This window comes from Rhinatrema bivittatum, chromosome 12 (assembly GCF_901001135.1).
Source record: "Rhinatrema bivittatum chromosome 12, aRhiBiv1.1, whole genome shotgun sequence".
In the NCBI taxonomy this organism is placed as follows: Eukaryota; Metazoa; Chordata; class Amphibia; order Gymnophiona; family Rhinatrematidae; genus Rhinatrema; species Rhinatrema bivittatum.
Window position 1 is genome coordinate 51,995,780 of NC_042626.1, and position 143,767 is coordinate 52,139,546.

The window sequence follows — 143,767 nt, forward strand, 5'->3', positions numbered from 1 at the left end:
TTGGAGAAGAGATGGCTGAGGAGAGTATGCTAGAGGTCTTTAAAATCATGAAAGGTCTAGAACAGGTAAATGTGAATTGGTTATTTACTCTTTTGGATAATAGAAGGACTAGAGGGCACTCCATGAAGTTAGCATGTAGCACATTTAAAAATAATCGGAGAAAATTCTTTTTTACTCAACACACAAAGCTCTGGAATTTGTTGCCAGGAGATGTGGTTAGTGCAGTTAGTGTAGCTGCGTTTAAAAAAGGTTTGGATAAGTTCTTGGAGGAGAAGTCCATTAACCGCTTTTAATCAAGTTGACTTAGGGAATAGCCATTGCTATTACTGGCATCAGTAGCATGGGATCTGCTTAGTGCTTGGGTAATTGTCAGGTACTTGTAGCTTGGATTGGCCACTGTTGGAAACAGGATGCTGGGCTTGATGGACCCTTAGTCTGACCCAGTATGGCAATTTATGTTCTTAGCCTAACGATTCTGCAGGCCATGCAGTGAAATCTTGCAATCTGTCAAACTTCTGCAGCTGGGATACATCCCTTCAGAACGGACAGGGATGACAGGGCAAGCTGGGTGGGCCAATGAGGCTTTCTGCCATCAGCTACCATGTTACATTTCTTTAGCCTTACAAAAAGATCTAGACTTCGCTGCTGTTGTGTTCCTTTGCTGGCAATTTTAGATTTTGGCAGACTAACACAGTCTGTTCTTTCTACATTCTGGAAACAAAAAATTGTAACAGAGGGTCAGACATAAATTAACACTAACTGCTGCTCAAGATAGGCAGAACTGCAAAGCAATCAAAAATAAAATGTACTTTCAAACCAAGGGAAACTTTTTTTACAGCTCAACTGGTAAGACTCCAGTATACCGCTCTGCTAATCTTCACTAGACCCATTCAAAGTCAATTATGCATATCATTAACAGATAATAAAAAATGAAATAACATTAAAGTTATCTCAATCAATTTTATTTCTTGGAGGCTTACATTTTTTTGAATGAGAATTCTGATTATCATGGCTACATTTATTATTGTAGAGAGCAAAATATTCAGATTCAGAGACTATAAATGATCTTAAATAATCACCTCCCACCCACAACATTCTGTTAAATTTCTCCTCTCCCACCTTTCATGCTTTTCAGATTTCACATGCATTGGAGTGACTTCTCACAGGGTTCAACTGGGCAGGACGGCAGCACTGTTCCCCTTCCAGATTTACTGATAGCGGTTAAGCATGAGCTTTCAAGAAAAACTTCCATGTCACCTCACAAAGCTAGAAGGGAACAGGAGGAGCTTAATGGTTTTAATTAACTACCAATTATTTAAGGATGCTGTGGACACCGCTGTCAACGGTTTCAACCAATGCCTAAGCAATCTCAATGCAGCAGCGCTGGTTAAACTTTCTCACCACCACTATGCCTGTCTCCTACTTTTATTTCAATCTCATATGAAAACCTCTTTTCTTTCCAATAAATATGTTTGCATTCTCTCAGGATTTAGAAATAAAAACACCTGCATATGTTTTTACGGTTATTTCCCATTAAAATATAACGCCTCCTTCACCAAGTCCATTCTGCAGCTCCACATGCATCGTAAGCTCTGAGTGGAAGGCCTTGATGCGGTTCAGATGAACAGCAGCCAGGCAGGAAGGAAGGTGGGTCTGGAGGGCAGTGCTTGGTGCTCTCCCCGAGTCCAATTGATTCATTCACCTGCCTATCTCTTTACAACATCGATAAAGAACTGTCATCCCCGCTTAGTCTTCTCTCTCTACTTTGCAGGCACAGCAAGTACTGCGGCTTTTAACACAGTCCTTTTAAAGGGCAAATGTCACTGGAGCGAAAATAAATCTGTCTTTGGAGAAATATTGTCAAGAATAAAGCAAAAGGAATGAAAAAAAACACCCCATTTATTAAAACACGTTAAACCACATGGTAAGGGCTGTTTTTTGACGCAGTACAGACTAAACGGCATTAAGCCTTTAGCGAATGCCATGTTGTTGTCAGTAGCATGCTTACGTTACTAGTGGCAGTGATGCATGTGTGTCTCTACTGTGGCAAAACATCAGCCCTCACGCCTTTTGTCACTCAGTGCTCATAAAGGACAGGATGCAGCCTGAACCGTCCGTCTGCAACCAAGAGAACGCACATTTCCTCCCCTGTGCTGGAGAGAAGACCCTTGCCCTTCCGCATGTGGGCCAAAGTACAATATTGGATCACCCAGCGCCATTTGAGGCCTTGGAGCAAGCAAGGCAGGAGCCAATAGGGATCACCATTGCATCAAAGACCTTTTCTGCAGGCTTGAGGGGGCCACGGGCTTGGAGCCATTTGACACCTCTCAGGGCAGCTCGGCCTGCAGCAACCTTGTCTGTATGCTGGGGGAGGGGAGGGGAGAGGAGAAAGTGCCATCTGAACATTAGAGGGCCTTGATGGCAGGAATTCAGATGTGCTACCAGCTATGGCAAAACCACTTTTAAATGGGGTATTAACCAAAGACTTAATAGATTTTAGTTAACAGCGTGATTTTAGCACAGGCTCCTTGAATAGGTCTCTCTGAAACCTGGCTTAGTGCTGCAGTGGGCTTACTGTCCAAAACATAATGTGCCTGTTTTGATACTGGCAAGAGGGGGAGAAAGAAAAAGTCTTTGAAAAACATCTGTTGGTAAGAAGGTGAAATAGCACAACAGAAAATGGCTGTGTGTCTGAAGAGACAAACCTGAAATCAGCGCATGTTTTTCCCTCTATAAAGCAAAGCAAACCAAAACAGGAACCAACCCACATTTCGGCTCAGGTATGCAAAGCCACTATATGTGTCTCTGGACAGAGAACTCTCTCCTAGGTTAGGACTTTTCACCTTCTTGATCACCATCATAGAGTACTGTCTTTGATAAAAGGTGAGTGCTAGTTCTCTCTATCATCAGCTTCTCTCCTGTCTTCACCCATGCTTCCTTTATTATTAATTCAACCCCTTTTCCTCATACCCAAGCTGAAACATCTGCTGGCTTTTCTTTCCTTGCAGTTTGAATTTACTCTACATAGTTTTTCAAAGCCCTGCTGTATTTCCACAGCCTCGTTTGGACTAGTTATGTCTGTTTACCTCTATAAACAGTGCAAAGTAACTTGTTCAGGCAAATATTCATTTATTTAGAAAACAATCAATGTTTCCGCCATGAAGGCATGTCTACTCATCTTAGAGAAACATAAAAACACAATGCATTTGTGTAAATGGCACCCACAAGAATAACAGATCACCAATCAGACCTGCAATGCACCAATAAAACTAAGAAAGTATCTTCCAGAATGAGATTTTCACCACTTTTCTTTTTCATGCTTTTTTGCATTCATTTGGGTATACAAAACATGATATCAGTGCAAGTCTAAATGCAGTGAGAAGGAACACGAAGAATCCAAGAAATGAATCTGACTGATCTGTGAGAGAACATAATTTTCATAATAAGTTGGCCAAGAACAAGCCAAAGGCACACCCACAGTCCCTTTGAGAGGCTGGATCGTTCTTAAGGGGAGGGAATCAGCTGACATTCAAGGCAGCACATTTTTCCACCCGTGTCTCTTAAGTACCAGTGACGTCTGTCATATCAGTTTCAATTTGCAGAAGTTTTACGAGCCACAGTGCGGGCAACTTTTGCTTCCTCTTCCAGTTCATCTAAGAACTTTTCCTGGGATACGGAATAAAAAGTGTAACTATCTGCAACAAAGAGTTAAGGAAATGGTTAATTGAGGGTCCCTTTTCCTAACTTGACCACAGGCACACTTTTTTTTTGTTTTTTAACTTTTAGTTCCTCCGTCACCACAATATTAAATAGGAGAATGTACAGAAAAGCAGTATTTTCTGCTTTTCTGTACACTTTTTTGGGCTGATCAGAAGTTAACGCCTGCTCTGGGCAGGCGTTAATTTCTGAGTGTAAAAATGTCCGGGTCAGCATTTGCATGTGATGAGCACTATCAGTTTTGCAAGGGGGGGGTTTGGACACAGATTTTGGATGCGCTATAGCATAAGGGGTTGTGGATTCACATCCTAAATGCGCATCCAACCATGGATTAAACAGTGCACTCCACTGAGCGCACTGTATTGCATCAACCCCATAGTGCTAACCCACTGCCATGCAAATCTAAAGAAGAAATCACTTGAGCTGGTGTACAAAACAAAACATAAAAACACTGCAAAACCAACCTATCGCCTATCGTACTGTTCATATTACTTTAAATATAAAAACAAACACACACCACAATTCTGACTTACTTTCCAGAGCTTTCAAGTCAAAGGCAGGGAGCACAGCACTGGAAAGCTAATCACTATTATGTTAGCCCAATAAAAAGACGTCACCTAGTTCTACTTACCGTGTGACCTTGAACCAGTCACTTATTCAAGTTCAAAACTAACTCTTCTGACGTAGAAACACTGCAGTCATGCAATTATCTTAATCGATGCTCTGCACATAGCGGACACAATATAAAAGGGGTGCCATATCACTCGGTCAACCGAACAAGCCGATCCAGTCATGATTTTGCCCCATTACACATGTAGATTAATAAATCCGATGGCTTTTTTGGTTTAGGGAAATAAAAATTATAAATCTAAGCATACAACGGGGCGGTACCAGACCTGGATCAGCCTGTTCGGTTAACCTGGAAAGCGACGGCAAGCCCCAGACATGTTATTATCAGTGACATCCATCAGGGTTCGGTCTGCTTCTCATTTACAAATATGAACCGTTGAAAAACTCCCACCGGGGGGTGAAAGTTGTCAGAAAGGATACAGATGCCCAGTACAACGGCTCCGATCGTCAGGCCCGTCAGCACATTCCGGCCCCGCAGCCTCCGCGCCACACCGCGCTGCCACTGCGCCGTCTCCGCCTGCCGCATGAATTCGCGCTGCTCCGGGCTCAGCCGCTCGCTAGCCGGGTCCACGCGCCTCGCGAAGCTGGCCGAGCTCTCGCGGCCACCCTGCACCGGCTTCTCCGCCATCTTCCACGACCGACCAGTCACTCGCCCGCTCCGCCGCCTCACACGTGACCGGAAGTGACGTCCTGTAGTCGCCAGCCATCTTTATTCAGGGCAAAAGGGAAAGCTTCCCTCATTTGGGCACGCAAAAAAAAAAAAAAAAAAATATCTGTGGAGGCCCTGAAGCGCCTCGCACCTCTCAGGGGGGTTACCTTGGTAACCGGAAAGTCGTTGTGGGGGCCGTTGGAAGGCCCATGAGCGCGTGCTCGGTCACATGGTGGTCGGCTCTGATAGCTTTGCGGTTCCGTTGCTGGCGGCCGTGATTTTGCATTGCGGCCAGGGTCGCGGCAGTGCTGTGTGCGGGGCAGCTTTGGCCTTTCCGCCTAAAGCAGAAGGAATTTGCTATCCGACCACATTCTTGGGTTTTTTTTTCCCCTCCCATGTATTTTGTGTTCCAACTTTGCTTTCCAGCACCCGCCCTTCTTAAGTGATAAACTACAACAAAAAGTTTCATTTGTAATATCACTAATAGTATTTTTATATTTGACAAAAATCAGGACTTTTGGTAGTGGGGGTGTTTAAAAGCAAAAACATTTTTGTCATAGGTTTTGATTTTTTTTCATGTATATTTTGTTTTAATATATATTTTTTTTTTTTGTTGCGAGTGGGGGAGGTTAATCGCCAAAATGAGCCAAATGAAGGAGGGGCAGCCTCTGGGCTGTATCAGGCCGAGTATGGTGTTTGGTGCGGTATCCTCCGACACCTTAGAAGATGTCCTCCTAGATTTGGCTATGGAAAATGAAAGGTCTCTCTCTGCCCTGTCGCAGCATGCAGGATGCTTTAAAGAGACCAGCATAGTAGGTGAGAGACGAGGTCCATAAAATAACCTGCCTTTTTTTTGCAATCCAGTTTACACCCAACCAAAATAACCCCCTTATGAAACCCAGTGCTGCAAAGTACAGGGCTGAGTACCTGTAAACCAGCATTTGTCTAGAGTTATTGCTTCTGGTGTTTCAGCTAGAAGGAAACACATCAGCAAATTCTATATTCTGATCAAATAACTATATTCTGATCAAATAACTAACCCCATCCATCCCTTCATTCCTGGATTAATCTTGAAATTTTTTAACCTATCGGAAATAGATGCTTAGAGGCAACAGCTGTTAAACTGCTTTTATTAAATGCTACAAAATAATATAATAAGGATTGAGGGAGAGAGACTGGCAAAGTACTACAGGCAGCACCAGTATCAAATGATTTCACTGATAATATGATTATGATACAGGATTTTATACTTGTACATTTTCAACCCCTAAAATAGGTTATATAATTATCAACATTTCTAGGATTGGTTTTCTACTATAAATAATATGAATGGCCATTTGTAGATTCATTCTCACTCTGTATATAAATTAATCCTTGCTTTGTTGTGGGGCCACATAGCAAGCGTGATCATTTCATGATCAAATTTAAACTAATGGGAAGGGGGATAATAAGTAAATTTGCAGCTCTAACAAACTTTCAAAAGGGAAACTTTGATAAAATAAGGAAAATAGAAAAAAACTGAAAGGTGCAGCTGCAAAGGTTAAAAGTGTTCAGCAGGCATGGCCATTGTTTAAAATACAATCCTAGAGGCACAGTCCATATATGTATTCCACACAGCAAAACGATTACCATCATGGTTAAAAGGTGAGGTGAAAGAGGCTATTTTAGCCAAAAAAACATCCTTCAAAAATTGGAAGGATCCATCTGAAGAAAATAGGATAAAACATAAGCATTGTCAAGTTAAGTGTAAACATTGATAAGAGAGGCGAAAAGAGAATTCGAAATGAAGTTGGCCATAGAGGCAAAACTCATAATAAAAACTTTTTAAAAATATATCTGAAGCAAGAAACCTGTGAGGGAGTCGGTTGGACCATTGGATGACCAAGGGGTTAAAGGGGTTCTTAGGGAAGATTAGGCCATTGCAGAAAGGCTAAATGAATTCTTCCCTGTACGTACCTGGATCAGTCCAGACAGTGGGTTATGTCCCCAATCCAGCAGATGGAGTCAGCACAAGCTTTGAGGGGGCGTATCCATATATCCTACTACTCCCTCTGCTGGAGTTCAGTATCTTCTGACTCCAGCAGATGCGAGTAGGGGAATCAGGCTTCCCCTCCTTTTCCTTTTTCTTCACTTTCTTGCTTGATTATGGCTTGTTGTCTTTTTCTGTGGATCAAGTTTGTATCAAGTTTGTATTAAGTTTAAGAAAAAAAAAAAGGCAGAGTTCTTTCAACTTCTGGGGAGTGGCTTATCTTCCTTATCTCTTCTCTGCGGCCTTGCTGTTTATTTCTCGTTGCAGCCAGGGGTAAGTTTGTTTTTCCTTTGTAGTTTTTTCCTTCACAGATCTGCCCCCGGTGCCCGCGAAAGCCGGTGGAGCCGGCCTCTTCGCTCTTTACTCCCTCACCCGCGGCCATTTTACAGCTCCTCATGGGCTGCTGAGCCATTTAGGGAAAGATGTCTGGGGCGGGTCGTGTGGCCGGGAAGGCCCCCCCGCAGCACCCTCCTCTATTTTCGGACAGCGGGCAGTGCGGGCCGACCGGGCCCCCCCCGCAGCGGCGCTTTTGTGCGCGTGGCCCCCCCCCCCCCCCCCGTGGCTTTTTCTTTTCTCCTACAGCGATCCCGATGCCGTGGCCGTCCCGCTGTGCGGCCTGCGGAGACCCGGGGTCCCGGATTTCCCGGGAGGACATCTGTGCACGATGCCTTCCCGGGGGGGAAGGTACCTCACAGTCCCTGACTGATTTCTCTTTTTTGCCCGGGCGGCGCGGGCCGGCCACTCCGCCATTTTTGGCGGGAACGGCGGCCATTTTACATTCTGAGCGCCCTGAGGGGCAGGCCACGAGGGGGAACGGATCCCTGGAGGCCACGAGGGAGAACGGATCCCTGGAGGACTCTACCAGCGGGGGTGTTCCCCCGATTTTGGTGCAGGAACCAAGCACCCAGGGCCAGGGAGCAGGAACCATGCCGCCCCCGAAGCGCACCCGAGCAGGCCGGGGTTCTCTCCGGAGTTTATCCTGCTCATGCATACCGCTTATCTGCAGGGGCTAGAAGCACCTGTGGGACCCCCCCCCCTCCTAAGATCCCTCGGATGTCGCCCTCGACGCCGGCCCCCCCCAACCCTCCGGGAGTGGGGGCCTCCCGCCTTCCTACCCGGGTCCGATCCACGCCCGCGGCAGTGGGGGCGGTGCCAGACCCAGCGGGACATGGACTTGACCTCCCGGACGGGGGACAAGGGGACGGCACGCAGGAGGGGGATGATCCGCGTACCCTACGCCTCTTCCAGAGGGAAGAGCTGGACGACCTCATCCCGCAGATCATCCAAGAATTAGATTTGGACCCGCCTGCCCCAGTAGCTCCCGCTGTCGTCACTTCTTCAAGGAAGGGAGATCCTGTCCTGGCGGCACTCCGGCCGAGGGCTCGGGCTTTTCCCATTCATGACTCGTTTTTACAACTTCTCACCAGGGAATGGGACACCCCGGAGGCCTCCCTGAAGAGCAGCCGGGCTATGGAAAAGCTGTACCCGCTCCCCGAAGATTTTCTGGACCTCATCAAGGTCCCAAAGGTGGACTCCGCAGTGTCGGCGGTCACGAAGAGGACGACTATCCCAGCGACGGGAGGTGCGGCGTTGCGGGACACACAGGATCGTAAGTTGGAAGTTTTCCTTAAGCGGGTTTTCGAGGTCTCCGCTCTGGGTATGCGGGCGGTGATGTGCAGTTCGCTTGCCCAGCGGGCTAGTCTCCTTTGGGTGCAACAACTCCTCACGTCTCAGAACCTGCCGTCCGATGAGGCTGCCCAGGCAGATCGGCTAGAAGCCGCAGTGGCGTATGGGGCGGACGCCTCGTACGACCTTTTTCGGGTCCTCGCAAGATCCATGGTTTCGGTAGTGGCAGCACGACGACTACTGTGGCTACGCAATTGGGCGGCTGATACGTCCTCTAAGTCGAGTCTGGGCTCTCTTCCCTTCAGGGGCAAGTTCCTCTTCGGGGAGGATTTGGACCAGATCATCAAGTCCCTGGGGGAGAATGCTGTTCATCGGCTGCTGGAGGATAAGTTTCGACCATCCAGAGCGTTTTCTTCTTCTCGGACCAGAGCCAGAGCGCAACGGCGCTACAGGGGATACAGACAGGCGGGCTCCCGGTCATCCGCCCCCAGGTCTCAGCCCTGGTCGCGCTCCTTTCGCGGGCATCGGCCCGCACGCACTACTCCCGGAACCGGGAACCCCTATACCAAGTCTTCACAATGATGCCGGTCTCGCCCACTCCCCTGTCCCCAGGATTGGGGGCAGACTAACGTATTTCTACGCGGAGTGGGCACGGATCACCTCGGACCAGTGGGTCCTGGATACCGTAAAACACGGCTACGCATTGGAATTTGTCCGCCCCCCGCAGGGAAGGTTCATCTTTTCCCCCTGTGGCTCGGACCTCAAGAGAGGACGGGCCACTATTCCATCTATTTCGTCGTACCAAAGAAGGACGGTTCCTTCCGGCCTATCCTAGACCTCAAGGAAGTCGTCAAATCCCTTCGAGTCATTCGGTTCCGCATGGAAACGCTCCGGTCAGTGATTGCAGCGGTGCATCGGGGGGAGTTCCTCGCCTCCCTGGACTTAACGGAGGCCTACCTGCACATTCCCATTCGCCTGGACCACCACCGTTTCCTTCGTTTCAAAATTCTGGACCAGCATTTTTAGTTCACGGCTCTCCCGTTCGGATTGGCGCCGGCGCCGCGCACCTTCACCAAGATCATGGTAGTCGTGGCGGCAGCTCTCCGGAAGGAGGGCATCCTGGTTCATCCTTATCTGGACGATTGGCTCCTCCGGGCGAAGTCATTCGATCATGGACGCTCAGCGGTGACTTGAGTAGTACGGTTTCTACATTCCCTGGGATGGGTAGTGAACTTCTCCAAGAGCTCCCTCATGCCCTCGCAACGCTTGGGTTTTTTTTGGGGGTGACCTTCGACACCCTACTGGGCAAAGTTTTTCTGCGCCAGGACAAAGCTCAATCCTTGCGGGATCACACACGACGGTTCTCTGCGTTACCAGAGCCCACCTCCTGGGACTACCTGCAACTCCTGGGAGTGATGGGGTCCACCATCGACCTTGTACCTTGGGCTTTCGCGCACCTCAGGACCTTACAGTGGGCGCTCCTCTCCCGTTGGAAACCAATATCGCAGGACTACCAGATGATTCTCCCGCTCCCGCAGAATGCCAGGGACAGTCTGGGCTGGTGGTTGGATCCGCCGAACCTGGCCCATGGCGTGTCCCTCGATCTGCCAAATTGGGTGGTGGTGACCACCGATGCCATTCTAGCAGGCTGGAGTGCAGTCTGCGATCGAAGCGCCACGCAGGGGACGTGGTCCACGGTGGAGGCGAAGTGGTCAATCAACCGTCTGGAAACCAGAGCGGTCCGGCTAGCTCTGCGACATTTCCTCCCGCTTCTTCGGAACCGGGAAGTCAGAATCCTATCGGACAACGCTACCACCGTGGCCTACATCAACCGACAAGAAGGCACGCGCAGCCCGCAGGTCGCGCTCGAGGCGGCGCTGCTGATGCAATGGGCGGAGCGTCATCTCGTCCGGCTAGCGGCCTCGCACATCGCTGGTGTGGACAACGTCCAGGCGGACTTCCTCAGTCGTCAACTGTTGGACCCCGGAGAGTGGTCTCTCTCCGACAAAGCGATGCAACTTCTCGTCCATCGGTGGGGGGCTCCCCACTTGGATCTGATGGCGTCCGCTCTCAACGCCAAGGCTCCACGCTTCTTCAGTCGCCGGAGAGAGCGCGGCGCGGAGGGAGTGGATGCCCTGGTCCTCCCGTGGCTGCCACATCTTCTGCTCTACGCTTTTCCACCATGGCCCCTGGTGGGCAGGATGCTCCGCAGAATAGAAGGCCATCAGGGGACCGTGGTTTTCGTCGCCCCAGAATGGCCCAGGCGACCCTGGTTTGCGGACCTGCTACAGCTGGTGATCGACGGGCCAATCAGGCTGGGGCACCTCCCCCAGCTCCTACATCAGGGCCTGGTATTTTTCGAGCAGGCAGAACTCTTCTGTCTTGCGGCCTGGCTTTTGAGAGGCGCCACCTCCGGCGTCAGGGCTACCCGGAGGTGGTAGTATCCACGCTATTGCGGGCACGAAAGACATCGACGTCGGCGACCTGTGTTTGAGCTGTGGTGTACCAGCCAGGCCACGAGACCCGCTAAGGCTTCTCTACCTCAGATCCTTCAGTTTCTACAGGCGGGGGTGGAAAAAGGGCTCGCCTATAATTCACTACGGGTTCAGGTGGCCGCCCTTGGTTCGCTGTTGAGCGATGGGGGCTCTCATCTACAGTATCCTGACATTGCTCATTTTCTCAAGGGTGTCAAGCATATGCGTCCTCTGTTACGGGACCCTTGTCCCTCCTGGAGTCTTAACCTTGTGCTTCGCTCTCTGTCGGGACCACCGTTCGAGCCGCTGCGCAGCTCAACGATAAAGGATCTCACTCTCAAGACTGTATTTCTTGTGGCCATCTGTTCCGCTCGACGCATCTCGGAGCTGCAGGCTCTGTCGTGTAGAGAGCCCTATCTCCGTTTCTCAGACTCTGGAGTTTCGCTTCGCACCGTTCCCTCCTTCCTTCCGAAGGTGGTTTCTGCATTCCATGTGAACCAGACGGTGGAGTTGCCGTCCTTCTCTTCCTCAGAGCCGAAGTCTCTCTGTCTCTTGAATGTCAAGCGCACTCTGCGCCTCTATCTGGAGGCTACAAATGAGTTCCGGACCTCTGACTATCTCTTCGTACTCTGGGCCGGTCCCAAGCAGGGGTCTCAGGCCTCGAAGACTACCATTGCCAGTTGGCTGAAGGCCGGCATTGCTGCTTCCTACATTGGGGCGGGGCGGACTACCCCACCCGGAATCGTAGCGCATTCTACACGTTCTCAGGCGGCTTCCTGGGCGGAGGTTCGCTCGGTATCCTCGCAGGAAATTTGTAGGGCAGCCACCTGGAAATCGTTACACACGTTCTCGAGGCACTATCATCTGCACCTCGCCTCTTCGGTCTCTGGACACTTTGGCGAGCAGGTTCTCCGAGCAGACCTCGCAGGACCCCACCCGATTTAGGGAAGCTTGGGTACATCCCACTGTCTGGACTGATCCAGGTACGTACAGGGAAAAGAAAATTATTACTTACCTGCTAATTTTCGTTCCTGTAGTACCATGGATCAGTCCAGACGCCCACCGCGTTTGGGGTCTTGATCCTGCTCAGCTCTGCGCTACTTCTTGCTCGCAGTGTTCTGTGTCTTCACAGTTGTTTCTTTTCGCTGTTTTTCACAGCTCCCTACAAGTTGGTAGGATGTTTGCAGTTACTTGTTGCGGTTACAATTGTTTTCATTATCTGTTTCCACAAACTTGATCCTTCGGGGGTTTCTACTCGGGCTTTGATATACTCGATACTGAACTCCAGCAGAGGGAGTAGTAGGATATATGGATACGCCCCCTCAAAGCTTGTGCTGACTCCATCTGCTGGATTGGGGACATAACCCACTGTCTGGACTGATCCATGGTACTACAGGAACGAAAATTAGCAGGTAAGTAATAATTTTCTTTTTGCTTCCGTGTTTACTAATGAGGATGTTGGGGAGATACCAGTTCTGGAGATGGTTTTCAGGGCTGATGAGTCAGATGAACTGAACGAAGTCACTGTGAACCTGGAAGATGTAGTAGGCCAGATTGACAAACTAAAGAGTAGGAAATCACCTGGACCGGATGGGTATGCATCCTAGGGTACTGAAGGAACTCAAAAATGAAATTTCTGATCTATTAGTTAAAATTTGTAACCTATTATTAAAATCATCCATTGTACCTGAAGACTGGAGGGTGGCCAATGTAACCCCAATATTTAAAAAAGGCTCCAGGGGCGACCCGGGTAACTATAGACCAGTGAGCCTGACTTCAGTGCCAGGAAAGATAATGGAAACTGTTCTCAAGATCAAATCGTAGAGCATATAGAAAGACATTGTTTAATGGAACACAGTCAACATGGATTTACCCAAGGGAAGTTTTGCCTAAATCTTCATTTTTTTGAAGGGGTTAATAAACATGGATAAAGGTGAACCGGTAGATGTAGTATATTTGGATTTTCAGAAGGTGTTTGACAAAGTCCCTCATGAGAGGCTTCTAAGAAAACTAAAAAGTCATGGGATAGGAGACGATGTCTTTTCGTGGATTACAAACTGGTTAAAAGACAGGAAACAGAGAGTAGGATTAAATGGTCAGTTTTTTCAGTGGAAAAGGGTAAACAGTGGAGTGCCTCAGGGATCTATACTTGGACCGGTACTTTTCAATATATATATATATATATATATATATATATATATATATATATTTATATTTATATTTATTTATTTTATTTATTTTTTTTATTTATTTATTAATTAGTAAATAAACCATATCGGATCGGTTTACATAAAACAAGGGTATAACAGAAGCAATAAATAAAAGTAATTAACAAGAAAAGAGAATAAGATAAAGTTACATTTAACAAGGAGTAAAAAACTTGGGAAGCTTAAGAGCTGGAAGGAAGTTAAAGGCCAAAAAATAATTAAAGAAGCATAGTCCAAAAGGAATTTGGATTAATGCAAAAGATGCTTTATTCAGTAGGTGCCAGAGTTCTTCGTTTGAATGGATGTAGGACTTTAATCTTCTACGTCCAAGTGAGGAAAAAGAAGACTAAGATCATATATATATATATATATATATATATATATATATATATATATATATATATGATCTGGAAAGGAATACGATGAGTGAGGTTATCAAATTTGCGGATGATACAAAATTATTCAGAATAGTTAAATCACAAACGGTTTGTGATACATTACAGTAGGACCTTGCAAGACTGGAAGATTGGGCATCCAAATGGCAGATGCAATTTAATGTGGACGAGTGCAAGGTGTTGCATATAGGGAAAAATAACCCTTGCTGTAGTTACACGATGTTAGGTTCCATATTAGGAGCTACCACTCAGGAAAAAGATCTAGGTATCATAGTGGATAATACTTTAATATCGTCGGCTCAGTGTGCTGCAGTAGTCGAGCAAACAATGTTAGGAATTATTAGGAAGGGAATGGTTAATAAAACGGAAAATGTCATAATGCCTCTATATCCCTCCATGGTAAGACCTCACCTTGAATTCTGTGTACAATTCTGGTTGCCGCATCTTAAAAAAGATATAGTTGCGATGGAGAAGGTACAGAGAAGGGCAACCAAAATGATAAAAGGGGATGAAATAGCTCTCCTATGAGGAAATGCTGAAGAGGTTAGGGCTGTTCAGCTTGAAGAGATGGCTGAGGGGGGATATGATAGAGGTCTTTAAGATCATGAGAGGTCTTGAACAAGTAGAATCGGTTATTTACACTTTCGAATAATACAAGGACATGGGGGCATTCCATGAAGTTAGCAAGTAGCACACTTAAGACTAATCGGAGAAAATTCTTTTTCACTCAACGCACAGTAAAGCTCTGGAATTTGTTGCCAGAGGATGTGGTTAGTGCAGTTAGTGTAGATGGGTTCAAAAAAGGTTTGGATAAGTTCTTGGAGGAGAAGTCCATTAACGGCTATTAATCAAGTTTACTTAGGGAATAGCCACTGCTATTAACTGCATCAGTAGCATGGGATCTTCTTAGTGTTTGGGTAATTGCCAGGTTCTTGTGGCCTGGTTTGGCCTCTGTTGGAAACAGGATGCTGGGCTTGATGGACCCTTGATCTGACCCAGCATGGCAATTTCTTATGTTCGTAAATGTTATCTCAGGGCTTGCTACTAGCTGCAGAGCTTTGTGTTCATTCTAACTATGCTTCTGTAACCCATGGTCCAGTACTTTCTGTTAATACAGCATTTCTATCTAGCCTCTCTCCTGTGGTATGTCTAATAAAACTAAAGCAAAAGTATCATGTTGGTTTTGTTAGTAATTATAAAGCTACTTATGATCAAAAATAAAATATAAAAAAACTTAGTAGAAGAATAATGACTTGTGTGAATGTCAAAAAGTATTTCATTGCCTCTTCACATCTTAAGTCATGCTTGTGATAAGCACCACATCATCCTGGTAGTAATTAATGCTGGATGAAGTATGTGTGGATTAAATTTTGCAGTCTGATCCAGGATCAAGCTTGAATACAAGAAAAGGCTGATCCCCCCTCTAATGCTGCAGTAGTTAAAAAGGAACCGGGTGCAGAACCTGGTTATCTCATCATGAACCAAATTCTGGAGTAATTTATTTAAAAATACAGTAGGATATGTGTGAAAACAATATAAAAAAAGATTGGAATTATGAGTGGCCATTCCTCATCAAATTTCAAATATGCATAGTTGAAAAAATAAATACTATAAAACATAAAAATCTATAAAAATGTTGCTTTGATTGCATTTTTACTTGCCAATAGATTTGAGCTCAATAGTCAATAACATGACAATTAGGGGCTAGGCTTAGACAGAAATTGTGGAAGATACAGGATTGCACAAACAGGTTGGAGACAGGCCTGTGTTTTAGGCTGATACTCGCATTCACAGACTTCATGCATGCTTTTGACTAGGTAGAAGTGTTTTGTCAAATTAATTATAAATTATGAAAGGTAAAGAATTTCACATGAACAAGACTTTTAAAAAGTAACCCCATATTTTTGGAAGAGGTCAATACGGGGTCCACAACCATAACAAATAATGCATTCTGGATTAAGATGAATTAAGAGCCCTGCAGAGCTTTCTTTTCTCCAAGAAGACAGCCACTCACTAATGTCCTCCAGAGTTTTGAGCATGAAGACAAGGGAATTGCTGAAAAAAAGACATTTGTATCCTAAACAAAAGCAAATGACAAACATTTCTAGGAGCTGAGTTAAAAAATGTTAGCTGTGCTAATAATGCCAGCCAGGTGGCAGCCCAATCCCAGACAAACAGTAATGGAAAGTGTGATACTTGATCTAGTGCTCACAAATGGGGAAAATGTCTGTAATGTCCAGGTAGATACCCACCTGAGCACCAGTGATCATCATTGGTATGCTTTGATATCACAAATAAGATACACATGAAGACCCAAGTTTTGAATTTCAAAAATACTGACTTGTCAAAAGGGGATGTTCCTGGAGGAAGAACCAGAAGACTGGGAGATAATGGGTGAGGTAGAACAACAATGGGCCAGATTAAAAGCTATTACAAAGCCAACAAATCTATATATTAGAAAAATAAACAAAAGGAAAATGAAACCAATCTGGTTCACAAAGGAGGTGGCTGAAAAAATACAGGCAAAAAGAACAGCATTTAAAAAGTATAAAAGGATCCCAAAAAAAGGAACACTGGGAAGAATACCTGGTGAAACAGAGGGAGACAAAGAAATCAGGAAAGCAAAAGGGCAAGCAGAAGAAAGGATTGTCAAAGAGGTAAAGTGAGATGACAAAACATTTTTCACATATATAAAAGAAGGGAGGCCCAGAAGTGGTGTAGTGAAATTGAAAGGTGACGAGGAGAAATGTAAGGAGAGAGATGAAGAAATGGTGGAAATATTAAATACTTCAGTTCAGTGTTCACTAAAGAAGACCTTGGAGAAGGACTGCTGCTGGTTGACAAGACCATAGAAAGGGATGGGGTAGACAAAACTCTGTTTACAGAACAGAATGTATGGGAAGAGCTAGGCAAACAAAGTGGGCAAGGCCAGGGGGCTGCCAGATGAGGTCCATCCCAGGATACTGAGGGATCTTAGAGAAGTGTTGGCGGGTCCACTGAAGGACCTTTTCAATAGATCCCTGGAAAACAGAAGTGGTGCCACATGTTTGGGGAAGAACGGTTGTGGTCCCACTTCACAAGAGTCATAGAGAGGAGGCTGGAAACTACAGGGTGATTAGCCTCATCATGGTGGTGGGAAAATTAATGGAGATGCTGCTGAAGGAAAAGAGAATGAACTATCTACAGTCGGGTGGGTTGCTGGACACGAGGCAGCATGGATTCGCTAGGGGAAGATCTGGTCAGACACTTCTAATTGAATTTTTTGCTTGGATGACTAGAGAACTGGATTGAAGATGGGCATTCAATATGATCTACTTGGATTTCAGCAAATCTTTTGATACAGTCCCGCATAGGAGGCTTGTGAATAAAATGAAAAGCTTGGGAGTGAGTGTTATTTTATTTATTTATTTATTTATTTATTTATTTATTTATTTATGTATGTTTTTTATATACCAACATTCAAGACGGTAGTCCCATCATGCTGGTTCACAAGAAACAGGGGTGCAATTAAAATAAACTTTACAATTTGAACAATAGTGCAGAAAAGCAGTTACATGTAACAGGGAATCAATAACTTGGGGTAAGAAGGAAAATGAAGATCAGATATATATATATATACAAAAACATTATAAGAGGTGGCTATTAATGCTATTACTAGCGAAGTATGTTGATTGAAGGGAGTTAAGTAATGTTGGAGTTAGGAAAGGCCTGCGTGAACAGCCACGTCTTGAGTCTTTTCTTGAATGTTGAGATGCTGGGTTCCATTCTAAGATCCGGGGGAATGGAGTTCCATAAAGTTGGACCAGCTGTGAAGAAGGCCCGATCTCTAAGCGTGATGTGTCTGGTAGATTTGGCTGGAGGTACTTGAAGTGATCCTTTGTAAGCATCTCTTGTCGGTCTTGTTGAGTAGTGTAATCGGAGGGGGATATGGAGATCGATTGGGGCTAATTGATGGATGTTTTTGAAAATGGTGAGAATGGCCTTGTAGATTATTCTGAAGTGGATAGGCAGCCAGTGGAGGCCCATCAGGATAGGGGTTATGTGTTCTCTTCTCCTGGTGTTAGTGAGTATACGGGCTGAGGCATTTTGGACCATTTGCAATGGTTTGGTGTGTGATAAAGGGAGACCAAGCATGATGGTGTTACAATAGTCCAGCTTTGCGAAAATGATTGATTGTAGAATCGTTCTAAAGTCATGTGTGTGGAAGAGAGGTCGTATTCTTTTCAGCACTTGGAGCTTATAAAAGCAGTCTCTGGTGGTTTTGTTGATGTTCGCTTTCAGGTTTAGGTGATTGTCAATTAGAACTCCTAGGTCTCTCACTTGTGTAGTGTTTGGTAAGGTTGGATGAGTGTGTGTGAGGGGGCTGTTTTCTGGTGTGATAAGAAGTTCCGTTTTTGATGAATTTAGTATCAGGTTGAGACTTGTGAGAAGCTGTTTGATATTTTGTAGGTGGTGGCGCGGATTACAAAATGGTTGACTGTAGGAGAGTTTGTCATGGTAAACGGAATCTACTCTGAAGAGAGAACCGTGTTAAGTGGAGTGCCACAGGGATCGATATTGGGACTGGTTCTGTTTAATATCTTTGTGAGTGATATTGCGGAAGGGATAGAAGGTAAAGTTTGTCTATTTGTGGAGGATACTAAGATCTGCAAGAGCGTGGACATGCCTGAAGGAGTAGAGAGAATGAAAAGTGATTTAAGAAAGCTTGAAGAGTAGTCAAAGACTTTGATAGCTGGGATTCAAGGCAAAGAAGTGCAGAGTAATGCATCTGGGATATGGTAATCCAAAAGAGCGGTATGAGATGGGGACGGAAGGCTGATGTGCCCGGATCAAGAGAGGGATGTTGGGGTAATAGTGTCTGGTGATCTGAAGATGGTGAAGCAATGTAACAAGCTGATAGCTAAAGCCAGAATGCTGGACTGCATAGAGAGGAATAACCAGTAAGAAAAAGGAGATGATAATGTCAGTGTACAGGTCCTTGGTGAGGCCTCACCTGGAGTGCTGTGTTCAGTTCTGGAGCCCATATCTCAAACAGGATAGAGGCAGTCCAGAGAAGGGTGACCAAAAATGGCGTGGGGTCAGTATTGGAAGACTTATGAGGAGAGGCTGAAGGAGCTATATATGTATACTTTGGAAGAGAGAAGGTGCATCCAGTCTCTATCCTTTTTGATACAGACCTTCAAATACCTGAAAGGTTTGATGCCCAAACTTTGAACCTTTTCCATTGGAAAGGAAACAGTAGAACTAGGGGTCACGAAATGAAACTCCATGGGGGATGTTTCAGAACCAATGTCAGAAAATATTTCTTCATGGAGAGTATGGTGGAAGCCTGGAATACCCTTCTGGAGGAGGTGGCAAAGACGAAAACAGTCAAAAAATTCAAAGGGGCATGGGATAAACACTGTGGATCCCTAAAAGCTAGTGGATGGAAATGAAGAAAAGAGTGCATGGGGTAACTTGCTGGTGCGGCAGTTACTGCTCTTAACCAATAAGCCTTGATACTGTTCATGCAACTGCAACATTGCTCTCGGCTTCAATGGCAGGGGGAAGAGAGGAATTGGGTTTAGACAACAACCAACAAGGACCTTGACTTTTATAGTCTGGGGAACTGATAAGCATGGGGGTAATCTGCACAGAGCAGCAGTTATCACCCTTAACAGAAGGCACAGGATTACTATCCTTAACCAGTAAGCCTTGATACTTTTGATGCAACTGCAACATTGCTCTCCACTTTGATGAGGGTGGAGGGGAGGGGAAGAGAGGAATTGGATTCAGATGATAACCAACATGGGCCCTGACTTTTATGGTTTGGGTTACCGATACCCAGACATGAGAGAAAAAGCACAAGACTGCTTCTATGGCCAAGTCCAAAGTATGTTAAGCAGCACTGTCTGAATTTTCAAGAAGGCTCATCACCCAGTATAATTATTGCTAGCGGTACATTTTTTTTGTAGGCTATACTGCACGGAATGGCAGTTGCTATCCTTAAAAACACATGGGGGTAACCTGAATGGCGCGGCAGATGCTATCATAAGCTTGCTAGGCAGACTGGATGGACCATTTGGTCCTTTTTTGCCATCATTACTATGTTACTGTATAAGACCACTGGGTTTCTCATTGGAAAATTAAGTCATCTCATTCCTTTTATTCTGATACGTTGTTAGAGTTGTTTAATGCTGTCATCTGAAGAGTTTGACTAACAGGTACTATTGTACTAATATATCTCTTATTAGAGCTTCCTAAAATTAATTTCTAGGTAGCAGGTGGTTTAGAAACTGGGAACATGACAGCAAATAAAGAACATACAGCCCATCCACATCTACTCAGTTCTTCGGTCCTTTCCTTCACAGATTCTTTGTGCTTGTACCAGATGCTTCTGGCCTTGTCACACCAAAGCAAACTAATCTGATTCTAAAGCTTTCAGTCTGTTAAATTACAAAGAATGATTAGTATGATAAAATGATGGTATATATTGGTTACTGTAGGTTAATGCTGAATAAAAAGTAAGAGATGACAAGCCTTCAGAGGCAGATAATGTAGAGTGACAACCTTAAAAATGGTCAACTATAAAACAAGGAAGCCGTGCAGTTGAGTGCTGCCAACTGGCTTTATTGAGGAAAACAGATTTTTTTTTTCACCAGTGGTTCCCGTTCTCGTGGATATCCTGAAAACCTAACTGGCTGGGGGTCCTCCAGGATGGGGTTGGGAACCTCTGTTTTACACAGTAACAAGCCATCACTTTATTCTACTTAATTTCTGTAAACTCAATTAATCTTATTGGATGCATTTCAAGAATGGATTTACATGGGCACCGCAGGTTGCATTCTGTGGAAGACTGCATCCTTACAGGCTTCAACACAAGGTCTAGGCTATCAAAGTTGAAAATGTAACAAAAGCATGATATTGTTTCCTTACTTCAGCCCATGTCAACTGAACATGCTGATCCAGTTCTGGTTTTACCTCATTGTAATTTTCTCATTGTTTTCCCTAAGAAAATCAGAACTACAAGTCAATGAATGCAATGGAACAAAACCAGGCCTGGATCTACAAGTTTGGTTGACCTGGGATGAGGTGGCACCCCTAAATCCTCATCTTCTGCAGTTTCCCAGTACTAGTGGTCTTTATTACTCTGGGATTTTTCCCTCTTAACAAAGAAAAAGTGAAAAGACTGATGAAAAAGCAGATGCAAATTGTTTTGGCTAATTAAGTAAATACCCTTTCTGATTAGGACAAAGTTGATGGCTTTGCTTTTTTTTTTATTGCAGAATTTGTATTTCTGTTGTCTGAACAATGGCATCTGGACAACTCTGCAAGATACCAAGCTGTAGAAATATTAGAGAGGTAACGTATCAGAGAAAAGTGACAGCCAAACAAGCCAGCGGCTGCTATGTCCAAACTCCGGAAGTTCAATAGAGAGCAAATTAAGCTCCAGAGAAAGACACACACACAAAAAAAAAACTGCTAGTGTAGGAATGCTATAGGGTAGGGTTTCCCAAACTTGTCCTGGGGACCCCACAGCCAGTCGGGTTTTCAGGATATCTACCATGAATATGCATGAGATCAGTTTATATATACTGAGTCTCCATGGTATGCAAATTTCTCATGCATATTCATGGTGGATATCCTGAAAACCCAACTGGCTGTGGGGTGCCCAGGACAGGTTTGAGGAGCCCTGCCATAGGGTTTCATTACACTGAATGAGATATGGGATAAGTTGGGTAGCTTGTGTGTGGGTCTAGGGTGTAAAAAATAGACAATTCCAGTTGGCCAGGCAGAGTTTGGTTTGCAAAAACTGGGCATTATCGGGTAAGTCAGCATAACTGTACTACTCTGTGGTTGGTAGATGAACGTGGGTGTTAGACACCATCATGCATCTTGTGTTCCAGCAGATTCTAAGATCTGCTTTACATGTTTTATTTTAACTACATTTTGTCTTGTTTCATTTAGGAGCTAATACACTGAGCATTTTTCTTGTCGACACAAACCGAGAAAAATCCATTTAGTATATTAGGTCGTAAAATAGAAATATGTCAGATTGATGCAGTGAGTCTGAGGTTGAACTGATTATTCTTTTTGCAGATTTATGATAAAGCATATCGAAGATATCTATAATTCTGCTGTAGCGGCACAGAAGGATAGTGACAAAGCTGTGACAGACAACTGGAGCTCTTTCAAAGTCCAGTGCCATGAGATTTTTATGCTTAGACTTGTGTCTTGCATTCAGATTGCAAGTAAACTTTCTTTCCACTGCAGTGTAAGGATTAAACGATTTCTTTTTTTCTCAGTAATCAACATGTTGTGATGATTATAATATGACATGTATGTAAAGTCTTGGTTGGTTAGTTCTTAAAAAGAAACCTGGAGCTACTCCTGCATACTGGTAACACAAAGTCCATGCTGTAATTAATTCTGAATTGCCAAAAGACTGACGATCCGCTTTCTTGCTACCTGTTTAATCTGTTCCTCCTTCTGCTGGCATTTGTAGTCCCTCATTAACCTGAGGCCATCCTATAATGATAATGTTATGTTTCATGGGTGTGGAGAACCCCATTATTTACATCACCTTGCAGCCATCATATATTGTGAATTTTTATCATTGGGAGCTTAAATAATTTTTGTTACCCACACTCGTGTCCAGCGATGGTCCTAACAGTGCCCCATAGCGCAGGTTCCCCTCTGATGATGTGCACACCCTCACTGATAAGAGTGACTGTAAGCTGCACAGGGAGCATATCACTAATGACAGTGGAGATATGGTGCCGCAGGTGGGTGCCTATCTCGCCTGCCCCTTGCAACAGCCCTGCCCAAACTCCCTTTCATGCTATACTGCTTAAGTATAAAAAGAGACAGAATCCATGCAGTTATGAAACCTAAAAGCTTATAGTAAATAATTTCCTTTTGATTATGCGCGCATGTTATAAAATCGCATGCCTGTGTGTGCACTCCGGGTAGTGCATGCACATCTCTTATTTATTTATTTAAAATCTTTTCTATACCGTCGTTAAGCTAGACGCCGTCACAACGGTTCACAATAAGGCACATAACTTCATGTTGCATAAAATGTCTTAAATTATATCAACTAAACAGGTGCCATCAAAATACTGTAACATAAGTTTCATGATAAATATTAATTGGTGGGTGTTATAAGTCATGTCCAATTCTATCTGTATCAGCTATAAAATAAATTAATACTTAAATCTAGTCCTTTGTTGTTGAAAGAAAGAAAGAAAAAAATGAGACACACAAATTAAGTAAAAAGTGTGTGAGTGGGAGTTCTATTGACCGCATCCTACATTTCCCTGGATTCTACTCTCCATTCTCTTTGTGGTATGCTTGCTTAAATAGCCATGTTTTTAAACCTTTTCTGAAAGTTTTGATGTTTCTTTGCAATCTGATTTCTAAAGGCATATTGTTCCATATTATAGGTCCTGCTAAGGATAGGGCCCTATCCCTTACTTGAGTTAATCTAGCTGTTTTAACTGAGGGAATAATTAGCAGTGCTTTGTTTGTTGATCTCAGGATTCTGTTGGGGACGCGTACACGAAGGGCTGTGTTCAGCCATTCTGCTTTTTCATCATGTATCAATTTATGTATGGTACATAGAGTGTTGTATTGTATTCTTTGCTCAATGAGTAACCAGTGTAGTTCAATTAGGGTATCGGTGATATGTTCTCTTTTACTTTTACCACTTAGAATTCTTGCAGCTGTGTTTTGTAATATCTGTAGTGGTCTTATTGTGGTGTATGGTAAACCCAGTAGAAGGGCATTACAGTAGTCGGTACTGGCAAAAATTAAGGCTTGTAATACTGATCGGAAGTTGGTAGGCGTTAGTAATGGTTTTATTCTTCTAAGAGTCATAAGTTTGGCGTATCCTTCCCGTACTTTTAGAGATATGTTGTTTCATACTTAGTTCTGTATCAATTATCACTCCAAGGTTTCGTACTTTGTCAGCTAGTTATATTTTTTGGTTGTTATTGAGTGTGATTGGGTTTTGGGTTTTGAATGATCGCTATGTTTTTTCGTTCTGGATGTAAGAATTCTGTTTTCTCTATATGAATAACTAGTTCCATTTGGTTTAGAAGTTGTTTTATAATATCTAGATACATGTTGGCTATGTTTAATGTTTTCTCAATTGTGTCATCGATGGGAAGTATTAATTGAATATCATCAGCATATATGTAGTGTGACATGCCTAAACCAGCTAGCAGGTGACATAAAGGCAGCATGAATATGTTGAATAGTGTGGCAGATAGGGCTGATCCCTGCGGAACTCCTGTTTGAAGGTTTATTTTCTCTGACATTACGTCCTTGATTTGTCTGTTATTTAGGTATGATTTGAACCATTTGATTGTTTTGTTGCTTAATCCTATTTCTTCTAATCTATTTAATAGGATGTCACGATTTACTGTATCAAATGCCACTGATAGATGTAGCATCACTAAAATGTAATGTTTACCGCTGTCAAACCCCTTAATCTCTCTAGCCTTGCCCTCCCTTAGTTCCCCTTTTACCCCCTCGATCTTCTAATGGTAAAACTGACTGTCCAAAAATGTTGTTAATCCAGTACACTATTTGACAAATTCCAATCTCCAATAAACTTTTATTATAAATATATACTATAGATGTAGGACCATTAACCAAATCAGCCTCAATTCCAAATATTTTAAGCTGTAACCATGCAATGGTCCCTTTCAAATTTTTTTTTCTTTTGTTTTTTGTATATAAAATTCAATGACCAGCAAAGATTATGTGAGGCACATCAAGCAGACAGTTCATTATCAATTATACTTATCTAAAGTGATGTGCTGTTTTTTTCAGAGTCCTCAGAGGTATCTTCTCTATTCAAAAGTCCAGACATGATGCCGTGTTTTGTTATAACTGGCACTGCATCAGGGGATTAATGGATCCTTTTATAATCCCACATCAAAAGTTTGAGTGCAGTGTTATGCTTCTTTGAATGCTCCTGACTCAACTTTGAATGTCTCTAAAAATGGAGTTATAACAAAACACAGTATAGTGTCAGGACTTTTGAACAGAGAAGATACCTATGGGGACCTTTTGAAAACAACAGCACATCATTTGAGATAGTTGAATATAGTTGGAGCTACCACCCAGGAAAAAGATCTAGGCATCATAGTGGATAATACTTTAAAATCGTCTGCTCAGTGTGCTGCAGCAGTCAAAAAAGCAAACAGAATGTTAGAAATTATTAGGAAGGGAATGGTTAATAAAACAGAAAGTGTCATAATGCCTCTATATCGCTCCATGGTGAGACCGCACCTTGAATACTGTGTACAATTCTGGTCGCCGCATCTCAAAAAAGATATAGTTGTGACGGAGAAGGTACAGAGAAGGGCAACCAAAATGATAAAGGGGATGGAACAGCTCTCCTATGAGGAAAGGCTGAAGAGGTTAGGGCTGTTCAGCTTGGAGAAGAGACGGCTGAGGGGGGATATGATAGAGGTCTTTAAGATCATGAGAGGTCTTGAACGAGTAGATGTGAATCGGTTATTTACACTTTCGAATAATAGAAGGACTAGGGGGCATTCCATCAAGTTAGCAAGTATCACATTTAAGACTAATCGGAGAAAATTCTTTTTCACTCAACGCACAATAAAGCTCTGGAATTTGTTGCCAGAGGATGTGCCTAGTGCAGTTAGTGTAGCTGGGTTCAAAAAAGGTTTGGATAAGTTCTTGGAGGAGAAGTCCATTAACGGCTATTAATCAAGTTTACTTAGGGAATAGCCACTGCTATTAACTGCATCAGTAGCATGGGATCTGCTTAGTGTTTGGGTAATTGCCAGGTTCTTGTGGCCTGGTTTGGCCTCTGTTGGAAACAGGATGCTGGGCTTGATGGACCCTTGGTCTGACCCAGCATGGCAATTTCTTATGTTCTTAACTGTCTGCTTGATGTGCCTCAGATAACGTTTTATTTTTTCACAGACACAGAACAGGGGAAAAAAAGCCTTAGAAACTGAGGTCCTAGGTCTCATGAAGCAAAAAACTGTCAAGAATATTACACTATATGGGTTTGCTATAATATCTGATGAGAATGTCTTAGGAGTTCTGTGCAGTTAGATACAAATTTCCTCTACATGTCAGATTATACATGTTTTCATATAGCAGAACATTTTAGTGGCAAAACAAGATTTTGGACAAATATAGATTGTATGTCATTGTTTATGCCATTATCCTCTTTGGTCAGGGAGTTCACTAATAATAAATGCCCTGAGGTTGGGCAAGTTATTCTTATTAGAAATTATAGTGTTTTAGGCAGTTTTTAAAAAGTGGGGTTTTTTTTAAAGACATCATGAATGTTGTGAAAGCTGAAGTTTATGATACAGGAAATTTGTGTGAAATTAAGTTTGTTCGTTCCAGCTGTACTGCTAAACATTCTATTTTATAATCCGTATTATCCTTGAAACATGTGCTCAATCTGTTGCAACCTGTAGGATCTATAAAAAATATATTTCTACAAAATTCCTATATTAAAAATGCAGGTATTTCTGTAAGTGTAAACTGTGATAATACAGAAAAATTGACTGTTCCTTATTTGTCTTTTAGGTAATTAACAACAACACAGTTCTGAAATTTTTGCAGTCCTTGGGTTACACGTACAGCAAAGAAGAATTACTTGAATCAGAACTCACTGTTCTGAAGGCCTTACAGTTTCAGATGAATGTTGCCACTCCATGTCCATATGTTGAAATGCTCCTGGAGGTTCTGGGTAAGGGCATTTCTAAAAGAAGAAATTTTTGTACTTATTATTGGAGGTCCCTAGAGTCTTTTTTCCTTTTCCAGGAGGTCTTCAGCTAGCTGCTGAGGATTGGCAATAACATAGGTTATTATTTTCATTACAAAATCAACTTTATATTCACCATACAAAATGGAAAAAAATTACTTGAGCATTTTGGCATTGAATAAATTGGAAGTGCAATGGTATCACTCAATCTGACAGGGTGACAGTCACATGAGGCCAGTCTTTGTAAGAAATGGGGCTTGAAACAAGCAACTATGATGTTTATAAAATAGATTTGTTATAGTAAATTTAATTCCTTATAATAGAATTGTAAAGCCTTTTTCATCCTCCCTACTTCAGATCACTGGAGCATGGAATGATATTTTTAAATTACTAGTCTTTGCCAGCGATTACTTGGCTGGGCAGATTTACTTAAATAGCACCATCTCTCCTCCCAACTATGGGCCTCATTTTCTAAAGTATTGCAGGCCTGCGATACTTTAGAAAAATGCGGTAATGAGGGGGGGGGGGGGGGGAGCGGTCCTGCGCTAGCCGGCAGCGATCGCACCTCCGCGGTGCGATCGCTGCCGGCATCGCGCCCAATAACTCCATCATAGAAGGTGTAGTTATTGGGCGCGAAATAGGCAGCAAAAAGGCCCTTACCTTTTCGCTGTCCGCGCCGTTGTCACAGTCGGCCCCGGTGACGCCCCGACTCCTCCTCTTCCGGGGCTGACTCCACCCCGATGTAGGTAGCACAGGCGTGCGCTACTTTCGCTAGCTATCATAGGCTTGCGCTGTTAGTGCAAGCCTGCAATAGCCTTGGAAAATAAGGTCCTATGTGCTTAAATTGGACAAATTAATTGTACCAACACAGCTAAAGTTTTTTCCAAAGGTAGAGTTGGGGCAGATAGATTGCTAATCTGAATAATGGAGATCAGGCAGGAACACTTCCTTTGTTTCTGTTTGCACATAAGTTTACCCAGACTGCGCAGAAGCAGTGGACTTTATAAAATACAGTATTAGAAGATGAACTTCCAAAACGTAATGTGCATACAAGTTATCATATATGCACAGTAAGTAGCCACTATTCATTAATTTGGTATTTTGTAGTCATCCACAATGCATGCACATATATGCATGTAAAAAAAAAAAAAGGGTGTTCCTGGGCAGAACCAAAAGTTACAGATGAAAATTGCTTTATGTGCATACATTTTCCAGCTTACTCATGTATCGTTACACATGCTAATTATTTGGCAGAAGTGATAAACACTTCCCTGTATGTACCCGGATCAGTCCAGACAGTGGGGTTATGCCCCCCTTCCAGCAGATGGAGACAGAGAAAAACTTGAAGGGCGTCCTCTCTTAAGGGACGCCCTCTGCATCCCTTCAGTATTTCTCTGTCTCCAGCAGATGAAGGTTACAGAACCTGCGGTTCCCAATTAAAAAAAGCAAAAAAACAAAAAACTTGTGTATCTTTACACCTGCTAATTATCTGGCAGAAGTAATAAACATATTTATTGTGTAGTACTGACTGGGCAAACTGCAGGCTAATTAGTTACACTGGTAATTTTACTCATGCACGTATGTTTTAAAATACACTGATTTATGCATGTATGTCCTGACTCACTCAAGTCATACTTTATTTTTGCACATAAAATATATGCACGTACATGTAAAAAGTAGGTAAAGGGATGGGCCCAAGAAGCAAAGAGGAAGGCGATCTATGATAGCCGTGGAGGAAACAACAGAAGAATAGATGCCAGATATCTTTGAACGTATTTATTGTAGTTCAAAGACATCTGGCATCTATTCTTCTGTTGTTTCCTCCAAAAATAGGTAAAGTACATGTTTGCAATGCATTGAAATTCTTGTAATAACGTGTTGGCCTACACACATGCACATTTTATGGGGTAAACATAAGCGTATTTTTAACATACATATATCACATACACATAAAATTCTATGGCAAAATTATGCACGGATACATACATACATATACGTCACCATGCACAATTCTTTTAAAGTTAGCCTCCCTGTGTGGACATTTTCAGAAAAAAGGGGGCACCAAATGCTTTGAAAATAAGTGCAAGTTTGTGTACAATTTTACCAACTTCCCTACTTGAAAATTACCGTCCTGATGACTTGGACGCACAGTGAGGAATCAAACTGGGGTCTCCAGCTCTGAGCTTTATATTACTACTATACCACTGCCAACCTTGTACAAGAATTATTTTTGGATGTAAGTGCTGAGAAGGTGCTGTACATAGGACCATACAAGATAATGCACAAATTTCAGTGACCATGTCCCAAAGAGTTTACAGTTCATGCACAAGGTGGTAAAGTGATTTCCTCTATGTTCCATAATGAATTCTTGATGGATTCAACTGCAGGGGGGTTACGACTTATCAGCTCTGATGTCAGTGAGTTGCTAATTGGGAAGAGGTCTAATGGTCCTTTTCTGCTCTCATATTTTAGATTTCTCTATTGCAGATGTTTCAGATATTTTTATAAGCCACGTAGCATGCACATGAATGCTTTTTTACTTTTTATTCTGGCTTTCCTGTATCAGCATTGTGTCTAACACAAAGATAAAAGAGAGAAAAATAACTGCACAACAGATCTGTTAACTTTTAGGACACAATGGCTGTGAACTACCTGTGAAACGCTTGCATGATATCTGCTTAAAGATTCTTGATCTGGTCTATCTTATGAGGAACTCCATCTATGAGACTTTATTACGAGCAGCCGTGGAAAATTCATCACCTAACGAGCTCCAGAGGTAAACCAGCAAAGTCCAGTTATCGCTAAAATTTTATAGTGTGGACACATGGGGAGAACCAACATGTTTTGCATTATCAGTAATTAGTGCCATACAACAAAATAGCAGTGGCCTCAGGGCCAGTGCCATTTTGATAATGGGACCCAATGGGGCAGGGGCAACTGGGAATCATTCTTACCCCATTTTGACCTCTATGACTCCATAGATGGGGTAAGATAGCTATGAGGGAGGAGGGATGGTGAAGGTCTGGAAGGGGGGGGGGGGGGGGGGGGCGGTAATTGTTTTTATTGCAGCAGGGCTGGGATAGGGGATGACTTGGCAGAGGGAGGAGGGAATCTGGCCCCTTCCTTTCCTTTTTCTGTTTGTTTGTTTTTTGCTTTGATATTTATTTTGTTTCAGTTAAACAAAACAAACCAAAATAAACATCAAAAGAAATGAAAAAAACAAATAAAAAACCCCCAAAATATATAAAACAAAACTTGCTTCTGTGGACATCCATAATAAAACAAAAATTATTAGTAATAGTAAAGTCATGAATGATGCCATTCAAAAAGTATCTTTCCTCAAAATAGTTCTCAACCTTCTTTCTGTTGGGACACACCTGACAGATGGTTCTCACATGCGTGACACACTGAACACATGATCCTCATGGGGCTAGATGTAAACATATACTCTGTATCTACAGGAACTGCCCTGACTCCCAAACAAGGGGTGCAGAACAGAACTAGGATATTCCCTGTTCATGCATGTCCTATTGAGAAAACACAACAAATAATATTGATACAAATGCTTCCATGCTAGTAAAATACCTCACCTCTGTCACACACATAGAACCAACCTTCCCCAAATACAGAAAGACGCAAATTACAAATATAGAGACAGAAACTGGAATGGAAACCCAAAAAAGCCACTCTGCATTCAGTGCAAAACTGAAGAAATGGAAACAGAAATATAGTACCTAACAGACTCCCAGAATCTGCAATAACGTACACAAACTAATGCGCAAAATGTTACACCTGCATTATGGAACTCATTCAAATACTAACAATCATACCTATGAAAAGGCAACACTACAAATATTTAACCAGGTGCTAAACACCAATACACCTCCTGTTAGGAAAACAGAACAAGCCAAGATCCCTACACAGAGACTACAAGCTTGACGAATACCCTTACCTGGATCACACACGCAGAACACTGACAGACCCTGACCAAATACAGAATAAAGTGACCATCAAGTTAATGTTTTTGTTTTTCCATTGTTGCACTGCATACACTGTTTGGCTTCTTGCTGTTTCCAGTTCATTTTTTGTCTCCACATTTCTATTTATACATTTTTCAAGTAATATAAAATAATAATTCTAAAACTAGAATAATAAATATAATAAATGTTTCAAAACAACTGATAAATAGAATAACATCCAGTCATTAAAAACTTACAAAATTATTAAAAATTCTCTAAACACAGAGGGGAGCTTTCCAAGATGGCAACCTGAACGGTTGTGGCGTGAGAAGCCCCTGATACTTTTCCTTGTTACCTGTTTCTGATATGCCTCACACCAAACGGAAAGCCCGGGTGAGGGGTGGAGAGAGTACCTCCACTCCTCTGGAAACATCGCAGCCCAGGATTGGGAGCTTTTTCGCTGCTGTCCCCCCATTGACGCCGGGAGATCGGGTCACAGGGGAGCAAGCTTTGGAGCGTGATCTTACCTCCCTGACCGAGACATCTTTAAGCCCTGGATCACCTATAAGGCCGCGACGAGGAATCGAGGTTGGGGAGTGTTGTGAGCCCAACGGAGGTAATCCTGAGAGAGGCCGGAACACCCAAACAAGGTGGAATATTGGAAGGACTTACCATGCAAGTGCAAGAAGACAAGGTAGAGCCCGGAGGAGCAGAGGGGGGAGCAAGGATAAGACTCGCGAGCCTTGGAAATAGCGACGGCCTAGCAGCGGGAGTGGGCAGAGAAGTGAAACAGGAACTCTCATTGCAAAGGAAACTGCTACCTGATTCTGAGATATCTCTTCTCTCTATTTGGACTGCTCTCCAATTGTTAGAGAAAGTAATATTGGGTTTAACAAAAGAGGTTATTGAAGTAAAACAACAAGTTAAGAATAATGATACTGAGATTGTGATACAAAATAATAAAATGGAAAAAACGAGTCACAGAGGTGGAGAAAATTCAATCAGCAATGGTCTTAAATGACGAAGCAAATAAAAGGCTTGAAAAGATTGAGAATACATTAAGGGGTAGATTTTATAATTTAGCGCGAATGCGTACTTTTGTTCGCGCAACAGGCGCGAACAAGAGTACGCGGGATTTCAATAGATAAGCAAGTAGGCGCGCGTATCCATTAAAATCCGGGATCGGCGCGCGCAAGGCTGCCAATTTTGGGCAGCCTGCACGCGCTGAGCCGCGCAGCCTGCCTCCGTTCCCTCCGAGGCCACTCCGAAATCGGAGCGGCCTCGGAGGGAACTTTCTTTTGCCCTCCCCTCACCTTCCCCTCCCTTCCCCTACCTAAACCCACCCCCCCACCTTTATCGCCGGATTTACGCCTGCCAGAGGCAGACGTAAATCTGCGAACGCCAGCGGGCTGCTGGCGCGCCATCACCCGACCCGCGGCCACACCCCCGGGCCGAAACCACACCCGCGGTACCGCCCCCGAAACGGCGCGTCACCCGCGCCACGCCCCCGAAACGCCACGTCACGACAGCCACGCCCCCCAGCACGCCTCTCCATGTAAGCCCTGGGACTTACGCAAAATAGGCTTGGCGCGTGCAGGGGGGATTTGGGGTAGGTTTTTGGGGGGTACACACGTATCCCTTTGAAAATCTACCCCTAAGAGCACACAACTTAAGATTCTTAAACTTTCTAGTATTAAGAAATATTTCTCCTATTGATCTATTTAAGTTGTATGTATCCCAAATTTTAAAGGTTCCGGAAGAACTTAAGCCAGTAGTCACAAAGGCCTATTACTTACACTCCACTAAAAACAAATCGAGAGACTATAGCAGAACAAGATATACCAGATTTAACATCCTTGCTGGACTCATCATAAGAATTGATAGTATCTCATCGCAGACCTCTCTTGGTTACATTTACCTTCTTGATGGATAAGAATAACATTTTCAAACAATATTTCAGGAATAATCAAGCCCTATTTTTTGGACAAAAAGTCTGGTGCTATCAAGATTTGTTGAAGCAGACGCAATTAAGAAGAAAAACCTTTCTGAATTTGAGGGAGGAAGCAGTCCAAAAGGGAGCAACTTTCAAATTGCAATTTCCATGCAAGTGTTGTCTGTTGTATCAGGGGCAGCGTTTGTATTTTTTGATCCAATACAATTGAGAGCATTTCTGGATACTCACTCTAGTCCCACATAGGCCTGCTGTTTGGTGTGTAATGTAAAATAGTCGGGGGACTGTTCAGGTTGCCAGATATTCCATATTTAGATTTTCTATTTGTTGTTATTGCTCTAATTACATGCTCTCCAGGTATTTCTTCTATTTGACTATAATATAGAAGTTAAATTACGAGTAATTATATTTTTGGTCTTGTAGATCTATTAGTATTTCTGTATTATAGGAAATTTCATTAACAAGTGGATGCTTGTAAGTTGTATAAAAGCATAAATAAAAAAATAAAAAATTCTCTAAACACCAATAAAATATTTCAAACAGCAGATACATCACATAATACCTGAAAGTAATCTGCTTTGAAGTGCCGAAAAAGTGTGAAAAGCGGAATATAGATATCTAAATAAAAATAAAATAAAAAAATACCCAATAATTAAAATGGCAATCAATTAAGGAAGATACATTTAAAAAGCCACCTTTACTTATCCTCTCTAGCAACTCTCCTACTCATTTCCCTTGTAGGCTAATAGCACACATCAGAAGTATCAATGGCTGCTGAAGCTCTGTCCTCACACTCCTCTTGCTTAGGGCCCATGATTAGTCTGTCTCAAACACACACACACACACCAGTCATCTTTCTCTCTCTCTCTCACACACGTCACGTCCCTGACCAATCTTTTGCACACATGTATACACCAGTCACTTCCCTGACCAATCTCTCTCGCACACATATATACACCGGTCACCTCCCTGACCAATCTCTTTCTCTCACACATACCAGTCACCTCCCTGACCAATCTTTTTCACACACACACACATACACACACAAACCTGTCACCTCCCTGACCAATCTTTCTCACACACACACACCAGTCACCTCCCTGACCAATCTCTCACACACACACACCAGTCACCTCCCTGACCAATCTCTGACACACACACACACACACACACACACACACCAGTCACCTCCCTGACCAATCTCGTTCTCTCTCTCTCACACACACACACACACACATTATATATATAGAAACATAGAAATGATGGCAGAAGACCAAACGGTCCATCCAGTCTGCCCAGCAAGCTTTCACACATTTTTTTTTTCATACTTTTCTGTTACTCTTGTCCCTTTAAATAACTTTTTTGGTTCTATTTCCCTTCCACTCCCGCCATCATAGATAGCAGCGCTGGAGCTGCATCTAAGTGAAGTATCTAGCTCATTCTCTTTTTCACACACCCCAGTCACTTCCCTGACCAGTCTCTTTTTCACACACACACACCAGTCACCTCCCTAATCACTCTCTCTCTCACACACCAGTCACCTCCCTGACCAGTCTCTTGCTCTTATACAAGCTTTGAAATAAAATTTGTGGGCCAGGCTCCTTCTGATGATGTCACAGACGTGCAAGGATTGACATTGTGTTGTCCTCAGAAAACACCTGTTACACATTAAGCAACTCTGCTATACAGGTCAAATATTTTAGAATAAAAATATTTGTAGCCAAGATTAATTATTAGACATTTAACTTAAATCAGTATCTAATATGCTATTTTGTTTTTATTGGACAGAGTAATGTTTTTAACTGTAAAAGAAGATTTCATGCTTTTGGCAGCTGGAATTATTGCAGCAAGTGCTTTTATACTAAACCATGAATGCTGGAGCCAGGTAGAGGAAAATAATACTTCCTACAAATATACATTGTTACTTTTGAATCTACTGTCATATCTTTCCAGCAGTGTACTTTGGAAAGCAAGGGCATGATGCCACATTACTTAAGCGTATTACATCTTTTTGCAACTGTTAGAATTCCCTCCCATTAGATTAGCTAACGCCTTGATTAGCACAGTGCCAAGCAGAGGCTCCAAGGACTTGAATGTCAGTCCTTGGCCTGTTGCTGCTGCAGCAATGGTACTTGCAGCTTTCTGGGGGATTGTTTTGAGTGTTGAGCCATGAATTATGGCGGACAGTATAGGCTGGCTTAGAGTAACGCAAATAACACTAGAGAAAAGTACCTTTGCTACTAAGTGCACTCTGTTTCAGGATATGACATGATCACATGGAAGTTTAAAAGAACAATTAACAGTCTCCCCTCTTCGTGGATGGAAAAGTAATGAAACTGAGCACCTCCCGTTACTGTATGCTTCAGCTTCATCCCTATCTGGTTGAAAATACTTAGCTCATTATTGCATAAGCATTTTTAAAAGGTCATGCCATTTGCTCTGTCTGGGGTTTAAGCAGCTACTCCACTCTCTTGTTCCCATCCCTTTGGCACTGTCTGGAAAGGTCCTAGAAGAGGCCTGAAATTACAAAGAGAATACATTTGAGATTAAAAAATTCTTTCCTTCTGCAGGTATAGAGTGTGATAGTTTAGCATTATACCTCCATGGGTCAATTGCATTTCAGCCTTGATAGGTTACACTGACTTTTTGATACAGTGAAATCCTGTATATAGTGCTTCCTCCTCACCTAGGAAACATTTTTTCTCTCCAGCTACACTAATGAAGTTACCACTGCATCCTAACAATAAGGGAAAGTATACATAGGCATGGGTCTTGGGAATGCTTTCCAAGAAGTTTGGAGGAGGGGGTGCTGCAGTTCTTACCCCTCCCCTTCTCTAACTCAGAGAAATTTCACTTATATCAATTAATGTTCCACTTGTATTATGTTATTGGATGAAGGAATCTTGAATGCTTAAGTAGAACATTATAATTTGATCATAACAGAGGTTACTTAGACTCTCCCCAGCAGAGCTGCACTTATTGATGCTGGAATCTTGAAATTCCACTCAAGAACAACCTCTCTTCCCATACAGAACATGGGGAGATGGGATAATGCACAACTCCCTCCAGTCTCTGCCAAATGGGGGAAGTGATCTGCCTACAGTACCTCACCTCTCACAGAACTTACTTCCACACAGGCATATGGTTGAGCTTGGAAAATATTGCCAAAGTCAAGCTTCTGCATGCTCTTCCTACTTTTTTTTTTTTGTCATAGGGCATTTTTAAAAGGCATCTAGCCACATAAAAATAAATTAATGTGCCTAGATTGCCCTCCTCAGCCTGGCTAACGTAGGCACAGTTTGCCATAGCTTGTATACTTAAACAATTTTCCTTTCCTGTTCATATCCCTGATCTGTCCAGACAAGTGGGATGTACCCAAGCCCCTCTAAACTGGGTGGGATCCTGAAAGACCTACATTTAGTACACTCTCAAAGGATCCCTGCTCTGGGGCCCTGACATCCAAATGGTAATGCCTGGTAAAAATATGCAAAGAGGACCAAGTTGTTGCCTGCCAGTCTCCTGCGGCAACACAGACACTCTGCCCAGGAGGCTGTATGTGCCCTAGTAGAATGCGAATGCAATCGCTCAGGGATTGACAGACTTTTACTAATATAAGCCAAAACTATCACCTCCTTCAACCAAACGAGCAATCGTATGCTTAGCTGCTTTGCAACCTTTCTTTGGTCCACTGAACAACACAAAAAGATGGCCCAAGCACCGAAATCCATTGGTCACCTTGAGATATCTGAGGAGAACCAGACGCACATTTAAAGACGACGATCCCTTGCACGAGGAGAATCGGGAGTCAGGTGAGAAAACCCCAGCAGCTCTACAGTCTGCCTAAAATGAAAAGACGTTACCTTGGGCAAAAAAGGAACCGCCCACAATGAGACCCCCTCATCAGAAATTTGCACAAAAGGGCTCTCTGCACGATAAGGCTTGGAGCTCAGAAATTAGTCTTGCTAAAAGATTTGGGGAGACCTATAGCTGCGGAAGCTTGGACACAGGTATATGCATCCGCCAGGAAGTGTTCAGTCTCTGCTTCTCTCCAAGAGAATTGTTATAAGTTAATAATGCGGTGCCATCACTCCATATTCTCTGCACCGTACATATGCTGGAGGGACTGTGGACAAATTGGCACGTTTCTTTATATGTTGCACGAGTGCAGCAACTGTGGAGTGAAGTGGCAGTGTGGCTTGAAGGGATTTTGGGTGTGCATTGTATTCAAGACCTTGGTTTTATACTCCTTAACCACTCTCATCAAGCCCTAGATAAATCACACACTTCATTTTGTCAACAAGTTTTTATTGCAACTAGGCTGGCAATAGCAAGTCACTAGAAAAAGACTGAGCTTCCTTCTCTTCACACGGTTCAACAGAAAGTACACCTTTATTGCAAAATGGCAGCAATTACGGCAGAAGTACACAACTCTATCTCTACATTCCAGGTGACCTGGACACCCTACGTGCAGTGGGAGAAACAATCCGCTATATAGAAGCTTTACTTTATTTTCTTGGATCCACTATGCACTATCAGGGGTCACCTACTAAATTTATCCACTAAGTTTTGAACCATCTTTTCATATGTTATCATATTAATAGTTAAAGTCTTTCCTATGAGAGCTCATATGGGGGGGGGGGGGGGGGGGGAGACTGGAGACGCAGAGGGGCATGTTCTCGTTATGTTCTCGTTATGTTTGCTGTACTGTTATGACATGTTTTCAGCTCCACTGTATGTTAAAATTGAAAATAATAAAATTATACATTATAAAAAAGAAATGTCTCGCTGAGCAAATCGGCACCAGGAACACCACCTTCCAGGTAAGATCCTGGTGTATGTAGGTATGTACCGCCTCTTGGCGTAATTTTTATGTTTCAATGTAAACCGATGTGATCTGTATTTTAATACAAGAACACCGGTATATAAAAATCTAAAAATAAATAAATAAATAAATAAATCCTTCAAAGTAGCCCTTTGCAAAGGTTCAAAAGGAGGACCACACAGTATGCACAGGACCAATTAAGATTCCACGATGGACAAAGTCTACGGACTGGATGACACAAATGCCTCGCTCCTTTCAGAAAACGTACTACATCCGGCTGAGATGCTAAAGGTCTTCCCTGCAATCTCCCTCTGAAACAACCCAAGACTGGCACCTGGACTTGGAAAGAATTATAGGCCAAATCCTTTGACAAGCCTGCCTACAAAAAGGCCAAGACCTGGGCAACGTTCACTTGCAAAAGATCAGCGTCATGGACCATACACCAGGACTGAAACAGTCTGCAGACTCTGATCTTCTAGTTTGAAGAAGAATAGTAAGCACTTGCTCAGGATATCCTTTCAAGCGGATGCATCACCTCTCAAAAGCCAAGCTGCTAGACAGAAGTGATCCGCCTGCTCAGACAAGATAGGTCCCTGACTTAGCACTCCCCTCAGGTGGCTTAACCGAATAGGCCCATCTACTGCTAGCTGAACCAGATCTGCAAACCATGGACAATGCGGCCACTCCAGTGCTACCAGGATCACCCGTCCCTGATGCTGCTCGATGTGATGCAACACCCGACCTACGAGCGGCCATGCAAGAAAGACATAGCAGGAGCCTTTCTGGCCATAGCTCAACTAGGGAGTCTATCTCTGCAGAGCCGAACACCCTTCGGCAGTTGTAAAACGTGGTCGCCTTGGCATTCTTCCTCGATGCCATGAGATCGAACTGGGGTTCACTCCCCCTGCACCGAATGAGTGCAAAGGCCTCCGGTGACAGTTCCCATTCTCCCAGGTCCAGCTGTTGTCTGCTGAGATAAGTTGCCTGCACATTGTCCAACCCTGCCATGTTGAGAGGCTGCAAGTGCTGCTAGAAAAAGTTCTGCCCAGGCAAAGAGTTTGTAAACCTTCTGAGCCACAAAGCGACTGTTCGTTCCGCTATGTCGATTGATATAGGCCACCGTCTCCACTTTGTCCGAGAACACACCTACCGCCCATCCCTGAATCCAAGGAAAAAAAGAACAGTGCCCTCTGGACCACTCCAGATGGTTGATTGACCAGGACGCTTCCATCAGAGACCACTGCCCTTTCACTGTAGATCCTTGACATATCGCTCCCCAACAACTCAGACTGGCTTCTGTGGTTTCTACCACCCAGTCTGGAACCTCCAAATCCACTCCCTTCTCTAAATTGACCCGCGACAGCCGCCATGAGACTGGACCTGGATTCCTCCTGGAGTGGTAACGGCAGCTGAAACTCCTCAGACATTGGATTCGAAACGGGACAGGAGTGCCTTCTGAAGTGGACACGTGTGCAAACACCCATAGCACCAAATCCAGCGCAGAAGCCATGGACCCTAGCACCTAAAGATAATCCCAGACCTTGGGGACTGACAGGTCCCTCAGCTGAACCACTTGTGATTGCAACTTGAGCACCCTTTCTGGGGTAAGAAACACCTTGCCTAACTGGATGGAACAGAGACCCTCCACCTCCGACTTTGCCCGAATGAGCCAATCGTCCAGGTACAGATGGCACCAGTATCCCTTCCCTTCCGAGGGCCACCACCACCACCATCATCATCACCTTTGTGAACGTTCTTGGAGCAGTAGCTAGCCCAAAGGGAAGAGCTTGAAACTGAAAATGCTCCCCTAGGATCGTGAAGTGTAGGAAGTTCCGATGGTCTGCTCGGATAGAAATGTGGAGATATGCTCCGTAAGATCCAAGGAGGCCAGAAACTAACCTTTGCACACCGCTGCAGTCACTGTTCGTGTCATTTTCATCCAAAAAAGTGGCACCTGTAGTGCCGCATTGACCCTTTGCAGATCCAGAATGGGCCAAAATGAACCCTCCTTCTTGGGAATCAGAAAGTATACAGCATACCTTCCCTGACCATGTTCCTTTTGCGGCACTGGGAGGATGGCTTCCAATCGCTGCAGCAGAGTGTCCCGCACTGCCACCTGCTTGCCGGGCGTAGCGCAACAGGACACCACGAAGGCGTCTTCTGGGGGGGGGTTTGAGAAAATTCTAAATCATAGCCTTCCCTTACTACTTCCAACACACACTAGTCTGATGTGATTCTGGTCCACTCCTCGTAAAACTGGGATAATCTTTCTTGGACTGACACCAGGAAGGAGTGGACCAGCCTGCCTTCATTGGACGAGCTTTGCACCTGCGCCTGTCTGGAACTCTCTCTGGCTGGTCTACAAGTCCTTCAAAGGGACTGCTTCCTTCCTGCACCCTGCTTCTGCATAGCGCCTGAAGAACCTCTGCTGGAATGAAATCTCATTTATTTATTTATTCAATTTTTGTATACCGTTGCACAGTGCAGTTCCATCACTACGGTTAACATAAAAGATAAAAAATAAAATTTAAAACTCAATTCAAAATATTAACCTATTAAAATATTACCGACAATTATAAAATATTAGATATACTAGCCGTTAAGCCCGTAAGAACGGGCTACATTTAAAAAACTTTTTTCGGTCCATTTCCTTCCCACTCATTCTCCTTCCCACCTCTATTCTCCCTTCCTCTCCTCTCCCCTTCCCTCCCCCCCCCCACTCTCTCCTCTCCTCCCTCCCCTTCCCCCCAACTCTTTCCTCCCTCCCACTCTTTCCTCCCTCCCTCCCCTCAGTCACTCCCCCTCTCAGCTCATCCACAACCGGCAGATGGAAGATCTCCAGTGGGGGGGGGTCCCTCCCTCACACGCGCCGCCGCCGCTCCTGCTCCTCCCAGCACCATTTTTTTTTTTCGGGCACGCTCCGCTCTGACCGACGTGCTCGCCCACGCATGCGCGGTAGAGCTGCTCTCTACTGCGCATTTGCGGGCCGTCGGTCAGAGCCCATTTATAAGGTAGATTACAATCAGTTATAAAAACAAACTCTGAAGCGAGTGCCAGGTGGGAAGGTCTTCTTAGTTCCCTTATCTTTGGGCAACCTATTCCCTTTAGAAACTGCCAAATGCTTCATCAGCTTCTCTAGATCCTCCCCAAACAATAACCTTCCTTTGAAGGGGAGATTACAAAGCTGTGCCTTTGACCAAACATCTGCCGATCAATTACGTAGCCACAGAAGCCTTCGTATGGACACCATAATCCTAGTTGAAGTGCTAAGCATATCATAGAGGACATCGGCCACATAGGCCACCCCTGCTTCCAACCGAACATCCTGGTCAGGCTCCGCAGAGGTTTCAGCTGCCTTCACCTGCACGTTCTGCACCCAGCACAAACAGGCCCTCTGCATTAGACTAGCGCAGACTGCAGCCCTAAGGCTCAGAGCCGAGACTTCAAACAGCCTCTTCAACAAGATCGCCCAGCTTCCGGTCCATGCAGTCCCTCCAACACCAGGTTTACCCCTTCATTGTCGGAATCTTCCTGCACAACCTTAATCCCCAGCCGCTCCAGAACCTGAGGGATGAGTCCCCACAATTTCTTCTTACGAAATAATCTGACCACCCTTGGGTCTTCCCCTTCTGGCAGAGGGACCTTGTCTGCATCTAGGTCCCCCAGTGGATCCATCACTGGTTCCACACCCTGACCAGATCCCTGCTCCTGCAGGCTCCACGGATCAGCACCATCAAAATCCTCGGAAGAAAGATCCTCCCCTTGTGATTGCCATATGCCTCCTTAGCCTTGCCTCGGATCGTCTGAAAAGCTGGCCTCTTCACTGCCAGCTCCTGCTCGGCGAGATAGGCCTCATGCATTAATAAAACAAAATCAGTGGAAAATCCACAGCGGTCTCCTATCTCCCCAGGTGCCAGGTCCTCCCCTGCGTCGCTGGCACATCTCTCCCTCCTCCAGGCCCCTGATGCACAGGAGAAAGCGGGGGAAGGGGAGTCCCTGCCTTTCCCATCCATGTCAGGGCTTTGCCATGTGGAGCTAAAATGGCCACCATTTCTTTCACTCCCTCTGGGGCCTCCTGCACAGGACCTGCAGCATGGATGCAGTGTCTGCCCTCTGATCCTTTTGCAGAGGCTCCCTTGCCTCCAGAGCCACAGGCAGGGCACAGAAGGGCCAAACTGAGGCAACAGTGCCTCGCCTGCAGGCCCGACAGGCTTTTCCATGCTCAGCGGGGGACAGCATCACACACGACATGGCTAAAAAGAACCCCGAGCAGGAGAAAATAAAGCTGCCGCCATTGTCCCGGCTTCGGGTGCTGAAAAGACAGCCCCAACTATGCAGTTTCCTCCTCACTCCAATGCCAAGTCTGCACACTTCAGGAGCTCTGGAGAAAAAATAAACAGGCTTCACAGCTTGAGTTAACTTTATATTAAAAAAAAAAAAAACAAGCTCTTAAACAACCTGCTGAGCCACCCAACAATAAAAGCAAATGAAAATTCTACTTTCCTGGTTCTGGAAGCTCCAGGCTGTTGCAGCCTGGGAGAGACGACCTTAGTAGGAGGCATGAGGGAAGCAGGACCCCTGGCCTTCCCTCCCTCTGGAATCAAGGGTTGAGTCTGGCCAGTGATTTCCACACACCCCCCCCCCCCCCCCCCCCGGCTCAACCAGGAGGGATGGCCCACGAAGGATCCTAACACTTCTGGGAGCTTCATCTTCAGTCTTCTCTCTAATCCTAACCTAATCTTATTTTAATTTAAATAACAGACTGCAGGGTTGCACCTCTACCATCTGCTGGAGACAGAGAAATACTGAGGGACTACAGGTGGCACGCTCGGATATGTAGCAGTGCCTCAAAGTTTTGTTCTCTACCCCCATCTGCTAGTGGGGATGCAGAAACTCACTTGTCTGGACTGATCTGTGAAATGAACAGGAAAGCACCTGCATACTTTAAAACACTGTGGGCCATTTGAAAATTGCCTTCTTAATTTTCCAAGTGAATTCTAAGGGCCTTTTCTCAAAAACAAAAAAAAATGTGAATGCTAACAGGATTTTGCACACTAATTTGGGGGTCGGTGGGTTGCCTATTTCCCTGTCTTAAGCTGTCCGAGAAGGCGGCTTTTGAAATGGAGCACTCGCTAACATTCCGCAGCCTCTAACTTCCACATGTAGTATGGCCCTAGATGTACAGACAGAGACATGGAATCATTTAACAAAGTTCTTTCTAGCATCTCATTGTTGGAAAGCAGAAAAAGAGACAAGTGATACTTACACCTTGCCACCTACAGCTTCTGTTTTTCCCCAATATTTTAGACCGCCCTCCTCCCATTTACTACTTTCTTTCCCACTGCACCATGTTGAAGTGGCAAACTTTTTTTTTTTTAAATAAAATATCTTTTGTTCTTTTTTTTTCTAAAGGTTCTGGAACATTTAAATTGCATCACGGGTATTACCGTGGAAAGCATTTTAGAACTGTCAATTGCAATACTGAATCATAGCATTGGCACCACAACCCCACGGAAGCACTGAGTGAAGTGTGCAGTTCACCTCCATTCTGCAGAATGACTGCTGCACTTAACTAAAAAGAAACCAAAAGTTATGAAGAACAGATTGTAAGAATTTCTGTGAACTGAATCGCTGTATGACACTTAAAGGCTGCATTTAAGGTTTATGCTTGCAGGGCTGCAGAGGAAGCCTGAGTATGTGGGCCCCGGCCAAAGACCATTGCTGGAATGACTGGGCTTGAGACCTTGGGTGGGGGTGGGGAGATATTTATCTAATCTATACAAGTAGAAATTCACAGGTAATTTCAAATGAAGGCTTATGGTACCGGGATCCCAGCACCAGTCCCAATGGAGCTAGAAGTACATAGCAGCAAAAAAAAAAAAAACCCACAAAAAAAAAACCAAGCACACACCTGTGGAGCCAAAAAAAAAAAAAAAAGTAAAACTGATTCACATAAAAGTTATGAAGTAGAAAATTATAAAGCTTTTACTCCCATCCAGCTCTGACATTTCAAATAACCGAGCAGGTTATGTAACAGTGCATAGGGTGCAGTTTGTTTACTGTGAAAGAGGTTATAGCACTCTGCCCCTGACAGTCATAAGGGTACAGCCTGTGCCCATTAAGTGAGAGGGAGTATGTTATATTTTTCTCAGAATACAAAGTATTTTTATTACTGTTTCCAGCCCATGCATAACAGAATGCAGTAAGTCTCTACTACAAATATTTAAATATATCATTGAAGCTAGTACTAAACACGCTGGCACATAGTTCAGTCCTAAAATGGATTTTTTTTTTTTACCTTTTATTTAAGAAAAAGGAAAAGCAGCATTACCATAATTTAAAGCAGCATTTCAGTACAGCCAACACAAAAGGCACCAATGCTGAAATACCTTCCAATACTGTAAAGTGATTTTCTTTGTAATTAAAAGGGAGATCCCCACCCTTCATTTCTTGGAACAATGTAATCACCAGAGGAGAGGATGCAATTTCAGAAATGGCAGTCCTTTTATAATCTATACTGGGTGCACAAGAATTCTGTCCCATCTCCTTCAGAAGGCACACCAGCCTTAGTGCTAAGCCAACAGCAGAGCCAAGCCTTGCACACCTAGAACAGCTCTCTGAAAGGATCTAGCAAGGGGAGTGGCTGGTAGTTTATTACCCCAAACTGAGAAATGTATATAGTGTCACACATCAGGACAGGTCCTTCAGCAAAGACGTGGGTCAGCAGTGGTGAAGTGCTGCTTTCATCTAGTCCACGGCCAAGGCAATGCAGCAATGAATATTACACATCAATGTGGCCAAAGAGATTTCGTAAATTGTTGCATTCTCTTAATTTTATACATATTTAATTGAACACATTGCTCCAGTGCAGCTAAATGAAATGTAAATCAAACATTTTAATGATTTTACAAAATAATTTGAGCGCCCCACTCACAAACAGCACATTGCAGAAAAAAAAAAATCTCTGGCTGCATCCTCTACCTGTAAAGTGATTTGTCCAATGCAAGGCTCACTTCTGTGCATGAAAGAACAGAGCTTTTCTGTATGCAGTCCATGAAACAGATTAAGAGAAATATTACATGGCATAACTACTTTGTTTACTTCCTTGTATGCTATTATAAACATGAATCCATTCAAAGTTTTAGAAAGTGTCTTCTGGGTGCTTTTTTAGTCAGAAAGTAGAGGATCTGTGTGTGTATGAATGTTTAGTGTCTGAGTCACACCAGATTTTTCAATACAGATCAGAAATTCCAAGGGCATACTCACAGGGTATTTTTTGGAGCCACATACCTGTTCCAGAAGTAGGATCTTTTTGTTCTGTGTGGAATTTTGCATTTACTATTGTGTAAACATGGTGCTTGTGAATAATATTAAATAAGAACACCTCACTAGGACATTTTTCAAACTAGAAGTAAACCATAAGCCAGCATGATTTCAGAAATTCAGTCATTTGTTATAAAATTGTGAAGAAACCCAGGCCAGTCCCCATTTCAGATTGGTCAACATGAATTTGAGAGCTTTTGTCCACTGCTCCTCAGAGTTGAACTGAGTTTTGATGGAATACGAGCCACCGCTTCCACCTGTGTCTTCAATCTTGCCTTTCTCTACATCCATTCTGCATCAAATAAGAGTATTACAGGATTTATAATACAGCCAAGACTACTTCTTTGCATTAAACTATAATTAGAAAATGAAGTATTAGCATTAGTTCTACAATTGTAGCTTAATACAAACATTTCTAAGAGTGAGAGTGACTTTATAGTTATGTGTCTGATGTAGCTGCACTGCAAAGAAAATCAGCACTTCAAGGGCAGCCTCTGGCTGCGAACACACATACTTTAGATCAGCAGTGCACAGCGTGCCATTCCCCTGCATGCACAGGGAGCCACAGAGCTAACACCAATCCCGAGTGAGAGTTGCCATCACTTTCGCTGTGATTAATTAACCACAATGGGGTTCTCCCCCTTCAGCCTCATGCTTTACAACTTCTTGTCCATGTAGCTCTCTCCAGAAATGAAGTCCACAGGAAACCTCAACCTGAGAGAGTGGTAGATGTACAGATTTGCCTCCCATTGGAAGTACAGGGGAAAACTGTGTTGGAACTGAGAAAGGCATGGGACACGAATAAAAGATCCTGAGCAGTGGGGGAAGTGATGGAATACCAGAGACCCAATATGGTTTGTAATATTACAATAGGCAGACTGGGTGGGTCTGACAACCGCTTGAGTCTCCTAACTTCTGCTCTTAGGCTCTAACAATTAGACTATTACACCATTTCAGAGAAATCTAAGTATAATAAATAAAGATGCCCTGCATGCATATCACCAGTATGCAAATTGAGCTCTGCCCCCTCCCTGTATGGGAATTGAACTCTGCCTTTCTTTCCCTGTACTCCAGCTCCACCCCCCTCTCTCTGAATTGTTCAATCCACCGCATATGGAAATTGAGCTCTGCACCCCTATCTGGCTGTACTCTCCAGCTCTGCTCCCCCCCCCAAAATTATCAATCCATTCTCTACCACCACACATTATACCCAAACTCAGCCTGCACTCTCAACTACCACATATCTGAATTATGCACTTACGGTGTTTCCCTGGTCTTGGATGGGCTTTTACTACTAGTTAATAATGTAGAAGACTCATGCACACTTCATTTCTTATTTACATAAAATAAAATTCCAGGATAAAAAAATGTATTTAACTATTTAATACTATTAATGTTTCCTTAAGCACCACCACACTCTGGAGACTATATCTTTTTAATTATTCATTGATTAAACAATGAGATATTTCATTTCCAGTCCTATTTGCTGCTAGAACAGGGGTGGGCAAACTTTTTGACTTGAGGGCCCCATTGAAAGGTATGACACCTTGTGTGGGCCAAAGGTGCTCTGCTCTGCCCGCCCCCCCCGAGCACCTCAGCAGCCAAAACAGTACCAATTTCTGTACTGCTTTCCCCTTCTGACAATATGCCCAGAAATGGCTCATCACCAGGGACTGAATTAAAGCTCACACAGGCAGGATGTTCCCTTCAGGTCATAGTTCGTCCACCTCATTCTTAGAGACAGACAATTTGCAGGTGTGCAGAGTCTCCTTTTTTGCATGCAGAATTGCCTCTTTGCTCAACTTTGTCCTTCTAAAAAAAAATTTTACTCCAGTGCAGTTCAGAGAGAGATAGAGTTGATTACCTGTAACAGATGTTCTCCTAGGACAGCAGGATGTTAGTCCTCACAGATGGGTTACATCATCAGATGGCGCCTGGCACAGAAAACTGACTGGCACACTGAGCATGCCCAGCATGCCACAACCCGCACGGCCACACAGGGTCCCTCTTCAGTCTCGTATCTTGGCGGAAAAGGACAACCGAAAAAATAAAACAAACCAATGGAGAACTCAACTCCGCGGGTGGCGGGCGGGTTTCCTGAGGACAAACATCCTGCTGTCCTAGGAGAACATGTTACATAAGTAACTCTGCTTTCTCCTTGGACAAGCAGGATGGTAGTCCTCAGAGTTGTGAGAATACCAAACTATCGGTTGCCCCAGGCAATAATAGAACCCACAGCACTTAACCATGTGCCAACGGGCACAACAGACGTGCCGAGGGTGAGAACGGGAGACAGCACGAACCAGACACTGGGCCCTAGGTAGGGAGAGTTGGGTTCTTAGGCTTGTAGCAGATTACGAAGGACAGACTGGCCAAAGGTACTGTCATGTCAACCATCCTTGTCCAATCAGTAATGAGCGGCAAACGTGCAGGGAGCTCCACGTTGCAGCCTTGCAGATCTCAGCAATGGGAACCACACGAAAGTGTGCCACTGATGCTGCATGGCCCTGAGTGTGCTTTGAAGCAGCCTCCAAGTAGAAGGCCCGCCTACTCGTAGCAGAAGGATATACAATCTGCCAACCAGCTGGTCAGTGTCTGCTTGCCCACCGCAACACCAAGTCTGTTCTTATCAAAAGAGACAAAAAGTTGCACTGACTGCCTATGGGTTGTGCAGAGCCCGTTCATCCTGGTGGGAATGAGGCCTCAGAAAGAAGGTGGGCAAAATGGACTGATTTTGACCTTAGGCAGAAACTTATGGGTGAGTGCGTAGAACCACCCTGTCATGAAAGAATTTCGTATAGGGCGGATATGTCACTAACGCCTGAAGCTCACTGACCCTGCGAGTGGAGGTGACACAACCAGGAAAATGACTTTCCAGGTGAGATGTTTTAAGCTCGCAGGAGCACATAGGCTCGAAAGGAGGCTGCATGAGCCATGCTAGAACCACGTTGAGGTCCCAGGGCACAACAGGAGGGTGCAGAGGGGGCTTTAGATGCAATAGGCCCCTCATGAAGTGGCCCACTAAGGGCTGTACAGAAATGAGTGCACCACTTATCTCATGGTGATATGCACCGATAGCGCTCAGGTGGACTCTGATCAAGGTGGTCTGTAGCCCAGACTCAGAGAGGGACCACAAATAATCCAATAGTCGGAGTGGGGCATGAGAAAGGGTCTAGGCCCTTTGCCCCACACCAGACAGAGAACCTCCTCCACTTCATCCGGTAAGACTTCCTGGTGGAAGGCTTTCGGGAAGCCACCAGTACCTGCGACACATTATCAGAGAGGTCAAGGGACTGCAAGACTACCCTTTCGACATCCAGGCAGTGAGGGCCAGCGAGCAGAGGTTTGGGTGGTGCAACATGCCCTGATCCTGTGTGCTCAGGTTGGGGGGAGGTGGCCAGGCGAATAGGCTCCCGAATCGATAGGTCACGCAGGATCGGGAACCAGACTTGTTGCGGCCAGTACAGGGCAATCTGAATCATGGTGCCCCTGTCTTGCCTGAGCTTCACGAGAGTCTTCCCCCACCAGTGGGAGCGGAGGATATGCATACAGCAAGCCCTTGCCCCAAAGCCGAGCAAAGGCATCCAAGGCTATTTCCCCATCCTCCCTGTACAGGGAGCAGACGTGGATCACTTTGTAATTCTGGGGGGAGGCAAAGAGGTCCACATCCAGAATGCCCCACAGGTGGAAGATTCTGTCCGCAACTGTCAGGTTGAGGGACCATTCGTGGGGGTGGAATGCAGACTCAAGCAGTCCGCCACCACATTCTCTGTCCCTGCAAGGTAAACTGCTTATAAGAGCATGTCTTTCAACAGGGCCCAGGCCCAAATCTGTACCACCTTCTGGCAAAACAGAAAGGAGCCCATGCCTCCCTGCTTGTTTATGTACCACATCGCAACTTGGGTTGTCGGTCTGGATCAAAACCACTTTGTGGGCGTACCGGATTGCTTGCAGCTCCAGGAAATTTGACAACTTGCCTCCTGCTCCAACCACATGCCTTGCGTGTGCATATTGCCTACATGTGCTCCCCAGCCCAAGGTGGAGGCATCAGTGGTCAGCACCACCTGCGGGGGTGGCACTTGGAAGGGAAGGCCTCTTTCCAAATTGGTCAGTCTCTCCCACCAGGAAAGGGAGGCCTAGAATGGCGAGGTGATCTGCACTGGCGCTGAGAGGTCCTGGGTGGCCTGGAGCTACTGAGAGCAGAGTGTCCACTGCACCACCCACATGGCTAGCAGGGCAAGTGGAGTGACATGAACTGACGCTGCCATGTGGTCCAGCAAGCGGAGCAGTACCCGGGCAGAAATAATCCAACTCTGGCAGATGGAGTGCACCATCGAAGTCAGGGTCTGGGCACGGTCCCGGGGAAGAAATACTCTGGTGAGAGTCATGTCTAGCTAAGCCCCAATAAATGCCAGCTGCTGGGACGGGCTCTAATGAGATTTTGGTAGATTGACCACGAACCCCAACAACTGTAGCACTTTGGCTGTGAAGTGGAGGGAGCGCAGAGCACCCTCTGGTGTAGTGCTCCTAATGAGCCAGTCATCAGGTAGGGGAACATGTGCACCCCACTGCAGTGCAGGTGTGCCCCTACCACTGCCAGGCATTTTGTAAAGACCCGTGGGGCTGAGGCAAGGCCGAATGGCAGCACCCGGTATTGGAAATGTCTGCGGCCCACTATGAAGTGGAGATACTTCCTGTGAGGCGGGAATATTGCTAAGTGGGCATAAGCGTCCTTCAGATCGAGAGAGCAGAGCCAATCTCCTTTTTGAAGGAGAGAAATCAGAGTGCCCAAGGAGACCATTTTGAAACATGCTCACTGCAAGAACCTGTTTAAGGCTTTGAGGTCGAGAATGGACCGAAAAGGTAGTCTGTTTTCTTTGGTATCAGAAAATATCTCGAGTGGAACCCCTGGCTCTGTTGAGAGTGGGGCGCGGGTTCTACTGCTCCGACCTTTAACAAGGCCGAAAACTCCAACTTGAGAGTTTCCTGATGCTTTGACAGGCCCCACATTGGCGGTGGTGGAGAATCTGCTGGGATTGGGACATGGCGGTAACCATGTTGTACGATGGCCAGAACCCAGCGGTCGGTGGTAATAGAAGCCAGCGGTCTGCAGACAGACACAGCTGGACCCCGACTGGTGGATAGGGATTCGTGGGCACCGCAAGGTAGCATCCACTCTCTCGCCGCCAGTCAAAAGCCCGCAGCTGGACTGGGCTGTTGGCGAGGCTGACCCCTGGTCGTAGAGTGTTGTGCCCTGGTGCAGGAAGCTGGATGGTAGTATCTCCTCTGGTGGTAGAAGGACTTGCAGTGTCCATGACACAGAGACTTGCTCATGGAGGATGGTGGGTCCGAAGTACTGGCTGAAAGGTCTAATGATGATCCTTGAGCTGAACAGTCTCCGTCTCTGACCTTGTCCCTGAAGAGAGATTTTCTCTGGTGCAGGGCAGGTCCGCCAGCCTTTCCTGGATCTCTGGCCGGAGGCTCGAAGCCAGGCCATGCGTCAGGTGCTAATGCCCGCAGCTGATACCCTGGCCACCATCTCGAAGACATCGTAAGATGATCTCATCTCATGATTCCCGACCTCCAGGCCCTTTTGTACTATTGCCTCCAGAGCATCCTGTTGCTGAGGCAGGTGCTCTGCCAACTCTTGAACTTGTTTCCACAAGTTCCTTCTGTATTGAGCCATGAACAACTGGTAGGAGGTGATATGGGCAATCATTGTCCCTTGGAAGACCCTCCTACCAAGGGGTGCCCAGGGCCCTATGCTCTCAGCCTGGAGGGGCGGAGGAATGGGTTTGAGATTTCTTGGTCTTTAAGGAAGACTCCACAGCCACAGATTGGTGTGGGAGCTGGAGTTTTTGAAGGCCAAATGCCTCTTGGACCAGATAAAGGGCATCTGTCTTCCGGTTAACCAGTGGGACAGAGCCCAGGTGTTCCCACAACCGGTATAGAAGTTCTAAAAGGACTTCATGGACTGGAATGGTTATTTTCTTCGGGACATCCACAAACTGGAGAACTTGCAGCATTTTGTGGCGGGCGTCCTCCTCCGTGAGGAGCTGGAAAGGAATGGCTTCTGCCATAGACCGGACAAAGCCCACAAAGGAGAGGTCTGGGGGAGAGCGATGTCTCATCTGGCGGAGAGGGCTCAGAAGGCAAGTCGCCAGATTCATCAGACAAGGATGCCGATGAATCATCGCCCCAGGGATCATATGCCACGTTCTCCTCATTAACGTCCACAGGACGGTGAGGTAGGCCAGCACCCATACCCACCGGTAGCGGCACCAAGGGTTGTCTTGGCAGCCTCAAGGACATCGACGGTGGCGGAAGCACCGGGGGCCCCGAGGGAACAGACGGCCCTGGGACTCCCGATGGCCTGGGAACGGGTTCGGGAAGTGCAGGTACCATCGAGGGCTTCAGGTGCAATTGTGTATATTCCTCCTTGGAGGATCCAATAATTGGTATAGCTCCGGAGGGGGACCTCAGTGGCCGATGGGGAACCGAAGGGGCCCTGGGCACCAGTTGCATTGGTAGGATGTCGAGACGCTCCAGCAGGGCATGCACCACCGCCTGTTGAACCCTATGGTCCAACTCCTCCTGAAAGTCCAGCGATGAGAAATCAGACGACGGAGGAGGAGGAGGACGAGGTGTCACCGGAGCCTCCATGGGGGGGCCCAAGGAGGCTCTGTGACCGGCCCCACACTCTGTGGGGAATGCCTGGAACTTCTGGGTTTGGAAGAGGATGGTGCCTGTTCACCACGGGGTCGCTTCAGGGGAGTCTCGGCATGGGCCGGTGCTCCACTGGAATAGACACTGGTGCTGTGCGAAGACTGCAGATACCGGCATTTTCCCTTAGTGCTCAGCCCGATCCTTCTCCAGTGCTGAGGAAGCAGACAATCCAGATGCCTTGGAACGGTCAGACAATGGAGAAAGCCAGTCCCCTAAGCCCTTCTCTTTGCGAGGAGGGATCAGACAGGACGCAGAGGGCAATTCCGAGTCGGTGGGATCACCGCAAACCTTCGATGTCAAAGTCCCCGATGCCAGAGTTGATGGAACTGACTTTAGTGCCAAAAAACTGCTCCATTTTGTCCAGCTGGGAACGACGACTGTTGGGGGTCATCTGAGCATAGTCGGGGCACCTGCGGACATCTCGAGAAACCTCCAGGCAGAGAATACAAACCTCGTGCGGATACGTGACAGACACGGTCTGCAGGCACTGGGGGCACTTACGAAAACTGGATGATGCCATGAAAATAAGCTGGCGAGCGGTCGATGGCCACTGGGAGGCAATAGGCTCGGGGATCGACCGCAAGGAACACCTATTGAGATGCCGGGGGAACCGACCGCGAAGAGGGACCCCATGCGGGGAAAAACAGAGGAGAAATCCTCAAAGAAGAGAAATTTTGAAAACTTTGGAGAGAACCCCGAGAACCGCGAGGAAACTGTTTCATGGAAAAAACGAGACTGAAGAGGGTCCCCGTGTGGCCACGAGGATAGTGGCATGCTCAGTGTGCCAGTCAAAGTTTTCCATGCCGGGCTCCATTTGATGATGTCACCCATCTGTGAGGACTACCATCCTGCTTGTCCTAGGAAAATAAGATCTCTCTTGTAAGAGCTTACAAAGTGAAGGTATGTATGGATTTTAGAAAAAACATACAGATTTTTCTTGCTATTCTGTTATTCTGGTCAGAAATCTAAGGATTAGTGTTACTTCTTGAAGCTTTAGAGTACTATATTTTCCACTAAAAACAACCCTCTAATACTTTCTGTAAAACTGGTCTCTTCACTTTTTTTAAATCTTCATTCAGTATTTGGGACATTTTTAACCCTCCCCTTTTTGAAAACCATTAATACCTAGCCAGTATCCAGTTAGGGCCAGTTCAGAGTTATGCTTGCATTCTTCACTTTTTACTCTTTTCTATACCTTTTTCCTTGTTCCATATCGTCAAGTCTTGGACATCAGTAATATCCTGCATATGGGAAGATAGTATGCATCTTCCTCCCTAAAGACTACTTGAACAGTAGACGTGGAGTCAGTACTCTCCGTTCTCCACTTACAGAGAAGACCCTTGGCTTGCCCCTGAAATACTGAGAGACTGAAAACACAGAGATCCTTGCCCCAAGTCAGAATGTGGGTCCTGTCACACTGCCTGTGAATCACTAGAATACTCTCAAAGCCTACTCATCGGCTCTCAAATGTTTCCACCTTCATAATGTGTGGTGGAAGACTGATTGAACACTACCAATCTCCACTCCATATTCCCCAAGCTAACGAATGGGAGAATAATCCCAGGGCTCAACCTATTTTTTTTCTTTTGCCATGATTTAATGTGTTTTAATTGGCCAGAGGCACAATATCTAATATAATCCTAAATCATTAAACAGTTTTTACAAACTACAGTTCTTTTTTTTTTTTGTTACCTGTATGGGAGACAAAACCCTGTATCGCCCTTCTCCACCTCCTCTTTAAACTGCTGCACACAGTCCAAGAAAGCCACCATTGCATGATCAAATTTGTTGTCCCAAAAGAACCTTAAACCTCCAGAGCAGTACAACGGCAACTCCTTAAATTGTAGAAATTATATCATGTTAAAATACAAAAATAATATATCCATAACACACTACTCCTAGAAGTATGCAGCACTATACAGATACACACAAGAGACAGTCTCTGCTCCATGGAGCTTACAATCTAGTCACAAAGCCAGACATTTTGATTCCCACTACAAAAACTTCTACACCATCTGTTGCAGAAGAAGAAGAGGTGGTTATAAAGAAGATAAGCCCATAAAGGTAATCAAACTGGACTTCTCTGTACCTACGGAAAAAAAAACAAAAAACTTTTGGAGCAAGCTCCCTCTACAATAGGCTAAAAAATGAGCTAAACTAGGGACTGATGAGGTTATTTATAAAAGTAGTGTGGGTTGCCTTGAATGCATGGAAATAAATGTTAAAAAAAATATTACGAAGCGATACCATTTTTAGACTAATTTAATACATTGCTTGACTAGCCTTTGGGATGTTTAACACTTCTTTGCTTAAATCCAAACAGAATAAGCAAACAAACAATGACACTGTCATGATATTTTTGAGACCACTGCATCAATGACCTTATGACCATAATACTAAATGGCTAATCCAGAACAATCCAGAAGTTAAAACGATTAAATACTTCAGAACTCACATGAAAAGGACTTAATAGAAACGTGCGTTTTCTATTCCACTACCAGTGAGGCCAATGAAATAAGCTGTGCTGCCCTAGCACAGTTTTTTAGCACCCGTTTTAGCAAGGGTTTTCAACACTAACATACCCCAGTATGTAATAGGGGTTTTAGTGGCGCAAAAAAAAAAAAATGCAGTGAAAGAAGAGTAAAAGGCCATGCTAGGATTAGCATGTCTCTATACAAACTGCAGGATAATGAGCGTATTAGCAATTACCCTGTAATGCAAGAAAGCACTGTAAAGGGCACACACCTTGCGCATATCAATTTATCACAGGAAATTTAACTCCTGTGTCCTCCCACCCACCCAAATGGTGGCCGATGCACCTAAATTCCTAATCCTCCCATCCCATCCCATGTGGTGGAGAAGAAAACCTTATTTCCTCCAGCCCACATCTCAAAGTCATGGAGTTAAAACTATTAAAATTTGTCAGGCTGCTTAATTTGAGTGTGTTTATTACTAGACTTGCTTAACAGAGACATACTGCAAAAGTATGCCAATATGGAAGGATGTGATGAAGAGTTCTGTTATTAAAATCAAATTCCGGCACCAAGAAAAATTCAGTTATAGAAACAAAGAAAAGGAAAATTGGTTCTTACCTGCTAATTTTCGGTCCTGTAATACCATAGATCTGTCCAGACAAGTGGACCCATCAGCAGATGGAGACAGGGAACAAAAACTTTCAGGCACTGCTACAGTCTCTCAGTATTGACCTGTACCCAAGCCAAAGAGTAGATTCCATTCCCCTTTCCTGGGCGAACTGGAAAACACAGGGTTGGAATCCCCTGAATTGAAGGCTCACATGCTTCCAAACAAGAAACACTCTGAAAACCGCTTAATTTAAAAAAACAAACAAACTTCTGAACAGTCTGAAAATTTTCTGATATAAGCTGTACAAAATCACCAGGAAATTCAATCTTTCGGCAGCAAATGGGATGGGTCTCTGGACTGATCTATGGTATTACAGGAACGAAAACTAGCAGGTCAGAACCAGTTTTCCTTTCCTATTCATACTCAGATCAGTCCAGACAAATGGGATGTACCCAAGCACCCCTATACTGGGCTGGAACCAGAAAGACATGATTTCAATACACTTTCAGTGAAAGTCCCATCCTCCTGCACCCGAATGTCCAACTGGTAATGCTTGGTGAAAGTATGAAGCGAAGACCACACAGCGGCCCTACATATCTCTTGGGGAGACACCAACTGACACTCCGCCCAAGAGGCTGCCTGCGCGCTAGTCGAATCTGATAGGATGAGCAAATGGTTTCCTTCAGCCATCAAAATATCACAGCCTTAGACGTTCTCTCTCCACTGAACACCACAAAGAGATGGTCCGACCACCGAAAGCTATCAGTGCTATCAGTGCCCTTCAAATAATGCAACAGAGTGTGATGCACATCCTGAAGACTCCCTAGACCACTCCGGAAATGCCGGCAGCTCAACTGTCTGATTCACATGGAAAGAAAAAACTTTCTGCAAGAAAGAGGGGACTATACGCATCGTCACCCTGTCATCCTTCTTGGGTATGATGAAATAGATGTAATAACGCTTCTTATTTTATTGGGGCATAGATACTGGGATTACAGCCCTCATCCTGAGAAGCCTTAAAAGAGTAATCTCCATGGCCTGCTTTTTGTGCTGGGAGTGGCAAGGAGACATCATAAATATGTCCCGAGGAGTGCCGAGAAATTCCTTCTCATATGACTTCTGGTACCCACTTGTCTGAAGTGATCTCAACCCACCTTTGGTAAAAGACAGAGTCGACCCCCTATCTCCTCATTCCGAAGATGGATCGGTAAAATTTCATTAGGAGATTTGGGATGATCCTGAACCTGCCCCTCTCTTGGGCTGTAGACTATGAAAGGGCTGAGACCTCTGAAATGTTGAGTTTATGTAGGGGCGAAAACATTGATAGCCCCTGGACCGGCTTCTCATAGGCGAGGGGCGCTGCAACTGCTTCCTCTTATCTTCCGGTAGCTGGGGGACTGAGATTCGCCCCATTTACAGGCCAGTTTTTCCAATTCATTTTCAAATATGAGTGATCCTTTAAAGGGCATCTTTGTAAGGTTGGCCTTCGAGGTTGCGTCAACTGAGCCTTGCCACAGCCATAGCTGTTTTCTGGCCGCTACCACCGAGGCCACTCCTCTGGCTGAAGTACAGGTTAAATCAGAGTCCGTGTCTAGTAAAGAGGCGGCAGCAGGTTCCATAACCGCTCTGGGGTTCACCCCCGAGTCATCCACCCCCTGAGAGAGAAGTAGCCACGAACGTGCTGCCAGGGCACAAGAAGCAGCAAACTGTAAGGTCATTGCTACTGTGTCAAAGGCTTGTTTAAGGAAAGACTCCAACCGTCTATTGTGTGCATCCTTTAAGACTGCTCCTACCTCCACTGGGATAGTTGTTCACTTAGAGACAGCACAGACCAGTGCATCCATTTTAGGGAAACACAAATGTTCTCTCATGGATCCGGTGGGTATAGAGCTTCTAACACCCTGCTCCCTTTAAAACTTGCTTCTAGGGCATCTCATTCCAGGTCAATCAACTCCTGGATGGCTTCCAGTACTGGGAAGTAGCAAGAGGCTTTGCGCAAGGAAACCAGACTGGAATTCTTCTTTGGTTCCGTCATAGATTCTGTTCCAGGAACTCCCAGCATTTTCAGAGTCTGGGAAACCAAGGCTGGCAATTCATCTCTAGGAAAGAACCATAATATGATTCGCTTCGGTTCTGATCCTGGGGGAATTTCCCCTTCTTCCAAAGGATCATGCTTTTCATCTGTGCCATCAGGGCTCCCACTAGGGATACCCTTGGTCAAGTGGGGCATGCCTAGAGGTCTGCCAACAGGAATGGGAGAGGGGGCTGCCTGGGGTTCCGTCCGGACAGAGGCAAGCAAGGAAGAAGACTGCACCTGTAGAAAGGCCTTTAGTTCCCGGAAAAATTCCACCCAAGAAAAAAGGCTACCAGGTCCATGCCTCGCCCCAAGGAGGGGGGGGGGGGGGGGGCGCAACTGAGTTTCCCTCTCCCATGGAAGACCCAGCCAAGGAGTTACTCAGATCCAGAGTTCTTCCAGTTAAAGGCTGCCAATCCATCATCTGAATGGGATGAGTCGGGATCAGCAAAGTCCAGGAGAAGCCAAATCCCCTTGTGCTTCCTCACAGTGCTGACAAGTTGAAAACCAGTTCAGACTGGGAAGCCCTAATATGACAAGCAGCGCAGAAAGCAAGGCACTTATGTTTCTTGGCTGCCGGTGCGATTGGCAGCAGTAAAGGAAAATTAGTTTCTTACCTGATAATTTTCGTTCCTGTAGTACCAAGGATCAGTCCAGACACCTGGGTTGTGACTCCGCACCAGCAGATGGAGACAGAGCAAAACTTGTCGGGCATCCCTACATATAGTAAGGTGCCACCCACAGCTCGTCAGTCTTACGTAATGTCAAAGCACAACATTGAACTTCAACTAACTAACTAGATGGCCCGAAACCCCAGGCCAAATCCACAGAACCCCCGGCTGGATCAGAACTACCAGAACCAGAGGCCTCAACAACTTACACGAAAACAAACAGAGTGCCAACCGAGCGGACTCTCTTCTGCAGAACTCCAAACCAAACAGACTATACGGGCGGGATCCTGGACTGATCCTTGGTACTACAGGAACGAAAATTATCAGGTAAGAAACTAATTTTCCTTTCCCTGTACGTACCAGGATCAGTCCAGACACCTGGGATGTACCAGAGCTGAATTACCGAGGGTGGGCACTAGAGAGTCCCGCTCGCAGAACTCTCTCTCCGAAACCCCCTGAATCCAGGCCCCGAACATCCACACGGTAGTGTCTAGCAAACGTATGCAGTGACTTCCAAGTCGCTGCTCTGCAAATCTCTTGTGGCGACACGTGGGAAGATTCCGCCCACGATGCAGCTTGTGCTCGCGTCGAGTGAGCCCGAAGACCCGCAGGAACAGACTTCCCTTTCAGAATGTACGCTGAAGCAATGGCCTCCTTGAGCCAGCGCGCAATCGTGGAACGGGAAGCTGCCCCACCACGTTTTGGCCCCGAGCACAAAACGAATAGATGATCTGAAACCCGAAAGGCATTCGTGACTTCCAGATAACGGAGCAGCACTCTGCGGACATCTAGCTTCTTCAACAGTCTAGCATCAGGATCAGACCGCTCCCCTTCCGGAAAAGCGGGCAGCTCAACCGTCTGGTTCAAATGAAAAGCTGAAACCACCTTAGGAAGGAAGGAGGGAACCGTCCTTAACGAGACGCCTGCCGCAGAAAAGCGCAAGAAAGGCTCCCTACAAGACAACGCCTGCAGTTCGGAAACACGCCGTGCCGACGCAATTGCCACAAGAAACACCGTCTTGAGAGTAAGGTCCTTAAGCGTCGCCCGTCTCAGAGGCTCAAAAGGGGACGAACACAGAGCGGAAAGAACCCAATTCAGATTCCAAGAAGGACATGGCGAACGCAAAGGCGGCCGCAAATGTTTGGCTCCCCGAAGAAAACGCGCCACATCCGGGTGCTGCGCCAAGGACCTTCCGCTCACCTTACCTCTGAGGCACCCAAGCGCCGCCACCTGGACCTTAAGAGTACTGCAAGACAGCCCCTTTGTAAGTCCAGACTGAAGAAACGCAAGAACATCCGGTACGGAGGGCCGCACAGGATCCAACTCCCGAGCTCTACACCAGTCCTCAAACACTGTCCACACCCTAACGTAGGCAAAGGACGTGGACCGCTTTCTAGAACTCAGCAATGTGGCTACCACCGCATCCGAATATCCTTTATCCTTCAAGCGTTTCCTCTCAAAAGCCAGGCCGCGAGACAGAAGTGATCCGCGTCCTCCAAACAGACGGGCCCTTGCCGCAGGAGCGCCGCTTCCCCGCGGAACCGGAGAGGAGGTTCCCGTGCCAACTGGAGGAGGTCCGCGAACCACGGACGCCGTGGCCATTCGGGCGCTATCAAGACCACCTCTGCGGGATGCATCTCTATGCGCCGAAGAATCTTGCCTATCAGAGGCCAAGGAGGAAACACATACAGCAGAACGTTTGTGGGCCAGGGGAGGACCAGAGCATCCACCCCTTCGGCCCCCCATTCTCTTCTTCGACTGAAGAACCGCGGGGCTTTGGCATTCTGAGCGGTGGCCATCAGATCCATGTGTGGCGTTCCCCACCGCTCGCAGAGGAGGTGGTAAGCTCCCTCCGACAGCTCCCATTCCCCGGGATCCAAGCGATGTCGGCTGAGAAAATCCGCTTGGACATTGTCTACGCCGGCGATGTGGGAAGCCGCGATGCTGCTTAGATGTCTTTCCGCCCAGTGCATCAGTTGCCGCGTCTGCTCCGCGACAGCCCGGCTCCTCGTTCCTCCCTGGCGATTGATGTACGCCACTGTGGTCGCATTGTCCGACAACACTCGGACCGCTTTCCCCCGAACCAAAGGGAGAAAGGACTGCAGCGCCAACAAGACTGCCCTGGTCTCCAAGCAATTGATTGACCACTGTGACTGAGCCGTGGACCACTGTCCCTGCACCGAGCGGCCCATGCACACCGCCCCCCAGCCGGATAAGCTGGCATCCGTAGTGACCACTGTCCAGGTGGGCATGAGCAGAGACACTCCGCGGGTCAGATTGCTTGAGCTGAGCCACCATTGTAGACTGGACCTCGCAGGATCCGTGAGTGGAAGTGGCATGTGAAAATCCCCCGACACTGGTCGCCAGCGGGAGAGCAATGCGGATTGCAATGGCCGTAGATGAGCAAACGCCCAGGGAACCAGGGACAACGTCGACGCCATCGATCCCAACACCATGAGATGATTGCAGACCAATGGGCACCGCAGGGACATCAACCTGCGTACCTGGCTCTGAAGCTTGCACACCCGCTCCTGGGACAAAAACACTCTGCCCTGCTTCGTGTCGAATAGAGCTCCCAGGTAATGCAGCGTCTGGGTGGGGACGAGGCGACTCTTGGCGAGATTGACCACCCAGCCGAGAGAACGCAAGAGTTGCAGGACTCTTTCGACCGCCTGTTGGCATCGACTCTCCGTTTTGGCCCGGATGAGCCAGTCGTCCAAGTAGGGATGCACCAGGAACCCCTCCTTGCGAAGCTCGGCTGCCACCACCACCATTACCTTTGTAAACGTCCGCGGAGCGGTGGCGAGGCCGAAGGGGAGAGCTTTGAACTGATAATGCCGGCCCAGGATACAGAAGCGTAGAAACCGCTGATGGTCTGGCCGAATGCCTATATGCAGGTAAGCCTCCGTGATGTCCAAGGACGCCAGAAACTCTCCTGGCCGTACAGCGGCGATCACCGACCGAATCGTTTCCATTTTGAAGCGTGGAACGCGAAGACACCTGTTGACCCTTTTCAGATCTAAGATGGGTCTGAAGGTACCTTCCTTCTTTGGCACAATGAAGTAGATGGAGTACCTTCCTCGACGGAGTTGTCCCGGGGGAACGGGTATTACTGCCCCCAGGTCTTGCAGCCGCTCCAGCGTATCCCGGACGGCCGCTTGCTTGCCTCGACCCTTGCAAGGGGAGACCAAGAACTTGTCCGCTGGAATCCTTGCAAAATCTAACGCGTAGCCTTGACTTATCACTGAAAGGACCCACTGATCCGTCGTTATCCTGGTCCATTCCCCGTAGAAGCGCTCCAACCTGGCTCCCACGTGCGGCACAGCCGGAGGAGCAGGTGGCCGGGAACGGACCAGCCTCCCTTCATTGTGAGGCTTTCGGCCCCGATCCGGATCCGGGACCGTCGCGCCTCCCAAATTTTCTGCCGCGAAAGGACTGAGACCACGAAGATGTTCTCGAGGAACCAGAGCCAGCTCGATAGGCGGGCCCAGACGACCTCTGCTGCCGTGACTTCCGTGGACCCCGAAAACGGGCCCTACCAGAGAAGGATGTCCTGTTTCGGTGCCTATCCTCAGGCAACTTGAACGCCCGGTTCTCTCCCAGAGACTGCATCAGGTCGTCCAGCTCCTTACCGAACAGCAGCTTCCCTTTGAACGGAAGGGCACCCAGATGAGCCTTCGAGGACCCATCCGCCGCCCAATTCCGTAGCCACAGTAACCGGCGGGCCGAAACCGCCGAGACCATGGCCCTGGCCGATGTCCGAAGAAGGTCATGCATCGCGTCCGCACTATAAGTGATCACCGCCTCTAGGTGATCTGCTTGTGTCGCTTCCTCTCCCGAAAGCCCTGCGTTGGCCTGGAGCACCTGAGCCCAGCGCAACCCGGCTCGTAACGCAAAATTACTGCAGATAGCCGCGCGGACTCCCAAGGCTGACGCTTCGAAAACCTTCTTGAGCTGCGCTTCAAGCTTCCGATCCTGGATATCCTTAAGAGCCGTAGCCCCGGTAACTGGAATCGTGGATCGCTTCGTCACTGCCGAGACCGCAGCATCCACCCTGGGAAAACGTAACATCTCCAGAGCGTCCTCCGGCAAGGGATACAACTTATCCATCGCTTTACTGACCTTCAGGCCCAATTCCGGAGTATCCCATTCTCGGAACAGAATATCGGTCGCCGAGAAGTGAAAAGGAAAAGCCACCGCCGGTCCCGTTAGGCCTAACAGCACAGGATCCATCTTGGCGTCTGACCTAGCGGCGTCCGACCGAGACGCCACCGGGGGGGGCATCTACTCCCACTTCATGCAGAATGGCCGGGATCAGCGGAGCCAGCTCCTCCTTCCTGAACAACCGGACGACCTTGGGGTCGTCTCCTTCTACGGCTGGCGTTCCCTTGGCCGTCCCTGGGCCTCCCGCCTCCGGGTCGGCTGGCGCGTCCAGTCCCCTCGGATTCTCGTCCGGCTCGTCCCCTGCCGACGAGACCGAATCCGACTCGGTGTCCTGGGGGATCCCCCTCAAGGACCGACGCTCCCTGGGCGGGTCCGCGGGCCTCCTGATGGCCTCCCCCGCCCGTCTCTTTCGATGGCCAGCCTTGCCGGGCTTCCTCTTCCGTTTTGAACTTTTGTACTTCAGCAACTGATGCAATAATCCCGCGATACCGGGAGATAAGGAGGCCTCCGAATCCGAGGAAGCCTCCTCAGAAGGGCAACTCGCAGGCGATCCGTCCCCCCCCGGGGGCCCGCTGCTGCGGGGAAAGTGCAGGCGGCAACGCGGCCTGCTCCATGGCCTTCCTTGTTGCCTCACGAACCGTGTCCAAGATGGCCGCTGTTCCCGCGCTAAGCGGGAACGGCTCTGAGCTGCCTCCGGCATCGGGTCCTTCTCGCGGCGGCGAACGCAGCGGCCGAGTCCGGACTCCCCGACTGCTCTCGGACGGTCCTTCACCCCCCGAGACGCAAGTCGAGCAGAGCCCCTCCCTCGACACTCGCGAGCGCGCCGAGCCGCACGAGCGGCAGGAGGAACCACGTGGCATTCGCGCCCTGTGCAGCGGCGCGCGGCCGGACAGCAAGGCAAGTAAAAAACCAAGCCTGACACAAAATTTCGGCAATCCGGCGGCCCCCCTTTACTACCCGCGAACACAAGGAGCGAGCGAGAGAGAGAGAGCGACCGGCCGGCACCGTAAAGAAAGTACAAAAATTTTTTTTTTTTTTTTTTTTTTTTACTTGCTGCTGGCCCCGGTCCTGATTCTTCCTCTCCGACGGAGGTGAGTGAACCGGGCTCCCCGGTGTCAACCCCCGACGCTGCTGCCAGAAAGGGCCGGGCTCTCAGCCCTCAACAGCGGCCTCAACCAGGGGGGGATGGTCCCCTCAGAACCTTCCAACCCCCCTGGGAGGCTTGCAGGACCTGGACGGGATCTTCTTGAAAAAAAAAAAACCCTCAACTGCCTTATAAATAAATTCCTTTTTTTTTTTTTTTTAAATCTCCTGACTAACTAACCAGGATCACCAGAGACTGTGGGTGGACCTGCCCCATCTGCTGGAGACAGAGTAAGACTGACGAGCTGTGGGTGGCACCTTACTATATGTAGGGATGCCCGACAAGTTTTGCTCTGTCTCCATCTGCTGGTGCGGAGTCACAACCCAGGTGTCTGGACTGATCCTGGTACGTACAGGGAACTGTGCATTCGATCGGCTTGCGCTTAAAAATTTGTGCGCACAAAGTTTGAGTGTCTCGGCGGGGAGCTACGAGGTGCACGCACAGCCCATGCACTGGCTTTTCCTGTATCCTGCGCTTACTTTATTTTGCACTTAAGTACGCATGCGGCATGTGCACAGAGCCGTCACACCGCATGTACTGACGTCCTATGGTGGGCAATATGAGACACAAAAATTCGTGCAAGATGGCACTGCTGTGGCCCACCACACAGTGTGCCGACCAAGTGTAAAGTGGGGCCTAGCCCACCAGGGGGGCCACTCAACCCCCTCGTAAGCCCACTTCCCTATGCCCCAATGGAATCAGGAACGACGTCGGTACGGCGCTTCTAGCAAGGAGACCGGAGGAAGTCTTAACGAAACCCCTCTTCTCTGAAGATAATGCTTCCTTTTTTTTTTTTTTAAACTTACTTGGGCTCAGCGCTTACTGGCTGAGTAAGAGATGTCTCCTGCTGTGGGGGAAGAGGCCATCACCGCCAAGCTCGGCTTCCTACACCCACTAACTTTCAGTTGCTTGAGCAGCAAAGTCCACACTGGGAACCGGACCAAGGCACACTTCTGAGGGATCTCGGAAATCACCTCAGGAATTCTCAACTGGGGGAGGGACCCGTAGGTATCCCTGCAGGAGAGTGGGGCTCAATATTTTCTCTAATTTAAAAGTACAATTTCTTCTTCCAAAAAGGTACAGTGACCCCTATAGGGAAAGCATGTCTACATCTGCTGGAGACGGAGAAATGCTGACGGGCTGAGGTCACACTGCAGGGGTGTATTTAGGGTGACATCTGCTTTGAAACCGGACTCAGTCTCCATCTGCTGGCAGGGGAGCATAACCTATTGGTCCCAAGTCCATCTGGTTATAAGCTAGGAAATGTCACCTGCTAATTTTCGGTTCTATAATACCATAGATCAGTCCTGAGGAAGGGAGTAATAGCTCCCAAAAGCCAGTCAATATATTAAGTTAGTATAATAAAAAACTAGACTAATAAAAATATATTTTAACTTTTATTTCCATGCAATTGCTATAAGAACCTGGACCGTCACATCTTCTTCATTTGCTGCCTATTAAGTTTGTAAATCAAAATCAACAATAGCTAGAATCTGCATCAGAGTCGAGAGTGAAATAGCAGTGAGTCATTTAACACGGGCATTTATCATAGCAAAGATATCTAGGACATTAACATTGGAAGGCATTATTACTGACAAACAGAAAATTAAAAATGGGCTTCCCTCCCTCTAGCACTGCAACACACCATTCCCTTAATGACAAAGCTTTTGTATTTTAAGGACACATCTTTATCAAGGACTTGACTGAGGTTCCCCACAATATTCTTTGCTCCTAATGCTTATTAGGCTTGTTAATTTGCTTTGATTGAGGCGTTCGTGTTTTCACATAATTGCTGTTTGCATTTGTTTTGGGGGGGGGGCCGCCCCGGGCATTATTTCTCTGGAAAGGCAGTTTAGTTTGGAATCCTTGTCCTATATCCTAAAAGGAATTATAACACTTCAAGAAATGTGAGTGACTTCCAGTTAATACCAACCACCCTTTTGTGTGACTGGCAAGAACGGGAATAAAAATCACTCATTCTTGTCACAATGCTTAGTTATGGTTCAGAATTGTTTGTTAGGTCATATAAAAGCTTGTAGATAACCTACTTTTGATTTGTCTGTGAGGGACTCCAAATATGAATGGTTTCCATATGGGACGAGCCGATATCTAAAAGAGGAGAATGTTTAAAAATATATAATATATATATGTGCATTTGTACATTAATTTGATCCCTTGCCATCAAACGCTAAGGTCTCTCACTCACCTCTGAAATTTCAGGCCCATCTTGTTTGCCAGCGCATGCAGCAGTAACACTGTCTGTCCCCAGGCAGCATTAATTTCATTCCACTCCACAGGGACACTGGGGAGGCGACCCAGTCGGAAGTTATTAATAGTGCCAAACTGCCCACTGTGCCTATGGGCAAAAACACACGTTATGGTTCAAGGTGTTTTCACTCTCAAAATGTAGCACACAAATTTCTCTACACTGGCTGTCAGATTAATCTTAAATATACCATTACCTCCACTTCTCCAAGAGAAGGCTGATGAAATTACCATGTGTCCTCCCCTCCCCACTAACCTTTGTATTTTGTGTCCTATCCACACCTATTTTTCAGTACGTTAGGAGTTTCATGGGGATCCGACAGGGCAAGATATTTTTTTTTTTTGGATTAGCACGTGTGCATCCTGGAAACACGCTTCATTATGCAACTTGTTTGTCACTCTACTCCCTAATGTGCATACTTACCTGCCTTTTTACTTTATTGTTCTAAAAAGTGTCTCACCTTGGTCACCCTATAGTGAATTTTAAAACATCTACTTTTTTCCTACCTTTAAAAGCAAGGCTCATTAGCCAACTGATCCCCTGAAGTTCTCCGCAGCAGTGACAAGAACCCTTAATATGCAAAAAGCCTTACCAAATGTGGAAGGTGGCGTTGAAGACGTTTGTTTTCTTCAGTTTGTCCAGCTGAATCTGTGCATAACGCATCTGATTGTCAACGCTCTTTAGTTCATCATCCAGTTCCAGCTGCTGCCTCTTAAACTCACTGTACTCCTTCTGGTACCTGAGAAATTTCAAGGAGTGACTCAACATAAGCCACAGTCAAGAATCATACATACACACACACACGTATGTTTTTCACATCTTACAGTTGTGTCAAATGTCTAAATTTGGGCCCCATTATGCAGACAGCAACTGCTTTTGAGAACAGAAGCAGTTTACCTGTTGCCTAAGGGAGCTAAAAGGTCAGAGCAGCTGCTAATACTAATATATATAAAAAGTGCTTTATCTAGTTCATACCTCTGTGGTGAGGGAGTGCTTAATTCATATGGTCCCAAGTATAGGAAAATATTGGTTTTTACCTGATAAATTTTCATTCCTGTAGTACCAGAGATCAGTCCAGACACCTGGGTTTTGCCTCCTCTCCAGCAGATAGAGACAGAGAAAGTTTTACTGACACCACCATTTAGCCCAAGGTGCCACCTGTAGTCCCTCAGTATGGGGGAATTGGAGAGTCCGCTCAGTCTCTAGTTGTGATTACTCTGAAGAATGGCACAGGTTTTTGTTAGTCCTACACAGAGTTGTATGGACATGTTTGATGTTACTAGGTTTCCTCTTACTACTGCTTGTTCGGGGGAGATTAGTTAAAGGTGTTGCCTTTGTTTTTTCATCTGGCTTGGGTACAGTTCATTTCCTCTATTGGGCAGGAACTCTGACTGATCTGTGGTACTACAGGAATGAAGATTAGCAGGGAAGAACCACTTTTCCTTTCCCTGTATGTACCCAGATCAGTCCAGATGTATGTATGTACCCAGATCAGTCCCTGTATGTACCCAGATCCTGGGATGTACCAAAGCTTCCCTAAACAGGTTGGGACTGTGAGAGTCCCGCTCGAAGTACACTTTCACCAAAACCCATGGCCTCTGTGACCTGGACATCTAAGCAGTAGTGCCTGGTGAAAGTGTGCAACGATTTCCAAGTAGTCACTCTACAGATCTCCTGTGGCGAAACTTGACGACACTCGGCTCAAGAGGCTGCCTGAGAACGAGTAGAATGTGCCCTTAGCTCCTCTAGAACAGGGTGACCTTGACAGATATACGCAGAGCTAATAGCCTCTTTCAACCACTGCACAGTGGAGGCTCTTGATGCCTTTTGAACCTTTTTGGCACCACTCCATAGCCAAAAAGATGGATTTGACAAGCGGAACTTGTTCGTAACCTTCAGGTAGTTCAACAAGGCATGCCTCACATCTAACCATCGCAACTCTTTAGCATGAGGCATCACAGGATCCAAAGTTGGGAAGGATGGAAGCTCCACCGATTGATTTAAGTGTAATGAGGACACCCCTTCAGCAAAAAAGGACGGAACCGTTCTCAAGGAAACTCCTGCATCTGAAATTCCCATAAAGGGCTCTCTCCATAAAGCCTGAAGCTCGGAGATTCAATTGCCATCAGGAAAACCACCTTCAAAGTGCTATCCTTCATAATATCTCGCTTCAGAGTCTTGAACGGAAACGCACACATGCTCTTAAGGACCACATTAAGGTTCCAGGACGGACAATGCTTCTGAACCAGAGGACGCAAATATTTAGCCCCCTGAAGAAAAACGCACTACATCCAGATGGGCCACCAGAGATACTCCTTGAACCTTGCCACGAAGGCAGCCTAAAGTTGCTATCTGAACCCTAAGGGAATTAAAGGACAGACCTTTAACCAATCCCTCCTGCAAGAAGGCCAAAACATCAACCACCGAGGCTCGCAGAGGATCCACATTCTGCCCTGTACACCAAGACTCAAACATTTTTCATACTCTCACATATGCCAGGGAAGTGGAAGTCTAGAAAGACTGCAAGAGGGTATCAATGACCTCTTCCGAATAACCCTTATTCCTTAAATGCTCCCTCTCAAAAGCGAAGCTGCTAGACAAAAGCGATCTACCTGATCCAATCAAACGGGACCCTAACGCAGCAGATTAGCTAGGGACCATCCACTGCTAGGTTGACTAAGTCCGCAAACTACGGATGCTTCGGCCACTCTGGGGCAATGAAAATCACATCGCCTGGATGGACTTCTATGCGTTACAAGATCTTGCCGACCAACGGCCAAGGCGGAAACACATATAGAAGGACCCCCCATTAGCCAAGGCAGAACTAAGGCATCCACCCCTTCTGTTTCTCTCTCTTTTCGTCGACTGAAGAACCACAGGGCCTTGGCACTGTGAAAAGTTGCCATTACATCTATGCACAGTGTGCCCCACCTGTGACAGATGAGGCATACCGCTTCCTCTGACAGCTCCCACTCTCCGGGATCTAGCTAATGCTGGCTCAGAAAATCCGCTTGTATGATGTCCATGCCCATTTGTGTGGGAGGCCGCTAGCCACTCCAAGTATTGTTCCGCCTAGCAAATTAAATCTCGGGCTTCCTGAGCCATTGCCAGGCTTTTGGTGCCCCCCCTGTCGACTGGTGAAAGCTACAGTTGTTGCATTGTCTGACAAGATCCTCACTGGCTCTTCCCTCACCAGGGGCAGAAATGCCTGAAGGGCTAAGCATACATCTCATCTCCAAGCGACTGATGGACTACGAGCCTTTTTCTGCCAACCACCAGCCTTGCACAGACTGGTTCCAACACATCACTCCCCACTTGGAAAGACTGGCATCTGTGGTGACGATCGGCCAGGTTGGTATTTCCAAATCCACACCCCACCTTAACGTGTCCAGCAGGAGCCACCATGAGAGACTGGATCGAGCAAACTCTGTAAGGGGAAGCAGAATCTGAAACTGCTCTGACAACGGGTCCCAGCGGGATAGTAAAGCTGACTGCAGAAGCCTCATTTGAACAAATGCCCAAAGGAACCAACTCCAAGGTGGATGCCACAGACCCAAGAATTTTCAAGTAATCCCATACCCTTGGTACTTGCTTCTGCAATAATACACGAATTTGCTCTTGCAACTTGGAAATCTGGTCTTCGGCGAGGAAAACCCTCCCCACCTTAGTATTGAAATGCACCCCCAAGAATTTGAAATCCTGGGAAGAAACAAGATGACTTTTGCTCAGATTAACTATCCAACTCAGCGAGCGCAATTGGTCGAGAACTACATCCACTGCCTTCAGACAAAGGATCTCAGACTTCGCCCAGATCAGCCAGTCGTCCAGATAAGGGTGGACCAGGACCCCGTCCCTCCGGAGTGCTGCAGCCACCATGACCATTACCTTGGTAAAGGTCCTGGGCACCACTGCCAGATCAAAAGGCAGGATGCAAAAACTGAAAATGCTCTCCCAGAATCATGGATCTCAGATATTTTTGATGATCGGGCCAGATTCTGATGTGTAAGTACACCTCTGTCAAATCCAGAGACGCCAGGTACTCCCCTTTGTGCACCGAGGCAATCACTGAACATAAGGTTTCCATCCGAAACAGAGGAACCTTTACAGCAACGTTCACCTTCTTTAAATCTAGGATTGGACGGAATATGCCCTCCTTGTTGGGGACTATGAAATAAATGGCATAATGGCACATACCCTGCTCTCCCAGGGGGACAGGCATGATGGCCCCAATCTTGCAAAGATGAGCAATGATTTCCCGCACAGCCAGCCTCTTTTCTTGATAAGTGCACGGGGAGACAAGGAACCGACCTCTTAACGGCCGAGCAAGTTCTAAAGCGTAGCCTTGACTTATCACGCTGAGGACCCACTGGTTGGATGTGATCTTAGTACACTCCTTGAAGAACAGAGCCAGCTGGCCTATTACCAGAACTGAGGAGTGGACCAGCCTCGCCTTATTGTGTGGATTTGGCTCCACTTCCACCTAGGGAAGAGCCATCTTTGCCGGAACTATGCCCTCGAAAGGACTGGTTTCAAGACGTTGCCTACCTGAGGACTGTCTCTGAGAACTTCCTGATGCTCTGAGCGGCCGAAACCGCCAATTGCCTCTGAAGCGGGAATGGGGAGGAAGAGAGCCTTTTGTTTTCGGCTTATCTCACTGAGAAACTTAATCTCCTCCTCCAAGTCTTTACCAAAGAGCAATTTCCCTTTAAAGGGCAATGCTCCCAACTGGGACTTGGATGAAACATCGGCTGACCAGTTCCTCAACCAGAGGAGCCTCTGAGCCGAAACTGCCAACATCATGGTCCTGGAAGCAGTCCTGATGAGACTGTATAAGGCGTCCGCACTATATGCCGCAATGGCCTCTAGATGCTCCGCTTATCTTGTCTCAGATTCAGATAAGGACCTGTCCACCTGTAACTGTTGCACCCAACATAAGCCGGCCCTCAACATAAAACTGCTACATATAGCAGCTCGAACACCAAGGGCAGACATCTCAAATCTTCTCGAGGTGCACCTCCAGCTTTCTATCTTGAAGGTCCTTCAAAGCTGTAGAACCGGCCACTGGGATGGTTATCTTCTTAGTAACCACCGAAACAGATGCATCCACTTTTGGGACTTTCAGACATTCAAGGGCATCCTCTGGCAAAGGATATAATTTATCCATGGCCCTACTGACCTTCAGGCCTGTCTCGGGAGAATCCAACTCCCTAACAGCAAGGCACTGACAGAATTATGAAACTGAAAGGACCTCGTCAGACCCCAGAGGCCAACCATGACTGGATCCACTGCCCCCAATTCCAAATCCTCTCGCAGGACCTCTATACCCAGTTCCTGTAGAACCGCTGGTAAAAGGGGGCCACCTCCTCCTTGTGGAACAACCGTACCACCTTCGGATCATCACCGTTGACAGCCAAGCTCTTCAACAACTCCTGATCCGGGTCCTGATCTGACAAAACTGGATCCGAGCCCAGAGGATCTGGCGCTTGCACTTCATCCACCCAAGTCTTCGGAAGAACCCTCTGCAGCAGGTGTCGGCCCTGGGACACACCTGACCTTCATGGCTCCTGTAGCCAGAGGGCTTGAGGCTTTATAAGCTTTGTGCAAAAGCAGCACAAATTCGGAAGAAAAAGGTAGAAGATGCATCAGAATCCCCCTGAAGGTCTTCCTCACTGTCAGAGAGGGGGCCCTCCAGCATCTGGACCCCCCCCCCCGGAGATCCCCACCACAAGGAGGGAAATCCCCCTCCCCTTCTGCGGCAGCCCTGAAGCTAGACAAGATGGTCGCCGTTCCCGCGTTCAGCGGGAAGGGATCGCAGACAGGCTGCCGTGCCAGTGAGAGTCTCCCAGACTCACAGCGCCTGGCCTTTTTAGCCTCTACTGCGCTACCCGAAGAGCCCTCCCCAACAGAGAGGTATCGGGAACATTTTCCGTTGCAGGAGAGGCACGCGCTTACGTCCCCACATGCTGCACAAGCTGAGCCACGCAGCATACCATTTCTATACAGACATTTCAAAGTATGTTTCTTGCTGTCTGCATCGATGGTGGGGGTGGAAGGGAATTGGAACCAAAATGTTACTTATAAGGGCCAAGAGTAACAGATAAGTATGAAAACAAATAGGTGTGAAAGCTTGCTGGGCAGACTGGATGGGCCGTTTGGTCTTCTTCTGCCATCACTTCTATGTTTCTATATGTTTGTATTAACAACCTGCTCATCAGTTAAGGGCAATTCAGAATCTTTTTGCTCTTTACTTAAAGACACCTGGTCCACTTTGGCATTTATTGCAAATTTCTCTACTGGGATGCCCTAAGTTCCCTGTTCTCTTAGTATCCTTCAAAGATACAGCATTCCAAACCATGCACTTCTGAGTGACTGTCTGCTTTCCCCTATATAGTTTTACAGCTGTGCTATCTCCTTTTTAAAGGTTAGTGCCAGCAGCCTGGTTCCACTCTGGTTAAGATAGAGCCCATCCTTTTGGAAAAGATCCCCCCCTCCCCAAAATGAAGCCCAGTTCCTAATAAACCTAAAACCCTCTTCCCTACACCATAGTCTCATCCACACGAAGCTCCACCTGCCTCTGGGGTCCTGAACCACGGAATAGGGATCACTTCTGCTACCCTGAAGGTTCTGGAATTCAACTTTCTACCTAAAATTCTAAAATGTGGCTTCCAGAACCTCCTGCACTTTCCTAATCATTGGAACCCACGTGTACCAAGACAGCTGGCTCCTCCCCAGCACTATCTAAAATCCTATGTGATGCGTGAGGTCCACCACCTTCGCACCAGTCAGGCAAGTTACCAAGCGATCCTCACATCCACCAGCCACCCAGCTGTCAACCTTCCTAATCAACAAAATTATCAACTACAATGGCTATCCTAACCCTTCCCTCCTGGGCACATGCCCCTGGAGATCTATCCTCAGTACGAGAGGATATTACATCCTTGAGGGCAGGGCCTAGCTACAGGATTGCTTCCTGCCTCATCAAGCTGATGCTCTCCTTCCAGGTGATCTTCTCTTCTCCAAGGCAGCACAGGGGCTACCAGATTGGATGTGGGACTTCTCTACTATGTCCCTGAAGATCATCCCTGAAGACAGGAAACAGAGAGTAGGATTAAATGGGCAATTTTCTCAGTGGAAGGGAGTGGACAGTGGAGTGCCTCAGGGATCTGTATTGGGACCCTTACTGTTCAATATATTTATAAATGATTTGGAGAGAGATACGAGTAGTGAGATAATCAAATTTGCAGATGACACAAAATTGTTCAGAGTAGTTAAGTCACGGGCAGATTGTGATAAATTGCAGGAAGACCTTGTGAGACTGGAAAATTGGGCAACCAAATGGCAGATGAAATTTAAATGTGGATAAGTGCAAGGTGATGCATATAGGGAAAAATAACCCGTGCTATAATTACACAATGTTGGGTTCCATATTAGGTGCTACAACCCAAGAAAGAGATCTAGGTGTCATAGTGGATAACACACTGAAATCGTTGGTGCAGTGTGCTGCGGCAGTCAAAAAAGCAAACAGAATGTTGGGAATTATTAGAAAAGGAATGGTGAATAAAACGGAAAATGTCATAATGCCTCTGTATCGCTCCATGGTGAGACCGCACCTTGAATACTGTGTACAATTCTGGTCGCCGCATCTCAAAAAAGATATAATTGCGATGGAGAAAGTACAGAGAAGGGTGACCAAAATGATAAGGGGAATGGAACAGCTCCCCTATGAGGAAAGACTAAAAAGGTTAGGACTTTTCAGCTTGGAGAAGAGACGACTGAGGGGGGATATGATAGAGGTGTTTAAAATCATGAGAGGTCTAGAACGGGTAGATGTGAATCGGTTATTTACTCTTTCGGATAGTAGAAAGACTAGGGGGCACTCCATGAAGTTAGCATGGGGCACATTTAAAACTAATCGGAGAAAGTTCTTTTTTACTCAACGCACAATTAAACTCTGGAATTTGTTGCCAGCGAATGTGGTTAGTGCAGTTAGTATAGCTGTGTTTAAAAAAGGATTGGATAAGTTCTTGGAGGAGAAGTCCATTACCTGCTATTAAGTTCACTTAGAGAATAGCCACTGCTATTAGCAATGGTTACATGGAATGGACTTAGTTTTTGGGTACTTGCCAGGTTCTTATGGCCTGGATTGGCCACTGTTGGAAACAGGATGCTGGGCTTGATGGACCCTTGGTCTGACCCAGTATGTCATGTTCTTATGTTCTTATCTCTATATACCTGTCTGGGGCGCTCCAGGCTATAAGAGAGCACCCTTCAAAGCTTTTCTCTAACTCCATCTGCTGGAAGGGAGACACCACCCACTGTCTGGACTGATCCGGGTACGTACAGGGAAATACCCGTTTGTCTCTTTTAGCTCCTCCAGCCTCCAGAGATCATATTCGTTCTCTGAGGGCTTGGAGCTCTTTGCACTTAGCATACACATATGACCTCTTGCTAGCTGGGAGGATAATCATACATGTGGCACTCAGTGCAAAAGACTGGAAAGCCTCCCTCTCACTGTTGGACTACTTCCTGCATCATAATTTTGTTGATTTGTTATAGAGTTAAAATTTCTAAGGGATCAGAGATGTAAAGCTAATCTAAAGGAGCTTTAGTCTATTGATTTATTTAATATTTGCAGTGACCCTCAAAACACAATCAATCAAGATATTAATTACCCACCTTATTAACTTTTGTTTGAATTAAATTCCTTCTGTATAAAATCTGTAGTAAGTTTATAATAAGGAATTGTAAGATGCATGCGCTGTTAGGCACGCGCTTCTGTTGCTAGGGATGCGGGGCTTCTGGAAGCTGGGGCTGTGTTGCCTGAAGCCTGGATTAGCTCAAGAGGACCTCATTATTTGCCCTGCTTTTTACCACCTGGATCACACAAAACCTCCACTGGATTTAAATATAAAAACAGAGGTGGCTGTTTCAGAGCAATACTTTGATACTTTCCTTCTACACCAATGGGCAATAAACTTTTTTTTTTTTTTTAACTCCATCCAGTCAAGGTCATCTCAGACCTGTACATTGATCTAGCTACAGTACTGTTAAGAAACTTTCAGCCATGGTAAACTTACTGAGCCTCCTCCTGGGCCAATCTCTCTGCTTCCTCTCGGACCTTTTCAAAATTTTCTGCAACTTGCTTGCGGCTCTTTTCCACATCTTCAAGTTCCTGGATCAGCCTCGCTTCTTCATCTGCAAGTTCATTCAGCTCTGCTTGCAGCTTCTCCTTTTTCTCCTCATTCATTTGCTCTAAAATTTCCAGGCAGTGTCTACAGGAAACACACACTGTTTATTAACTGAGTGCACAGGGGCAAGGCCTAATTCTGGCCTGTGCACACATTCAGTCAGTGCCATCCTTGGGGGGGTGGGGGGGGGGGGGGGAGGGAGAAGGAGGAGGATGCAGCCTGAATCAGAGCAACTGCCCCGGCCCCGAGCTAACAGATATCTGACAACACTTCTTGTTCTTCCCCTATCGCTATTTCATGGGCCAGTGGGAAGAGAGAGGTAATTACTCCGCACTCCACGCTGCTGCTGGTGACTGAGAGGAGCTTTTCCAGCCTGCTTGGCACAGACATCTGCAGCAAGCCAGGAATTACAGTGTCAGATGGGTCAAACTAGCCCCTGATCCCCCCAGACTTCCATTCACAAGGGGGGGGGGGCACGTGCAGGCACTGTGTCTGGCAGAAAAATGGTAGAAGTACATTTACAATGTATAGACGTTCAGTGTCCTTCATCGAGGGAGTGAGGTTAATCACATACAAGCCAATTTCCGCCATCACTTTTGATGGGTATTTTCACTAGTGTGAACATATAGTCAGTCATCTGTAAGTGTACTTTATTACCATCATCCACAAAACCATCCATAACCGAACCCGCTTGACCTTCAACTCCCACTCAGACTCCACACCTCGTCTAAACCTATCAGAGAAGCCTACAGAGGATCCTTGCACGTCCCCCCAACTAAATCCACCCATCATCTAGCAAATAGAGAACGGGCTTTCTCCACAGCGGGACCAACCATATGGAATGCTGTTCCCCCTGAACTCAGACAAGAACCCTGCCTGTTGACATTAAGAAAAAGGCTTAAGACTTGATTATTTAAACAGGCCTTTCCCTAAACCACTGATCCGTCATAGCTATTATTACAGATATATTTGTTTCTGACTTTAGTTACTTTCTGCTTTGTCTTCTTCTTCCCCCAGTTCCATTACCCTGTTTTATTGTAACTTTTGCCTCTCTTATCTGGTTTAACATTTAATATTCAGTATTTAATGTTATGTTGTTTTTTACCCCGGTTCCCTGTAAACCGGCATGATATGATTGTATCATGAATGCCGGTATAAAAAAAAAGCATTAAATAAACAATAATAGCACTATATACACCTGTGTGTTCATAGTACACAATTTGCACATTATAGCCAGTTTCACAAATGAGTAGGTGTTCAGATGAGCGCATCAGTTACCTGAGAACTGGTGTATGGAACCCCTCCTTTAACAGTATTACCTGCATTCATCTCTATTTTCAGCATAATCTGTCTTGACTAGATTGTAAGTTCCACAGAGCATGATTGTCTAATACTTGTTTCTGTGCACTGCTGCGTACTTCCAGAAGCGCTATAGATGTAATAATTAGCAACAGTAAACATTTAAAAAAAAAAAAAAAAAGTACACATGCTGGGAAGCCACATGTGGCTTTTTTTTTTTTTTTTTTTTTAATGGCAGATATGTCTGATGTGGTTTAATAAAGAGGTCTACATCTTGAACCTAAATGTTAAAATGGAGCTTGGAATATGGCTCACAGCTAACATGCTTTAAGAGAAAGTAAAGTATAACTGCCTTATACAATGAAGTCCATCTGCACACTTCTCATGCTTTCACTGCTGCTGCTGCAACAGCAAACTACCACACTGGGTGTCATAAAACCACTTCTCCTGTCCCTATCCTCACCCCTGTATGCATTATTGCTCACTTCCCAGTCCCAGGTACCGAAGATTCTCTCCCTCCCCCCCCCCCCCCCCGACTTGGGCTATGTATCTGCTGCAGACCTCTTAACAGAGTGCTGGGACTTCTGGGTGGCTGGACGCTTACTCGCTGCTTCTTTCTTAGCTAGGTAGGCCTTGTGTAACAGCAAGACAAAGTCTGTGGAAAATTCCTCAGACCCACTTACAATCCCTACATACTTGTAATTCTGACATTCGTTCTCGGTGATGTTCAGCTGTGTATCCAATTGGTCCAGAAGGGTATCTGTGCACTCTTCACAAAGAGGATGGTCCACATCAGTCTGGCCCGACATGATGTCAAAAAGATCACCAATAACCTAACAAAAAAAACCCATACAGAATAGACAGTACAAGGTCAAGGTCAACAAGGAAGAATCTCAACCAGTCACCTGCAACTTGGGAGTCCCGCAGGGATCATCACTCTCTCCAACCTTATTCAATATATATCTTCTACCACTCTGCCAACTTCTCATCAACCTAAATCTCATCCACTACTTATACGCTGACGATGTTCAGATACTGATTCCAATTACTGAATCTCTCCAAAAAACTCTGGACTTCTGGAACTCCTGCCAACAAGCAATCAACAACCTGCTTACTAGCCTCAATCTGATCCTTAATCAAAACAAAACAGAATACCTCCTCATCTCCCAAGACGGAACCAATACACATCCCAGTACCATTCTGTCTACTCAATTAACAATGTCCCCACAAGTCAGAAATCTAGGAGTTATACTTGATAACCAAATGAATAACAGATCTCTCATAAATAACATCGTAAAGGATGGATTCTTCAAATTACAAGTCTTAAAAAGACTGAGACCACTCCTCCATTTTCAAGATTTCCGACTAGTTCTACAAGCAATCATTCTCACAAAAATAGATTACTGCAACTCACTTCTTCTGGGCCTCCCTGCTAATGCCATTAAACCGCTACAGATGCTGCAAAACGCTGCAGCAAGGATCTTAACCAAATCCAACAAAAGAGACCACATCTCTCCCATCTTAAAAAGCCTACACTGGCTTCCTGTCAAATTCAGAATACTATTCAAAGTGCTCTCAGTAACCCACAAGGCACTACACAACTTGGCACCACTCGAGCTCAAAAACCCTCTCCAATTCCACACCTCTACTAGACCAGTGAGACAAGCCTACAGAAACAACCTTCATATCCCACCGATGAAGTCAGCATTAAATAAAAGAGCTTTCTCCACAGCTGGTCCTAAACTCTGGAACACTCTCCCGTCAGAACTCAGATCAGTACAATGCTCCACGACTTTTAAAAAAAAGACTCAAGACTTGGTTATTCAACAAAGCTTTCCCATAACATCAAACTGCGGATTATCCCTGCCAATGATACTTTCCATGGTAACCATCTAAAGAACTACTTAGATCATCTCACGAAATCACATGAACCTTTGCAGTCTAATATTAAAACCCAACCTTATACCTATCAACTTCTATCTAGCCTACATTAGGCACCGTAGCTTGTAATTATGTTATTAACCCCATATATCTTAATCCAAGTTATTTCAACCTGTTCATTGTAAGACATTTACTTGTCAATGTTATTGTTATTGTTTAGAATGTGAACCGAATTGATCAGTAATTTTGTTACTGGAAAGTCGGTATATAAAAATGCTAAATAAATAAATAAATAAATAAATAAAAATCAAACAATTATTTTTCCCATTCAAATGTAATGGGCTACATTTCCTAGAATGTGAACTCAAAATTTTGAAGACTCCTTTAGGGCAGTATCTAAAAACTTTTCCTTCCTGTTCATACCCCAGATCAGTCAGACAAGTGGGTTTTGCATGCCTACCAGCAAATGGAGGCAGAGAACAAAAACTTTTCAGGCACTGCTACTTAACTGAGTGCCACCTGTAGAGTCCATTCAGTATTTCTCTGTCTCCAGCAGATGGTAGAGGTACAAACCTGCAGTCTGGAGTTTATTACAAAAAAAAATAAAAAGATGATTTTAAGTAGTTCGTGAAGACTGGTGCTCCCTGAGATGTCATCCCTTGGGTTGAGCAGGGGGGTTGGAAATCCCTGATCTGGCTCGGCCCTCAACATCCAGAGGGAGGGAAAGTCAGGGGTCCTGGTTCCCTCGCTCCCTCTGAGGCCTTCTCACCTTCCACTGACACCCAGGAGCTGTCAGACAGGAAAGTCTCTCTTTTTTTCTTGGGGTTTCTTGGTTGTTGTTGCTTACCAAAAAAAAAAAAAAAAAAGGAAAACGTGGTTTTGAGAGCAAGGCTGATCGGTCACCTGTGTGGGAATGGTAGGCTGATACAAAGGGTGAGAGGGGACCCAATCGCAACTCGGCTGAGCAGCAGGGATCCAGGACAGCGTTGCAGCAATCACAGCACTTGGTTATTTTTGTTGCAGGCCGCAGCAGAAGCATGGTGCCTCACGTGAAGTGCTGGAAAGTGTGTGTCAGGCCTGTATGGGAGGCGATTGCACCTCAATGGGGCCTGTTTGTACGCCGGCTGTGCCTCTGGTGAGGAAGGGAACCCGGGGAGGTCTCACGAAGTGGTTGCTACATGTGTTCTGCAGGCCCTGTTCAGGAGGCCCCTGAGAGGGGGTAGGGTTGGAGGAAATTGTGGTCATGTTACCTCCATGTGGCAGGAGGCATGCTGTTGCTAGGGAGCACAGGGTATCCCCTCCATCTCTGTCTCCAGTGTATCACTGCCTTATAGAAGGTAGAGAAGGGGCAGAGGAGCCAAATGAGGACACGGTGGAGAAGGGATCCAGAGAGTCTGAAGAATTTTCCTCAGATTTTGTCTTGCTATTATACAAGGCCTATCCGGCTAAGAAAGAAGTAAGTAAGTGTCCAGCCACCCAGAAGTCCCAGTGCTCGGCTAAGAGGTCTAGAGCGGATACTCAGCCCAGGTCAAGGAGAGGGATTCTTCGGCTCTAGGGCCTGAGATACCTGTTGGGATAAGATGAAGAGACCTCTGAGGGTGACGATACAAGAAGGTCCATGAGAATCTGGGCATTGATCCTGTGAGCGCTCCGGCAAGTAGTGGGCCTGATGCGGAGGAGGCTCCTGTTGCAGAAGACGACTATCCTAGGGTGGTGAGACTATTCCATAAGGAGGAACTGCGTCCCCTCATTCCCCACGTATTGGAGGAACTGGGGATCAAGGTCACGCAGGAGGATTTGGACAATGAAGGTGTGCACCCTGTACTGGATGGGCTGCGTGGACAGCCAAAGGCCTTCTCTTTGCCGAAGAAGATGGTTGACTAGGAGTGGGATTCTCCTGAGGCAGATCTGAAGGTGGCCAGGGCTATGGCTAAGACATATCCCTTGCCGGAGGAGACCTTGGAGCTTTGAAAACTTCCAAAGGTGGATGCGGCAGTGTCTGCAGTAACCAAGATGACAACCATTCCCATGCAGGGTCAGCTGCACTGAAGGATATCCAGGATTGAAAGTTGGAGATCCTGTTGAAGAGGCTGTTTGAGATCTCGGCATTGAACTTTCAAGCTGCAGTCTGTGCTAGCCTGATGCAGAGAACTTGTTTGCGCTGGGTGCAGAAGATACAGGGGGAGACATCAGGGGCTCCCACTGAGTCCAACCAGGCAGCTCGCTTGGAATCTGGGCTGGATTACGTGGCGGATGCCCTACATAACATGGTCAGGTTGTAGCCTGGAGACTCCTGTTGTTGCGCAATTGGGCAGATGTGTGGTCTAAAGCACAGCTGTGTAGTCGCCCCTTTAAAGGAAAGCTGTTCGGAGAAGATCTGGAACAGTTGATGAAGCACTTGATGGAGCTGAAAGGGAAAAAGTTGCCCAAAAGATAAGTGCTTTCCACCACATTCTCGCTTTCAAGAGATGAGGAAGTTTTGTTCCAACAAGAGTTCTGCTGTGTTGATGCAGAAACAAGGTTTAGGAAGGCACCAGTCCTTTTGGGGGTCTTGTAGATCTTCCAGAGATAGTTCCAGCTAGAGGGCCAGAGGATGTAAGACCTCGCAATGAATGCCATCGGGGGGAGACTAGCCCTCTTTTACGAGGCGTGGACCAAAATCACATCTGATCAGTGGGTTCTGAAAGTGATAAGAGATGGCTATGCCTTAGAATTTTCATGTCCAGAGAAACCTATGTGGTGTCCCGTTGTGCTTCTCAGGCCAAGCGAGCGGCGGTATAGGATACATTGCTGCGGCTGCAGCACCTGGAAGCCATCATCCCGGTTCCCCTAAAGGAACAAGGACTAGGATGATATTCACTTTACTTCGTGATTCCCAAGAAGGAGGGCACTTTTCGACCCATTCTCGATCTGCAGAAGGTCAATGCAGCACTGCAGGTGCCGCACTTTCGTATGGAGACGCTGCAGACAGTGATAGCAGCGATTGGCAAAGGAGAGTTTCTTGCATCACTAATCTAACGGAGGCATACCTCCATATTTCCATATGCACAGACCATCAAATATTTCTGCGATTCAAGGTGCTAGGATAGCATTTTCAGTTTAGAGCGCTTCCCTTTAGGTTGGCAACAGTACCAAGGACTTTTAGAAAGGTGATGGTGGTGGCGGCCCTCAGAATGGAATGGATCCTGGTACATCCGTACCTGGACGATTGACATTTCATCTGGATGAGCCAATTTCGATTTGATATGTCATGGAGACTTGAGGTACCTGAGTTGAGTGATAAACCTAACAAAGAGCCACCTGGAGCCATGCCAGTCGTTGGAATATCTGGGGGCCTGTTTAGTACCCACTTAGACAAGGTATTTCTAATCTCTGAGAGGGTGGTCAAGTTGCAGGCTGAAGTGCTTAGTCTGCTGCGTCTTTTGGTATTATTTACAGTTTCTGAGTTCTATGGCATCTGCACTTGAGTTAGTCCCGTGGGTGTCTGCACACATGTGGCCTATCCAGAGGGCACTTTTGTCATGTTGGAATCCGTTGCTAGAAGAGTTTCAGCTTCCTTTACCACTTCAGAGACAATCCAGAACCAGTTTCTCGTGGTGCATGTCGTATCCTAATTTGGAGAAAGGAATGGACCTGGAGGTCTTGGACTGGGTAGTAGTGACCAGGTGTGTCAAAGTCAGACGGTTCAAGATCAAGGCGATAGCTAAAGCCAGAAGAATGCTGGGCTGCATAGAGAGGAATATAGAATAAGAAAAGGGAAGTGATTATCCCCTTGTACAGGATCTTGGTGAGGTCTCAGCAGTTCAAAAGGAGGTCTACGAAGCACTCAAAAAAAAAAAAAAAAAAAAGATTAAAGTTCCACGATGGACACATCCTATGAACCGGCGGATGCAAGTGCTTCGCCCTCTTAAGAAAACTAGCCAATGTCTAGATGATACGCCAGTGGTCTTCTCTGAAGCTTCTCTCGAAAACAACCCAAGCCTGTCACCTGTACTCGGAGCGAATTATAGGCTAATCCCTTTGCTAAGCCATCCTGCAAAAACGCCAAAACCTGGGAAACGAGGGTGTGGTCCCCATACCATGACTCAAACACTTTCCACACTCCTGATATACACCAAAGAAGTGTATGGCCTCCTAGCAATCACATCGCCTTTCAAAAGTCTGGCCGCTCGACAAAAGTGATCCGCCTGCTCCAAAAAGATTGGCCCCTCGCATAGCAACCCTCTGCAGATGCCCTAATCGGATTGGACCATTTACTGCCAGCTGAACCAGATCCGCAAACCACGGATGGCATGGCCACTCTGGTGTCACGAGAGTCACTCTTCTTGGATGTTGCTTGATGCGATTTAACACTCAGCCTATGAGAGGCCACAAGGGAAACATGTACAGCAGAAGTCTTGTTGTCTCAAGATTGAACCAGAGCATCAGTTGCTTTGGAGCCAAATGCCCTCCTGTGGCTGAAAAATCTCTTACCCTTAGGCTTATCCTCCGGTAACCCAAGTACCTTATTGTCACCCAGAGACTGCATCAAATGCTCGAGGTCCTCACCAAATAAGAGCCGACCCTTAAAAGGGAGCGAGCCTAACTGCGACTTGAAGGACACGTCCACTGATCAGTTCTGCAGCCAGAGCAACCTTCTGGCGGACTCTGCAGACACCATAATACGAGACGACGTATGAACCAAATCATACAGAGCATCCATGCCATTAGCCACTGCCATCTCAACACGCTCGGTCCTGTCCACTTCCTCCGGCTTTCTTGAACCCGTTGCACCCAAGCACCCTGCATAAAACTAGTACAAATAGCAGCACGCAACCCCAAAGCAGAGACCTCAAAAATCAGATGTGTACTTCCAATTTACGATCCTGCACGTCCTTCAATGCCGCGGACCCTACCACCGGGATGATCGTCCTCTTTGTAACTGCCAAAACTGCAGCATCGACTTTAGAAAGAACAAAAAGCTCAGACAACTGTTCAGGCAATGGATAAAGCTTTGCCATGGCCCTTCCCACCTTTAAACCAGAATCTGGAGTTCCCCACTCCGCTTCCACCAGCTTCCTCACCAATTTGTGATATGGGAAGGCCATCGGGGGACCATGCATCCCATCCAGGACCAGATCCGCACCCTCCAAATCAGAGTCAATCCAGAGGAAGTATGGCATCTAGCTCCTCCTTCCTAAAAAGACAAACTGCCTTCAGGTTATCTCCCTTGGGGACTTGGATTCCCTCTGGATCATCCCCCTGACCCTCACCTCTTGCCACTGGATCCACCGGTACATCCTGGCCAGGAGGCTCCCCTGTACCTATGGGAGTATTGCCAGAACTATCCGACTCATCTCTACCTGAGCTTGACCCCGAAGGAGGATCCAACAACCTCTGGACAGGGGAAACATGTTTCCTGATAGATTGATCCTGCCTTGGCCCTACAGCACCTCCCTGTGGTGGCAGGGATCGTGAATCACTACTAGTACAAGCTGCTTGGCAAGATAAGCCTCATGCAGCAACACCACAAAATCCACAAAGAACGGTCTTTTATGCTCCAATCCCCGCAGGATAGGAGCTAGGGACCGGCAGCCTGGTCGTGCCCGGAGACAGAATGGACCGGAGACCAGCATGGGGGAACATCCCCAACCCCGATGGTGTGGGACAAATGCAAACCCAAAATTGCCACTGTTCCCGCACTGAGTAGGAAAGGATCAGCACCCTGGCTCGAACCCTGGAGCGCTGTAGAAGCGGTAAAGGTGGTTCTCCTATGCTTTTTTGCGCCTGCTGAGTCCTCAGATGAGCCCTCCCCACCCTCTGAATATCCGGCGCACAAACCGAACTGATTGAGATACAACCGCGCTGAGCCACACGTGTGGCATACTGACCCACGGCCCATCGTGACAGAGAAAAACTGCCCGAGAGCGCAAACGCGGAAAAACCTACCTCAGCACTAGAAAAAAAAAGCCACACACACCAGTTGCCAACCAATGAGGAGGAAGCCGCACTCACAGCAGAGCTGTGCTACTGTCTTAAGTTCTTCTTTTTTTTTTTTTTAAACTTTATTCAACTCCTGCAAAGCTGAGAAACAGAGGATAGAAAAAGGAATAGACTGCCTCAGAATAAAAGAATACCCTGAGCCTGTAGCCGCCTCAGCGGTCTTGTGAAGGGGAGGGATCTGGACCACCAGATTTGCACCCCACAGGTGCATGGTCACCAACCCCTGGTTCGTCCACCTCAACCAGACAGGGAAGAACCCACTTGGATTCAAACATTTTTTCTCTTTTTGAGCATTCCCCCCCGGGGTTTGTTTGGACTGCAGAACTGCAAGTTTTGCACCATCTTCCATCTGCTGGAGACAGAGAAATACCGAGGAACTGCAGGTGGCACACGTGGTTAAGTAGCAGTGTCAGTAAAATTTTCTCTATCTCCATCTGCTGGCAAGGAGGCGAAATCCAAGAGTCTGGACTGATCTGGGTACCTACAGGGAAATTATACTGACCCGTGCTTAATGCTTTTCCGTTGAGGAGGCAAGTGCCGAACCAATAATGATCATTAAGATTACACACACCTATCTCAGGTGGTGAGATATAGCGTTGCCAAGATAACTATCCTGATGCCCAGAAGAGGTTTTAGTGTGATTCAAAATTTCTCCTAAACATTAAAAAAAAAAAAAAAAGATATATAACATATACTTGCTGTGACTCTTGGAGGATATATATATATATATATATATATATATATATATATATTTGGCCAGTGAACTGTCTTGAGTCCTGGGCTTCCAGACCAATCAGAACCCATTTAACCCCCTCCACCACCCCCAGCAAGAGAGGAGATCCCACAATGCAAATGGGCCATCTTTATTCACTGCCCATAGCCTCTGTCTGGTTAGCTCCAATGTCACCCTTATGGCCAAGGAATTGGATCCCAGCTCCCTTTTAGAGCTGTTACAAAGAAACCCTGATCTGGTTATGAGAGGTCACGGTTGCGATACATTGTGGCCCTTTAAGAGTCACAGCAAGCAATTTCTTTTAGCCCCTGGAAAGGGAAGAGACTTGCCTTCAATCTGCGGCTCAGGTTCTCCATAGTTCCCCCGTCAGAGGCCTCTCCGATCAAGGTAAAACTGTTTGCACTTTCTGTGGACAACATTCTTTAAAAACACATTTTTATTGTGAGTGCCAGCACCTCAAATGGTTTGAATTAAAGACAGACGCAAGATCTTGATTTAAGAGATGCAGAAACATCATCTCGCCTACAACATAACGTTACGCAGCCACAGGCCATGCTCGCAATGGTTGCGCTCTTAACACCTTGGGCCATCAATGAACTAACCCAGGGGTTCGGATGTTTATAAATCAGGAGGAGGGGTGGGGAGGGGGTAGAATGCCAGCAGGATGGAGACAAAACAGTTCTCAGCAAATGCCAGTCTTTGCACCAAGTTGATATTCACATCTAGGTAGGGTCAAAGGCTATTGCAAGGAGCTTGGACTAAAGGTCATGGGTAACTGCTCAAAGAAACGGGTATACGTTTGAACCAAAATGACCTCTTCAGCTGTCCCTCATGGCTCTGTAGACAGTGCACTTCAGTGCCTTACTGAAAACCCAGCTTCAGGAATTACACTGAGCACTGGCTCTCACAGCTGGCTAACATCACTGCAAAGGTACTTTTAACACGCAACATCAAGGATTCTGTGGCTAACCAATTTAAAAAAGCAAGTAACACCTGGGCTCTGTGGTTAACCAGTTTAAGAGAGAAGCAGGTTGCATTATCAAATAAGGAACAGCACAGGTATGATGTCCTGTTCGCTTCTGTTCCCTGCAGCATTCACAAGAGACTCAAAGAGGAGATTTCATGCCAGGAAAACAAGGTGGACAGGAGGCAATAGTAAAGCCACCGATTAAGAGAAATTGAAATGCCTGATAGAAGTAGGCAAAAAAGTGGGGAACTCAGCTACAAGGAAAAAGTTAAATTTATGTTACTATTACCCTACAGGCTGCATTCTTACAAGAAAAGTGACATCCCCAGGTTCAAGAAGTTTATATCATCAGAGCTCCTCAAGACTCTTTGGTCTTGTACTGCTGCAGCCCATGTACTGAGTTATATTTCAGTACATTTGTCTTTACAACCAGTGACAGTGAAAATAGAAGCAAAAAAACAAAAAATTCCTACCTAGCTGGAGGAATATATCTTCTGGAGACTCCATCTTGCCTATTTTCTGTAAATGTTTCCTTCAAAAAAATTAAAGGACAATTGAATTGACAAAAAAAAACCAAAACAAAACACAAAGCTAATGCATTATAATCCTTGGCTTTCTTATATTGCCAAACATGATAAATCAGTGCAGTGTACCTGCTGATATCATGAACGTCTCAGCAGTCAGAGTTTGAGAACCACAATTGAATAATCTGCCTCAATCAGAGCTGGTGCTTCCACTAGGCAGTTACCTAGAACGCCAAATCTTGGGGACAGCAAAAGCCCACCAGCAACAGAAAGAAAAAAAAAAGAAGAGGTCTGGAGCCGCCGGTGACAGAAGCAGGAGGCAGCCTGGCCTTAGGAGAGCAGTACTGGGCAGGTGGAATGTGCTTTGGGGATGTGTTAGTAAGCATATACTGAGTAGGTTTGGGGGGGGGGGGGTGGAGAGTATTTAAAATGAGTGGATAGGAGGGGTATAGGGCAGGTAGTGGGGTAGGGAAAGCAAGAAGGTGCCGAATGGGTGGGGATGGAGAGAGAGAGAGGGGATGCTGGCACTGTAGAAAAAAGGGCAATGCTGGTATGGTAGGTGTGGAGGGGAGAGAGCAGAGATGCAGGGCAGAGGGTGAGTGAAGAGGTTAAGGAGAGGCCACTGTGCCAATGCTGCTAAAGGAGGGAGCATTGTGCTGGACATGCCTCCAACAGATAAGACTCGGAGGTAGGGGTCGCTTAGGGCACCGAATACCCTGGCACCAGCCCTGGCATCAATACCAATACATATTTTTTGGGTGCAGTTTGTCCCCTGTGTTATTTAAGAAGTGGGACATCTGAAAACAAGGCAGTGTGGGAAAAAGGAGGGACAGTCACAGCTTTACTGCAGCTGGGACCATGGGGTATATAGACAGCATCCGCTTTGTGGTATGAAGAAACAAAACAAAAGCCTTTACCTCAGTTAAATTGGTCTCTTCTCCACTGTCTCCTGGTTTAGCATGTGCTGTAGTAACCAATGGAGCTAAAAGCAAGAAGGATACAAACATGACAGTGGGAATTTCTGTAACTTTGCTGAGGTCCCTTCAGTTTTTGCACCTGATCTTTTTCCCCCATTTACAGGGGAACATTTAAATCACCACATTTAGACTCAAAGTGCTGGCAGCTTTATCTTTTTTCTTCATGACACTTAGATGGCTCCGTACGGAAACTGTAACCGGTCTTCTTGAACAACGTCGCTACATTTTCTGCATCCACCCTGGATGTAATGAGGTACACAAGGGCCCTCAGTATCCCCCAAACTTCTCAGCCACACACTGAACGCATTCCAATTTATGCCATTTCAAGTTTATAGACCACCTTCTATGGGAAAATACACACACACACACCTCAAGGCAGTTTACAACATCAAATACACCAAGTAAAATCACCACAAAATAACATAATTCCAGTTCATAACCCAACCCCACTCTCACTAGAGCCAAGGGAACAGCATGCTGCACAGTTTAACAAGTCAGCAAACAATCCTATATATAGAGAGAGAAAATGTTAGTTTGTGTGTTGGTTGCTAGTCTGACACACAGAAAAGCTTTGCATTACTTTTTCCGACCATTTAACATTTGATTTTGGTTCCTTAGGTTCTCCTCTCGGTGCGCCACCCAAACTTGTCCCTTAGGAACCATAATTTAAGAGGAGCAATACCATAAATGATTTTCACCTCTTCTGTATTTCCTGTGGGTGCAAACATGGATATGGGCATACGCCGTGCTCCTAGAACCTCATCCGGCCTCTATGTGAGTGAAAGCGCACGCGCCCTTATGCAGGGTGTGGACTTTCACCCACTGCAAAATGTACGCGAATATAGACAGTGAAAGCCAGAGAGGCAAAGCATTCCCATCAAAACAGTCTAAAAAGGACTCTCACCACTCACAGTCCCTGGGCTCTATTTCTCCTATTCAGCCCCCACACCACCCCTCAAGGGGGGAGCAATACATCTAATATACCTTTCACAGTTTTGAATCTTCAATATAATCCTGAAGGGGGAAGGTAACACACACATGTAATTTATTTTTGGCACTTACATGCTGCTATATCCACAGTTCTATGTGGTTTACAAAAGAAACAAACAGTCATAAAAACAAGTAAACAAAAGAACTAAAATCAGACAATATAAAACAAAAGGTGACCAGAGCACAGTAGCACAGGAGCTGATAGTCGAGTGAGTAATGTTACAATCAAAGCATCTGCCCAGACAGAACTACTTAAAAAAAAAAAAAAAGGCAGGTTGAAGGCTTTCCTGAATAGGTGGTCTTAAAATGGACTTCTTTATGTAGTGCAATCAGGTGCTGGTTCCGCCATGTTGGGCCCTTCACATAAAGAAGTCTTTCCCTCAATTCTGCCAACCTCACTAGATGATGGTTTGGCATATCCCATAAACACTGGTCTGCGGATCTTAAATTTCATATAGGTCAATGGATCTTGAACAGAGAGTTAATACTGACATGGACGTCATTACTTATGGCCTTAAATTTAAAATCTTGACTGGTATTTATCATTTAAGAATAGTTTGGATTCTTAAGAACTGGATGATAATTTCTTTTAACCTCCTTTCCCAGCTCGATTTACAATGTCCTGTAACAAACCACAGGCTATTAGTGACATTAGTTTTGATGTCTCAACAATACCCGCTTTTTTTTCAGATTTGTTTCTAGCTTTGTCTCTGCTAGTTTGCAACCTTGTTCCAAAAAAGGTGTATTGAAATCAGTTAATTGTTATCCAGCCTCAGAACTGCAGACATGCTTTTTAAGGATTATGGTATAGCGTGTGTATCTGAAAGGCCCTTTATCCAAATTATTCTTAAATGAGAAAAGTTTAGAAGTGCTACAAATATCACAAGCAGCCATAATGTAATAAAACAAAACAAAACAAAACCACAAAATAGCTTAGTTCCTTTTCTTGACAGTAGTGGGCAGCTGCCAGCTGTTAACTCCCAGTCCTGAGACCTGTGAAAGTGCCAACAAGATCTAAAGGAGCTCACTTTCTGAAATCCGCCCAGCTTCAGATATGCATGAAGCCGAAAAAAAAAAAAAAAAAAAAGAATCCTGTCAGAATCCTCATATCCCCCCTGCCTCCGACATGCCCTGAAAATCTAGTGTAGTCAGGACTCGTAACAGCAAAGCTATCTGGGACACACACAACAATTTGATAAGCATAGTTTCCCATTAGAAAGCAGGCCAAGAATTTGTCCTACCACATCTGAGTAAGTAAATTGCTTTATACAGCAACATTTCACATGCAAGAACTTTTTCCTTCCACAGAATGTGTCTTACCTGTCAGCTCTTGGATGGTAACTTTGTCTAGGATTTTGAAGGAGGGGTCCAGCTTCAGTGGCTGGCTGCATCTTTGACATACAAAGCTCACCTGGGTGGTGGAGCTAGAAGATCTGGATCCCTCCATACCTGTAAGGAGAAGATCTCATTACATTAAGTGAGGGGGGGGGGGGGGGGTAACACCAATATTTGAGGCTAGGAATATCTTGCATGCTCACGAGGCACATGGGAAGTGTTACCATGTTCAAGGTAAAGAAAGAAAACAATACTCCAGATCTGAAGACTGTTTTTCTGGTGAGCAGGGAACAGTAAGACTCCCACTGCATAGTAATCTGAGCCATTCCACAACTGATTTTTATTTTAAGCCTACAAAAGCATGGCCATAGGTTTATCTGTTGAAGTGCTATAATTAAGCTTCCAGTGCAGAGTAGGCTTGCCTGGTATGCACAAGACTGGAGAGAATCATTGATGTCTTTAATAAATGACATACCCCAGGAATACCATTCAGGAACTTCACCCTGGGGCGCGTGTGATATGTATGCTCTGTGTTTGAAAGGATCAGTATGGCAGGTCCCTGGTTTGAATCATGAGATTTTTTTTGCACCACACTACAAATTGTAATTCATCAAGTGTGATTTATGCCAAACAATGTCCTTGTGACAAGATATATGTGGGCCGGACAAAGCAAAAAATTCGAACAAGATTAGTGGAACATAAGAGCTGTATTAAAACCCAAAAATTGACTGCTCCTTTAGCGGCTCATTGTATCGAAGCAAATCACTAAATTGATGATTTCTGATGGCTCATTTTGGAACAAGTGAAGTTATCCTCCTGAGGAGGCGATACATCTGCATTTCTGAACAAGAAAGAGCAATTTTGGATTTTTAAGTTGGATTTGATTGCACCTAGAGGCCTTACTGAAATCATTAAATGGTATTCCCTGATTTGAAGACTCTGACGTCTTAGACGTCATGAATGAGAGTGAGACTGACGCCATTTTGTACGTTTTTCTATATAACCGCTAAAGTTATACCGGTAAAAGTACCAGGGAGTGCTGGAGATGTCGAGAGTTTGAAAGCATTAACAGGAGCAAGTGGAAATCGGATGAGAAGACCCCCTGATGCAGAATGTGATCGAAACATGGCCATGTCAGGGTGATGCACAGTGTTTGACATTAAAGTTAAGTACCGGTTACTTGATTAGCTCCTGGACTTGGGCAAAAAATTGCTTTACAAGATCTCCCTGCCCCGTGGACTTTTCATGACTTAAGAAAAATGTAAAATATTACAAAAAAAAGTATGTTTGACTCTGAGTGAGCCCAATAATTAAATTAAAATAAAGTTGGACCAGAGGTCGATATGGCTTGTTGCCATTGGCAAGCTGAGGTCATGAAGGTCCTACAAATTACCTGTTAAAAGTTAAAAAAAGAGTATACTACTGGGGTTGTTTTGGTATATATGTGATTGATTGATATTTCCTCAGATTTCTGAGGTTTGTTGGGCTTATTTTTTGATTTTTTGAGAATCACAGGCTGCCATAAACCAATTATGCCTGCATATCCTTGTTAGAATAGGTACCAGACATCTGGCCACTGAAAGAGAGAGGAAGTGGCAAACAGAAGATGCCAGTCATCTTCTGTACAGTCATGCCGCAGCAAACACACATCCAACGTCACACAGGAATGCTCTCACAACAGAAGTAATTAGTACCACACCCATGAGGCCTGCAAGGAAATATGGCCAAACTGACTTGGAGATCGTACCACCGAGTTTGGCATGGACTCCAGAGTAACTGAGCAGCTTCCTGCAGGGACAGAGGAAGAATGGACCACCTGGAAGGCCTTAAAACACTTCTGTATGCAAGTCAGCATACAGAAGATCAAAAGCAAATCTCAACTGGACAGACTGCATGGGCTATTTGAGTTTTTATCTGTCAACATTTACTATGAAAAGACCATTTGGTCTGTCCACTGCTCGAGGACAGTCCCTGCATGGCGCAGGATGTTGCTCATAAGTGCAAAGAAATATAGTTTTGATGTATGGGCAAGTCTTGCTTTACCAACTTAACAGATTGTTTTGGAAGCCTTTAATAAATATGTGGATACAGATGAGTCAGTCGATAAAGTATACCTGGAATTGCAAAAGGGATTTGACAAAGTCCCCTATGAGAGACGCCTAGGGAAATTAAAAAAAGTCATGGGATAGGAGGCAGTGTCCTAAGGTAGCTTTGTAACTGATTAAGATAGTAATATAGTAATGATGGCAGAAAAAGACCTGGATTTTCAACTGGCTCTCAGATAAAACATTTACCATGTTCTTTTAATATACAGTACAGAAATGATGCAAATGTGAAATGTGTTTTTCCAAGGGCTTTGCTCAGATATGAGTAGTATGAACTGTGCACGTCCCCGGGGCTCCACTCCCCCCACGCTGTTTAATGTTTATCGAGTCCCTTTGAGGGACATTTGATCTTTTAGATTTTCCTCTTATTTACACTAATGATGTTTAAGGTGTAGTCCCTGTAGAGAATGAGCCAGCTGTATCTATTTCTCACTTTGAAAATTGCATGACAGCAGTATATGGAAAAAATGTTTGCTTTGAACTCCAAAAAAAAAAAAAAAAAAAATCTTGCAGATAGGTAACAACTTGGAGAAAATTCAGATCTCCATTGATAGCGACTCAGTGATGACTGAGGAGGTGAGGTCTTTAGGTGTCAGGTTAAATGCTTGTGGGACTATGGAAAATCATGTAAGTGCAGTTTTAAGAACAGCTTATGGACGTTTAGGGCAGGTTAGACAACTAAAATCATTCTTGACTTTTGCAGCATTGAAAACTATGGCGTATACTTTAGTAATTACAGTCCTAGATCATTACAATGTTATATTCTGGGGCCTTCTGGGTATATTGACTAGAAGGCTCCAGATGGTTCAGAACAAGGCAGCAAGAATTGTTATGGGATGATCCAGACATGAATCTGCAGCTCCACTGGCTGCTTGTGAGGTTACAATGTAAATTTAAAATTATTCACACTTGTGTTTAAGATCTTGCATGGCATTCATTGGCCCTCCTCAAATGGCACAGAGGCTCCGATGGAAATCAAGAGGTTTGTGGTCACAATATTGTTACCGGCTCCAAATTCCATCTATGAGGATTTTCCAGCATGTCAAATTACAAGATAAGTCATTTTCCATGACTATGCCAAAGTTATGGAATAACCTTCCTTTGCTGATCAAGGAAGATACCAACCTAATGCAGTTTTGCTGTAAGTAGAAGACCTAGTTGATAATTTCAGAGTTATAAATTGGAAAAGTTTATTGTAAGATCTGGAAAGCAATTCATAAATTTAATAAATACAATAAATCTGCAATATCGGAGGGGTCTACTCCTCACTCCCTGGCCCAATTCCAGCACATCCAAAGTTGCCCACATTATGCTTTTTTTGTTGTTTGTTTTCGACAAAACCAGTTTTAAGTGTCCTCCTCCAACCTCTTTCTGGCACATTTTATATACATACAAATTCAGGTGTACATAGGACTGTACCATAACTATTCTCAACTTCGGTTACGGCTTCGATATTTTTTTCAGTAAGGCCAGAGGAAGCTTACATAAAGTAATAAAATTGATCCACACCACAAAAAATACACATCAGCTTCAGATCAAAGGCTATTATCATAACTAGTTAGAAAAATTATTGGATGGGTCCTTTGCAATTTATGATGAGATATAACAGAACTTAAACATAGAAACATAGAAATGACGGCAGAAGACCAAACAGCCCATCCAGTCTGCCCAGCAAGCTTTCACACTTTATTTTTCTCTCACATACTTATGTTTCTCTTGGCTCTTAGTAACCCACCCCCGCCATTAATGTAGAGAGCAGTGCTGGAACTGCATTTAAGTGAAATAGCTTAATTAGTTAGGGGAATTAACCACCGCAATACGCAAGCTACACCCATGCTTATCTGTTTATCCAGACTATGTAATTCAGTCCTTGTTGATTGTTGCCTGAATATAGATCCACCTTTCTTCATCCCCCCTGCCGTTGAAGCAGAGAGCCATGCTGGATATGCGTGAAGTGTCAAACTTGCCAGTGTGTAGACGAGATAAAATACGTCAGAGCGGAACATACAGCACTACTGCCCAGTATAAGCAGGAAAGTTGCAAAACATCCCATTACAGCAGCCCCACGCCACAGCATCCTCTGAAACAAACTGGTTCACAGACCTCAAGTCTGCAAAATCCCTGAGCGACATAAACAATGCGCACACATCTGGATTTCACTGACAAGCCTCTCGCTCGGGGCTCATGCTAGACTTTACTTCGGCAAGCAAGAAAAAAAGCTTTCAGCATTTGACAGGCACGGAAAGTAATTTTTCTAAGCTGGTTACAGAGTAGGCTACAAAATTCCTTCATTATTCGAGATCCCAAGGAACAGTAATACATAAATTAAACTACGCATTAGGTATAAGCATTGTCCCAAGCTCGATTTCCTCAGTCTACACCCCTACCTAACATCGAACCTCCCTGCTCTCTTTCGCCAAATGCAGCATTAACCCACCTTGGATCGAGCGCGGGCCAACACAGCTGCTTCCGGCCTCGAGCGGGATAGGGTCCGACGTTACTGCCTCCCTCCTCATATGCCTGCGCGACCTAAAGCTACCACCTTCCTCCTCTTCTGGCGACCGCCTCTTCCGGCCGCGCGGAGCTTAGACGTAGGTAGCGAACAAACAAAACGCAACCAGCGCGGGCACGACCAAGTGGTTGTCCTGTGGGATCCTGATGAGAAATAACCTCTCTGAAGGACTGGGCCTTATTAATGTCTTTTTGTAGATGTGGTCTCCAAAACTGCACATAGTGCTCAAGGTGGGGGAAAGGTTTCCTATTCGTTTTCTTAGCTGTTTTGTCACATTGACTATCTTGAGCTTATCATGACTCCTACGACTCTTTCCTGTTCAGTGACGACTAGCTTTTCCCCTCCAAAATGGATTTCTGCATCTGAAACACATTCTGCTTTTTTTTTTTTTTTTTTTTAATAAAACGCATGTCCTCATCCATTATCCAATTTTTTTTAAATCAGCTATCTCTATTGAAATGCAGATTTTCATATCAGACGCACTTTCCCTTCTATAAAGTCACTTTTAAAAATATTGAAAAGGACTGGACCTAGCCCTCCTAACTGGCACAGTGCTTACCGCTTCCCCTTCGCGAGAGTGGACCCAACAGACCACCACTCTAGGCTTTTCACGCAACCAACTTCTCACCCAGTTTATAATTTCTCTTTCAGCTCATAACCCGATTAGCTTTCTCTAGAGCGTTTTGTGTAGAAAAGTGTCAAAGACCTTCCTGCAATCTAGAACAGGCAACATTATTCTATTATGGTTTACTGTTCTGATCACCTCAAAGAAATCAGTCATATGAAGACAACATCATACGCTGGTGAAAAGCCGTGTTGCCTAGGGCAGCGGGTCCCAACCCAGTCCTTGGAACACATCCAGCCAGTCTGTTGGCAGAATATCCACAACGAATATGCATGAGCTAGATTCACAGTGCATGCAAAACTATATATTCATCATGAATATCCTAACTGGCTGGGAATGCCCATATGCTTGGGTTAAAATTTTAAAATAATCTTGCCTAGGATCTTATATTAACCCATTAGCTTCAAAATATTACACTAGCTTGTCCCTCAGTCCTTTATTACCTTGCCCATCACTAATGGTAGTTTTATGTTTCTTTGTTCACAACCTTGTAAGAGTGGTATTTAGGAATAACCCCATAGCCTTATCTACTTGTAAGTTATGCCGTTCACTCTCTCCTTCTAGTGTGAATCCTGAGCAAAAGTATTTGTTCTAGACTATATGTTTTTATTTCTGGGCTTGTCTTTAATTCTTATTATCCCCCTGCCTTTGTCGCATGCTCAGCTCTCAGTCTGCTTTGCAACAGACAACATGCTTTAGCCGACCACCATCTTGTGGCTGGCGCCGCGTCTCATTGGGGCTTAGAGGCAGCGGCGCAAGCGTCACTTCCTGGCCCGGCGCGCGGCGGTGGCGTATTACGCTCCTCGGTGCCGGCGGGAGAGCTTTGGCGGCCTGAGACGCACGCGCGCGCGCGCTGGGCCCCTCCTCGCAGGCTGCCCGCTACGCTCCCCGCGCCATGGCCTCCTTGCTCAAAGTGGATCAGGAGCTGAAGAAGAAGGTGAGGTCCCGGATATGTGCGAGCTTGCTGCTTTCTCCCTCTCCCCCCAACCCTACACCAAACCCAGCTCGGCCTCTCTCCCCATCCATGCCCCCCTCCTTCTTCGACCCCAATTCCCTCAGTCCCTGATTGTCCCGGCCTGGTTCCCTTCTCCCCACGCTTGGCTCGGTCCGGTTTCTCTTTAGATTTTCAAAGGTGTCTGTGTAGCTGCGGCCCCGCTGTTTTGCCACATATTGCTTATTTCTCACTATTTTATGTGTTGGATGGGGGAACTGGAATCGCCACTTTTGTGCTGTATTCCTGCCTCCCAGCCACAACACCAGAACCTCTGACGTTTACAGCGTCCGTCCGTGCGGGCGGCTTGTGTATGATGCAATTTATAGCATGATGAAGCGATGACGTCACGCTCAGCCGGTGCAGCCATTGACAGCTCACGTGCACCCCCCGGTTCCAGGTGTGACGATGCTTGCCCTGAGGGTAACACTCACGAGTGTGATGTTTGACCAAGTTGGCAGGCTGCTGAGGGGATTTTGTTTTTTTGGTGACCCAGTTATTTTTCTTGATAACCCCCGAGTCTGCCATTGGTACCGAGTAGGGCAGGGGATATTCCTCTTCTGTCAAGTGCAATACGGTGGGGTTAATAACCTTTGCAAGACCAAGATGGCAGACCCTGAAATTTATGAGCGGGTTGGTTGATCTTGTTTCTTCTTTAGAACTGTATAATGAGCCACTTTTTCCTGTGTGGCTGGGACAGTTTTATATTTTGGAAGCCAAGTGAGGTGGGGGAAATGCTTGCTGTAGAGCTGTACGTTTTTGCTTTAAAAGTAACGTTTGTATTTATCACTGAATGCTTTTTCTGAACCAAAATTGCTTCACAAGTTAATACAGGTGGGGTTGGAATAAAGTTGGGGCCAGATATGGCATGACATAAATGTCATTGAAGCTTGGGGTTGATTTGGCCACCTGCTGAGGAAGTTGGTGGCTAGATTATATTTTATAGTTGCCATTGGTCACTGGTTTTCAGTTGCGCTGACCAGAATAAAAATTACTTGCTTCACTAGTATGGCAGTCTAGTGGAATCTTTTTCAATTTTTTAAGGTTAAGGCCCTCTTTACAACTGAATTTACTTCTTAAGATTGTTTTTAAACTGAAAAGTCTATCCAGAAGACAGTTACTGGTTGTTGGGGTTTTTTGTGCACACTATCTTTGATACATTTTAACCTGGGGTGTATCTAAAGAGAGGCTTTATGAAATTGTGATTGTACCGATTACTGTGTGTTGTGGTTTCCCTTATAATTCAGAAACAGATTCAGATAAGGGTCTGAATCTTTGGTGGTGCTTGGAATCGTAGAGAGGGATGTGACCTTTGTGATTTATACAGTGGGGTGTAATTATGGATGGTGGTATGGGACAAAGAAATTTATGCATGGGAATTGAATAGGACACCATGGAAAATCAGAGAACCAAGGCCCCTTAAAATGTTTTAGTTTCCAGGTGTTGTAGTGCAGTTTTAAAACTGGGTTTGCAAAGTTTGAGACACAGATTATTTATTACATGTTTATATTCTGCTTTTTGGCACTTCAAAGTGTACATCATTCAGGTACTATAATGAAAGATGCTGTAAGAGTAATTTTAAAAGGCATTTCCACCAGTAAATGGGCTTTAAACAATTTGCCCACCCTATATGTGGATCAAAGTATGTATCTGAGGTTTCTATGTGTGTACTTTCTCCTGCTACGAGAGGAAGCATTCCTGAAATTGGGGGAAGCTCCATACTTATGTGCACACTGTTGAATTTTCAAAAATATGCATATAACTGTTACCTGAAAATCTACCTGCACAAATTAGTAGATTGAAATGTGTGTGGGTAGTTTTTCTGGGATAACTTTCAAAGGGAATGTATGTACTTACTTTCTCTTTGAAAATTAGTGCAGTCTTGAGGTAAAAAATGGCTGCAGATTTGCACCAAGAGGGGCAGTTTTAAAATTTACCCTCTGTATAAATTCATGTGGTTTCTATTAGAAAATCAAAGTAACCTTTCACATTTGGCTTGTGTACTGTTTAGTGATGCCTTTGATAACCATAACAATTTGACACTTTCAGCACATTCTTATGAATGAGAGTTTGATTTTTGTTGTCATTGTTGCTGTTGGCATTTCTTGCACAAACTAGTCATATCACTACTGACAGCTAGGGTTAAGTTTCCAACTTACTTGTGGATTCTATTTTTTACATTAAGAGCCACTCTCTTTACTCCACATTTTTCACATCAAAAGAATTGTGCCCCTGATCCTTGGCAAGCTGCTTATCTGCGTGATAAACGTAAGCTGAAATATTGGAACTGTTAATGCTTGATCTGCTACATTTTCTCTCCTCTTCCCCTCACATTAGGCGCTTAAGCAGTTGCAGTGAGATAGCCTGGTAGTCCAGGTCTTGAAAATCTGAATTTAGCCAACTCTGGATTACATTTTTCTAAATTATTGTTGTTCCTCTTTATCTCCATTTCAGGTTGACTGCTTCCGTGAACGAATCACAAGTGAAGTAAGCATTCCTGCTTCTTTTAGTTCTTATAGTGGGTAACATTGCAGTGGGGCTGGTTGACTTGAGGGCTACATTCAGTAGTAGTACACACAGTCTGTCTCGTAAGGAGCTTTGAACAGAGCACCTCAAAACAGGCACTGAAGCCAAATGTAGCTTAACATTATTTTAATGACTGCTTCTGCGTCCAAGTCTTAAAGGAAATGAAGAAAGCATGCATGGGGATTACTTGCTTGTGTGGCAGTTACTAGCCTTAGCAGACAGCACAAGGCTAGTAACTGCCTTGATGCTTTAAATGCAACTGAAACATTGCTCCCTGCTTCAACGACAGGGGGAAAAGGGGAATTGTATTCAGACAACAACCAGGAGGGCCCCTACTTCTATTAATATGGGAGTAACCTGCCTAGAGTGGCAATTACTACCTTAAGTTTGCTGGGCAGACTGGATGGAGCATTTGGTCCTTTTCTGCCATCATTTCTATATTTCTATGGAATGCGAACCAGGAAAAAGATGTGTAAGACACCTTTACAAAGGACCCTTTCTCCCAGACTTTAGCTTTTGAAAAATGTTTTATTGTGTTATAACAGGCATTGACAAATTTTGTTTGGATCTAGGAGCCAGTCCAGAAGCTTAGAGCCAGCTGCTGAGACCTCTCTGACTCCCTCCCCTTCCCCACCCACTGCTGACCCACCAAAGTTAAAGGGAGAGCAGGGAGGTTAGTCACTTCCAATGTCTGCCGCAGCTCTAGGGCCTGATTTACTAAGGCTGTTTTCTCATCCTATATCTATGGGGGTGGGGGGTGGGGGGAGAGCTTACTAAATCAGGCCCTTAATGCAATTACATGGTGCTGGCAAAAGACCAAAACCAGCAGCCCCACCCCTCAAGGATGCTGTAGCTGCATGTGCAACCGCTCATCCATAGCTATGCCTGAGGCAATTGTCTCTTTGCTTCATGTATCTCTTGGCCCACCAGACACCCCCTCTCTTAACCCTTCCGCCTTGTCCTTGCCCACTCTTTCTACCCCCATTATCCCAGCATTCTGTCTTTCTCAAGTCTCCCCCTCTCAGCACTCACTCCCCATTACCCCCTTCTCCCCCATGCCAGCCAGCCAGTCACGCCCCTGACCCCCAGCCAGCCATTTCTGTACCAAGCCAGCCTAGGCTTCTCCAGCCAGTCACCCTTATCCAGTGGACTTCATACACTCCAGATTCCAGTGAGCCCCCCCCCCCCCCCCCCCTTTGCTGTCTGCTGAGCGACTGCCACCTCTGGAACAACTGCTGGCTCTTAAACTTATTTTAGAGCCGTGCACTGCTGGACAGAGAGAGCAATTGTTTCAGCAGCAGCAGAACTGCAGGAGGGAAAACATTTGGTGCTCAAAAGTCCTGGGCTCAGTGAAGTTTCTAGCTGCCATGGTGACCTGGTGCCTGGGATTTCTTGAGCTCTGTGTTACAAACTGCAAGTGTTCCTTTCTCGTATTATCTTCCCACCCCAGAGCCATGAAATAATGTGGGCTATCTAGGGAGCCAGAGGCCTGCTGTGCCAAATTCTCCCCCTTCCTTCTGCAAAGGAAATGCCAAAGGTGCAATGTTGAAGATTTATACATCTTTTCTTTCTGTATAATTGCTGTTGCTCATCAAGATGATACTGATCCCATTGGATCAGCTGCTGGGCTTGTGTCCGCATTTGTTGGATTATTGAAGGTGGATTGGGAGTTTGAGGATTTACTTTATAGCAGTTTAACCTTGTTGACAATCTCTTGGCATTTTCCCTCCCTCTCAGGCAGAGGACCTGGTTGCAAGCTTTTTTCCAAAGAAATTGTTAGAACTCGATGACTTCCTCAAGGTAAGTCATAATTTAGTAATAGGTAAGGACTCTTGTAGGGAGAAGCAGTGGCATCTCCCTTAGGCTGCTAGACATCTCTGCTATGAAATTAAGGTGCTTACTATGGCATTCTGTATGCTAATCTCTTTATTCTGATTGGCTTGGCATTCTAGTTGTACAAAACCTTGTGTTCCTACAGCAAGTCATCTTGTATACTAGCTGGCCTTGCTTGATGTTTCATATTTCAATGTATTTCTTTATTTAAACACATTTATACTCCATTCTGTTATATTTTACCTTAGGCAAACTACATTCCCTGTATGTACCCGGATCAGTCCAGACTGTGGGTTGAGCCTCCTTGTCCAGCAGATGGAGACAGACCAAAACTGAAAGTGAATCCTATATCAGGACAGAGCCTACCCTGCAGCCCTTCAGTATTTGTCTGTCTCAAGCAGATGGATCAGCTCACCCTGCAGTCTCCTGATCTTAGCTAGTCAGCCCTTGTTTTCATGTTCTTTTCTTTCCCTAACGGATCAAGCAAGTAGTAACGTTTCTAGAATTGTTTCAATCGTTAAAAAAAAAAATATATATATATCTTTTAATTTTGTTTGTGTCGGACTCTGCCTATTTCCTTTTTCACAGGAGACGCTTCGTCTCCTGGCTCTTGCCGGACTTAGGGGGGCTTGGCCCCTTGTGCATGGCATAGCCTAAGTCCTAGTTTGCTTCCTCGGTGTGGGGGGGGTGATACTGGTGGTCCAGTCACTCAAACCCCCCCCCCTTTCTCTGGCTGCCTTGGGGGCTCAGTGCTCCTCTTTTTTTCCTCTCAATTTGAAAAAAAAAACCCAAAAACAAAATCAATTAATAAAAGGGGGAAAGTTCTAAGTACCTTAAATTCACAAGCCGGCAGCCAGAACCATTAGTGCAGAGGAGCATGCAGGGTTCATTCTTCTGCCTCCGCTCCTGCCGGCAGCCAAATTTTTTCTCTCAGCTGATTTTGCTTGCAGATCGCGGCTCCTCTTCAGTGGGGATGCCGCGTCCTCACTCCTGCACTGTTTGTGGTGAGCCCTCGATGCGCCTATCGTGCGAGGGGCTCTGTTCAGCGTGCCTGCCGGGTGAGGAGGGTCCCTCCTCGGCAGCGATTCCAAATTTAGCCCGGGGTCGCACTTCTCTCTGCATGGCATGGCCGTTCCCGGGTCAGCAAACCGCAGGAACGGCAGATATGTTGGGTATTTCGGCAGCTCCCGATTCGGGGCTGCCAGGAGCCGATGACCCGAATTTTTCAGAGTTTCCCCCCGATTTGAGCCCCATGCCACCTCAGGATGAGGTCCCTGACCCCGCCGCCCCCCCCCCCCCCCCCAGCAAGGCCAGGCCCCATTTTTCCTTAGAATTTGTGCTCCTCATGCACAAATCTTACTTGGCCAGCTTGCAGGAGGAGGAGGACCCTTCCCCGGGTCCCCTGCCGGCGAAAAGTCCACGACTGACTCTGCCACCCGTTCCCCCACCCCTGAGCCACAGGGGCCTGTCAGGGTGCGGGTGGTCCCGGGGGTACCTCCCATCCCTGACCCTCTGGCGCCTCTGGTCACTCCGGATCCAGATCGCACCACTGATTTGGCGGGGGGCACTCCCCCCATTGGAGGGGGATGACCCCCCCCGGGTCCTCCATGTTTCAGAGGGAGGAATTGGAACCCCTCATTCCCTTTGTCCTCCAGGAGCTGGGAATTGAGGAGCCCCCTGTGGATACGCTGACAGCTTCGCTGCCCAAGACTCTGGCGAGTGCCTTTCCCTTCCATCCTATGCACAAATTGTTGTTCCTCCGGGAATGGGAAGCTCCCAAAGCGAGGCTCTGGGTCGGGAGGGCTATGGACAAGCTCTTCCCCCCTCCCGGAGGACTGCTTCGACATTCTGCACATTCCCACAGTAGATTCTTCTGTCTCTGCGGTCACCAAACACACCACTATTCCAGTAGTGTGGGCGATGGCCCTAAAGGATGTACAGGATCGTAAGCTCGAAGCTCATCTCAAACGCATCTTCGAGGTTCTGGCTCTGGGGGTCTGGGTGACTATCTGCAGCAGTCTCATGCAGCGGGCAGATCTTAGGTGGGTTCAACAATTGCCGGTCTGCAGAGGCGGAGCAGGCTGAATGGTTGGAAGGCATCATCGCGTATGGAGCAGATGTGCTGTACGACCTTCTCCGCATCCAGGGGAAAGCGATGGTCTCGGCGGTATCCACCAGAAGGCTCCTCTGGTTGCGCAATTGGTCAGCGGACCCATCATCCAAGGCACGTTGCCTTTCAAGGGTAAGTTGCTCTTTGGAGAGGACCTTGAGCAGCTTATTAACTCCTTGGGGGGAAAACAAGGTTCATAAGCTGCCTGAGGACCGTCCGAAACAATTTAGGTCCTTTGCGCCCTCCCATCCTCGATTCCGGGGTCAACGGAGATATATGCCTCGTGGGCGCGGTGGCTCCTCTAGAGGTTATTCTTCCCGGTCCCAATCTTGGTCCCAGCCCTTTTGTGGGCGCAGGCCCTTCCGCGAGGAGGCCTCTCAGTGCCCCACCCCAAAACCCGCTTCACAATGAAATTCGGTTGACCCAATCCTCGGTCCCCTATCTGGGTGGTCGTCTCTCCCTGTTCTTCGAGGAGTGGGTCAAAATCATGTCGGACCAGTGGGTTCTCGAGATTGTCCGAGATGGTTATGCTTTAGAATTTGTTTGAGACCTGCCGGACCTCTTCGTTGTCTCTCCTTGCAGCTGTCTCAAGCGGGAGGTGGTGGACCAAACAGGCTCCTGAGTCTGGGCGCCATTGTCCCAGTCCTGCAAGAGGAACTCGGCACCGGCCAGTATTCCATTTACTTCGTGGTACCCAAGAAGGACGGTGCCTTTTGTCCTATCTTGGACCTCAAGAGGGTCAACCGGGCCCTCAAGATCCCACATGTTCGCATGGAAACTCTGAGGGTGGTCATCGCAGCGGTTCATCGCGGCTAGTTCCTTGCCTCTCTCGATTTGACGGAAGCCTTCTTCCACATTCCTATTCGCCACGATCACCAGAAGTATCTTCGCTTCCACATCCTCAACCGGGATTTTCAGTTTCGGGCATTGCCTTTCGGTCTCGCCACTGCGCCGCGCACCTTCACCAAGGTCATGGTGGTGGTGGTGGCTGCCCTCTGCCGAGAAGGAGTCCTGGTCCACCCCTATCTGGACGACTGGCCCGTGAGGGCCAAGTCGGAGAGTCGCTGCCGACAGGCAGTAGATTGGGTTCTAGCTCTCCTCACTTCCCTGGGGTGGATAGTCAATTTTCCCAAAAGCAATCTTCAGCCTTCTTGGGTGTTGGAATTTTTGGGGGCCCGCTTTGATACTTGGATCGGCAAGGTGTCCCTGCCTCGCGCTTGAGCTCTCAAACTTATCGCTCCCTCTCTCGACAGCATGGGACTACCTTCAAGTTCTGGGCTCCATGGCCTCCCCTGGGCGTTTGCGCATATGCGTCCATTACAGAGAGCTTTGCTATCCTGTTGGCAGCCGGTGTCGGAACAGTTTCACACGGTTCTCCCGCTTTCGGCCTCTACCATCGCCGCCTTGCAATGGTGGCGCTTCCTCATCTTCTCCAGGGAATGCCTGTTCAGACTCCACAGTGGCGGGTAGTGACCATGGATGCCAGTCTCTCCGGCTGGGGAGCAGTCTGCCAGTCCCAGACCACGCGGGGAATTTGGTGACCGGTTCAGTCTCATTGGCACATCAATCGGCTGGAGGCCCAGGCAGTGCATCTGGCGCTACAGGAGTTTCTACCCTTAATCCGCTGCAAGGCGGTGAGGGTCCTATCCGACAACTCCACCACAGTTGCTTATATCAACTGCCAGGGGGGCACTCGCAGTCACCTGGTGGCTCTAGAAGCCAGCCGAGCTTCATCTGGATTGCCTGGCGGCCTCTCATATAGCGGGCAAGGAGAATGTACAGGCCGATTTCCTCAGTCGCCAGTCCCTCGATCCGGGAGAGTGGGAACTCTCAGGCGAATCCATGGATCTGATCGTCGCCAGGTGGGGTCCCCCTCACCTGGACCTCATGACGACCTTGCGCAATGCTAAGGCCAACAGGTTCTTCAGCCGCTGGAGAGAGCACTACTCTGAGGGAGTGGATGCTCTAGCTCTCCCCTGGCCCGCAGACGTCCTTCTCTACGTGTTCCCTCCATGGCCTCTGGTGGAAAAGTTCTTCGAAGAATAGAACTCCACCAAGGGCCAGTGGTCCTGGTAGCACCCGAATGGCCTCGCAGACCGTGGTTCACGGATCTCGTCAACCTGGCAATGGACGGGCCTCTTCGGCTCGGCCATCTTCCTCGTCTGCTTCGGCAGGGGCCCGTATTTTTCGACCAGGCCGATCGCTTTTGTCTAGCGGCCTGGCTTTTGAACAGAGACGTCTGAGGCATAAGGGCTATAAGGAGGAAGTTATCTCCACTCTTCTGTGGGCTTGCAAGCAGTCTACTTCGCTGACTTATATACGTGTTTGGAAAGCTTTTGAGACTGTCTGCGCGGAATCGGGTGTTTCGGCGCGCTCCGCTCCAATTTCATTGGTACTACCCTTCCTCCAGAAGGGTCTCTCCAAGGGTCTCTCCTTCGGTTCACTGGACGTGCAAGTGTCTGCTCTCTGCGTCCTTCTCGATAGAGTCGACAGTCATCCATTGGCGGCTCACCCAGACGTGATTCGGTTCTTGAAAGGCATCAAGCACCTGTGGCCACCCATTGGCTCCACTTGTCCGTCGTGGAGTCTTAATCTTGTCCTTCGGGCTCTCTGTACGGCTCTGTTTGAGCCCCTCCGTCAGGCTACGGTAAAGGATCTCACGCTCAAGACGGTTTTTCTTGTCTCTATCTCTTCCACTCGGCGAGATTCAGAGATCCAAGCGTTGTCTTGTCGGGAACCTTTTCTGCGGTTTTTCTGATTCCAGAGTCTCTCTCAAAACGGTGCCTTCTTTCTTGCCGTCTCTGCCTTCCATGTCAGCCAGTCGGTGGAGCTTCCAGCGTTCTCTCCAGAGGAGATTACAGGTAACGCTGGGGGCGACCTTCACCGGCTTGATGTTAAACGCGTTTTATTCCGGTACCTCTAGATTACCAATGATTTTCGGGTCTCTGATCATCTCTTTGTCCTCTGGAGTGGTCCAAATCGGGGCAAACCGGCCTCTAAGACTACCATTGCTCGGTGGTTAAAGGAGGCAATTTCCTCGGCCTACCTTTGTCAAGGTCGGGCGGTTCCTGAGGGCCTAAAGGCTCATTCGCTGCGTTCTCAAGCTACTTCCTGGGTGGACAATCAATCGGTTTCTCCGCAAGAAATTTGCAGGGCCGCTACATGGACGTCCCTGCATACTTTTACTCAACACTACCACCTGGATGTGCAAGTACCAGTCTTTGGTTCTTTTGGTAGGCAAGTGCTTCGAGCGGGACTGTCTCGGTCCCACCCGGTTTAGGGAAGCTTTGGTACATCCCACGGTCTGGACTGATCTGGGTACGTACAGGGAAAGGGAAAGGAAAATTAGTTCTTACCTGTTAATTTTCATTCCTGTAGTACCACGGATATTCTAGACGCCCTTCCCTGCTTATTCTTTCATGTCATCCACTCGAAGCTTTTTTCTTGCAGATTTTCGGAAGTCTACTGTATTCTTCTCTTCAGTACACCGGAAGCATTGGTTGTGGTGACCAAGTATATGCAAGAGTGTTTCTTTCTACAGAGTTCCTTAAAACGTTGTTGAGTTGCTCAATTGAGTTTTATAGTTACTTGCTTGATCCTGTTTTTGGTGTCTTTTTCTGCTTTGACAATGGTTATACTGAAGGACTGCAGGGTAGGCTCTGTCCTGATATAGGACACCCTTTCAGTTTTGGTCTGTCTCCATCTGCTGGACAGGAGGCTCAACCCACGGTCTGGACTGATCCGTGGTACTACAGGAACGAAAATTAACAGGTAAGAACTAATTTTCCTGTAAAACACATACACTCCTAAATAAACAAAAACATAATGGCAAAGAATTAAAACCAGTGGTGACCTGCAGTCGCTTCAGCTGAACTATGTTCACTGTTTCTGTTCCCTAATCACAAAGCTTTAAATACAGGAAAAGCTTTCTTGTGCTCTCCCCTGCCTAGCCTGTTGGAGCAAAGTGCATTTGTAAAAGAGTAGGGAGCCTTTGGGGAGAGGAAAGAACAGTTCTTGACATTCACTGGCCTGGAGTTTCCAAAAGAGCTGCTGCTTTTCTTTTAATGTTTTTCCCTTTTCTGAGTTGGCTGTATTGGAGTGCAGCTTGAGGTGAAATGCTTCTCTCAGAGGGTACAGCTTAGAACTGTGCACCCTTCCTAGGGGACCTGCTCAAATGATTTCTCTGCAAGGTGGGTCTTGTGCACTTGCCTGCTTTCTTTATTCCCCGTTGAGTCTTTCACGGTGCTGCTTGGGAGAGCAGTCCTTCCAGGTCTGGTCTTATTTTGCTACACAGGATGCACCAAATTACAAATGAACTTCACTAAAAAGTTGTTTTCACTGTCTTAGGTGCTGTATTTTAGAACCGTATGCCTTTTTTTGAATCATTCCAGCCATGCCAACTGTTACACTGGGATAGTGTAAAATATTTCTTTATAATTACTTTTCATGTTACAAAATCGATACTTCCACATTTTGACTGTGTCTTATCTGTTGCATCCCCTTTGTTCAGAATCCAGACCTCAACATCCAGGATTTAACACTGATCCACGCGGAGATGAATATGCCAGTCCCTGACCCTATTCTCCTTACCAACAGTCACGATGCTGTAAGTGTACCTCCACTGCCCTGCCTTAGGTGCATGTTGATGCCTGTCTCTGGTGTTGTAGAACTTGCTGACACTATAAAAAAAACTTCCATTTACCTCCCCCATGTGTGCTGGCTCTTAATATTGCTATGGTTAATGCTGGAGTTAAAGCCATTTCTTTTTTTTTTTAATTTGCACTGAATAAGGTAACAGGTTTTTCTGTTTGAGTGTATTTGTGTTCAGTAGTGGCTTGGTGGAAGAGAATATTTTGAAAGGATGGCAGTGTACATGATTCTACAACTGCACTGTTCTAGAGAAAAAAAGTCACATTTTGTTCCCTTATTTTGCACATTGAACTGTTCCTGTATTCCGCAGCCAAATTTGAAAAAGAGAAAACTGGATGAGAATGATGAAAATTTCTCAGGTAGGCAAATGGAAAGTGGATGAGCCCAGTCTTTTGCCTATGCTTTTGCTAAGCAATGCATTCAATCTCCTGTCTTTTGGCCCCTCCCACCTCCATGCAGCCATTGTGGATATCAAATCCAGCTATCAGGTGTCATCTTTTCCTCTGCAGCATTCCTGTCCATCCTCTGGTGTGGGGAACTGAAACCAGGTTTCCCCCATCCGGCTGGTTCATTACTTGCAATTGGGCTGAGCCCCACTAAATATACTAACAAGGCAATGGGTCGGCTAAGATTGAAGACGTTGTGCACGTATGAGAGGGGCCTTCCGCTTTCCTGTGTGCTTCAGCTGTATGTTCCAGCTCTTGTCATGTTCTCAGAGCCCAGTTAAATAACGTTCGCTCCGGCTCCTATTTAACTTTTAGTGGGGATGTTTTTATTTTGTAGTTTCATGTTAGTCTCCCACCTTGCAGTATGCTTAAGGTGCCAGTGCCGGGAGGGCAGATTTTGGAGGATGTGTTTTCTAGCGTTATGTTTAGATTGGAAACATTTTAGGCTTTACTTGGGATTGAAGTGTCTTATTCACCCCCATCCCATAAAATGTGCAGGTACGAAAGTGTTTGTCATGCCCAATGGCATGCTGAAGAGCAACCATCAGCTGGTGGATATCATTGAGAAGGTGAAGCCCGAGATCCGATTGCTGATTGAGAAGTGCAACACAGTAAGTCAGCCCCCACCCACCGACTCCTCCACCTTCTTTGTTTATAACCAAGTACCTCCATGTCTAATCCAAGCCTGTTCCTGCCAGGAGAGATGTATTCCTGCCTTTCTTAGGGAGCTCATCTCCCAGCAGGCAGTGAGGTAGAAGCAAGCTCGGCTCGGCTTGTCCTTCTGGATAATAGGGTTGTGTGCTTAGCCTAAATATAAAGGCCACCTGCTAATGTGGACTGCAGGGATATTTACTTCCATCTCAGAAGGGAGACAGTTTCCTTGATACCTTGTATATGTTCCATCTCTATAATCATTAATTCCCGAACGAGCTGGAGAAAAGACATAAACCTGCCTTTGCATTTCCAGTTTCTCCAAAGATGATTTTCTTGTAAAGGAGGGATTAAATTGCTCTCCTCTCCAATCCCCATTACATATAGGATTGGCTGACTCTGGGAAGGAGAACTTATCTGATTCAGATTTGGCCATGCTCAGTAGCGACTTAAGAAACCTCTCTGTCCATTAATGTTTTCAGTCTAAACACGGGTGGACAGTTGTCTGCAACACTAAAATTATCCAGTTTCACACTGTCCTTTGTCACATCAGTCGTTTCAGGTTACATCACAAAACCAGATGTGAAATGTGTGTCAGAATGAGCCATGCACAACAGGAGCACGTACAGTCCCTGTTTCTAACAACTGGATCTTGCTGGTTTGTGGGAATCCCACAGAAAGCGTGATGCTGTCGGGCATGTCACCTGCAGGCTGGAAAACCTGTTGTACTTGGCATTTCAGTTAGAGTGAGAATTTTCTAGTCTACTGTATTTAACCCATACTACTGGTGTTTTGCGGTCCATCCAATCAGTGTGTGACAAGGTTATATTGTGCTGAGTATTTTGGCATATTATGCATCTAATAACATTTATTTATTTTTTTAAGGTAAAAATGTGGGTTCAGCTCCTCATCCCAAGGATAGAGGATGGCAACAACTTTGGGGTGTCTATTCAGGTATCTGACTTTCAGTGTTTTGTTTTGTTTTTTTCAGTGAAGTTGACATGATGATGATATGTACATGTTCTTGAATAAAACCTTTCCAGTATGGGGGAGATGTTGGGGAACCTGGATCCTGCCTGCTGGCAGAGTGAAAAGACTTCTTAATACTGGGAAGAGTCGCATATTTGGCACGGTGCACTTATTTGAATGGAGGGGATGGAGATGTCGCACTGCTTTTCAGGTCTCTTTTTTGAGAGGCTGGGTTAGAGGTTTCAGCCCAAGGGGGGCAGCCAGAATTTATTTTATTATTTTTTTTATTTTTTTTTAATTTTATATTCTGCCTTTTGTGTCACTTCAAAGCAATTACATTCAGGAGCTTCAGGTGTTTTCGTGTCCCCAAAGGGCTTACAATTTGTTTGTACCTGAAGCAGTGGAGCGTGGAATGTCTTGCCCAAGGTTACAGGGAGTGTCGGGTTGATGTGAACCCTGGCTTCCCTGGCTCGCAGCCTGTTGCTCTAACCACTAGACTACTCCTCCAGTCTTGGCTGGCTGTTTGATCCTTCAGCCATCAGAGTTTGCAGGAAGCACTCTGAATTTTCTTGCCATACATTTAGCATCATTTACATATATGTTCCATAATGATTACATTTACATATATGTTCCATAATGATTACATTTACATATATGTTCCATAATGATTACATTTACATATATGTTCCATAATGATTAGACAGTTGAATTTTTTTTTCTTTACTGATTTAAAACTTTTTTTCATAGTCATTGGCTAAGAGCTTTTAAGAGGATTAGATTTAGGCATAGGGGCTGCAGGACAGTGGAAATGGGGATGCGAAGTGATTTCCAGGTGTCCGAGGTTCTGTTGGACACTCGCTCAGTGTGACAAGTCTTATCTCTGGTTAATAAGCAGGCAGTACAAGAAAGGGCATCTTCCAAATCTTCGTGACCATGGAGCAAAGCTAGAACAGCTATGGTGTCATGGCAAGCGTGTGTGGTGGTTTTTTTTTTTTTGTTTTGTAATGAATTTATAATGCAGTGGTTATAAAATTTTAACTCTTACCCTAAAAGCTTTCATCATAACAGAGTGTTTTCTTGGGATTTTATTTTATTTTTTCATGTTTTCTCTGTATCTTGCCTTGAAGAGAAGATTCCCAATTTTTTTCCCAGAACCTCCTCTTTCCAGGGTCAGCACTAGATGTTTGTTAGAAATTGTATTTTTTTATTTTTCTGTGTGTAGGAAGAGACGGTGGCAGAACTTCGGACCGTTGAAAGTGAGGCTGCCTCCTATCTGGACCAGATATCCAGGTGTGTGTGAGGTACAAAATGTAGTGATAAACTTGGCTAGAGTCTAGGTGGTTACTGGCAACAGAAGCTACAATAGTTTTGTTGGTTTTATTTATTTATTTATTTTCCATTTTAAGTAGATGCCGAATTTGCAAGTATTCCCGTTAAAATTTGTTTCCTCCTGTTACTTTGGCCTTCCTGCTCAATTGAAACCAGCCTCTGCTGGGCTACAGTGTAGTGAAACCTACATTCACATCTACCTTGGATATTCCTTCCCACCCACCCCACCCCCCTCACAGTTTTATATCCTCTTCCAACTCTGCTCAGCGACCAGTCCTCAGACAGAGGGCTAACTTGTGACCCTCAGTGTGACCACATAGTGTCACTGTTAAGCGATGGCCAGCACGTCCCTCCCTTCACAGCATCCTGAGCCATTGCCTCACCTGGCAATCGGATCCTGGTTCGTCACATGGCAATATGCAGCGCAACCCACTGGGCCAGCCCACGGCTGAATGGTTTTAATAATCATAATATGACTGATAAGAGTACCTTTCATTCGGATCTGCTTTACTGTGTAATAACTGGTGAAGCCTGCATTCTGCTTACTGGCTGCCAGTTTGGTTTCTGATAATCAGCAATGTTATAATTCTGACTACCCAGTAATAATAATCTTGGCTGGGTAAAGTGAGGCACAGCGAGATAAAGCAACTATGTGGAAGTTATGCAGAGAGTCAGTGGGAGAGTGGGATGTGATTGTCTCAGAAGATCTTGTTATTCCTGGTTCACTGCACCTCATATACAATTACTTCTTTGTGCTTGAGCCAAACAATTACTTGAAATTAAATTGCATACCGTGTGTAGCTTAGTTTTTCTTTCTAAACTTTCATTCCCTGTACATACCCAAATCAGTCCAGACTCCTGGTTTTTGCCTCCCTTCTAGCAGATGGAGACAGAGAAAGTTTCACGGACACAGCCACATAACCCGAGGTGCCACCTGCAGTTCCTCAGTATTTCTCTGTCTCCAGCAGATGGTGGAGATGCAAAATCTGCAGTCTAAGACTAGTTAAAAAAAAAAAAAAAAAAAGGGAGAGAAGTTTGGACTGTACAAGATTTGCCTCCCAGGGGGGGTTGGTAGGACCTGGTGGGGCCATCCTCCCTGGTATTTGAGGCGGACAAGCAGGGGGTTGGGAACCTTTTCTTGCTCAATCCCTTACCACCGGGGGACCAGTTCCCTCGCCCTCAGGAGGACATACAGAGCCTGCTGCCACTCTTCAGTTTGCAGGGAAGTGGGTTTTGGGTTTTTTTGTTTTGTTTTTTATTCACTCTAGTAAAGTTTAAAAAATAAGAGAGAGAGCAGTTTTATTGTGTGCTTTCGTCAGTAGTGGAGCTTCAGCCTCTTAAGGGGAGGTCATGCGGCTTTTTCCTGTAGCGATCCTGGGGCTGCTGCCTGCTTCCATTGTCCCAGTGTCCCTGACAGCATGCTGCGCGGCTCTCTGTACGGCATGAGGCGATGTGCAGGGGCTACGAGGGTTCAGCAAGTCCTAGAGATGCCCGCACCGGCGAGCGTGGCAGATAACTTCTCTGAGACTTCAGAAGATGAGGATCCGCAGGCGCAGGTCCCCTAGGACACAGATCTGGCTCTACAGGACCAGACCCGGAAGAAGAGTGGGGAAAGCCTCTGCTGCAGTAGGGGATGACTTGAAGGTGATTTGTCTTTTCCACAGGAAGAAGTTGAGTCCTCTGATTCCCCATGTCCTGGAGGAATTGGGGATAAAGGTTCCACGAGAGGATTCAGATCAGGAAGATGTAGATTCGGTCATGGATGGCCTACGGGATCCAGCACAAGCTTTTACTTTCCATAAGTCAGTCCAGAAATTGGTGTTCAGGGAGTGGGATACTCCTGAGACTGGCTTGAAGATTGGCAGAGTATTGGATAAATGATATCCTTTGCCTGAGGATATGCTTGAGCTCCTGAAGGTCCCGAAGGTGGATGCCTCTGTGTTGGCTGTTTCTAAGAAGATGACCATTCAGGTGGCTGGTTCTGCAGCACTGAAAGACCTTCAGGATGGGAAGCTTGAAGATCACCTACGGACAGATCCATGTCTGACTCAGAGGCGAATCAGGTGGAGCGGCTGGAAGCTGTGGTTGTCTGTTGGGCCGATGCGCTATATGACCTCATTAGGACTTCTTCCAGAATGAAGATGTCAGTGGTATCAGCCAGGAGACTCCTTTGGTTGAGAAACTGGTCAGTGGATGTTTCATCCAAGTCTCAGTTGGGAGCATTACCTTTTAAAGGCAAGCTGCTCTTGAGCAGAACTTGGAGGAGTGTCAAACATCTGGGGGAGAATAAAGGTCATAAATTGCCTGAGGATAAAACAAAAGGAGGAAAAGGATCCTTTCCTTCGCGTTCTCATTTCAGAGATAATAAGCGGTTTTGGCTGAACAGGGCTTCAGGTGGCATCCAGAGGCAGTCTTCGGGAGGTAGCCATCTTGGAACTAGTCCTTGTGCGGGCGAAAGCCGAACAGAGATGACTCTGGCCAGGGTGGTAGAGCCAAATCTGCCCAATGAAGCGAGGCCAGTCCATGCCTCGGTTTTGGCCCATAGGAGGTCGGTTGACTCTCCTTTTATTTTTTATGAGGAATGGGCCAAGATCATGTCGGACCAGTGAGTCTTGTGTGATAAGTCAAGGTTACACTTTAGAATTTGCTCGTCTGCTAAGAGACTTATTCATGGTCTCCCTGTGCGCTTATGAGGGAAAAAGGCGGGTGGTACAACAAACAATCAGTTGCCTACAGATGCTGGGAGCCATTATTCTTGTCCCCCTGGAGGAGTGGAAGACAGGCTGCTATTCCAATTATTTCGTCGTTCCTGAAAAGGAGGGAACATTCCGCCCAATTTTGGACTTGAAGAGAGTAAACGTGGCTCTCAAGGTTCCTTGTTTTCAGAAGGAGGCCCTGTGCTCTGTAATTGTGGCAGTGCGCAAGGGGGAGTTCTTAGCTTCCCTGGATTTAACCAAGGTATACTTGCACATAGGAATCCGGCCTGATCATCATAGATATTTAAGATTCATGGTCTAGGGAATGCATTTTCAATTTTGTGCCCTTTCGTTTGGTCTGGCAATGGCTCCTAGGACTTTCACCAAGGTGATGGTCATGGTGGCAGCAGCCCTCCAGAGGGAGGGTGTCCTGGTTCACCCATATCTGGACGACTGGTTGATTAGGGTGAAGTCAGGTCCTTTGCAGGCAGGTAGTGGACTTGGTACTCCAGTGCTTGAAATCCCTGGGGTGGATAGTCTGTCCAAGAGTCATTTTTACCCTACTTAGATCTTGGAGTTTCTGGGGGGCACGTTTCTATACCAGGGTGGGGAAGGTTTTTCTCACTGATGAGCGCATTACAAAATTGCAGGCACAAGTTCGCGGATTGTTCGAGAAGCATGTTCCCAGGGTGTGGGATTACTTGCAGGTTCTCTGTTCCATGGTGTCCACTTTGGAGCTGGTTCCTTGGGAGTTTGCCCATATGAAGCCTCTGCAGTCAGTGTTGCTTTCCTGTTGAGACTCGTTATCAGAACAGTTTCAACTTTCGCTACCTCTTACGGAGTTAGCCAGGTCCAGTATCTCGTGGTGGTTCGGTCAGGACTACTTGAGGTGAGGAGTGGACTTGGAGGTTCCAGACTGGATGATTGTTACCACCGATGCCAATCTCTCTGGGTGGGGAGTGATATGCCAGGACCAGTCTGTAGAGGGACAGCGGTCAGCGGAGGAAGCGTTGTGGTCCATCAGTCGCTTAGAGACAAGAGTGGTGCAATTGGTGCAGTGGGCATTTCTACCTCTGTTGCAGGGGAAGCCAGTAAGGATCTTGTCCGCTGCAGGGAGGCCGCCCCCGGCGCCCCTTCCCTTTTCCGTCCTCAGCTGCGCTGTGGTCCTCCCGCCGCGGGGCGGGAGGGCATGAGTGCACCCCCCTAGCCCGTCCGGTGGGGCTCGGCACCCGGCCCATGTCTGGTAGGCGCGGCTACCTGGTTGATCCTGCCAGTAGCATATGCTTGTCTCAAAGATTAAGCCATGCATGTGTAAGTACGCATGGCCGGTACAGTGAAACTGTGAATGGCTCATTAAATCAATTATGGTTCCTTTGATCGCTTCATCTGTTACTTGGATAACTGTGGTAATTCTAGAGCTAATACATGCCGATGAGCGCTGACCTCCCGGGATGCGTGCATTTATCAGACCAAAACCAATCCGGGCTCGCCCGGCCGCTTTGGTGACTTGATAACCTCGGGCCGATCGCAGGTCCCGGTGACGATAAATTCGGATGTCTGTCCTATCAACTTTCGATGGTACTTTCTGTGCCTACCATGGTGACCACGGGTAACGGGGAATCAGGGTTCGATTCCGGAGAGGGAGCCTGAGAAACGGCTACCACATCCAAGGAAGGCAGCAGGCGCGCAAATTACCCACGCCCGACTCGGGGAGGTAGTGACGAAAAATAACAATACAGGACTCTTTCAGGTGGCACCAAGAGTGTCGGGCAGTGACTCAGGAAGCCCAGGAATTAATCCATTGGACAGAGCAGCATCTGGTGCTGTTAGCGGCCTCTCACATCACCAGCAGGGCAATGTACAAGCAGATTTTCTCAGTCGGCAATAGCTGTATTCTGGAGAGTGGGAGTTGTCGGAGGAAGCAATGTGCCTTATCAGTTGCAGATAGGGCAGGCCACGTATGGATCTAATGGCAACTTACCGAAATGCCAAGGCCCCGCGTTTCTTCAATCAAAGAAAGGAACGAGGAGCAGAAGGGGGTCAGTGCCTTAGTTCTGCCTTGGCCGAGGGGCATTCTTCTGTACGTGTTCCTGCCAAGGCCACTGGTGGGCAAAATCTTAGGACATATAGAAATCAGAAATCCACCCGGGAGAAGTGATTCTAGTAACTCCGGAGTGGCCAAGGCAGCCTTGATTTGTGGATCTGATCAACTAGCAGTGGGCGGTCCATTGAGGCTCGCTCATCTGCCAAAGCTGCATCAAGACCCCAGATTTTCCGATCAGGTGGCTCACGTCTGTCTCAGGGCTTGGCTTTTGAGAGGAAACCCTTAAGGGAGAAAGGATATCATTTATTTATTTATTTATTTTAAGTTTTTTTATACCGATTTTCCTGCATAAAATGCATATCAAACCGGTTTACAATGAAACAGAATGAGCAGGAAGTAAAATTCCTTAGTCTAATACATTTAAACATCAATAATGAAATAATTTTAAACAAAGCAAAAAAAAAAAAAAAGCATTTCTACTGAATTGCAAGCTAGAAGAACTTCTACCTCCTTGGTGTATGTGAGGGTCTGGAGAGTTTTTGAGACTTGGTGTGCGGAGCAGGGGATTGATCCTACTCGGGCATCCATAGCAAATATTCTGTCCTTGCAGAGAGGGTTGGTGAAAGGTTTGGCCTTTAACTCCCTCAGAGTTCAGGTGGCAGCCTTGGGCTGTCTTCAAGGCAAGATGCAGGGGGTTGCCCTAGCTGTACATCCGGATGTGGTATGTTTTCTCTGGGGCGCAAAGCATTTGTGTCCTCCGGTTTGGAAATTGTATCCATCTTGGAACCTTAACTTGGTCCTTAGGGGTATGTGTGTGCTGCCGTTCAAGCCTCCTAGAAGGGCTGCTATGAAAGATCTCACTTTGAAGGTGGTTTTCTTGGTGGCCATTTGCTCTGCGAGGCAGATCTTGAAACTTCAGGCCTTGTCCTGTAGAGACCTGTTTTTACGTATTCGGGAATTTCCTTGGGGATGGTTCCTTCCTTCCTCCCGAAGGTGGTGTCATCACGTCATTTAAGCCAATCCATCGAGCTCCTAGCCTTTCCAAGTTTGGACGGTTCAGTGCCTCGCACAAGAAAGTTGCGACTTTTGGATGTAAAGTGGGTGTTGTTGCGCTATCAGGTTGTCTGATCAACTATTTGTACTATGGCGTGGAGCAAAGAAGGGTTACAAGGTATCGAAATCTACGATTGTACGTTGGTTGAAGGAAGCTATAGGTATGACATACATCTGTCAGGATCGTCCTATTCCAGAGGGGCTAAAGGCTCACTCTATGCATTCTCAGGCTGCCTCTTGGGCCGAATGTCAACAAGTATCGCCACAAGAGATTTGTCAGGCGCCTTCTTGGAAGTCCTTGCACACATTCACCAGGCATAATTGCTTGGATGTTCAGCCCTCAGAGGCCATGAGCTTTGACGAAAATGTGCTATCCTGTTTAAGGAAGCTTGGGTATATCACAGGAGTCTGGACTGATCTGGGTACGTACAGGGAAAGGAAAATTGGTTCTTACTTGCCAATTTTCATTCCTGTAGTACCACAGATCAGTCCAGAGTCCAGCCCAGTTAAGATTGGGAGTTTTGGAGAGCCCGCTTGATAGGTTATTGTTGTTAATGTACGGTTGTTAGTTTGTATCTTGTCTTGGGTAGTTCTCAATACTGAGGAACTGCAGGTGGCACTTCGGGTTATGTGGCAGTGTCAGCAAAACATTTTCTGTCTTTATCTGCTGGAAAGGAGGCAAAACCCAGGAGTTTGAACTGATCTGTGGTAGTACAAGAATGAAAATTAGCACGTAAGAACCAATTTTCCTTTAACTGTGCATTAAATAGTTTCCTGCTTCCTCTTGTTCTGCTTTTCAGATATTACATCACCAGAGCTAAATTGGTATCCAAAATAGCCAAGTATCCTCATGTGGTGAGTAAGGGTACTCGTTTTAAAATGTGTGTTTACAAATCTATAATCAGACCAGGGTCATCGAGCTCCTGCTGCAAAAGGGTCTGGGTTTCCCTAAAAATGTATAAGCCTAATCCAGACCACACTGTAAGCGTGTGGATTATCAGAGTGAATGTCCCAGTTTGTGGCCCTTGAGGCTTGGGGGAACTTGACCCCCCTGAAGTGGAATGTACAAGTAACTGATGGCACACGATAGGAGGTACATTGAAGGTTTTTGGCAGCACATTACGTTACACTTTCACCACAGTGATTGATCCGTGTTATCTCAGATGAAATTGTATGCTATATAAGACAATGGGATCTCACTGCATACAAGGTAATTGCTGCTCCCAGGTATTCAGGGGACTTACTGGACAGCTAATGTAATGTCAAAAATGGTGACTCGATGGTAACCTTGTTTTTTAATTGTATTTTTGCCCCAGCAGTTTCCATCTCGGTCAGAACCAGTCTGAAATGAGCTATAGTGCCATGAGTGTTAATTCAAGCCACTTCCCAGAATATTTCTCCTATTATTATAACCTTCCCTGGTCCAGCCATTGTGGTGACTGTCTTCAAACTGTTGCCAAGGCATCCTCTAGAACCCAGTACACCTGCACCCTAACTTCAACCGCTAGGTGTTACTGTCGAGCAATGGTTGGGATTCTCCCCTCCCCCCAGGGCTGTGAAACAGTAATGTTCACACATGAAAGCATATGAATTGCTGTAAGTTCTTTTGAAATATCCCAAGGGTATAACTTTCTTCTAAAATCACCAGCACCAGGTCACGTGAAACTTCTCAAAGCAGTGAGCAAACTAAAGCCCAGGTGCCTCAACTGGCTCATGGCAGTGAAAACCTGACACTTCTTCGGGTTGGAAGTGATAGCGTGGGTGGAACTCGCCCCTCACACACACTTCTCAAACTTCAAGAGCCCCTCCATCCTATCCTCATGGATGTTGGCCCTCCAACCCTGACCTAAGACCTCACGGTGTTCGACCTTCTTTACCTCCACCATGTACCGTAATTACACTACAGCCCTGTAGCAATAGATTCATGTAACATTAAGCTTCACTCTTTAACATGACTTTGAATGTTTAAATATTAAAAAAACAAAAAAAGCCCACTGAAGCTTTTGACAGATAAAGCTGATCCTGTGTCCCGCAGAGAAATTGCTGTTGCTCAGACCCAAGGTTTTTTTGGGTTTTTTTGTACTGTTGCTGTACTGAAATGCCGCCTCTTCTCTCTCCCCAGGAAGATTACCGTCGCACGGTGACGGAAATAGATGAAAAGGAGTACATTAGCCTGCGCTTAATTATTTCCGAGCTGAGGAATCAGTATGTAAGTGTCCCACATTCCTCCCCCAGGGCCCGTGTGCCCAGCTTGAAGGGTTTTCACAGCTAATTACTAGGCAGCTAGAAATGTGTGTGTTTATTTGGTTTTTTTTCTGCATGGGGAGGCTGAAGGGAGGGAGGAAGGGAGGTTTAAATCATCCATTGGCTATAGAGCTTCCAGGTTTCTTTTCCACGCCACCTCTTTTTTTTTTTTTTTTTTTGTAGCCACACAGGAAACGCTTTGTTCGGCGTGGCTGTGACTGGCAAGACCCTGACGACCTTTTTTAACTTAGTTCCTTACACTGGCCACAAGGTGGCAGTCGTAAACCAAACTCTAGTTTTGTAGCATGGACTGCCATGATCAGGGGTGCATTGCAGGAAAATATCAGTCCGGGGAGATTTGTTTCAAAACTGGCCCGTGGGGCACCTGAATCCCTTGTAGACTTTCCTTGCAGCGCAACCTTCAACAGACATCATGTAACCTGGAGCATAGCAGAACTGAGCCAAAAAATCTCCAAAATAAAATTTTACATTTTCCCTAAATAAGACATAGAGGACACCCTAGAGCAGGGATGAACAAACAGAGCTGTAGTCCCCCCTTCCATCCAATTGATTGGGTCCCCCCACAAGTTTGGTTACATCTCTTATATATAGATAGATGTCCTGGTATAGTGTTAGTCTCTTGTCAATCAATCAGCTCTTGAACCAGTTGCCACGTAATGAACCACACTGCCAACCAGAGTCAGGCGCCCACACATGCTTACGTGCTCAGTTACTCAAGACATGTTTTCAAATTGAGGAAACTGTATTGGCACATACGCACTGCCACACACAGACTGTCAATGGTGTAGTTCTCTCACAAAGACACACACTCTCAGACACAAAGACACACCCACACACTGACAGCAAGAAAGAGAGTGTGCATCTTTGTGTCACACATACTCACACAGTTTCTCTCTGACATACACACTCTCTGCTGTTGTGGTACTGCTCCTCATGTGCTTACACAGTGAATGACACCCCCCCCCACCCCCTGCCCTAGCATTGCCACATCACTATGTAAAGTTCTTGCTTGCTGCTAGTCCCTCTCCAACCTGCAGCAACTCCTCTGTTTCCCATTTACAACCCTTCTCAGCACTCCCACTCTTCAGGAGACCCACAGGTTCCATACCCAGGAACTTTTAATTCTAGTCACCTTGAGATGGTCATGAATTAGATGTTCTCTAGCACACGTCACACACACTCGTATGCTCACTTGCGCGCACGCACACACACAGCCTCCCTCTCTCACTAATGCCCTTGCTTGCTCTGACACACATGATGACTCATTCACTTTCCCTCACACACACGCTCACTGTTACACTTGCACTGACTCATCCGTCCAGTCACGCTCACACACATGCTCACGTTTTGCACACTCACACATGCTGCCATTCTCTCCCTTGCACACATGCTCACTGACACTTTTGCACTCTTAACGCTCACACACGCTAAGATACACACCCTCACTGCCTCATACATTGTCAGGCTCACTCATGTTTGTTTTTCCCCCCCCTCTGTCTATGAATAAGTAAAACAAGCATTTTTACTTACTTTGGTGGTCAGGGAAAATCCAGGCAGAGCCCAGGAGAGGAGGATCTTGAGTGGGCTTTTGAGGGAGGGGATGGCCATTTGGTGTGGGAAGGCCCGAAGCCTGTTAAGCACTTAAGCCCTGATATAGTTTGTTTTTCTATATATTTTTGCTGCGGCATGAGAATGAAAGGCGCCTGCCGCAGAGGAAAGTTGTGAGAGCTGAGAGGCAGGAATTCAGCCTGCGGTGAGGCAGCGGCAGGAAGTGTGCTGGCTGCCTCCCGCCGGCAAAAAAACAGAAGCGGGGCAGGCGCGAATGGAGGCGGCGGGAGTGTTTCCCGCTGCCACCGTGATGATGGGGATCGGGACAGGCGCAGCGAGTAATCCCATGGAACCAGGGCTGCTGCCGCGGGGAAAACGCAAAACGAAACGCTAAGCAGTGAGCCTCAGGGGAGGCTCCCACTCTCCGAGAAATAGGATATGCTGCTGTTAGTCACCACAACTCTGTAGGCATGTGGCCACGGCGACCAGCACCTATCACATGAGTGGGGTGACCGGCCCACCGTGGCATGCCCGAAGCCCCTATAGGCCAGTCCGCCCCTGCCCATGATATGGGCGTTGAACCTATTTCTTGAATCTTGTTGGCCTTCCATGACTCAGTGAAGGGGGGGCGTCCTTTCATATTTACACTCCAGAATTTCTTCCAACTCATAACTTACTACCTCCGACCACCAGTCCTCAGATACCATAATAGCACCAAGCTCCAGGAGCGCCTGTAACTGTATTAACAACAACAACAACAACAAAAATTATGTTGAAGTGTCTGCGGCAAGCCAACCTATTCCTGCCTTCTGCTCTCCACAAACGGTGCCTCCCTCCTTATGTGTCACTCTTCTTTCTCTCCCATGTCAGGTCACCTTACACGACATGATCCTGAAAAACATTGAGAAGATCAAGAGACCTCGGAGCAGTAACGCGGAGACTCTGTACTAAATTCCTTGTCAGTGCTTCCTTTTTTTTTTTTTTTTTTTTTTTTTTTTTTTTTTTTAAATTGTCCCTTCTTCCTGAACTGAAAATACTCTGGCTCAACAAAAGATCACCCTTGCCTTTTCGGTTTGTTACATGGCATTTTAACTGGAGAGATGGAAAGCTTGGCAGAAAATGCTGAGCAAGCCATTTTAAAGCATAACGACAACTTCCGCTTAGTTCTGTGTTTGTGTTGAGGAAAGCAACAGATTGTATTTGGACCTTGGGGAGTTCACCCTGCTCCCCCCCCCCCCCCCCCCTGCCCTCCACGCCTCCTGTCTCTTTGCGTTTCCAAAAGCTGCCTGGCAAAAGTGTTTCAAGATGCTTTGTGCTACAGCCCTGTTTTGGGGTGTTGGGGAGGAGGGGAAGGCTGGTGTCTGGCAGCTGCTTCCGGCTTGTGTGGTGAGAAGGTGGGAAGCACAGCTTGAGAAGCTTTTTCCGGCTTTGCCAGTGTTTAAAACGTCCAGTGAAGTGCATCAGTGCTGTGACCTGAGGGAAGCTTGTTGACCTCCTGCTGCAGTTACACCCACTCTGCTGGTCCCTACCCCTTTCTCTACCACCCCCCAATCCCTTTCCTTTTTTCCCCGAGCACTTCACATTAAAGGTGGACCACTGGGGATTGGGTCTCGGCAGTCTGTTACCTGGGAAACGGCATCCATTTTTAAAACTTGGCCCTCCCGCCCCCCTTAATGGTTTTTAAATGTGGTACTGCAATAGTCCGGTCTGGACTTCCCATTTTGCTGCATGAATGGGATTCCTGGAGTGAGGTTGCTGTACCAATTTCCATGCCTGCAGAAATGTTACAGGCCTCCCAGCGAAAGTGATTTAAGAGTACTGTTGTGCTGCTCCTTTAATCCTTCATAAGTTGTCAGGTGAACAAAAATGAAGGTATGTAAGAAATTAGTTGGTAGCTGGGGCATTACGCTACCTGCCATCAAATATTAAGTGCCATTTAATATTAACCAAGCTGCTTTTTAAATCTCTTCCTTTATCCAACCTTAAGCCCATTTACAAGAGCAGATTTGGGCTTAGGCGTTTCAGAGAAATACCTAGAGAGAGGATTTATGCAGGGCCCAGAGACCTAATTAGCCCCCATGGAACTGGTTATCATTTAAAAACAAAAATTGCAATTAAATCTGATCTCCATGTCCCAAAGCAGGACGGTAGAACGCTGGACCTAGTGTAATTAGCCACTGCGAAATTAAAACTGTGCTTTTGTGTCAATGTATTTCTTCTACCTGTCGGGTAGTGCTTACTTTTTTTGGGGTTTTTTTTCTGCCGTTGTCAGTTAATGCTGAGCAACTTATCTGCATATCTTCTTCACCCATCACAGGCAGTAATTATTCATGAACTGGAAGACAGACCACAGCTGCGCCCTCCTTAGTGGGTGATCTGTGCTGTAGCAAAGCCTAACAGCTTGCATAAGTTTGACCAGTAAAGGCCCCATAAGGACATAAGCTATCAGTGTCCAGCGAAGGGGAGTGGTTGCTTTCTAAAAGTCAGATGCATTCTGAAAGAAGCGGAAAAGTTCACACAAACCGACTGAAATTCATCACGGTGGCCAAAATAAATTTAAATTGCATGATTCGGATGAGTGAAAAGATGGCAACTTTTTGATATAGAAAAATAGTATTGACATACCTGCAGAGGGTTAAGATGAGAAGCAAAACTTGGATCTGGAGGTTAAAACTTGGTGGTGCATTTAAGCAGACTTGTCTCTGAAGGCCTCTGGTGATTTATAAATCATTTTGTCAAAATAAGACTCTTGGATTGTCTGCTTGATAATGTCCAGGTCATAGGTGCTCAGTTTACTGGTTAAAATTAAAACAAAAAAACCATTTGATTAAGTGCACAAGCAACGCAGCTTACAAAAGTTCAGTCTGTGTTGTTGCTGATGCTGTGAGAGCTATGGTCCACCCCAAGGTGCTTAGCAAGGGGCTCTCGCCAGGACTCTTCTTTTCATAAAAGAATTTAAACAGGTTTCCCCACCTCAGCACATCACTGCATGAAATGCCACGTTGGCCCAGGAGACTGAAACTTGTATGCTATTCCTCGAGCACCGCATAAGAGCTAAATGTTGTTGGGGATATTAGCACGTGCAATTATTATTAATGCTGTGATGCACTACTGCAAGGGGTTTCATATTTACCCAGTGACCCTTCCCTAGTGCTGCTGGAAAGGCTAGGGGCTAGTGCTCCATCCTGGTGTTCAGACAGTTGGGGGTTTTTTTTTTTGTTTTATACATTTTATGGCCTGTGTTCCTCTTCTGGTTTATTTTCTGGGGTGTCAATGTAGGGGGTGGGGAGGGAGATGAGTTACTGGCGAACACATCCAGATGTGGCAGCAGCTGTCTTTCTGGGGATGCTTTCTTGTCACATAGCATCAACATCTGGAAAAAGAATTCTGATTTTAAATGGGGCTTTAAATCCCTTCGTTCTGTGTTTTTAGGGAGTCTGTGTAGAACATTTCATGAGGCAGTTACAATTTCAAAGACCTTACCTTTTGTATTAAGAGAATAGGCAGCAGCTGGTGGGCTGGCTGCGGGAAATAGGTATAACCCCCCCCACACACACACACACTCTCACACACACGGGACCTGCAACATGGTTGAAGCAGGGTGAAAGCAGGAAATGTACCAGTTAACAGCACTTTAAACCAGTTTCAGAAGGCAATATAGAGTATATGTTTGCTAGAAGAATGGCACCGGTAGCTATTGCTGGGTTTTTCTCCCTCTTGTTTCTGCAGGGCAGACGTGAATCTGGCCTGCCTGCAATCCGGCATGTTAACTTGGGTCTGCTTGTACTACCACAGAAATATCATAATGAAAAAAAATGTGTAATATCCTATTTACAGCAGAGATGGGAGCAAAGCTGTCAGTACAGCAATATACAGTACAGAGGCAAAGTGCTGTAATTTTGTTTGGGGGTGTGGGAAGTGTGTCGGCTGCAGGCAAAACAGGAAGAAATTCCACCAGTATCCAAAAATGTATATTTTTAAGCCATTTTGTAGCTGGTAGATGTGCCAGATCTCACCTTTGAAATCGGCTATAATCCATAGTCCTATATTTTGTGATGTATTCCCCTCTCCCCCCCCCCCCCCCCAACTGTCTGATCAAATCTTTGTCCTGATTTTTCCTTTAATTTTTTGAAAAGGGAAAGCAGAAAAATAATCAGACCGATTTTGGGAACGTGATAATCTCATCCATTTCTTATTTAGTATGGGGGGATATTTCCTGCTCAACTGTTGCATACTTGCCTGGCAAATTTGACATGTATTACTTTTGGTTTTCCAGTGGCACTATGATAATTATGTTGTGGAAAAATGTGAAGGACATTTCTATCACCTTCTCATGTTGTACAAAGTTTAAAATGTAAGATTAAATGCTCAAAAACAGACCCAACATCCCAGGTTTTGGCTGGTGCTTGTCCAGCTTTAAAGTCCAGTTTGTTTGTTTTTTTATCATTATTGGTTGGTATTCATTGTTGTAGAATTGTTAATTTTTTTTTTTCTGCTAAATGAATGTGTACAATTATTTTAATGTCATTAAAAATACAAGTCCAGTCAATCATTGCTGTGCTGCTGATCTTTCTTTATCTCTTTTGCCTAATTATTGAATTACTCATATTGACCCCTAACACCAGGCCCTCTCCTCCCCCCCCCCTGTCCGCCCCAGCACCACCACCAAAAACAGATGAATGCAAATCTGAGCTCAAGGTGAGTTACATTTCAGCTACAGAAGATATTTCCCTGCCCCGAGGGCTTACAGTTAAGAGCCTAACTCAAACCTATCCACAGTACAGCGTTAGCACACACAAGTGGACACACAGAGATTAATTCTGGTACTTTATAAACTATGATGTGGGAAGCCGCACAGTTTATAAAATACTGCATGTTTCTGCTCTGAAAGTTTATGTATACATTTCAGTATGTGCAAATATTTCTAATGCAAGAAAAGTTATACTTTTGCTACCTATTTTATAAACATATGGGTGTATGTTTTAGGTGTGTGTGTAAAAAAAAAAAAAAAAAATGTATCCATGCTGGACCAGTCCAGACAAGTGGGTTACCATCCCCCATACTTAACAGATGGAGACAGAATAAATCTCAAAGCTGACTTCACTTCCCCTGAAGGGTTCTGCTGCTGCCTTCAGCTCAGTATTTCTCCGTCTCCAGCATATGTGTGCTGTAGTCCCCTCCTGCCAAGGCTTTAGGCCAAGTTCTCTGTGGAGCATTGGCCGAGTGTTGGGGGCACCTGGGCAGTGGGGCTAGTTCTGTCTTCCCCCTTGGGAACGGACTCGCTTGGGGGTCTGAGTTCCAGCACCGATGGCTCAAGTACTGGGTGGTCCTGGGTGACTTTTGTTCCCTTGGTGAATCTGGCAGCAGGAGCTACTGACGGCGCACTCGCCCTCTGTTCTTGGAGAACAAGAGGGAGGTAGTAAATTTTATTAAAATGAAAAAAACAAAAGGCTTGAGGCACTGCCTTTTCCCTGGACTGCATCCCTGTGGTACTGTGATGGATTTGTTCAGGGAGTCTGAGGAGATCACTCTCCCCTCTCCCTCCCTCTGCTTGCTTTCAGTATTGTATAGCTGAGGGAAGATGGAAGTGCTGGAGCTAAATCAAGGGGCCCAGCAATTGACTCGGTACATTCTGCCTGGCTTCTGAGTAGGCAGGCAGGTGTAATCCCTCGGGGTCAAGAGCGGGGTGGCTCTTTACGGTGAAAGTCAGTGAGGTGGTGTACATGGAACAGGGCCTGGTCAGCATTCCTGTTTTGCCAGGCTCAATGGTCGTTTTACTGCAGTTTCACATCAAGTAAGTCAAGCATGCCAAGCTTCTACCCCCCCCCCCCCCCCATTCTTTCTGATAGTTTAAAACAGGGAAGATCCGGGGTGGGGGGGCTACGTATTTTCCCTCTGGCATGGAAGAGCCTGCGCAGCTCCAGTTCTCTGCAGAGATTATTTCAGCAGGCAACTCTGCTGCCCTGTCTGAGAGCTGAGCCATTAGAAATAACAGCTCTCTTTCCCTCTACCCAAATGAAGCTTCCTAGGGTGTCTTTTAAGGCCAAATTAGGCTGTAACTTATTTAAAAAAAAAAAAAAAAATCCCAGAGTGATCCTGCTTGGGTGCCTTTGGATTTCCCTTCCAGTCCTTATCCATGTCCCCTCATGGAAAAACTTTAGGTTATCCCTAGCAACATTTGGGGTGCTAGAGCACTCCACTGGCTGAGCCAGTGGCAGGGATGCGGTTAGATAAGAGGTGGAGGAGGTAGCCGATCCAGTGGACAGGGGCCGGTTCCCTCCACAAAGGGTAATGCTTGGCAGGGAGGCTGTTCAGGAGGAGCTAGTGACCCTTAATTCTGGGACATGATCCTCTGCAGCTCTTGGCTGAGCATGAGCAGAAGTAATCTGAAGGGAATCCCATATTCCTGGGTGCTCTTAGGCCCCCCCCCTCCCCCCAAGAGCTTCCCGCTATATCTGACTTGTTGGACAGGGGCTCTCCTCAGGATTAGACACCTGATTCCAGCCTTAAAATGGCCCAAAACATTGAGGGATCCATAATCCCTTCCCAGGAAAGAGAAGGATATGGTGTTGGATTACCGTCATCTTTTAAGCCCACATTAGATGGATGGAAGCCCAACATTCAGGGCCTCCCCCCCCCCCCCCCCCCCCCCCCCCCCCCCCATGACAGAAAGACTGCATCTCTGTTTAAACAATCTCTTCTTTCTATAATCTCTCTCCCCAGACAGCTATGTGCAATGGCTTTGTGATTCAAGTCCTCCTGCATTGGATCCATCATTCCTTGGAGGAGGCCATGGTGACCTCCCCCACAGGTATCTTGTGTGCTGAGGGGGAGGTCTCCAAACCTGCAGCTCCTGGATGGGTTCGTGGGTCTGGCAGTAAAGATAACCCTATCCAAATAAAGAGAGCTCCTTGGGCATTGGCATCAGCAACCCCCCGGACCTGGAGGCCAGCCGAGAGCCGTGCTTATGCAGCTCATCATAATCCAGACAAGCAAAAACTTAACGAGGCCTGCCCAGGATAAAAGAGAGGTCTTGTATAAATGTTTTGGGTTTTTTTTAAGACTTCTTGGCTGCCTTACAAAAGAAGTGATAAGGCTTTATTCCCATCAAAAGATCGCCGTGTTAGCATAGGCCAAAATATGCTCTTTTAAGAACCCGGCAAAGATAAAAGTACTAGATGAGGTGCAGCAGAGATTTTTCATGATCTGCCGAAGCAAAGCGTTTTGTGGACCTACTGATGAATGCGCCCTCAGCACGCACTGGTGGTGCGTGCTGGTAGTGTTGGGAATAGTGAGGAAAATGCTTTAAACGTCTCCCAGATAGAGTCGTACCAGTGACAATGGAGTCTCCTGGCAAGAGGCTCGGCCATCGTCTTAGATGTGTCCTTTTATGAAATTCGGTGGCCTTCCCTTGTGTTTTTGGCTTTAATTTCAGTAATTATGTGTTGGATCTGTGGGTTTTACTAACTGCAGTTGGAAGGGTGGAGTATGGGAGAGGGAGAGGTGGTAAAATTGGCTGGCTTGTTTCACCTTTTCCTTCTTTTATTCCCCTAGTTGGTGCAAAATGGAGGCCATGCGTTTGCTGGCTGTGTTGGGGTGTCGAAGCAGTATGCTTAAAGTGGCAGAGAGGGGCGCAAGTCCCACGAACGTGCTGACATGGATGCCGAGGCCCGCGTGCTGTGACAGGTGTGGCCCCAGCCAGACACAACTGCAGGTCAATGCAGAGTGCCCTGTTTCCTATGTGACGAGTTGCAAGGGACTTAACTTGTTTGAGGCCTATCTTCCGGGCTGGGCAACTCTCCCACTGCTGAAGCTTGAGCCCTGGTTTATTATAAGAGGAAGCTCACTTCTGGGTTCGACTTACAATTGGAATTTCAGTTGGGGGCAGCTTCCAGATGGGGCGGACACGAGGAGAGTTTGTGAACGACAAGGCACAGTTTAGGTCCTGAGGGCTCTGCTGCCTGGGTGGTATGCCTATAGTTGTTGCTGGGGTGCAGTGGGGAGGTGGAGGGCCCGAGTGGGGGATGTTTGATAACTGAAGGATACCCTGCTTAAATCCTCCATACTTCAGTCTGTGTGTGAGAGGGAGAGAACGTGTGTGTAATTGAGAGAGACTGGTCAGAGAGGTGACGTTTGTGTGTGAAAGAGAGAAAGAGAGAGACTAGTCAGGGAGATGATTGATGTGCAAAGGACAGAAACTGGTCCTGAGGGTGTGACTGGTGAGTGGGTATGTGTGTGTGTGAGACAGAGACTGGTTGAGGTCCCTAAGGAAGAGGACTGTGAGGAGAGCTTCAGCAGTTACTGCTGCTTCTGATGTGGCCTCTAAGGGAAAGGAGTAGGAGAACTGCTGGAGAGGGTAAGTAAAGGTGGCTTTTTAAGTTCAATTTTCTTGATTGACTGCCATTTTAATTATTGGGAATTATGTGATGTGTCTGCTGTTTTGAATATTTTATTGGTGTTTGGAGAATTTTTAAGAGTTTTTAATTATTTTAAATTGTTAGATGTTGTCCTGTTCAACTGTTTTGAAACATTTAATCATATATTTTTACAACTATAAAACTATGTGGGGATCTATAGCAGCTTGGCTTTTTCTGCTTCCCTAATTGGAGGTGTATTACTGTTTAGGGCCTGGTTTAATATTGGTAGGGTTGCCTTTTTATAGGTAGGGTTCTTCCATTTGAGTGCGGATTAGTGGGCTATGTTAGGTGCTATATTTCTCTTTCCATTTCTCCAGAGTGGCTTTTTTGGGTTTCCATTCCAGTTTCTGTCTCCATATTTGTAATTTGTGGTTTTTCTGTACTTGATGAAGGTCGATCTTGTGTGTGTGACCTGGTGAGATATTTAATTAGCATGTAGGCTAGTAAAATACCTCACCTTATTTGTTGTGCTTTCTCAATAGGACATCCACTGGTGGTGAACTGCTGTCTTTTTATAAGTAGGGCTATTGTGCCTGGTAGTAGAGGGAGATTGTGCTGCTGTTATTGAGATAACATCAGAATATCTTTTTTGTATGGTGAGCGTTAAGGGGAATGTTCTAGTTCTGCTTTATACTCATTACTGAGAGTCGAGGTGGGGGTGGGGTTAGCTTTGTGACTGTCATGTGTTCAGTGTGTCACGCATGTGACTGTCATGTGTTCAGTGTGTCACGCATGTGTGTCCCGACCGAAAAAAAGATTGAGAACCACTGCTCTATCACTTCGCCCTGAACCCCAACCAGTTCACCCCAACCTCCTATCCCAAAACTGCAGGCAACAGACAAGTGTGATTTCACTTGCGCAAGTTAATTAGCAGATGTAAGAGTGCACGAAGAAGTTCAGTAATGGATGCATGCGCACCTCTTATGTAAAAGCACCTACCGCACATACTCAGAGCTCCGCCCCCAAATGCCCCAGCCCATCTCTCTTTTTTCCCCTGGTATAATGTATGTGCACACTCTTGGCATTTATAAAATAGCATATATATGTGAGTACACGCTATTTACGTGTGTACATGGTATTTTTACAAGTAAAACCCCTTTAAAATGTAAATTTTTATACCTGAGGCAGTGGAGAGTTTAAGTGACTTACCCAAGGTCACAAGCAGCATTGGTAGGCAAACCGGGATTTGAACCCTGGCTTCCAGGTCACTGCTCTAACCACTAGACTACTCCTTTGAAAACTTAGACTTACTGGATGAATAGATGCATGGAACAGGCGTCCCAGTGGAGGCAAAAACAGTAGCGTAATTTATAAGCCCTGAGGATCTCTAGCTGCAATAAAGTGAAGGGAAAGCCAGAGATGAACTGGAATCTATGGCACTGCACCAGAAAGCGGACTAAGTGCACCTTATGGTCCTTACCCTGACGTCCTATTCTCTTTTCTAAACTCCAGGGCCAGGGCGGGAACGACCACTGCCTTGCATGCTCTTCTATGTAGGGTTCTTGGTAAGCCTGACTTCTGTTTCCAATTCCTCAAGTTTGAATGTGGTACCAAAATGCTGTAAGAAACTGAAGATATGGCAGCCACTAATTATTAAACTGTCCGTGCCAATATAAAGTCTTTGAAGCAAAAAACACAGCCATATTAAGTTCCTATTTTTAATGAACATGGTCCATTCTGCTTAAAATAATTCTTAGGGCTTCTTGCGTCCTCTAGGTTATGACCTTGTAAAAAGAATAATAAATAGATCACCTGTTTTATAACAATGGAGATATGGAACAGTTGCTTTGTAATATCACCAGGTCTCTTTGAAGTAATTACTTTTATTATTGAATGTGTGTTGCTTCCTGTCCCACTTTACATTTTTTTCTGGATAAGGACTTTTTTTTTTTTTTAATTGTGAACCAACAGACTGAAGAGGACTTACTTTCTAAGTACAAGTAACCCTCTCTGAATTAGTCTTTAAACAAAAACTTTTGTCAACCTCCACCTATGGAAAGGCCAGCATAAATAAATCCACATCTCACTCAGCTTTGTGATCTAGGATGAGCATAGGTAACACGCCAAGACAACTAAAGGATTTCCCAGGGATGGGGAATAGAGGCTGTAAATTAAAAAAAACAAAATATTACTATTACAAGCAATGTAAGTAAAAGATACGCCTGCACAGTTACATAACTGGCTTAGATTCCTGCTGTATAGGCAGAGCCCCCTGATTTTCTGCCGCAGATATTTCAAGGTTCTGCAGCAATTATGAGGCAAATTTGCATTAAGATCACACCTTTGACCACGCAAAAAAAAGTCATTTTTTTTACTGAAAAGCATTCACATTGTTTTAAAACAATATTTAAACTATATGCAAATAAAAATGTACCAAGTACAAAAATCAACAATTTATCAAGACATATATAACAAACTTTCAAGAGTGAAATGTCACTTTTTTATTTTGAATTGAACATCCATCCGTTTTATGTTTTCTTGAGGAAAAAGTCCTTGATGTCTTTCCAAGTATATGGTGATCTGTATGCTATAATGCAGTGTTTCTCAGCTCCCTGCTGTTAATCATGTATATGTGCACATAGCTACCGCTGTTGAGGGCATTATACTATATCGCCCTCAGCATCAGCAGATATGTGCACATCTGTAGGATACATGGTAAGAGATGCAAAAAAGGGGTTGAATTAGCACATGTTTGAAACCCGGTCAGTAATAGTGTCAGTCCTCAAGGCTTTCTTTGAATTCGGGTGAATGCCCTCTCTGCTAGCTGTGAAACACGAGCAGTTGCAGACTTCCAAAACCACAATCCAGGCCATGTGTGCATGTGCAAGAACTTTTTTGTCCAATGATGAAATTCTTCTAAAGGGATGTTTTCCAGGAATTATATCGAAATCGTCTTTGGTTTGGTAAGGATTTAAGAGATCTTTGAGGGAGCAAACGTTCTGATTGCTTTCTCTATCCACTCCAACCTCACACCCACCCTCTTGTTTGCTTCAGGACTGGAGGAACTGGGGTAGGGGGAACACTAGAAGGAAAGGGTTTCCTGCAGGCTGAGTGTGAGGGGCTGGAGCCAGAAGCAGAGGCTGAAGGCAGGCAATTATCCTGCAATTATCTTCAAAATATTGAATTAAGAGGTGTGAAAACTTTCAGAAAGGTGGGTTCTGTGCAAGGTTGCCAAATATGAGACTTTTCCCACTGCTGCACGAACGTGGGAGGTTAGGAGCACTGTCTATAGGAAACAGAAACCCATGGCATTACAGTAAAGAGTTCATTAACAGTGGAAAAGATGTAAAAATTAGGGATGGGTATTTAGGAGAAACGAAATAGGAAATTTTGTCTCATTTCCTATTTCATTTTGTTCTCAAAATGAAATGATTAAAAATCTGACCTGGGCCTTGCCTAGGGAATAGGGCCTGGGCCTATGTCTGAGCTTGACGCTGGGGCCTGGGCCTAAGCCTGAGGCTGGGGCTTCGCCTAGGCGTAGGCTGTGGCCCAATGCAAGAGCTGCAGCCTAGGCCCAAGCGTGACGCAGGAGCCTCAGCCAAGACCCCAAAAATTGCCCCCACTTACCAGCTTCGGAGGGAATCCAACATCACGGCCCAGGCACAGGCCTGAAGCTGAGGCCCTGCCCAGGCCTATTCTGTTCTGTCTTGTTCTTGAAAATGACGGCATCCATTGGGGATGTGCCAGAGTTAATTAACATACATCAAAATGGCGACCTGCACTGAAGAGGGAGGTGCGGCAGTTAATTATCTCTAGCGCATCCCCAGCAGCCATTGTCATCTTAAAGAAGAAAACAGAAGAGGACGATGTACCTCTATATCTTTTTTTACATTTTTTTTCTTTTTTATCATTTTTGTCATGTTATCACACACTGAAACTATTTAGTGAGCACTAAAAGGACAAATGAAATGACATTTCAGAGTGATTTTTGTCATTTTAAATGGGAAATGACACACAACAAAATGCCATTTCTTTCCGTCGCTTTAAACACGACAGCCTATCCCTATTGTTTGTTAGAACCTCACCAAATTTATGAATTCTGCATGGGGTAAGATAGGCCCTATGAATCATTTTGAATGATATCAACCCAGAATTGCTGTCTCTGATGTGACTTCTCTAGGCCAGCCTCATTCATGCAGGGACCGGAGGCATTGAAATACAATTGAAGGCAGTCTGACTGAACTGCATCAAAGCTACTTCAAATAAATTCTCCAGGAAGCAGTTGGACCAAGAAAGTCAGCAGGAAAATACCGCAGCAGGAGCAGGAAAGCAATTGACACACAGGGTATTTATTTACCTTTCTTAAACCTGGATGGACTCCGTTTAATGGAGCTGTATCTGCCGCGGCGGGAAAAAGGACCCTTAGGAAGTGTGTAATCTTAACCACATCAGGAAGCAGAAAGGGAGAATCATCTTCGCCCAAGGACAGGTTTACACAGAGGCTGAATAGAAAGGGAGCCCCACAGTGGGGAAGTGAGACTAGATGAGGCCTGTAAATAAAGGGGGTGATGCAGAACCAGCCTCCAGAAGAGCACATGGGATTCACAGCGGGGGACTGGGTTGCAATAAATATCAGTGGTTCCCACAACTTGTCATGGTGACCCCCACAATGAAAACACATGAAATCCATTTGCCTGGATTTCAGCCTAGAGGATAATGCCCAATTCATGTTCACATTATCCACTTTACTGCATATTATTATACAGAGTTTACATTTATAAGTAGGCACAGCTCAAAAGAAGGCCCAAGATGCTCTCATTAATTTGTGATTAACAGTTATGACACAACTTAATTTGTAAAGGTAATTGGTTCCAGTTACTTTGATTTTTGTTTCTTTCTGACCCAGGAGTCTCCTACTGCTGGTCTGGGCTTTCAGCTCCATCCGAACCAGGACAGAGATCCAATGCCATGAGCCCCTACGGCTCACATAGCCAGGTCTGTCTAGCAGGCGATGCATTCCTCACGGTGCCAAGAAATTGTCTGGAAAGGCCAGGGGGATCTAGGCAGCCTTGACGTTTGGGTAACAACTGTGTTGTTGGTGGTGGTAGCTGTTGGCAAGGGCCCAAGACTGAGACAAAGTAGATCCAGCCAGTGCCAGGTGCCCTGAAGCTCTGCCTCAGTGACATCACACAGCTTTGTCAAGGGGGCCCGTTGTGATGTTAGGACCCCTAGCTGTGTTGATTATTGTGGGACCTTGTGGTTGGAAACAGGAAGGGAGGAATTCTTAGTATAGACTCAACTATTTAAAGCTGTCTTGGGTAGGAAGTGATATCCTACAGGTGGTCACACTCTGTACCTGACAGCTGGGATGCGTGCTTACAGTATGGACAGGAATAACTGGACAGACTGCCTAGATCAGTTGGGTCTTTCTAGGCCTTCATCTACTATGTTACTACTTGCAGCTATTTTGAGATTTTTTCCTCTGCTTTAATAGCCCCCCTCTCAGTTCTCTCAGCCTGCAGTAACCGTCCTCAGGCAGGGGCCACACACCCAGGCTCTTTCTGGAAGCCTGCAGTCTAAGTCCAGACATTAAATGTTGCTCTTACCTGATTTGAATTTTAAATTTGATTACTTTCCTATCCAAATCTGCATTCAAGGTAAGTTACACTCAGCTATTGGAAGTATGTTTCTGTCCTTAGAGGGCTTCTTTGCCAGAGGATGTGGTTTCAGCAGTTAGTGTAACTGGGTTTAAAAAAGGTTTGGATAAGTTCCTAGTCCATAAACTGCTATTAATTAATAAGCAACAGTAGCTTGAGATCTATTTAATGTTTGGGTACTTGTGACTTGGATTTGCCACTGTTGGAAACAGGATACTGGCCTTGATGGACCCTTGGTCTGACCCAGTATGGCATTTCTGATGATCTTACAATCTAAATTTTGCACCTTTAGAAAAAGCTTACAAACCTGGCTCTTTAAAAAAGCTTTTCAAAAAGAGAAGGGGGGAATAGAAGCCGGGGAAGTGCAAGGTACGAACAATTGAACACCCACACACATTGCAATAATCATTATGTGTGTAGTTTTTATTTATCGTTCATCACTAAAGGATAAGTTACAATTATAAAGCTAGTTTTGTATTCAAAACCGATAGAGAAAGTTGGACATGATCTATCACATACCAATTATTATTGTTTACAAACTGTTACCGAACCATTATGGCACCCGTGTAAATTGATATATTTTAGCGTCATTATTTTTATGTGCCTTACTGTAAACTGTTGTGATGGTATCCATCTTAACCACGGTATAGAAAAGACTTAAAATAAATAAATACAAATCTGAAGCAACAGGGGGTGCAGTGACTTGCCCAAGGTTATTAGGAGCAGTGGTAGGATTTGAACCCTGGCTTCTGTGGTTCTCAGCTCACTGTGCTAACTACTAGCCCACTTCTCCTCCGGAACTCCCTCTCTTTCCCAGTCCAAGAAACAGAAGACCTGATCTGGGAATTAAAAGCTTTTCTGGTGCTTTTAATGAAGGCACTTTTAGAACAGACAAAAAAACCCCGCATCAAGAAGTACTTATTAATTCCTGGAATGGGACTATAATGGACTGATTTCTTTTTCATATTTCAAGCTACTCCGGAAGCCACACAAAAACAACCTAAATGTCAAAGGAATCAAAATACCCAGAGTATTATTCACCAGCGGAACAAATTCAAATCGGCTACTAGCAAGTCGCTTTGAGGTCTTGAAGACTAACTTTTTTTTTTTATGTGCCATTTTGGACCAAAAATAAACTCATTTTAGATGTTAGTTTTCTGGAAAAAAAAAATCAAAAGTGGTTCTGTGGTTGTATGCAAAAAAAAACTTGGAAGAAGAAATTGACCCAGCCAGCAAACCATTTGGGTTTATTGCTCAAACCCTGTTACACTGCTTAGCTGTCCTGGAAAGCAGTGTACTACTGAGCAAAGAACCAGGGTTAGCTTTTTCCAAGCAGCAGTTTGGTAATTCCTCAGCAGCCCAGCATGGCTTTAACTTGCCATTTTCTTTCCTGAACATAGACGAAAAACAAATTAGAAGCATCTTGTTTCCCAACTGGTTCAAAACTACAACTGCAACCAATGAGGCAGCTGAGCATGTTTCTGGAAGCTGACGTGCTGAAATAATAAAAAAATGCATAAAAGGGCTTTGCAGAGGAAAAGGATAGTGTTTGAAGTTACCTTTTAATTTTACACTCTCAAAGTGCTTCAGAATCCTTTGTCCAGGACAGGAATGGGGGCAGAGCTGACCGGATTTGCAAGCCAGTTCAGTTATCTAAAAGCCCCTGTCAAAAAAAATAAACAGAGGAATCCGTATTGCTTCCTTTCTTGTGTGGAAGATACTTTTCCTGCTCTGGAAAGGCTCAAAGAAGAAACTTCCCTAGTAGAACCCCCACCAAACCCCCACCATTCCCATGGCCCTCCCCTTCCCCATTCCCATTTCCTGCCAAAATGTAGTATTCTAATTTAAATAGGTTGTGCAAGCTTACGCGAGCTCCTTTGACAGCGAGGGCAGCAGACTGAGAGGTTCATAGACCACAGCAGCAAGGGACCAAAAATGAATTTAAAAATTGTTCTCGTACTTCTAGTCTTGGCTTTAGCTGTAATTGTTGTCTTAATTTCTCTCCTGCTGTCTGGCCCAGGCAAAGCAAAAAGCTGTGGACCTCCAGCCAACAGGGACCAAGAGGCAAAGCACAACGACCAGAGCTTGGTCTTCTCTGACCTGACTCCGGATGAGTTCTCCCAAGTGGTGGGTTACCTGAAGAAGGAGATCGGGATGGACTTTGTGGCTGCTAACATGGCAAACCCTTCCGACAACTGCATCTATTCCATAGACGTGCAACTTCCCAAAAAGCAAGAGGTGCTGGACTACTTAGACAAAGGAAAACCCAAGCCCAAAAGGGAGGCACTTGCTGTGGTTTTCTTTGGCAACCAACCTGATCCCAATATTACAGAGTTCCTAGTTGGCCCTCTCCCCAAGCCAACCTACCACAAGGATGTCACTTTGAAGAAATACAAAGCCAAGCTCCCTTATCATCGCCGTCCAGTCATCGAGAATGAGTATATGAAAGTACGTTCTTTTGTAGTGAATGAGGAATTCATAAAAGCACCTAGGTTTCTAAGAGATGTTTTAGGGTATGTGAAGGATGAGGATTTTGCTGCCCTCACCACTGCTCCCAGGGGATCCCAGTCTGGCGACCGTAACACATGGTATGTCTTGTTTCAGAATCCACCAGGGGCTGGTTTCTTCCTTCACCCAGTGGGTCTGGAATTTTTGGTGGACCATAGCAGCCTAAATACGTCCCAGTGGAAAGTACAAAAAGTATTTTACAATGGCATGTACTTCAATAGCCTGGCTCACCTGGAAGAGCAATACCACTTGGGCAAGCTGAGTGTGGTGAAGATTAAGAAAGCTACACCGGAGACAAATTTTGCATCCTTGAAACCCCCAAGGGCTTCAACAACAGCCACCCCCTTGCAATATGAGCCCCATGGTCCACGTTACAGTGTCAAGAACAACCAAGTGCTTTTCCAGTCCTGGAGTTTTGCTTTTGGTATTAGTGTGAATATGGGACTACGTCTATTTGATATTAAATTCAATGGAGAAAAGGGTTGTCTACGAACTTAGCCTCCAGGAAGCCATCTCTGTGTATGGCTCCAATGCTCCTGGTGGCATGTTAACTAGATACATGGATGGAGTTTTGGCATTGGGAGGCTTGCATTTCAGATGGTCAAGGGGATTGACTGCCCCTACACAGCTACCTTTGTGGACACACATCACCTAATTGAATCTGAAAAGTCACAGACGACGAAAAATGCCATTTGCATTTTTGAACAAATTCTGGCTTACCTTTGAGACGCACTATTCCAACTTCATTCCCTGTATTATGGAGGGCTACCCAATACCGTGCTAATCATCAGGTCTATTTCCACCTTGGGCAACTATGACTATGTGTTCGACTTCATCTTCTACCAGAATGGAGCAATTGAATCCAAAGTTCATGCCACAGGATACATAACTTCCTCATTTTTCATGGCTGGTGGGATGGAATATGGGAATAGAGTTGGAGAGTACACCCTGGGAACGATCCACACCCATTTCATCAATTACAAAGTGGACTTAGATGTTGGAGGTAAGATCATTCAACTTGTGGTTCTTCAAGCACTATGAAACAGCAAGGGGCTGTCCAGATAGTCATATTAGAATATGCTTGTTGACAATAATGTTGGGTACTCAGGAGAACAGTGAAGCTAGTAGTCAGTCTGTGTTCATTCAGCATATGACAATTTCTATCCACTAAGTCCAATGCAGGCCTATAGTTTAGCTTCATTTGGCATTATTTTACTTAAAAGAATATGTAAGAACCTAAAAAAAATATCACAGGGAGGAATGATGTGTACTCTAAATATTAGACCAAGGGAAATATATTGCCCAACCGTGTCTCATGTATTTCACTGATTATATTTTTAGATTACTGATGTTTATTGTGTTTGCTGACTCTATAAATCACTTTGGGTTGAACCTTAGTTTAAGTAAGACTGTATATAAGCATAACATAAGGGTTTGATGTCTAAAAACTGTTCTGTTTGGGAATGATCTTGTTACTTTGCTTTCAAACACACAAAAATGCTTCCATATCTGGATACATGGAACTTTTTAACTTCCAAAGCTTAAAAATCCAATAACCATCATCTCATACTGTGCAGGCTTAGTGGGGATGAACATTTTTATATTCAGAAGTTGAGCAGACGACAGGCAGGGCTTAGGCTTATGTATCTCCTAAGCAGATAACTAAATGAGGAACTCATTCACGTTGAAGGCAGCAGAGACCCTGAATTATCCAATGTTTTTTTTTTAGTGGATCATTTAAGAGGTTAAGTTACCTTTCCAAACAAAAAAATGCCTTATGAGGAGATGACTTGTTCAAGGTCACACGAGGAATTAGCAAAGCTATCTCCTGTCAGTTCTTTTTCCACCCATGATCTAACCAAGAAAGGAGCCTCCTGTACTGCTGTAGAAGGAAAACGTAGCTGAATGCAGATTCCTGGTGAGCTCTGTCCTGTGCAGCTCATATAAAAAGTTATTGGCTATCTGTGTTACGAAAGGAAGAAGCCGCTGCCTTGTTCTGATATAGTCCACTAATTTAATAATATTTGCATTTAATATATTTGCTGATACAAACGTCTTATCTGCGTTTCCAAATAAGGTGCTGAAAGCAGAGCACAATTCTGAACAGAGAAGCAAGGAGAGATGAATTGCTACCTTATCAGTGTTTTCTGCAGCTGAATAGGAGGTTTTCAGGAAAGCAGCAACTCTGCTGAATCTGTGCTCTTTGGGGGCTTTCCAGGCAATAATACATTCTTTTGATAAATGAGCATAATGTTCTTTGGAAATACTTGGGCAACTCCTTTAGTGCTCTGCGTGCTGCAGCATGCCTTGTTAATATGAAATTTTAAAACACAGTGGGCCTCTCTTCTCTTAAATAGTCTGCTTTGGAGAACAGTGTCAGGTAGAGAGAGACTTTTGGATTTCTTTGCTTAGATTTACTTGTTCGGCTTTCCAAAGCTGTGCTCAAGGCAAGTTCTGTTCATGTATTGTAGGAATTTCTCTGCCCCAGGTGGCTTACAAACTATCAGCGCGCAAGCGCAGACACGCTTGAATTTTAAATCGTGTTCGCACATGCGCCTACCGAGCGTTTAAGTATGCACCTAATTTTAAGAGGTTCCACAAGCAAGCCTACTTCACGTATCTCCCAAAGGACTTTCCCACGGGTATGTAAGCAGATTTTAAAACACGCTCGCACAAGGGACCTTCCCAGTTTTTCCAAGCAGTCCATCAGTTTGCCCAGTCAATATCAAAGTCTTCTAGACCCTTCTGATTCTTCATCCTGCTCGCTCCCTAGTTGACTCCGACCCCTCACCCTGTCCTGTAAGCCCTATAATGCGAGATCTACAGACTTGCTCCTCATCAGGGGCAGCAGTAAAGTTACCGTGGATAACGAGCCAACTCGTGCCAGGGTCTCGGTTTTAAAATATGGAGTTACGTGCGTGCGTGTTCCCTCCGCCTTGGAATGCCCATGCTCCATCCTGCCCCTTATTTTTGACACACATACGGGTACCGGTATACACGCGTGTTCTTTGCAGCTTTTTAAAATTTGCATTGCTTGCACGCAATCCGCAAACGTGTGTAGGTGGGGGTCTTTGCGTGAGCAACGCTTTTAAAATCTCCCTCTTAAGAGACTGATTGATTTATTAAGCATTTTTCCTGTTAAACAAAGAAGGGAAGAAAAGTCATAGCAAATCAGGCCTTAAGTTTGTACCTGAGGGAATAGAGGATGGAATGACTTGTCCAAAGTGCATCAGTGGACAGCTTACAAAATAAAAAGCCAGTCTTCCCTGGCTCCTCCCTTGCTGCTCTAACTATTAGGCTACTCCTGGCAAAGTGTGGTATAGTAACTTTGGGTTACTGAATTATTAGGGACAATTTGAGAAACAATACATCTACAGTGGGGCTAAGTATAATTTATCCTAGGATCTTATTCTAGGATTTCAATGATTGAACAAACTAAATGACGGTGGACATTTAATTTATGCAAGGATAGTATATAAGATTTTAGAAACACACAAATAAATGAGTTTTTGGGTTTTTGGGATAAAATGAATTTTGAAAATAAAATATAAAAATTTTTTAGTGGATAAGAATCAAAAAATTGTTTTGGAATAAATAAAGGAACAATACCAAATGATAATATACCAAGTGCTTGAATAAACGCTGAATTTGCCTGGGGCCCATTGCGTGGCGAGAGGCGATGGATTAAATTCCATTTGCACTAATACTGATGGTATTTGTTCCTATGTGAAGAGTTGATAAGGTTAATTTATTTAACACTTTAAAAATCATAAAAGAGAACATAATACATCCTCCTTTTTTGTATTGAGTAAATTCGTAGGTGAGGATTTCTAGCTTCTGGTGATTGATAGTAACTACTGAACCATATTCTGCATTTTTTTTTATTTTTTTTTTTAGTGATAACAAGTATAATGGAACTCCAAAGCAAAAAAAAAAAAAGTTAATTTTATGTTTATAAAACCAACTGGAATCAAGAGTCGACCCTAACTAATCATTAGTCAAGTCCAGAGCTATGAATCTGGAGGTCGTGGTTTGATTTCACCTGTCACTATATGACCCTAAACAAGTCCACTTAACCTCTCTCTGCCCAGATTTAGAATTTAAGATTTGAATTCTCTTGAACTATAGCTGTGTATAGTTGTGGTATGATTTACATGATTCTAACAATGATTGCCTCCTTTAACTGAAGCCCTGATTGCATACTTAGGATTCACTGAAATAACCTTGCATTTGCATGCAGCAGTAAAATGGATTTTTTAAACAACTTTCCATCAGTAATCTGATAACATCTATATATACATACTCCCTGTCACTGGATTCCCAGAAAAGCAATATGCACCATTATAGGATATGCCAGAAACGTTTTCTGAAATTGTACCTGTGGGCTGTCTGTCTGTTGGTATAACCTTAGATCCACAACAAAAGGGCAGCACCTGGGTACAGATTTAAACAACCAATGGGCTAAGAACATAAGAAGTTGCCATACTGGGTCAGACCGAGGGTCCATAAAGCCCAGCATCCTGTTTCCAACAGTAGCCAATCCAGGTTACAAGTACCTGGCAAGTAACCAAACATTAAATAAATCCCATGCTACTAATGCCAGTAATAGCAGTGGCTATTTCCTAAATCAACTTGAAACTGCTTTAACTGCAATGACTTCCAGAGCATTGAGTAAAAATATTTTTCTCCGATTTGTTTTAAATGTGCTATTTGCTAACTTCATGGAGTGCCCTCTAGTCCTGTTATCTGAAAGAATAAATAACCAATTCACATTTACTTTTTCTAGTCCTCTCATGATTGTATAGACCTCTGTCATATCCCCCCTCAGTAATCTCTTCTCCAAGCTAAACAGCCCTAACATCTTTAGTTTTTCCTCATAGGGGAGCCATTCCATCCCCTTTATCATTTTGTTCGCCCTTCTCTGCACTTTCTCCAGGGCAACTATATCTTTTTTGAGATGCGGCGACCAGAACTGCACACAGTATTCAGATAACAGGACCAGGGGGACACAGGGTGCAGCATATGACAACCTCCTGGTTTCCTACTGCATTTAACAGTTGTCAGAAAATCCTTTTATGTTTATTTCTAAATGTCACTTATCGCAAAAGAAACAGTCATAACATTTCATCAGGGCCTTCGTTTTGCTTTTTTTGTTTTTCCCATTCAGTTTGTTTGGGGGGGGAGGTTAGCACTTTTTTGCTTATGCGGTGATACAATAAATCCCTTTGTCTGTCCAGAAACATGATAACTTTCCTCCAAGCAGACCAGTTGGGATTACATTTAGGGCAAAGGCCAACCACGCACTTGGAATGCACCCGTTTGAAAATGACTGAAACCCGAAGCTTGAGGGTCATTTTCAATAGGGGTCACCTTGAAAGATGTATATATCCACATGATTTTCATTTCACCCTGGTTTCTGAATGCTGGGTGCATAATTACTTGGATGGTTGCATAGTTGATACCATTTTTAACCTGAAGATCTAAAAATAGGGACTTTGTTTTGATTTAGATGACCAATATCAAGAGGATTCTGAAGCTGCTTTGAAAGGGGCACTGTCCTCTCCAGCTTTTACTCTGTGTGTTTGTATATATTAACATCTCCCAGGAGTGTTGTTCCATCTTTAAGAACTGGCTCTCTGAGAACATGTTTGGAAACAGTGTTTGGTTTAGGCCCCTGTGGCTTCAGAACAAAGGAGACCCACATTTAAATTTCAGGCCCAGGCAGGGCTGGCGGGGGGGGGGGGGGGGGGGGGATTGGGTATATTAACTGCAGCGGAGGGCGAGAGATCTGCTGGGTCAGGAACGACACTGAGAGGGGCACGCAGGAAACGTCCCCTGCTGTAGCTTTCAGCCAGCAGGTGACCTCTCTAAATCATCCTGAGGAAGAAGGAAGGAAGACCAAAAGACATTACTATTTGTAATTCGAGATTACAAAAATGCTTTTAAGCAGCTTTTCAACATAGCTGAGCAAACTGGCAGCTTTTGGGACTTCTCAGCTGAAAGCGAATGGTTCCATAAACCTTTATTGACAAAAAATAGTTTCTCAAAAATAAAGCCCTCTAAACTGTTTCTTGGCTAGCTGTGAATTTCAGGGTTTTGCTTTAACAGCACAGTGAAAATGTAGTAATTCTGGATTTCTATTCTGCCTTCCATGGCTAGCTAGACCTCTTTTTTTTTGCTGTGAAGCTCAGAACGTGAGTTTGTCCCCCGAGATGGTGTCTTGAAAACAGTGGGAGAGCAACGGTCTGACCGTGCTGGCCTCATCATCTGAGAACAGCCGAGCGTGCAATAAAAGTACCCGGGTACACTGGATGGGCAGAATGATTGTTTTATGCTACTATGTTACTATATAAACAAGTAAGACTTGGCAGGTGCCAAAAAAAAGAGACTGCGTTGGCATTCAATCCATAATGAATGGAGATACAGATTCCCTTCACTCTTTCACAGCCCAAGTGATATGGTGTAATGCTTTCTTCTGTCCAGCAGAGGTCCTCCAATCTCAGTCGTACATCAACGTTTATCATTTTAGTTCTTGTGTTCATTCAGTATCTGCTGAATGAACATTTTTTCCTGTTCTATCTAAGCAGGTCTGCTGAAGGTAACGCGCTCTGCTGGCTCTCCCATTGAGTCAATATCCCTCAGAAACTGAGACAAAATGTAAAGATTTTTGTCCATTCTAATAATGAATGAATACTTAGCAGCCCACAGCTATTTGCTGGAATAGACCCATAGGTTCTGATATTCAAGATCTACATTCAACTTTGCACTTCCTAAATTGGCTCTTAATCTCACACCACAAACTATTACAGCAACTATATAGTTACACAGTAAATGGCATCAGAAAAAAATGACCAATCAGCCCATCCTAGTTTGCCCAGTTATTTATGTTCAACGCTGCTGGCTAAAAGAAAAAATAGTTTTCTCTCTTATGTAGAAGTCTTCTGAATCCCCTAATCACAAGTAATCGTAATAAAATAGGGCACCCATTCGATTGTAAATCCTGGGCCAACTCAGCAGCAGGGATGTGTGTGCCACTGTGTGGGAGGACTTTGAGTTTGGTTCCCTGGGCCGGGCCAGAGCTCGGAAGGCAGCGGACGCGGTGTTCATGCAACAGTGACTCCAATGATCAGAGTCAGGGCCTGCGCTGTAGGGATTCCAAAAAATAATGAAAGAAGCTGACCGTGAGCTGCAAATCCAGATACTTGTACCTGCAAACCTCCTGCTTGATTGCTTTAATCCAATCTCAGTTTGGGGTGCAGGGAAGTCCCTACTCACCTGGGCTGTTGGGTTTCGGGTTATGATTTTTTTTTTTCAGGCCACTTCTACTTTTGTTTCACCAACGTGGCATCCTAAGAGCGATGGCTTTGAGAGTCTATACCCCAGCCTTTTGCCTTTGTCTTGCAGGCACAAGAAATTCCGTGGTGGGGCATGACATGACCTTCGAGTCAGTGGATGCCCCCTGGGACTCCAAGATGAAGATCCAGAGACCCAAGATCACAAAAGTTGTCCTGGATAACGAGAACCAAACTGCCTTCCGGCTCCATTCTGCCATGCCCAGATACATCCAGTTTGCGAGTGGCCAGAAGAACAAATGGGGCCACGAGCGCTCGTACAGAGTCCAGATTGTCAGCTTTGCTGGGGACTATCTGCCAGAAGAAAGTTCTGTCGAGAATTCAATGACTGGGCCAGGTAAGAGGATTGGTGAAATTGTATAAAGTCCTGGGGCTCTCATTGTCCAGTATTTATGTGGAGGCTTTAGGTTTTCTTGCACTTATTGACCTTAGGATGTCACGGCGCCATTCAGTGGGAGAGCGCCTCAGTGCTGACCCTTGGCAGAATCAAAAGGCTTTGCTCTAAGGGATGCCAATCCTAGGAGGAGCCGAGAAGATGGCACCCTCGGCATTGAGCAGAGCGTGGGGCGGTTGGTCCGGGATGAGGCCAGAATCCGAGTGCCGAGCCCAGCCTGCGACAAGGTTGGGATAAGGCATCCAGGCAAGGGAAAAGCCAGGATCAGGAATTTCAGGCACAGGCATTGGCAGGAGCAGATGTTCCAGGCAAAGGTAACAGCAGGATACCAGCAATTAGCAGGGAACTATAGTCCCCAAGAGCCGAGCTGTACCAGCAAAGGCCTTGAGTTTGTGTGGGGTTTAAACATAGGTCTCAGCTCTTAAACCCACCTTTGGCCAGATGCCTGGTCTATTTCTGCCTGATAATAGTCAGCTTAATATACTGCAAGGTCCTCTATTCACCTGGCTGCCCGCTAAGAAAGCTGCCTTAGGCTTCAGAGTTGTCAGTTCAAGCCCAGGTGTGCCCGACAATCCCTTTAGAGTCAATAGGAAGTGGGCAGCTGCGAGCTGAGCTTG

The 143,767-nt window shown here is 45.7% G+C and overlaps 4 protein-coding genes and 1 pseudogene across 5 annotated transcripts; 3 read left to right on the top strand and 2 right to left on the bottom strand.

The window, feature by feature from the left end:
* Positions 1-946: 946 nt before the first annotated feature.
* LOC115074582 (cytochrome c oxidase assembly factor 3 homolog, mitochondrial) lies at positions 947-5,039 on the bottom strand. The gene is made up of 2 exons (XM_029574164.1): positions 4,768-5,039; positions 947-3,695 (listed from the first exon to the last, which is right to left on the bottom strand). The coding sequence occupies exons 1-2, from the start codon at positions 4,973-4,975 to the stop codon at positions 3,592-3,594; spliced, it is 312 nt and encodes a 103-aa protein (XP_029430024.1). The 5' UTR covers positions 4,976-5,039; the 3' UTR covers positions 947-3,591.
* A 90-nt stretch (positions 5,040-5,129) lies between these two features.
* CNTD1 (cyclin N-terminal domain containing 1) lies at positions 5,130-43,004 on the top strand. The gene is made up of 7 exons (XM_029574163.1): positions 5,130-5,812; positions 20,993-21,068; positions 21,807-21,981; positions 26,292-26,454; positions 29,101-29,245; positions 34,168-34,264; positions 42,614-43,004. Exons 1-7 carry the CDS (start codon positions 5,638-5,640, stop codon positions 42,722-42,724), a joined length of 942 nt encoding a protein of 313 aa, XP_029430023.1. The 5' UTR covers positions 5,130-5,637; the 3' UTR covers positions 42,725-43,004.
* A 411-nt stretch (positions 43,005-43,415) lies between these two features.
* On the bottom strand, positions 43,416-93,225 carry BECN1 (beclin 1). The gene is made up of 12 exons (XM_029574162.1): positions 93,072-93,225; positions 88,515-88,643; positions 86,145-86,209; positions 85,177-85,235; positions 84,066-84,156; positions 75,837-75,973; positions 73,731-73,925; positions 65,246-65,392; positions 64,594-64,743; positions 64,436-64,496; positions 52,943-53,085; positions 43,416-44,816 (listed from the first exon to the last, which is right to left on the bottom strand). The coding sequence occupies exons 1-12, from the start codon at positions 93,148-93,150 to the stop codon at positions 44,648-44,650; spliced, it is 1,425 nt and encodes a 474-aa protein (XP_029430022.1). The 5' UTR covers positions 93,151-93,225; the 3' UTR covers positions 43,416-44,647.
* A 1,342-nt stretch (positions 93,226-94,567) lies between these two features.
* Positions 94,568-123,434, top strand: PSME3 (proteasome activator subunit 3). 2 transcript variants are annotated; one of them, XM_029573080.1, is made up of 11 exons: positions 94,568-94,708; positions 97,217-97,249; positions 99,026-99,088; positions 105,742-105,837; positions 106,192-106,240; positions 106,826-106,938; positions 107,864-107,932; positions 109,170-109,237; positions 115,870-115,924; positions 117,192-117,278; positions 119,753-123,434. In XM_029573080.1, the coding sequence occupies exons 1-11, from the start codon at positions 94,667-94,669 to the stop codon at positions 119,831-119,833; spliced, it is 756 nt and encodes a 251-aa protein (XP_029428940.1). In that variant the 5' UTR covers positions 94,568-94,666; the 3' UTR covers positions 119,834-123,434. The 2 variants fall into 2 exon arrangements, with proteins under 2 accessions (XP_029428940.1, XP_029428939.1); XM_029573079.1 differs by lacking the exon at positions 94,568-94,708 and adding an exon at positions 95,210-95,395.
* An 11,397-nt stretch (positions 123,435-134,831) lies between these two features.
* The window catches only part of LOC115074009, a 19,899-nt pseudogene continuing 10,963 nt past the window's right edge, over positions 134,832-143,767 (top strand).

Bases quoted from the DNA above. Each gene is read 5' to 3' on its own strand.
- LOC115074582 (XM_029574164.1), bottom strand. From the start codon at position 4,975: ATGGCGGAGAAGCCGGTGCAGGGTGGCCGCGAGAGCTCGGCCAGCTTC. The intron at 3,696-4,767 runs GTATCCTTTCTG...TCTTTGTTGCAG, and splicing joins AGCCGTTGTACTGGGCATCT to ATAGTTACACTTTTTATTCC.
- CNTD1 (XM_029574163.1), top strand. From the start codon at position 5,638: ATGAGCCAAATGAAGGAGGGGCAGCCTCTGGGCTGTATCAGGCCGAGT. The intron at 5,813-20,992 runs GTGAGAGACGAG...TTTTTATTGCAG, and splicing joins TAAAGAGACCAGCATAGTAG to AATTTGTATTTCTGTTGTCT. The intron at 29,246-34,167 runs GTAAACCAGCAA...TTTATTGGACAG, and splicing joins TCACCTAACGAGCTCCAGAG to AGTAATGTTTTTAACTGTAA.
- BECN1 (XM_029574162.1), bottom strand. From the start codon at position 93,150: ATGAGGAGGGAGGCAGTAACGTCGGACCCTATCCCGCTCGAGGCCGGA. The intron at 86,210-88,514 runs GTAAGACACATT...TCTTGCTTTTAG, and splicing joins TACCATCCAAGAGCTGACAG to CTCCATTGGTTACTACAGCA. The intron at 64,744-65,245 runs GTAAGGCTTTTT...TTTTGCCCATAG, and splicing joins AACGCCACCTTCCACATTTG to GCACAGTGGGCAGTTTGGCA.
- PSME3 (XM_029573080.1), top strand. From the start codon at position 94,667: ATGGCCTCCTTGCTCAAAGTGGATCAGGAGCTGAAGAAGAAG. The intron at 99,089-105,741 runs GTAAGTCATAAT...CCCTTTGTTCAG, and splicing joins AACTCGATGACTTCCTCAAG to AATCCAGACCTCAACATCCA. The intron at 115,925-117,191 runs GTGAGTAAGGGT...CTCTCTCCCCAG, and splicing joins TAGCCAAGTATCCTCATGTG to GAAGATTACCGTCGCACGGT.